The sequence below is a fragment of the Delphinus delphis genome, chromosome X, assembly GCF_949987515.2.
Source record: "Delphinus delphis chromosome X, mDelDel1.2, whole genome shotgun sequence".
In the NCBI taxonomy this organism is placed as follows: Eukaryota; Metazoa; Chordata; class Mammalia; order Artiodactyla; family Delphinidae; genus Delphinus; species Delphinus delphis.
Window position 1 is genome coordinate 1,236,297 of NC_082704.1, and position 132,227 is coordinate 1,368,523.

At 57.9% G+C, this 132,227-nt stretch overlaps 10 protein-coding genes across 21 annotated transcripts; 5 read left to right on the forward strand and 5 right to left on the reverse strand.

Annotated features, from left to right (window-relative positions):
- Window positions 1–14,668: 14,668 nt before the first annotated feature.
- IKBKG (inhibitor of nuclear factor kappa B kinase regulatory subunit gamma) lies at window positions 14,669–37,947 on the reverse strand. Of its 5 annotated transcripts, none has more exons than XM_060002445.2 (10): window positions 37,870–37,947; window positions 29,301–29,502; window positions 25,580–25,791; window positions 20,927–21,045; window positions 18,481–18,633; window positions 17,897–17,972; window positions 16,756–16,899; window positions 16,330–16,472; window positions 16,123–16,184; window positions 14,669–15,854 (listed from the first exon to the last, which is right to left on the reverse strand). In XM_060002445.2, the coding sequence occupies exons 2-10, from the start codon at window positions 29,485–29,487 to the stop codon at window positions 15,712–15,714; spliced, it is 1,239 nt and encodes a 412-aa protein (XP_059858428.1). In that variant the 5' UTR covers window positions 29,488–29,502; window positions 37,870–37,947; the 3' UTR covers window positions 14,669–15,711. The 5 variants fall into 5 exon arrangements, with proteins under 5 accessions (XP_059858428.1, XP_059858432.1, XP_069396465.1 ...); XM_060002449.1 differs by lacking the exon at window positions 37,870–37,947 and adding an exon at window positions 32,943–33,112 and having other exon boundaries at window positions 20,927–21,042; XM_069540364.1 differs by lacking the exon at window positions 37,870–37,947 and adding an exon at window positions 32,978–33,083 and having other exon boundaries at window positions 20,927–21,042.
- Window positions 33,127–46,274, forward strand: G6PD (glucose-6-phosphate dehydrogenase). Of its 3 annotated transcripts, none has more exons than XM_060002441.1 (13): window positions 33,127–33,667; window positions 34,520–34,647; window positions 41,851–41,888; window positions 41,969–42,077; window positions 42,600–42,817; window positions 43,624–43,782; window positions 43,870–43,995; window positions 44,248–44,341; window positions 44,620–44,806; window positions 44,894–45,129; window positions 45,218–45,294; window positions 45,379–45,471; window positions 45,572–46,274. In XM_060002441.1, exons 1-13 carry the CDS (start codon window positions 33,556–33,558, stop codon window positions 45,660–45,662), a joined length of 1,668 nt encoding a protein of 555 aa, XP_059858424.1. In that variant the 5' UTR covers window positions 33,127–33,555; the 3' UTR covers window positions 45,663–46,274. The 3 variants fall into 3 exon arrangements, with proteins under 3 accessions (XP_059858424.1, XP_059858426.1, XP_059858425.1); XM_060002443.1 differs by having other exon boundaries at window positions 33,613–33,630; XM_060002442.1 differs by lacking the exon at window positions 33,127–33,667 and adding an exon at window positions 33,816–33,953.
- A 4,875-nt stretch (window positions 46,275–51,149) lies between these two features.
- FAM3A (FAM3 metabolism regulating signaling molecule A) lies at window positions 51,150–59,550 on the forward strand. 2 transcript variants are annotated; one of them, XM_060001653.2, is made up of 10 exons: window positions 51,150–51,215; window positions 51,551–51,623; window positions 53,617–53,730; window positions 54,327–54,350; window positions 56,436–56,559; window positions 56,663–56,721; window positions 57,066–57,116; window positions 57,438–57,522; window positions 57,599–57,725; window positions 58,438–59,548. In XM_060001653.2, the coding sequence occupies exons 2-10, from the start codon at window positions 51,611–51,613 to the stop codon at window positions 58,531–58,533; spliced, it is 693 nt and encodes a 230-aa protein (XP_059857636.1). In that variant the 5' UTR covers window positions 51,150–51,215; window positions 51,551–51,610; the 3' UTR covers window positions 58,534–59,548. The 2 variants fall into 2 exon arrangements, with proteins under 2 accessions (XP_059857636.1, XP_059857637.1); XM_060001654.2 differs by lacking the exon at window positions 57,066–57,116 and having other exon boundaries at window positions 58,438–59,550.
- A 3,075-nt stretch (window positions 59,551–62,625) lies between these two features.
- Window positions 62,626–67,248, forward strand: SLC10A3 (solute carrier family 10 member 3). Of its 4 annotated transcripts, XM_060003137.1 has the most exons (3): window positions 62,626–63,046; window positions 65,000–65,473; window positions 65,561–67,248. In XM_060003137.1, the coding sequence occupies exons 1-3, from the start codon at window positions 62,849–62,851 to the stop codon at window positions 66,545–66,547; spliced, it is 1,659 nt and encodes a 552-aa protein (XP_059859120.1). In that variant the 5' UTR covers window positions 62,626–62,848; the 3' UTR covers window positions 66,548–67,248. The 4 variants fall into 4 exon arrangements, with proteins under 4 accessions (XP_059859120.1, XP_059859119.1, XP_059859121.1 ...); XM_060003136.1 differs by having other exon boundaries at window positions 65,000–67,248; XM_060003138.1 differs by lacking the exon at window positions 62,626–63,046 and adding an exon at window positions 63,140–63,422 and having other exon boundaries at window positions 65,000–67,248.
- A 122-nt stretch (window positions 67,249–67,370) lies between these two features.
- UBL4A (ubiquitin like 4A) lies at window positions 67,371–70,061 on the forward strand. 2 transcript variants are annotated; one of them, XM_060003141.1, is made up of 5 exons: window positions 67,371–67,557; window positions 67,732–67,837; window positions 68,053–68,267; window positions 68,382–68,488; window positions 69,906–70,061. In XM_060003141.1, exons 1-5 carry the CDS (start codon window positions 67,510–67,512, stop codon window positions 70,015–70,017), a joined length of 588 nt encoding a protein of 195 aa, XP_059859124.1. In that variant the 5' UTR covers window positions 67,371–67,509; the 3' UTR covers window positions 70,018–70,061. The 2 variants fall into 2 exon arrangements, with proteins under 2 accessions (XP_059859124.1, XP_059859125.1); XM_060003142.1 differs by lacking the exon at window positions 69,906–70,061 and having other exon boundaries at window positions 68,382–68,567.
- Window positions 70,062–75,549: 5,488 nt separating this feature from the next.
- On the forward strand, window positions 75,550–77,037 carry LAGE3 (L antigen family member 3). The gene is made up of 3 exons (XM_060002894.2): window positions 75,550–75,846; window positions 76,200–76,328; window positions 76,584–77,037. Exons 1-3 carry the CDS (start codon window positions 75,614–75,616, stop codon window positions 76,696–76,698), a joined length of 477 nt encoding a protein of 158 aa, XP_059858877.1. The 5' UTR covers window positions 75,550–75,613; the 3' UTR covers window positions 76,699–77,037.
- Window positions 77,038–82,093: 5,056 nt separating this feature from the next.
- On the reverse strand, window positions 82,094–95,650 carry PLXNA3 (plexin A3). Its single transcript, XM_060002423.1, has 32 exons — window positions 95,054–95,650; window positions 94,190–94,729; window positions 93,593–93,775; window positions 92,494–92,622; window positions 92,325–92,425; window positions 91,935–92,058; window positions 91,693–91,849; window positions 91,517–91,616; window positions 90,891–91,005; window positions 90,571–90,771; window positions 90,272–90,368; window positions 89,953–90,143; window positions 89,728–89,873; window positions 89,521–89,641; window positions 89,269–89,405; window positions 89,016–89,186; window positions 88,740–88,833; window positions 88,415–88,654; window positions 88,193–88,336; window positions 87,881–88,115; window positions 87,653–87,795; window positions 87,310–87,566; window positions 87,155–87,221; window positions 86,913–87,059; window positions 86,668–86,827; window positions 86,403–86,506; window positions 86,077–86,173; window positions 85,592–85,782; window positions 85,119–85,288; window positions 84,398–84,610; window positions 84,141–84,291; window positions 82,094–83,178 (listed from the first exon to the last, which is right to left on the reverse strand). The coding sequence occupies exons 1-32, from the start codon at window positions 95,648–95,650 to the stop codon at window positions 83,083–83,085; spliced, it is 5,619 nt and encodes a 1,872-aa protein (XP_059858406.1). The 3' UTR covers window positions 82,094–83,082.
- An 8,980-nt stretch (window positions 95,651–104,630) lies between these two features.
- On the reverse strand, window positions 104,631–110,984 carry FAM50A (family with sequence similarity 50 member A). The gene is made up of 13 exons (XM_060001708.1): window positions 110,774–110,984; window positions 109,512–109,596; window positions 109,314–109,413; window positions 108,897–109,042; window positions 106,756–106,832; window positions 106,579–106,645; window positions 106,362–106,423; window positions 106,062–106,138; window positions 105,780–105,834; window positions 105,557–105,605; window positions 105,394–105,464; window positions 105,189–105,299; window positions 104,631–105,078 (listed from the first exon to the last, which is right to left on the reverse strand). The coding sequence occupies exons 1-13, from the start codon at window positions 110,882–110,884 to the stop codon at window positions 105,070–105,072; spliced, it is 1,020 nt and encodes a 339-aa protein (XP_059857691.1). The 5' UTR covers window positions 110,885–110,984; the 3' UTR covers window positions 104,631–105,069.
- Window positions 110,985–111,613: 629 nt separating this feature from the next.
- Window positions 111,614–117,524, reverse strand: GDI1 (GDP dissociation inhibitor 1). The gene is made up of 11 exons (XM_060003155.1): window positions 117,370–117,524; window positions 116,076–116,183; window positions 115,832–115,931; window positions 115,556–115,690; window positions 114,888–115,086; window positions 114,496–114,627; window positions 113,845–113,944; window positions 113,339–113,510; window positions 112,917–113,061; window positions 112,738–112,792; window positions 111,614–112,647 (listed from the first exon to the last, which is right to left on the reverse strand). Exons 1-11 carry the CDS (start codon window positions 117,412–117,414, stop codon window positions 112,495–112,497), a joined length of 1,344 nt encoding a protein of 447 aa, XP_059859138.1. The 5' UTR covers window positions 117,415–117,524; the 3' UTR covers window positions 111,614–112,494.
- Window positions 117,525–118,166: 642 nt separating this feature from the next.
- On the reverse strand, window positions 118,167–125,600 carry ATP6AP1 (ATPase H+ transporting accessory protein 1). Its single transcript, XM_060001781.1, has 10 exons — window positions 125,400–125,600; window positions 125,026–125,152; window positions 122,568–122,642; window positions 122,106–122,299; window positions 121,637–121,677; window positions 120,731–120,816; window positions 120,086–120,327; window positions 119,553–119,600; window positions 119,240–119,471; window positions 118,167–119,021 (listed from the first exon to the last, which is right to left on the reverse strand). The coding sequence occupies exons 1-10, from the start codon at window positions 125,552–125,554 to the stop codon at window positions 118,812–118,814; spliced, it is 1,410 nt and encodes a 469-aa protein (XP_059857764.1). The 5' UTR covers window positions 125,555–125,600; the 3' UTR covers window positions 118,167–118,811.
- Between the last annotated feature and the right edge of the window lie 6,627 nt (window positions 125,601–132,227).

Below are 132,227 nucleotides of genomic sequence, written 5' to 3' on the forward strand. Positions count from 1 at the left end.
TGCCATACCCAGAATTCTGCAATTTGCTTTCATCTCTTTCCATATTAGTTCCCAGCTATCTACTGTGCTCTGACTGCCGTATGGTACTCCACCAGGACGGACTTGCTGTGATTTACTGAACGTTTCCCCTGTTGATGTACATTCTACCGATTTTTCACAATGACAAACAATGCTGTAAATAACACTGTGGTCAATGCTGCCTTGTTCACATACACAAGAGTTTTTCTGTGATAGTTTCCCAAAGGTGGGTCAAAGGATATGCATATCTTAATATTTAAGAGGAAATGCCAATCAAGTGTCCAGATAGATTTTACCACCACTCTGAGAGTGTATGAGTCTTTGTTTCTAACTATAGCCTTCTCAAACACAGAAGATTTCAGTTAATTAAATTAATCCAAAGAAGACGTGGCACATATATACAATGGAATATTACGCAGCCATGAAAAGAAACGAAACTCAGTTATTTGTAGTGAGGTGGATGGATCTAGAGTCTGTCATACAGAGTGAAGTAAGTCAGAAAGAGAAAAACAAATACGGTATGCTAACACGTATATATGGAATCTAAGAAACAAAAAATGGTCATGAAGAACCTAGGGGTAACACGGGAATAAAGACACAGACCTACTAGAGAATGGACTTGAGGATATGGGGAGGGGGAAGGATAGCTGTGACAAAGTGAGAGAGTGGCATGGACATATATACACTACCAAACGTAAAACAGATACCAAGTGGGAAGCAGCCGCATAGCACAGGGAGATCAGCTCAGTGCTCTGTGACCACCTAGAGGGGTGGGATAGGGAGCGTGGGAGGGAGGGAGACGCAAGAGGGAAGAGATATGGGAACATATGTATGACTGATTCACTTTGTTATAGAGCAGAAACTAACACACCATTGTAAAGCAATTATACTTCAAAAAAGATGTTAAAAAGTATTAATCCTACAGTGAGACCTGCTCTGGTCCGAAAAAGCAAATCTTATAAAACTAAGCCTCAGGGGCTTCCCTGATGGCGCAGTGGTTGAGAGTCCGCCTGCCGATGCAGGGGACACGGGTTCGGGCCCCGGTCCGGGAGGATCCCACATGCTGCAGAGCAGCTGGCGCTGTGAGCCATGGCCGCTGAGCCTGCGCGTCCGGAGCCTGTGCTCCGCAACGGGAGAGGCCACAACAGTGAGAGGCCCGCGTAACGCAAAAAAACAAACAAAAAAACTAAGACTCGAGGTTCAAACTGTTTACAAGTCACTTAATAGGATCCCAGAAGAAAGCTTAAGAATAAGTTCAGGAATAGAAACACATCCAGCACCCAAGGGAAATCTTATAATGCCTAGCATCCAATCTAAACTTACCGGGCATGCAAAGAGGCAGGAACATCCAAACCGTTATGACAGAAATCAGTTAAAATGCATCGATTGGAAAGGAAGAAGTAAATGTGCCTTTATTTACAGACAAAATGACTGTATATGTAGAAAGGCCCATGGGATTTATAAAAAGACCTATTACTATCAACTAGTGAGTTTAGCAAGGTTGCAGAATACAAGCTGTTTTAGAGGGAGCTTATCACCTCACCCCAAACACTTAACCAACTGCCCCAGCACTTTTCTTTGCAGACCTGAAACAAGGTCGGTAAGGCACAAACTCTTACTTAGTATTCTGGCGTTATACGTTAATATAAAAATGTAACTATAGAACTAAGAAAATATTCCAAAATTAACACTGAATGGCAGGACACAATTTTCTTTTTGTTCCACTTCTGACACTGTCTTCAACTAGGTGTGCTACCGGAATAGCTGAATCCCAGACCTCCCCTCCAACCTGAGCACAAATGCAAGAATATTAGGAGGTGCAGAAGCTAAAACTAAACTCAAGACACAGAACAGCAGCTCAGCTGTATTTCCTGCAGTTAACATTTAATCACCAAACAGAATACGTGGACCCTGAGCGCCCAAGGGCCAGTACAGGCAAAAGACGAGGCCGCAACAAGTGGTGACCACTGAAGAAAGCAAGGGAAGGACGCCAAGGACACGACACATAAGTTAGGGTTAGCGCCCTGGGGCCTGCTGACGCTAAACGTAAAAGCGGGTAAAATTGTATCGCAAGATGTGAACCACCCAGGAAAGCTGGTCGACACAGAAGATGATGGAACTTCGGAGTTGGCCAAAGTCTTCAGCAGTGAATCGGCTAAAAGGGAGGGAAAAATAAAATTCAAGTTTGGGGAGGCACACGTCCCTCCCTGTCCCCCCACACCGACAATCCCAGAGCAGCACACTTCTTCTTTAGGCTTAACCCTCCCTTACAGCTCCACCTGGCCTGAGCCTGGCTCTGGCCACCTGCCACCAGCCCCTCCCTAGACCCCTGTAGAACCCACATGACCAGGACGGGGCCCTCCACATTGAGCTCCCTCTGAATGGGCTCTGGGATTAGAAAGTATACACTCAGCAACTGGTGGGCGACCTCCGCGTCCATGGGCGATGGAAATGCACAGTAAGGGTGCTGGAGGAGATATGGTTAAGGCACCACCCACACTACTGATTTCGCCTGTGTCTCACGTCCACTGGGGACGACGTGGGGCCGGGCCGCCAGGGGCTCCAAGGCTCCGGGGACACAGATTTCAGCGACTTCAGGCTGCAGGCTTGGCCCGAGCTGGCCTGGTGCATGGGGGAGACCAACTGGACACAAGGGCTGCGGTGGCGGGGGATGGGGTGGGGAAGGGGCGGGGGATGGGGTGGGGAAGGGGCGGGGGCCCCACCCCAGGACCACCCCCAGTCTCCTGGCCGTTTGGTGTCACAGACCTCATGGGCTTTCCTTCCTCCAGGAACAAAGCCTTGCGGCTCTCCGGGGGACTGGAGGTTCCGGGGGCCCTCAGCTGGGAGGTGACCCTGTGTCTGCTGGCCTGCTGGGTGCTGGTCTAATTCTGTGTCTTGAAGGGGGTCAAGTCAACAGGAAAGGTACAGTCGGGGTGACGGCATGGCTGGGGGCAGCACTGCCTGGGGGGTTGTGGGTGTCTGCCAGCGACCACTGCTGCCACGGGAGGAGACGGCACGAGGGCCAGAGCCCGAGGAGGGGCAGGGACTTCAGTCCGGGCCACTTGATCCCCACCCCCTGGCTGGAGAGTCCTCCCCACCCTGCGCCCCCAGGCCTGGCAGCCTTCTCTCCCGAGTGGATGTGGAGAGGCCCAGGCAGCGGCTGCCCCTTCCCTGGGGTGGGGGGCATCCCTGGCTCGCCTTCCCTCCCTTCCAGTTCCTCTCGGTTCTGGTTCTGAGTCAGTTTTTGACCGTCTCGGTAGACCTGGTCTACGCCTGTCTCTCTCACCTGCCTGTCTGCCCTCGGGGACCCGGCGGGGAGCCTGGACACATGGCTCCCTCAGGGGCTTCCTGTCAGGTGGGGAGACATATGTAAGAACAGTTGTGCCGCAGAACAGGGCTCACCGGATGAAGGTTGAAGTAGATGGCGAGGGGCCAAGCCACAGCACTCAGCAGGGTCCACCCTCTGGCTACTGGACTCCGTAGTAATAGCTGGCACTTCCTATGTTCCATACACTGTTTCTATTGCTTTGCGTGTATTAGTCCATCATGTAGGTTTTCAGACAATATTGCCAACATCAGTCTCCTGTCTCCCATTTTGCAACTCTCCTCCAAACAGATAAAACACACCCACTCTCTCCCCAACACTAGCGATTCAAAGACTTACCCTTCTCCGGGGGGGTGTCCTTTCCATGTCTAATTTGAGCAGATACATGCACCCCAATGTTCATAGCAGCACTATTTACAATAGCCAAGACATGGAAGCAACCCAAACGTCCATCAACAGTTAATGGATAAAGAAGATGTGGTATATATATATATACAATGGAATATTACTCAGCCCTAAAAAGGATGAAACAATGCCATTTGCAGCAACATGGATGGACCCAGATATTGTCATACTAAGTGAAGTAAGTGAGACACAGAAAGTCAAATATCATATGATATCACTTATATGTGGAATGTTAAAAAAAATGGTACAAATGAACTCATATACAAAACAGAAATAGAGTCACAGATGTAGAAAACAAACTACGGTTACCAGGGGGGTAAGCGGTGGGGGGAGGGAGAAACTGGGAGATTGGGATTGACAGATACACACTACTATATATATAATAGATAAGTATTAAGGACCTGCTGTAGAGCACAGGCAACTCTACTCCATACTCTGTAATGACCTATATGGGAAAAGGATCTAAAATGAGTGGATATATGTATACGTATAACTGATTCACTTTGCTGTACACCTGAAACTAACACAACATTGTAAATCAACTAGACTCCAATAAAAATTTTTTGAAAAAACCATCGTCGGACCTATCATTTGCAAATATTTTCTTCCATTCAGTAGGTGGCCTTTTGGTTTCGCTGATAGTTTTCTTTGCTGTGGAAAATCTTTTAAGTTTGAGTAGGTCCCATTTGTTTATTTTTGCTTTTATTTCAATTTCCTGAGGTGTCTCAGGGTGTTCAGGATGCCTTGTGTTATGGAGTGCCTGGTTGTTTTTGAACTGTGTACTGCTCATTGCCCTTAAGAAGTTTTTCTGTGGGGATTCTTTGGAGCCTAGGATGGCATTCTCCAGAAAAGACTTGATTGCTTTTGCTTGGCATCTAATGGTACTATTATGGGTTGAATTATGCCATGGAATGAATGTTTGTGTCCCCTCAAAATTCATGTGTTGAAATCCTAACCTGCAAAGTGGGGCCTTTGGGAGATGATTTAGGTCATGAGGGTGGAGCCCTCATGAATGGGATTAGTGCCCTTACAAAAGAGACCCCAGAGAGCTCAGTCGCCCCTTCTGCCATGTGAGGACACAGTGAGAAGACGGCTGTCTACAAAGCACAAGTGGGCCCTCACCAGACACCAAATCTGCCGGTACCTTCATCTTGGACTTCCAACCTGTCTGTTGGCAGCAGACGTTCATCCACATGGTTCTGAGAAATCAGTCCCCACCTCGCCCCCAGACCCACAATGCTCAGAACCAATGGAACCAGTGGAATTCTCAGAACGGTTCCATCCCTGGGTCTCCCTGCTTCCAGAGCCTCCAGGACCTACCACACTTGCCCTGAGCTCTGCTCCACCAAGGATGTGGTAGCGTCAGCTGCTGCCTGCCCACCCCCGACATGCACACCCCCCTCTGTGGGGGGTTCACCTCTGAATGACTCTAGAGAAAGCAGCCTCTAGGGAAAGGACAGAGTGGGGTCACCTGCAACATGAGACCAAGGCAGACAGTCCCCTGTTCTCTTCTGCCCTGTGGTTAGTGCACACGGCACCACCTGTCCAATGGTCATCTGTCAAACAGAGCTTTGGGAAAGGTGTAAATGTTTTGCTGTATCTTCATTTGCATTTTCAAAGGAGCTCAGAGGAAGCTGCACAGGGCTCTTGGACAACGTTTTTTTATAACGGCTTTATTGAGATAAACTCACACACCATACAATCCAGCCGTCTAAAGTGCACAGTCAAGCGGGTTTTAGTATATTCATAGATTTTTGCAACCATCACCACAACCAATTTCAGAATCTTCTTATCATCCCTGTACCCACTAGCAGTCACTTCCCAATTCCCCCAGCTCCTGCAGCCTAGCAGCCGCCAGGTGACCCTGCTTAAAATTTAAACTTACATTCACAACAATTATAATCTAAAGGAAAATCCAGTTTTTAGGCGTGGCCTGAACTGGAATTGCTTTCACAGTTTTCCCTTCCACCTTTGGTTTTTTTGTTCTTGTTTTGTCTTGTTTGGTTTTTTTGACTGCGTTGGGTCTTCGTTGCTGCGTGCGGGCTTTCTCTAGTTGCGGCGAGCAGGGGGTATTCTTCGTTGCGGTGCCCGGGCTTCTCATTGTGGTGGCTTCTCTTGTTGTGGAGCACGGGCTCTAGGCGCGAGGGCTTCAGCAGTTGTGGCACGTGGGCTCAGTAGTTGTGGCTCGTGGTCTCTAGAGCTCAGGCTCAGTAGTTGTGGCACACGGGCTCAGCTGCTCCGTGGCATGTGGAATCTTCCCAGACCAGGGATCGAACCCGTGTCCCCTGTGTTGGCAGGCGGATTCTTAACCACTGTGCCACCAGGGAAGTCCCTTGCCTTCTACCTTTGGTTGTGCACTACTCTAAGTGTGTTGCGTGCCTCATCTCATTAGTAACTCTGAAGTAACCAGATGGCATTCTGCCCTTTTTACAAATGGGGAAACTACAGCTCAGAGAGATTAAATAAGGGGCAGAGCTGTGACTTGTCCAGGTGACCCCAGGGTCTGTGTTCCTGCCTGTACATAGCCAACATGATCTACCCATTCGTGTACCAGAGAAATATCAATAAAAAATACAGATGGTTATAAGAGGCCCCCCAAGTTAAGTCACATGCTCCCTAAAAGAGGTTTTCTGTGTGATCATCTCTAGCACATTAATACACATTTCTGTCAAGTACCATTTATCGGGATGGGGTGATGTCTGCAAAAATATGGACAGAGGGATCTTGATGGGGCTTCAAGGCAAGCTCACGCCTTCTATATGCACACTGTTCCAGGGGATTCTGCCCTCTAGTGGAGGGAGATGGAAAACAAACCAGAAAAGATGGGGAATTCAAACAGGGCAATGGATTTAGGATGGAGACTATAGATGAAGGAGGTGATGTTTCAACTTCAAGCTGAACAACAAAAGAGAAACCAGCCATGCAAAGATTTGGAAAAGGGCATTCCCCGCAAGGGGGTGGGGAGGCCAGCTGGAACAAAGACCTAAAGACACAGTTGAGGAAGGGGAAGAGGGTGACGTTGAGAACTACAAGAACTCTTGGCAGGAACATTCCATTCAACCCCTGGCACTCAGGGATGGCAAACACTGTCTGGCTTCTTGCAGCCTAAGGTCACGACCCTGGGCCGGCCCAGCCCCCTTTTGAGTTCCTGTCTGAGAAAAGAGGGCTGGCAAAAGAATGTACTGTTTGCTCCAGCCAACACCTGACCTAGACCCCCACCATCCTCAGAGCCTTTCCCAAGAGGGCTCCCAACATGTGAATCCTTCCTCTGTCCCTTTGAGACAACCCAGGAGTCTTTCTTGGGGACCTGAGAGCCATTCCTCTGAAACGAAATCCTCAGGAAGGATAGGGCCTCGGTCTGCGTGTGTCTGCGTGGGATGGAATCCTAACTTCCAGAACTGACTCCCGGGGTGGACGCTGCTGACCTCACCGCACTGACACTGACCCACCCCGCGTGGGTTTTCACTTGAGCCCCTGCTCGCTGCCCCCACCTCACTCTCCCTTCAAATCGCCAGCAATTCTGTGCCCATCAGAAGGGTGCGCAGCACCTTCCCCTGCTGTTGGTAGTTACCAAACAAAAGCTGTTTTTACCCCTTTACCTAATGGCCGGCTGAGCTGCTCTTTGCATGTCCTACGCTGCTGACACAGGACAGAGATGAGGACTGAGAGGGTGGGAAATGGGGTTAGTGTCTAACAGGGAGAGAGCTGCAGTTTGGGAGAATGAAAAAAGTTCCGGGGATGGATGGTGGGGATGGTTGCACAACGCTGTGCAGGCGCTTCATGCCACTGAACTGTGCACTTAAAAATGGTTAAGATGGTAAATCTCACGTGTATTTTCCTACAACTTATAAAAACACCCACATCACGAAGTGTTTGGAGAACACCTTTGAAAATAAAATTTTAAAATCAGCTTTTTAAGCTTTCGACAAAATTCAACACCCATTTATGATAAAAACCCTCCAGAAAGTCGGCATAGAGGGAACTTACCTCAACATAATAAAGGCCGTATATGACAAATCCACAGCCAACATTGTTCTCAAAGGTGAAAAACTGAAACCATTTCCTCTAAGATCAGGAACAAGACAAGGCTGCCCACTCTCACCACTATTACTCAACATAGTTTTGGAAGTTTTAGCCACAGCAATCAGAGAAGAAAAGGAATCCAAATAGAAAAAGAAGAAATAAAGCTGTCACTGTTTGCAGATGACATGATACTATACATAGAGAATCCTAAAGATGCTACCAGAAAACTACTAGAGCTAATCAATGAATTTGGGAAAGTAGCAGGATACAAAATTAATGCACAGACATCTCCGGCATTCCTATACACTAATGATGAAAAATCTGAAAGTGAAATTAAGGAAACCCTCCCATTTACCACTGCAACAAAAAGAATAAAATACCTAGGAATAAACCTACCTAGGTAGACAGAAGACCTGTATGCAGAAAAGTATAAGACACTGATGAAAGAAATTAAAGGTGATACAAATAGATGGAGAGATATACTATGTTCTTGGATTGGAAGAATCAACATTGCGAAAATGACTCTGCTACCCAAAGCAATCTACAGATTCCAAGCAATCCCTATCAAACTACCACTGGCATTTTTCACAGAACTAGAACAAAAAATTTCACAATTTGTATGGAAACACAAAAGACCCCAAATAGCCAAAACAGTCTTGAGAACAAAGAACAGAGTTGGAGGAATCAGGCTCCCTGACTTTAGAATATACTACAAAGTTACAGTAATCCAGACATTATGGTACTGGCACAAAAACAGAAATACAGATCAATGGAACAGGATAGAAACCCACACATGTATGGTCAACTTATCTTTGATAAAGGAGGCAAGAATATACATTGGAGAAAAGACAGCCTCTTCCATAAGTGGTGCTGGGAAAACTGGACAGCTACATGTAAAAGAATGAAATTAGAACACTCCCTAACACCATACACAAAAATAAACTCAAAATGGATTAAAGACCTAAATGTAAGGCCAGACACTATCAAACTCTTAGAGGAAAACATAGGCAGAACACTCTATGACATAAATCACAGCAAGGTCCTTTTTGACCCACCTCCTAGAGAAATGGAAATAAAAACAAAAGTAAACAAATGGGACCTAATGAAACTTAAAGGCTTTTGCACAGCAAAGGAAACCATAAACAAGATGAGAAGACAACCCTCAGAATGGGAGAAAATATTTGCAAATGAAGCAACTGACAAAGGATTAATCTCCAAAATATACAAGCAGCTCATGCAGCTCTATATCAAAAAAGCAAACAACCGAATCCAAAAATGGGCAGAAGACCTAAATAGACATTTCTCCAAAGAAGATATACAGATTGCCAACAAACACATGAAAGGATGTTCAGCATCACTAATCATTAGAGAAATGCAAATCAAAACTACAATGAGGTGTCAGCTCACACCAGTCAGAATGGCCATCATCAAAAACTCTACAAACAATAAATGCTGGAGAGGGTGTGGAGAAAAGGGAACACTCTTGCACTGTTGGTGGGAATGTAAATTGATACAGCCACTCTGGAGAACAGTATGGACGTTCCTTAAAAAACTACAAATAGAACTACCATACGACCCAGCAATCCCACTACTGGGTATAATACCCTGAGAAAACCATAATTCAAACAGAGTCATGTACCACAATGTTCATTGCAGCTCTATTTACAATAGCCAGGACATGGAAGCACCCTAAGTGTCCATTGACAGATGAATGGATAAAGAAGATGTGGCACATATATACAATGGAATATTACTCAGCCATAAAAAGAAACGAAACTGAGCTATTTGTAATGAGGTGGATACACCTAGAGTCTGTCATACAGAGTGAAGTAAGTCAGAAAGAGAAAAACAAATACCGTATGCTAACACATATATATGGAATGTAAAAAAAAAAAGGTTCTGAAGAACCTAGGGGCAGGACAGGAATAAAGACGCAGACGTAGAGAATGGACTTGAGGACAGGGGGAGGGGGAAGGGTAAGCTGGGACGAAGTGAGAGAGTGGCATGGACATATACTCACTAACAAATGTAAAATAGATAGCTAGTGGGAAGCAGCCGCATAGCCCAGGGAGCCCAGCTCAGTGCTTTGTGACCACCTAGGGGGCGGGATGCGGGGGTGGGATAGGGAGGGAGGGAGGGAGATGCAAGAGGGAGGAGATATGGGAATATATGTGTACGTATACCTGATTCACTTTGTTATACAGCAGAAACTAACACAACAAATGTAAAGCAATTATACTCCAATAAAGATGTTTAAAAAAATTAGCTTTTTAAAAATGAATTACCAGTTTGGAATTATGTGCTCTTAGGTTTCCAGAATGAGTCGCATCACGTTTGAAGTTGCTTTGGGAGCACAAGTGGACAGCCGTGCAGACACCTCGATGTCTCACTTGGGCAGGCCAGGGATCAACAAAGAGTTAGCAGTCAGAGAGAGAGAGAGAGAGAGAGAGAGAGAGAGAGAGAGAGTGTGTGTGTGTGTGTGTGTGTGTGTGTCTGGTTTGTTGTGAGCAACACCATGCAGTTGCTGGGGACATGCTCAGAGAAGCCCAGCTGTTAGGAAGCCAGTGGTTGCCAACAACTGGGTAACAGAAGCACTTATGTAACAAACCCCCGGGTCTGTCAGAAGTTCCTCAGCTGTGTTACCACACTCGAGAATAAGGCTTAGATGCATTGTTCACTTCTTCCTGATTTCCTAAAGCAGCAGCTCCTCATGCCTGAGTGAAACATGGGGTTGGCCACCCCTGTGGTTAGCAGAGCAGCTAATCCAACCAAGAACACTGGAACCTCTGCCGTGGAGCACCGCGTTTACAACATTTGTGTCAGCCCAACAGTCCCGCTATGTTCTTATGAAATCAGTTTTGCTTCCCACCCTACGTTCAGTTGGTTGCACTTAACTGCTCTCAGATGTCAGGGTCAGCGGGAAAGGTACAAGCACGGGTCAGTGTGCAGCTGTCTGTCCGAGCACGTTTTCGCATTCCATTTCTGAATATCTACACACTGGTTTACCTTGATGGGGCTAGAGAGGTCCTCTGCAAATAAATGAGGAAACACAGTGAAGGCTCATGACCATGCCCACCTGGCTGACCTCACAGACGCGGCAGTAACGTGCTCCCCATTTTACACACCTGGACTTGGGGACATTCCCCCACCCACCCACCCATGGTGCAGTGCGCAGCTTGACTGTAGGTTGAGACGTCTGCTTCGGAGGCTTGTGGTTTGCACCTCAGCCACAGTTCAGCCCTGCCTTGGCCAAGGTTGTTCAAGACCCGCCCTTGCCGTGGCTTCACCGCCACTAAGGCATGAGACACTCCAGAGAGTAAGGGAGGAGGCCGCAGAAACCATGAGGCAGCCACACCCCACACTGCCCACCCGGAAAGTGCTGTACTGCAGTGCTATCTCGTTTCCTCTTCTGCATCCGCCATGTACGCACAGTGTGCGAAGGACAACCTGCTCAAATGGAAGCCAATGCTCGGATGGTCCCATCTCATGGCTGAGGAGCCTGAGGCTCAGAAAGGTAGAATCACCAGGCCGCCATCAAGCAGCAGACGGGCCAGGGAGACGCCGTCTGGGCCCATCTCCTCCCCAAGGAGCCGCTGCTGCTCTTGCTCCTAGCGAAGCGCGCACAGGGACGTGTCTGCTCTGTCTGTTCAGACGGGCAATGTCCTGCCGCGGCCAAGGGAACCTGCTCAGCCCTGTCCCCTTTCTAACATGTCAGTGGTTGGCTGGCAACCAAAGGCATCCAACTCGCAATGCAGGCAGAGCTGTGTTTTCTAACAGAAAATAGCAGACTCGTTGCTGTCTCGGGCCTCCTATAAAACAGGGCTGGGTGACCCACGTGCTATGGGTTGAAATGTGTGCCCCCGAAGAAGACACATGGGAGTCCTCGCTCGCAGGACGTGAGAATGCCACTGCATTTGGAGACAGGGTCTTTACAGAGGTGAGCGAGTTAAAGTGAGCTCACGGGGGTGGGTCCTCATCCGATGGGACTGGTGTCCCTATAAAAAGGGGACATTTGGAGACGCAGACACGCACAGAGGAGTGACGGCGTGAAGACACAGGAGCAGACGGCAACTACAAGCCCAGGAGAGAGGCCTGGAACAGACCCTCCCTCGCGGTCCCCAGAAGGAACTGCCCCTGCCCACAGCCCTGGATCTTGGCCTCCCGGCCTGCACAACTGGGAGACGACACGTCTCTGTCGTTTGCCCCATGCACTGTGCGCACGCAGCATGGAAGCGTCGAGTTGGCCCTCGCACCATCTGCTGTCAGCCACCTGGTGTCAAAGCCCCCTGCTGCACCCACCCCAGGGCAGTAACATACATCCTCTATGTATCAAACTCATACCTGCAAATGATAGGCACCTAGGAAATACATACATGAGGAAAGCTTAATCACTGGTAATCCTACCACCACATCCATCCAAGTGGTAGCAGGGTGTGCACGGCATCTTTTGCTCTTTTATTGGGGGTCGCACTTTATACATAACTGTGTCTATTGGCTTTTTCACACCAAGGTGCTACAGAGTGTATTCCAGGTGATGAGGTGTCCGCAGTGCTGGCTGCACAGGCCCAAGTCGTCACCCCGCCTGACCGGCCCCCACGGAAGGGGGTCCCTGCGCCTTGTCGGCAGAGCACTGGAAGTCTTCATTTGTCGCTATTTTGACGTCACTTTGTGTGTAGTCTGAGTCTGTGTTGTTTTAGTCTTTCGTGAGGGAGAAAACCTTTCATATGCTGCTTATTTTATGGTCATCTGGATTCCTCTTAAGCAGGTAACGGAGTGGTGCGTGTGGGAATGACAACAGGGATGTGCTTCTGTCTGTCTGTCTCTACCTCCCAAACCCAGGGTCACGAGTATCAAGGGGCCACAGCTAATCCTACAGGCAGGCTGCTTCCCTCACGGGGGGAATCCAGCCACTTGTTCGCGAAGCCAGAGAGTGGAAGCCCTGGTTTAAAACCCTCGGTCTCTCAGGTCCAGTCGGCCCTACAGGAGGAATCAGGCTCCCTAACTCCAGACTATACTCCAAAGTTACAGTAATCAAGACAGCCTCCAGGAAGAGAGGGTTCCAAAGAGCGGTGGTTCTCGGCCAGCGCCTGGTCCCATCCCAGCCCCGACTCAGCCGGTCCGGGGCGTGGGCAGCACGAGTGTCAAGCTCTCGCCGCTGCCGCCGTGCGGCCTGCGTGGGGGTCACCGCCGAGGTGCTAGCGCACTCCTGGGGGGGGAGAACGTCCGCCTCGCACCACTCCAGGGTCTCCCCTTCTTTCAACCCCCTTTCAGAAAAGGGAGCTGATCAGAGAAGGGCTCCTGTGCGCCTGCCACCCTGTTAGAAGCACGAAGCCAACCCCTACACAGCCAGGAGCCAGCACAGGTTGCAGGTGGTCCAACGGCACTGACCCCTTTTCCCGGCCACGTCCACTGGCCGCAGCAGCGGTGTCCAGCTGGAGACAAGACGTCCTAAGGATCGACAGTCCCCAAGCCTGCAAGGGCCCACCCACCGCCAACTCCAGCTTTCCTCACCACCATCACCCTGGGGAACAAGCCCTCCGACAGAGCTGCAGCTCCTGGAGACGCCTGCCTTTGACTGCGTTTGTCCTAATCTGTGGGCTCCAGAAGACGCCCCTGTGCTGGGCTGAATGGTGGCCAAGAGAGATATACGTGTCCTGACCCCCAGAACTTGCGGCTGTGATCTTATTTGGAAAAAGCGTTTTGGGGGATGTGATGAAAGTTAAGGGTCTACAGATGAGGCCATCCTGGATGACACAGGTGGGCCCCAAATCCAACGACAAGTATCCTTAGAAGAGAAGAAAGAGGACACAGACAGAAGTGGAGAAGCCCACGTCAAGACGGAGGCAGATGCCGGAGAGACGCGTCTGCCAGCCAAGGAGCACCGAGGACAGCCACCAGGAGCTAGGAGACAGGCCCAGAACTGAGGCTCCCTCAGAGGCGCCAGGAGCCAAGCCCGCCCGCACCTGAACCTCAGACTCTGGCCTCCAGACCTGGCAAAGAATGAATTCCTGTTGTTTTAAGCCACCAAGCTTGCAGCCATTTGTTACAGCAGCAACAGGAAGCTAACACATTCCCCCCAAAACACAAAGTGCTCGTCGAAAAATTGCAGGATGTGGACTGAAACGCAGCACCCAGGAGCGGAGAACCTCTCTGCGCCTTTAACATGCTCCCGAAGGACCATCTGCAACTACATACTCGGGCTTCAGGAAGTGGGCCAGCCCCTCCCACCCCTGCAGATGCCAAGAAAGCCCCCAGCCAAGGCCTGTTTTTGGAACAGGATGCTGGCTGGGCCGTCTTCCAGCAGGAGACTTATACCCCGATCCTAGCCCACCCTGTCACTGCCGCATAGCAGGGCGGCCTGGACAAAACCCATTCCCAACCAGGGCAGCCCACGGGGTGCAGGAAGAGGCTGGGCACCGAGGAGCAAACCACAGTTGCAGGGGTAATGCCCACAGCTTTGACATCCTCGGAAATAGCCAGAATTTTGCAAAACAACCAGGAAGAGTCCTCTGGTGCTGGTAATCTGCCAAAGATTGCTGAGTGGCTTCTGCTGGCCAGGCCGGGGCATTTGCGGCTGGTGTGGGGAACGGCATCACAAACTTCTGGAATGTGATGACATACGGGCGCCACTGCTCACGCTGGGTGGCAACGCACTTGGGGAGGACAAGAGCGCACTGCAGTGTCAGGGCAAGGACAGGGCAAGCGTACGTGTGGGACGTGCCCCTCGCCAGACCAAGAGGTGGTCGCAACAACTCCAAACCCAAAGCCGTGAAGGAACAGTGGATAAACGTGACTACAAAGATGACAAGCTCCAGGGCTTCCCTGGCGGCGCAGCGGTTGAGAGTCCGCCTGCTGATGCAGGGGACACGGGTTCGTGCCCCGGTCCGGGAAGATCCCACATGCCGCGGAGCGGCTGGGCCCGTGAGCCATGGCCGCGGAGCCTGCGCATCCGGAGCCTGTGCTCCGCAACGGGAGAGGCCACAACAGTGAGAGGCCTACGTACTGCAAAAAAAAAAAAAAAAAAAAAGTGACAAGCTCCAGTCCAAACACACCGGTACCAAGTCAGGAGGAAAAGATAACCGAAATTTCTATCACACACAAGAGCTGATCCCACTAATGACCAAAGAGCTGCTGTAAGTCAAGGAACAAAAGACTAACAGCCCAATAGAGAAATGGGCAAAAAATACAAACAAGCTGTCTACACCAGAAGAACTGAACAGGACCCTTCAAGCCCTCAAGAGATGCTCAAGCTCCCTCTTAACAGAGAACGGCTCGCCTGGTGGACGGCACAAGCCCACGGGCTGGACACCCATCATCTGCGGCAGGGCGATGGGGAGTGAGGGAGGAGTGGGAAAGCACACCCAGGGTAGGGGAGCGCCGGCACTGTCTACCCCCCTGCTCAATGGTGCCGCTTCTGCGGGATCCAACCAAAAGGTACATATGACGGACGCACAAGGATTTTCAGCGTGGTGTTGTTTATGACAGTAAAAAGACCAGTAACAACGCAAACGTCCGCTAGCAGCAGACAAGTTCGATCCACAGTGGTGCAGCCGCCAATGGAACAGCACACGGCCCATGAGAGCAGCACCGCACTGTGCCAGGCGGCCGGGACGAAGGGTCCTGCCCGTCTCAGCCTGGGAATCAGTTGTCTGGGAGCCCTAGCCTGGGCTCTTGGCTTCCCCAGCACAGGTGAAAGAAGAGCGAACCCCGGACTCAAGCAGACAGAACGAACAGAAAAAGCAGAGCATCGCGCCTATCTGGGGCTCTGTGTGCCCTAAAAGAGGTGAACCAGCGGACGGGGACGTAAGGCCCTGCGGCTAGGTCTCGGGGCTCAGAGAAGGGGCCCACCCTCTGTCACCCAGCCCCTAATTCAGGACCAGGCAGACAGGAGAGGAAAGCAACAGATTGCACTGTCCTGGGCTGGGTGTCGGTAGGCAGCCCTACTCGATGCACTCCATGACGTGTATCTGCAGGGTGTCCATGTCAGGAGCCTGATACTGGCACTTGGGGCAGCAGAAGTTGGGCGGCTCTTCAGGGGCGCTTCTCCTCTGGCTGGGCAGGGCCACGTGAAAGGAGTGATGAGCTGGGGAAAGAGAATAGGCACTGGTGGGGGCGGGCTTCTTGTGTGTCCCCTTGCACAAACTGCAGGGAAGGGCCAAGGCAGAAAGTGCCAAGATACCTTGGTTCCAGTGACCTGGGTCCCCACCGCTAGCGCCTCCCCTTTAGCCCCGCCCCCAGGGGCGGTACCGCTGGGAAGGAGGGGCCAGGGGCTCTCTCGCTGGGCTCCAGGATCCTCAGCACCTCCTCCCAGCACCCTGCCCTCCCCAGCCCTCCCCCTGCAGCTCCCTCACCTGGGGCAGGGGCTAAGGGGGCCTGGGAGACCTCTACATGCCGCTTCCTCATGTCTTCGATCCTTTGAGAAAAGAAACCGTCCGATCAGTACGTATGAGTCAATCTCCAGCACGTACAAAGCTGATGGAAGGACGAGGCGCGAGGCGGGGAGAGGGAGGCCCGGTACCCGCTGCCACTCCCCGTGGGTCCCGCGCTCCGAGGCCCACCTGGCCGACTCCTGACAGCTGGTCTTCAGCCTGTTGTGCTCCCTCTGCAGCTGCTCCAGCTGCGCCTGCAGGAACTCCTTCTTCTCAGCCAGCTTCTCCCGGGCCTGCCTCTCAGCCTGGAAATCCGCCTTGTAGATATCCGCCTGGCAAAGCCAAGACAGGGGCAGTGCCCACTCTCCATCAGCCACGCACTGGACACTCCACGGCAGCCACAGGGGCCGGGGGAAGGCAGAGCCCGCTCCTGTTCTCCCAGAGCCCACAGCACGAGGACAGTCACCCCAGAGGCATCGAGGCTTCCAGGAACACTGCGAGGGACTCAAAGAGCTTCCGAGAGGCCAGTGCAAAGCGCTGCCAGAGGCATGCCGGTCCCAGCGCCAGTGGCCCGGTCTGCTCACCCGCGCACAGGCCGCAGAGGAGAGCCCTCACCTGGGCTTTCAGCACCGGAACCGTCTCCATCACAGTCTTGTGTTGCTCAGCCTCTTCCTTCAGTTTGTCGATCAGCTCCTGTTTAGCCACCAGGGCCTCCTCGGCCTGCTTGAGCTGCTGCTTGAGATCTTCCAGCTGCAATCCCTAGATGTGGGCGACGGGGAGCTGACAGGGCCTGGTCTGGCTCAGCCTTGGGGCAGGGCTGCCCCCAGGCCAGCTGCCGCTCCAGGAAGGCAGAGCCGAGAGGAACGAGAGATCGGGCCCAGCCAGCCCGTGCTATGCAGGGCCCAGGAAAGGCGGAGGCTGGAGGGGACCTCGAGGTCATCTGGCACAACCGCCCCCAGGCCGACATTCCCTTCCCAGCTGGACAGTCCTCTGACCCCTCAAAGGACGGGGGCCACACTCCCTCCTGAGGCCACGTGCTGCACACTGAGCCAGTCTCATGCACTAATGCTGCACCATGTGCCCGCTAAGCCGAGGCCCGTCGGTCCTTCCGCTCTGCCACCTGGTCGAGGGTCTGCTGGTCCCTCACGGATGCCCCCCCCCACAGCCCCACACACAGACGCACACACACACCACCAAGCCTTCCCTCTGGAGATCAAAGGGACACGCTTTCCTAACTAACTCTTCCTCATGGGACCCACTTTTCAGGCTTTACCCTTATAAGTCTCTTCCGGGTATGTTCGGGTTTGACTACATCCTTCTTAGAATGTGATCACTAGAAGCCGCACTCAGTATAAGTCTGACGAGGACAAACTAGAAAAGGGGTATCAGCCACCTTCAACACTGGTATGGAAACATTCCCAGGGAAATCTGGGGACGCCTGGCGGGAGGGACCAGCTGCAGAGACAAGCGTGGTCCTGCCCACAGGCGGAGCATCTGGAGGCGCCGCCTAGTCCAACATGGGCTGCAAACAACACAGCCCCAGCGTCCCCGCCTCCCCACTGCCTGTCCTGAGCCATCACCCCAGAGCCCTGACGAAGCTCTAGGTCGAATGGAGGATCCCTCTCCAGAGCCAGCTGTGTGAGTCTGTTAAGGTAGGGCCTTGAGTTCCAGTGCCCCTGAGCTGAGGGGGTCAGCCCCAGGCCAGCAGCCCAGGAGATGCCGCCACCACGTCCACTCGGCTCCACTCACTGCTCACCATGCTGCTCTTGATGTGGCTGTCATACTCTTGGAAGAGCTGGTGATAGGCCACCTGCAGCTGGGCCAGCTTCCTCCTATGGAAAAGGAGCTGAGGCTGGAGAACCACCTTGTGCTGACCCAGCCACAGCTCTTACTGCTTCCAGCTCCACCCTCTTCCTTGTCGTCACGGCCACAGACCAGAATGTGGCTTTCAGGGTGCCTGTGTGCCTGGAAGGCCGTCAGCTCTGAGGCAAGCTTTGCTACCTATTTCATATCATTTTCCGTCAATCTGGCATTTCAAAATGTACACAAAGAAATGTTTATAATAAAACAGAGCTGTCCTGTACTGGTCAAAAAAGTCAAGTTCAAGAAAAACAGAGAAAAGCAGGAGGACTGTTCTAGATTAAAGAAGACTCAAAAGACACGCCAACAAGGAGAAGGTAGGATCCCAGACGGGACGCTGTTGACATGTGGACCGGAGAGCGAACAATGTCACCCTCTGAAAGCCGGATCGTTGGGGTGTGACAACGGTAAGGGACAGCATTGGGCCCTCCCCACCGGCCGGCCCCTGGAAGGGCTCCCAGGAGGCAGCGGCCCACTCACTTCTCCTCCGAGGCAGCCTGGCGCTCCATGCGCAGGGCGGCGTCCATGCTCTGGTTCTGCAGGCGCAGCTGGTCCACCTGCACGCTGTGCTGCTGCTGCAGCGCCTCGCGCTCGTTCTCCAGCTGCCGGGCCTGCTCGCTGGCGGCCCGGACCCTGGTGAGGGCATGGGCGGTCACAGAGGGCCTGTAGCAGGACCCTCCTGTGCTCCCAGCATCCCCGCCACGCTGTGCAGAGGCAGGGACAAGTCACGGCACAGTGGGACCAAGGAGGGGGGGACAAGTCACAGAGAGGTGGGACCAAGGGGGTCCTCCAGGCATCACAGTGGACGCACTATCACTGGAAACAGGGACAACTGCAGGGCAGCCGAATGGGGGCAGGGTCGGGCTGATGGCGGCCCCCAGAGAAGCCCTTTGGAAGGCGAAGGAGGTGGTCCCAGGGGAGAGGAGCCCCAGGGAACTGCCCATCGGGTTGCGACACGTGGGCGCTGGGGGCCCTGGCCAGAGCCATCTCAGTGGATGGGCTGGGAGGGACTGGGAGGAAAGCAGGTGGAGACAGCCAGCAAAGAGAGCCTTTCTGGAAGCCGGAGAGGGAGAAGGTGAGAAATGGGGCAGGGTGGTGGGAGGTGAAGGGGAGGCAGGGTCAGTGCTCAGAGGCTCTCTGCCGACCAGTCACAGCTCCAGAAGTGGCGAGGGGGCGCAGGCCCGTCTGGGCCCTGGGGTCCGCACCTGCACGAAGAGCCTCGCGCCTGCCCACCCAGGAGACAGCAGCAGCCTCAGCAGAGAATTCCCGGTGCCCTGTCCCATGGCGCAGTGACAGATCAGCTCTCCTCAGCCACCTCCGGCCCAGCCCGCCATCTCCCCGCTCCACATCCCTACGTCCACACAGCTCCCTGCGCGACGACAGTGGCTGCTTCTTGGTGGGGGAGGCTACTGGGGATGGTCTCTGGTCTCACCGTGTGCACGCGCCCATCCAAATCTACTGAACACAGGTCCCCATCTGGGAGCCGACAAAAGTTAGCGGCTGCCACTGTCATCAGCAGATGGAAGTGCTGCCTGCCAGGGGCCCGATGTGACAGGCCAGGGCTCAAAGGGCAGCCATGTGCATTAAGTCTGAGGCCACTTAAATGGCCACGCCGAATGATGTGAGATGCGCCAGGCTTCCTGCCCCGAGCCGTCCAGCTCAGCACGCACATGCTCAGCCACGGAGACGGGGGCGGGGGACAGGGAAGGAGGGTGCCCAAGAGCCTACAATTGCTGGAGGAACGCCCTTGCAGGGTCATTAAGTGACCAAGGTTGGCTTCTTTCATGTGCATAGAAAAAAGATAGGCGGGGAAGACCCAAAAGCGCCCTAAAAATTACACGTGCCTTTTTGAAACCCGGAGGGACAGAAGCGTGTACGGGAAACAGCAGAATGCGAAGAGCCAGGGGCCAGCAGGCTCAGCCTTCCGCGGCCTCCCTTTCGCCGTCTTCTTTCTAGAGGGCAGCGCGCTCACACGCTGTCACCCCTGCCTGCTCCTCCAGCCTCCTTCACAAAGGCGCCCCCGACACCGCCCAGGGCACCCCGATCACCTCCCGCGCTGGGAGAGCTGGGGCCACCTCTGTCGCCTGGACCCATCTTTCTGGACAGCAGCAGCCGGGCGGCGTGAGAACCACTGAAACATCCGTGCCCTTTGACCCAATGACCCCGCTTACAGGAACCTCCCTCTGCAGGAGAGAGCGACTGGTGGACCCGAGGCTGCCAGCTTTGTAAGGGCCGGCTTGCAAGGCTGGCCCCGGGGTGGTGCCCGGGCAGTGGGCTGGTGCGAATGCCCTGCATCAACAAGACACTTTCCCTACTGATAAGGGTGGTCCCTGTGCCTGGACTCTGGCACCACAGGGTGGTTTAGGGGGCGCACCTGCTTTCCTCTGGGAATCGGGAAGTTTGGCACGTGCCGGGCAGCGACCAGCCCTCAATGAAACCCGGGGCGCTGAGTCTCGAGTGGGCTCCCTGGGTCTCCAGGGAGGCATCTGTCACTGCCGGAGAAGGGAGAGTGCTCGGCTGGCCCCTCATGGGAGGGAGAGGGGAAGCCGAAGGTGTGGGGTTCTCCACCCCTGACCCGCGTCTTCTGTCCTTGGGGGTGCTGGCGCATGCCCTGTCCCTGTCATCAACCTCAGCCGGGAGGGCACTGGAGTGCTTTCCTGCAGGTCACGGGGGTGCTCTTCCCCACTGCCTGGCAAATGCCCCCTCAGGAAATAATCCAAACTCCAGCAAAAGGTCAGAGAGGCCAGAAGTGCCGCTGGGACTCAGGTCCTGGACACCCAGTCCACAGCCCCGCCACACACCTGCCCCACGCCCGTGTGCTCCCATCCATCCTGTCACAGAGGAGCTCTCTGGAAGCCCCTGAATGGCCTCATTCTTCTCGGGCGCCCTGACACGGCCTCCAGGCTGGCTTTCCCTCCCTACTCACCTGCCCTCCAAAGCCTGCCGCTCCTTGGTGGCGGCCTCCAAGCGGCTCTGGCTCTCCTGCAGCTCCCCCAGCAAGGACGTCACCTGGGCTTTCACTGAGGCTTTGTCCTCGGCCATCTGCTGCATGTAAAAAAGCCACCTCCTGTCGGCGATGCTTCCCTACCAGCTGCTCACCCCTGGCAGCCCCAAGCCCCAGGGCAGCTGAAAGCACTGAGATGGGTCCCCCGAGGGCTCCCCTCGCACCCTCAGCACCCCTACTCATCTCACCTCTCACCTCTGGAAGCTTCTCCCCCCCAGCGAGGCAACTGAAGCGGTGGAAAGGGATCGAGTCCCATGAGCCCCCACTCCAAGCCCCTCCTCATCCCTGCAGATGGGGCAACAGGAGACCCAGGGACACGGGAGCACGGAGGTGCCTCGAGTCTCACGAGGCTGACAAGCAGGCCGCAAGGGCTGAGCCCAGCAGGAGTCTGTGTGCCTCCGTCATCAAACTGTCCAGATCCCGGTCCCCTGAGACCTCGGGCTGCTCAAGCCAAGGATGCAGCCCCGGTCTTCTGCATACCCGGCCCCTCCGCAGTAACCCCTCGGTAGGAACCAGCAGCCCTGTGCTCCCGGCCGCACACACGGCCCCACCCACCATCCTTCTCAAGGGCAGTCTCAGGGCCGCGTCTCTCCAGCTATACGCGCACGATGATGACCTGCTCCGTCTCAAGGCTTTCAGTACCCTCCACGGACTGAGGGCTTCCAGATTCCTCCCTCCAGGACAGACTTCCCTCCGGCACCCCAGCTTAGCTACCCAACTGCCTGCCCAGCTTCTCCACATTGAGGCCCGGAGGCTGCAGTAAGCTTTCCCCAAAAGGACCACAAAGCAGGGGGCTTAAGACAACAGAAACGGATTGCCTCTAGAGGCCGGGAGTCCAAGAGTAAGGTGTCGGCGGGCCTGGTTCCTCCTGAGGGCCCTTGGCTGTAGCAGCCTCCATTGTCACGTGACCATCTTCCCTGGGTGTCTGTTTCTCTTCTTTGAAACATACCAGTCATTGGATTTAGGCCCATCCTAAGCCAGTGTGACCTCATCTGAACTTGATTACATCTGCAAACACCCCATTTCTAAATAAGGTCACATTCTGAGGTCCCAGGGGTTAGGATATGGGCATTTCTTTTGGGGGAACATAATTCAACCCATAACACCCCTACACTAGACAGGAATCCAGATAATGTCTCACACTAGCACAGCACCTTCCCACGGGTCCTGTCACACTCAGGATCAAAGCCCAGATCCTTCACTGGCTTACTAATCCCACATGATTAGCCCCACCATGACTCTGCCCTCCTCAGCCCCTATCCACTCTGCCCCAGCCATGTTTGCCTCTTCGGTCTTCCCTGAACATCACAGACATGCTCCTGCCTAAGGACCTTTGCACATGCTTTCTCCACCTCTAAAACAGTCTTTCCCCAGATACCCACATGTATTCCAGTCCTGACTAGATGGCACCCCGGTGAGGCCTTCCCCATCTAGTCCATCCTCCAGTTAGCGGCACAAAACCTTGGAGTCTTCTCTACCTCTCACAGCTCACATCGGATCCACCAGGAAATCCTGTCAAAATGTTTCTTAGAATCTATTTGATGACACTAAGCAGGTAACGGTAACTACTTTAGGTGTGATGGTGGTATTGTTCTTATGTTTCTTAGAGATGCACACTGAAATATTGACAGACAAAACTATGAGGTGTCTGGAATTTGGTTCAAAATAATGGGGGAACTCCTAGGTATCTACCTGAAAGAAGTGAAAACCCACGTCCACACAGCAGCATTACTCCTAACAGCCAGAGTGGAAACGACCCAAATGTCCATCAAATGACGACTGGATAAACAAAACGCAGTCTCTCCATGCACTGGAATATCATCCAGACAGACTACAGCGTGGATGGACCTCAAAACACATGATGCTGGGGCTTCCCTGGTGACGCAGTGCTTAGGACTCTGAGGTCCAATGCAGGCGGCCCAGGTTCCATCCCTGGTCAGGGAACTAGATCCCACAGGCATGTTGCAAGTAAGAATTCGCATGTCAATAGGGAGGGTGGGAGGGAGGGAGACGCAAGAGGGAGGAGGTATGGGGTTATATGTATATGTATAGCTGATTCACTTTGTTATAAAGCAGAAACTAACACACCATTGTAAAGCAATTATACTCCAATAAAGATGTTAAAAAAATTTAAAAAAGAATTCGCATGCCATGACTAAGCAGCCCACCTGCCACAACTAAGACCTGGTGCAACCAAATAAATAAATAAGTAAATATTATTTTTTAAAAAAAAAACGTGATGCTGAGTGAAAGCAGCCAGACATGAGAGCCACACGGTGGATCCTACTCACAGGAGACGCCCAGAGCAGGCAAACACAGACAGGAAGGTGAGCATGTGCCCGGGGCTGGGCAGTGACTGCTCGTGGGGACGGGCTTTCTCCTTGGGATGATGACAATGTTTTGGAAGCAGATGGAGGTGGCGGTTGGACAACTCTGTGACTATACTAAAAACTACTGAATTCTACACTTTCAAGGGGTGAATTTCATGGTATGTTGAGTTTTATCCTGGAAGAGCTGTTGGAAAAAACTCCAGCCTGTGGCTCTACCACTTTCTCCAGGGATGGGCACTCAGCTATGCCCAGGTTTTTGCTGGGGTCACCGTCTTATCCCCATCACCTGTTGTCCATGTGCAGGAGTTTCTCTTACGTATACCGGGGGTGCAACTGATGAGTTGGGGGTGACCTAAATTTTCAACTTGAAGAGAAAAATGCCAAATAGTTTTTCAAAGCAGTGGCACTGGGGCTTCCCTGGTGGCGCAGTGGTTGAGAGTCCGCCTGCCGGTGCAGAGGACACGGGTTCGTGCCCCGGTCCGGGAGGGTCCCACATGCCGCAGAGCGGCTGGGCCCGTGAGCCGTGGCCGCTGAGCCTGCGCATCCAGAGCCTGTGCTCCGCAACGGGAGAGGCCGCAACAGTGAGAGGCCTGCGTACCGAAAAAAAAAAAAAAAAGCAGTGGCACCAACTGATGCTGCCACCAGCAACATGAAGCCATGGCCCCTCCAATACCCGCTACTGTCAGGCTTGACAGCTAGAAATAGGGCTTTGGCAGTGGCTCTGATCGCTACCGTGAAGCCAGCATCCCATCACGTGAGCACGGGGCAGGCGGATGCTCTGAAGGCATCCTGAGAACAGCAGCCTTCTCCTTCTCACTTCTGCGCCGAGTACACCAGTTCAGGATTGTAGTGGCTTTACCGATGGCCCCAAAGTGACATGGCCACGGCCTAACCCCCAGTACCTGTAAATGGGACCTGATTTAGAGACAGGGTCTCTCCAGATGTGACCAACTTAAGATGAGATCGTATTGGAGGAGGGTGGGCCCCTGATCCAGTGACTGCTGAGAACTACAAAAGACTCGGACACTCGAGCAAACTCTAGAGTGGCTTCTTGCAGCCTAAGGTCACGACCCTGGGCCGGCCCAGCCCCCTTTTGAGTTCCTGTCTGAGAAAAGAGGGCTGGCAAAAGAATGTACTGTTTGCTCCAGCCAACACCTGACCTAGACCCCCACCATCCTCAGAGCCTTTCCTAAGAGGGCTCCCAACATGTGAATCCTTCCTCTGTCCCTTTGAGACAACCCAGGAGTCTTTCTTGGGGACCTGAGAGCCATTCCTCTGAAACGAAATCCTCAGGAAGGATAGGGCCTCGGTCTGCGTGTGTCTGCGTGGGATGGAATCCTAACTTCCAGAACTGACTCCCGGGGTGGACGCTGCTGACCTCACCGCACTGACACTGACCCACCCCGCGTGGGTTTTCACTTGAGCCCCTGCTCGCTGCCCCCACCTCACTCTCCCTTCAAATCGCCAGCAATTCTGTGCCCATCAGAAGGGTGCGCAGCACCTTCCCCTGCTGTTGGTAGTTACCAAACAAAACCTGTTTTTACCCCTTTACCTAATGGCCGGCTGAGCTGCTCTTTGACACCAGTGTCTTCATAAGAGGAGGAGAGATGCCCAGACATGCGGGGAGAAGGCCCCATGACAGTGTGTTTGCAAACCAAGGGACGCCAAGTCCTGCCAGCCAGCACCCGAGGCTGGGAGAGAGGCCTTGGCCAGATCCTGCCCTCATCTTGATCTTGGACTTCCAGCCTCCAGAACTAGGAGACAATACGTTTCTATGGCTTAAAACTATCCAGTTTGTGGTACTTTGTTACAGCAGCTCCAGGAACCTAACACACCTCCCCAAGGGCCCCCACCAGGCAGTCTACACCACCAGGGTGATTTGGGGCGGGGCCCCAGGCCACATGTATCACCTTGACCTGCGGGGCGCAGAGACCCGGGAACTCAGGTCAGTCACGTGGGTGCCCCAGGCCTCCAGGACCAACCCCCACTCAAGTCCCCAGACCGCACCATTCACGGGAGCTTCCCTGGCGGTGGTACCCGTGCGTGCCATCACACGTGGCCCAGCCTCTCCTGGACCCGCCCTCTGTTCCTTTTATCTTTGCTGATTTCAACCTGCATCCCTCCTGGGTGACTAAGCCTAACGCCATGACCACGAGGACAATGGCTTTTCCCAACTCCAGGAGCCCCCCCCACGACCCCGAGCACAGTCCCTGCGGGTCCGGGGCGGGCAGCAGTGGCCCGCTACCTGCTGGCATGTCTTGAGGCGCTCCACCTCCTGCAGGGCCTGCTCCCTCTGCCGGTGCAGCTCCCGCTTCTCCAGGCTCAGCCTCTCCACCAGGTCCCGGGCCTCCTGGAACTTCTGCATGAGGAAGGCCTTCTCCTCCCTCTGGCTGCCCTGGAAACGCTGCAGCTCCTCACAGCGTTCCCGCAGCATCTGGTTGCTCTGGCGGATGGCATCTGCAGAGGTGGCAGGGGGCAGGTGAGCCTGGTGGCCGCGGCCTCCACCACCCCGCGGCCTCTCCCACCCTGACAGCTTCCAAACACTCCCTTCACTTCGCCAAGCGCTTTCGAAGTCAACTACGTAAATGACGTGCCCCCAGTGTCTCCAAGATATTAACCACGTCAGCTTCACTTGAAAGCATGTGTCTGGGAGTTCCCTGGTGGCCTAGTGGTTAGGATTCCAGGTTTTCGCTGTCAGGGAGTGGGTTCAATCCCTGGTTGGGGAACTGAGATCCCACCGGCCACACATGGCAGCCAAAAAAAAAGAAAAAAGCACGTGTCAAATGCCACTTTCTTTGCAAGTGACTCTGGAACTCATCTGCCCTCTGTGTGGGTCAGAGGTGGGCCGCCCTGGGGCCCTGGGTCACTGCCTTCGGGATCAGACTCGGGGGCACAGCCACCAGAACAAACTTGCCCGTGGCACTGCTGGCCACAGACCGGGGGGGTGGTGAGAAGCCTTGGAGCAGGCCACTTAGCCACCTCTCTGAGCCTCACCATCCTCATGTCCATGTTCAACGGGGACAAGCACACCCATCTCACAGGATGAGGAAAGGTGAACAAAAACGCAGCCCAAGTGCCTGGTTTTCAAGACAACCTCAAGAAGCAGTCCACCCTCCTTTCCCCGGGCAGTCAGCAGGGCCTAAGGAAAGGACAGCCACACACCTGGGGACACCCCAGGCAGCAGAAATCCGTTGGGAGTGACAGAACTGATCCGTGGCATGCAAAGGTTCTAGCCACCACAGAGCTGGACAAGAGGGGGCAGGCAGTAGCTTCAGGCCCCCCTCTGGTCAAAACCCCCAACGAGCTAACTGGTGCCTACTGATGGAACATTCTTTCGCCGGAACCACAGTGGCTCCTGAGCCTGGCTCCAAAGCCACCTTGTGCGCCCCACTGTCCCCTGCCTCAGGTTCCTCACCAGCCTCCACCAAGGCTCAGCTCAGCTCACACGCAACTTCTGTTTTTAACTGAGGTACAATTCACAGAACACCAAATTCACCACTTGAACTATTTTAAAGTATACGGTCATTCATTGGCTATAGTATATTCACCAAGCTGTGCACCCATCACCTCTACCTAGCTCCAGAACATTTCCATCTTCCAAAAGAAACCTCATACCCACTGGCAGCCACTTCCCCTCTGGCCCCAGACACTGGCGCCCACTCATGCTTCTCACTGGACTCGCCACATCAATGGACTCCTACACCAGGTAGAAACGACTTCTACCATGAAGCTTACCCACAAATACTCCAAACAAATCCTACGTCCTCCCTCCTGCCCCCTCCTCCATGGACACAATCACAAGCATCACAGGGGCAGACACCTCGGGCCCCAGGGGTTTGGACCAGGGCCTGATACACTGCAGCCGTATAAGCAGAAACGTGCAGAGCCCGAGCTCCCTGGGGGGCAGCTGGGGGTCCATGGTGCCTGTCTGGCCAGCCCGAGTCCCCTTTGCCAGAGCGCTGTCCTGGGGATGAGCAGAGACTACGCACATAGCTATGGAGGGTGAGCTGTCTCCCCGCCCCTCAGCCCGGCTGCCAGCTCTATGTGGCCCCAACACAGTAGGACATCTGATGACATCTGGGGATACTGATGGTTGTCTTAACTGAAGGGGTGCTATTGGCACCTCGTGGGTAGAGGCCAGGGACGCTGCTCAACACGCCACAGTGCCCAGAACAACCTCTAGATGTCTGAGCGCTGAGGGGGAGGACCCTGTCCTCAAGCAGGTAGGTCCCAGCCCTCTGTGCGCGATGAGACGGCCCCTGGGGCCTGGAGAAGCTGTCCCCGATGCAGGCGAGCACAGGGACAGTGAGTGAGTGGGGGCTGTGATGGCGATGGGGAGGGGGCGGCCAGGAAGGTACTCGAACCCGGCCACCTGGGGGGTGGGTGCTGCTGGAGGACAGCCCTCAGCTCCGGTAACTTCGAGGAGTTACCGGAGGGCTGTCTCCAAAGCAGGCCAGCGCTCCAAAAGACCAAGCAGCCCCTAAGTGGCCGGCTGACCTTTCCATCCTGCAAGAGAAGGCGACTCATCTTCACAGAAAAAGAGACACATATTCTGGGCACAAGTTTGGTCCCTGCCTGCAGGGCCTCAGCCAGCACCAGTCTCCGAGGCCTACAGGGCATGTGACTCATCAGCACAGGGCCCCGCGTGACATCCCATCACACCAGAGGATGCACTGTCCAGCAGAGGGGTCGGGGAGTGGTCCCATGACTGTGGCCTCCACTGCTTATGTCACATGCCAACCTGCCCACCAGCTTGGACAGTGGACGGCTGAGTGAAAATAACCAAGGCCCTGTCCTCTGGGATATGGTGTACACAAAGGCTGCGACCTTTCTAAGCCCTGAGTTGCCAACAGGAACCAGGATGAAGCAAAAGTGGCCATGTGCCCCATCACTCCCCGTGACCCACCCGGGGAGTCTGTGCCGCCCATCTCCACCTGCAGCTCTGGGCTCGGCAGTGTAGAAGGTCCTCACAGCACAAAACACAAGAGTCTCACTGAGTGAGAAGCAGGGGCGCCGCCTGGGCACCTGGGGCTACCGTACCCAAGGAGCGGCGCGCCAGACGAGGAGCCCCCGGGGCACGACCACCAGGGGGGAGGGCTGTCTCACGCGAAGCAGGCAGGAGTGGGTCACACCCCAGGGCAGCCACACCAGGTGAGGGGCGCGATGAGACGGCCCCTGGGGCCTGGAGAAGCTGTCCCCGATGCAGGCGAGCACAGGGACAGTGAGTGAGCGGGGGCTGTGATGGCGATGGGGAGGGGGCGGCCAGGAAGGTACTCGAACCCGGCCACCTGGGGGGTGGGTGCTGCTGGAGGACAGCCCTCAGCTCCGGTAACTTCGAGGAGCGGCCCGCCGGGCTCATGCCCCGCCCACAGAGCCTGAACGCCCCTTTTCCAAAGCAGCCCACTGGTCCTTCTCAGGGACGTCACGCCCATTCCCAGAGCGGACCACAGCCCCTTTCCGGAGCAGGTCACGCCCCCTCCCCAGGATAGCCACGCCCCTCCCGGAATAACCTCGCTCCTTCCCAGGATAGCCTCGCCCCTTCCCACGAGAGCCAGTGCTTAATGACTGATCAGTACGGAGACACAGGGGGCCTGGCCGCGTTGGCCCAAGTGGGACAACGCAGAAGGGTCTTTCCCGCTCCAGAGCTCCTTGTAGGGCTGGCCTGCACTGCGGCCCAGCTTCTCCCTCCGCCCTCCCCTGCTTCTTCACTGCCCTGCCCTTCCCCCCCCCCCCAGTGTTACTCCTAAGAGAACTCTAAATAAACGTCCTGCATGCCACTCTGTATCTCAAAGTCCACTTCCAGGGAATCCCACCTGAAACAAAGAGGAAGCGTGGCTGAGCTTCAGTCTCTAACTGGCCCACCCCAGTCCCAGTCAAGGCAGAGGGGCAGGTGAGTGCGATAATCCTTCCCCCAGCAGTGCCGGGTCCCCGGACATTTTACTCCACACACCCGCTGTCTCCCTCACCTCGGAGCTCTTGATTCTCCTCCAGACAGCGCTGGAAGGTCTCAGGAGCAGCCTGCTCTGAAGGCAGGTGGAGCATGGCTGGCTTCCCCAGAGAAGACTCTTCACCCAGCACGTCCTGGTCCCCTGCCGGGCCGCCGCTAGGCTGCACCATCTCACACAGTGGACTCTTCCAAGGGGGCCTGCTCATCCAACACGTCAGGGTCTGAAACAGAGAGCCAGCAGAGGCATCACGTGAGGAGGCCTATGCAGAATTCTCCCACCCTGCAGGCCGGGGAGGAGTTCGGGCGCCACACTTTAAGCAGAATGACGAGCACTGTGCCAAGCAGAAAAGGCTGCTAAGGGGTGGCACATACTCCCATTCCAAAGGGAGGCACAGGCATTTATGTGGCGCTTGGAAAGGTCACGGTTCAGCACTGATTGTAAACTGTGCCTAGCACTATCTCCAGGCTGTAACCTGAGGAACTTCACCAGAGAGGAGAAATCACGGAGATTATTTTTGGAGGGAGGTGCCAGTGTGCCGGGAATCCTACCCCGACACCTACACCTCCAAGCACGAGTAGAGGGTGCTGGCCCCTCACCTAGTGTACTGAGTGGAATGATGGCCCCCAATAAGGTATGTCCACGCCCTGACCCCCAGAACCTGTGACTGTGACCTGACTTGGCAAAAGGGTCTTTGCAGATGTAATAAAGTTAAGGATCTGGAGATGAGATCATCCTGGATGAGAGTGGCCCTAAATCCAATGGCAGGGTCCTTATAAGACACAGAAGAGCAGAGATACAGACGCAGAGCAGAAGCCACGTGAAGATGGAGGCAGAGATGGGAGGGATGCGGCCACAAGCCAAGCGGCACCTGGAGCCCCCAGAAGCTGGAAGAGGCAGGAAGAACCCTCCCCTGGAACCTCCAAAGGAAGCACGGCCCTGCCAACACCTTGATCTCAGGCTTCTGGTCTCCAGAGCTGGGAGAGGATAAATTTCTGTTGTTTTCAGCCCCCTGGCTTGTGGAAATCTCCCACAGCAGCCCTAGGAAGTCCATACACCAAGTAAGAGGGGCTTCACTCAGAGCCTGATGAGTGTTCCCTGGACCTGAGGGGCCGAGGTGGACATCTAGCATCTGATGTGTACTGAAGCATCTGAAAGTGGGAGCTGGGCTCACAGCCGAAGAGAGAGTGGCAGACACAGGCTGAGCTGTTTGCGTTCTCTTGTGAACTAGAGTATAGAGAGGGAGGCTATGCTGGACAGCAGCAGCCTGGAGCCCTTTTAAGTCCTGACCAAGAAGACTGACTACATGGAGGAGGAGGCCAATCCCAACAGAAGTTTCCAGGAGTAGGGCCTGAGCTTCAGCCAGAGACTCGAACACCAAGTGAGCCTGGACGTTTCACTATTACTGATACTTACCTGAACACCCTCCTGACCCACCAGCAGTATCTGACGGATCGCTGGTCCCTGATTCCAGAACAGCCCACTCTCCTGGTTCTCCTTCTGCCTCACGGGCTGCCCCTGCTCTGGCTCTTTCACTGGACCATCCTCGTCAGCCCAGCCCTTCACATGGCGGTGCCCAGGGCTCTGTTCTGGGATCTTTTCTCTAACTCCAGTCACTCCAATACTAATTCCATCCAGACTCAAAGCTGTAACCCTCATCTTAATGCTGATGATACCCCAAATCAGAACTCCTTCCTGAACTCCAAACTAACACATCAAACTCCACATCTCCACTTGGGTATCTAGTCATCCTCTCAAAACTAATGTCTCGGGCTTCCCTGGTGGCGCAGTGGTTGGGAGTCCGCCTGCCGATGCAGGGGACGCAGGTTCGTGCCCTGGTCCGGGAAGATCCCACGTGCCGCGGCGCGGCTGAGCCCGTGAGCCATGGCCGCTGAGCCTGCGCGTCCGGAGCCTGTGCTCCGCAACGGGAGAGGCCACAACAGTAAGAGGCCCGCGTACCGCAAAAAAAAAAAACAAAAAACTAACGTCTCTCAAACTGCACTCCTGACAGTTCCCAGAAGCCAGCTCACCCACGGCCTTCCTTATTAGCAGTTGGTGGCAAATCCATCCTCCAGTTAGCGGGACAAAACCTAGGAGTCCTTCTTGAGTCCTCTCTGCCGCTCATAGCTCACGTCAGATCCATCAGGAAATCCTGTCAAAATGTATCTTAGAATTTATTTGATGATGCTAAGCAAATAATGGTAACTATTTTAGGTGTGATAGTGGTATTGTGGTTATGTTTCTTTCAAAGTCATTTCTTAGAGATGCACACTGAAATATTTGTGGACGAAATTACACTGTCTGGAATTTGGTTCAAAATAATGGGGGAACTCCTAGGTATCTACCTGAAAGAAATGAAAACCTGTGTCCACACAGGGATGTTCACAGCAGCATTACTCCTAACAGCCAAAGAGTGGAAATGACCGAAATGTCCATCAGCTGATGAATAAACAAAATCTAGTACGTTCCCACGCTACAACATTATGCTAAGAGAAAGAAACAAGTCACAAAAGACCACATATTATATGATTCCATTCATGTGAAATGTCCAGAACAGGCAAATACATAGAGACTAGTGGATGCTTAGAGCTGGGGTAGATGGGGTGATGGGGGTGATGGCTAAAGTTTATGGGATTTCTTTTTGGAGTGATGAAAATGTTCTGGAATTAATGGTGATGGTTGTGCAAGTCTGTGAATATACCAGCAAACTGTACACTTTAAATGGGTGAATTGTAAGGTATGTGAATTATATGTCAATAAAGCTATTTTTGAAAATAATAGAATACTGTGAGGGGTATAAATTAAACAAAAGTAGCCACGAGTTGGTAACTGTTGAAGCTGGGAAGTGGATACATTGGATTTACCAGACTATTCTTTCTACTTTTGAACATCTTTGAAATTTTACATAATAAAATGATCAGAGCAGCATCGTCTCTCACCTGGATTACTACAATAACCTCCTAACAGGTCACCCTGCTCCTACCCTTGCCCCCTGCAGTCTGTTCTCCCCACCGCGCCAATCAGCGAACAATCAGCTGAACAATCAGCCTAAAAGGTGACTCTGATCACATTCCTCTTCTACTCGGATCCCTACCATGGTGTCTCATTGCCCATCGCGTAAAACTCAAAGACCCTACAACCCGCCTACAAGGCCGTGCACTATCTGGTCCCCCATGGCTTCCACTCTAAGTACTCTCCCCTCGCTCACTCTACTCCAGATATAGTGGCCGCCTTAATGAGTTCCTCGAACATGCCAGGATGGCCCATTCATCCTCAAGTCACAGAAAGGATATGAGGTCCGGGAGACAGTCACCTTTTGCAAAAGGAGCAAAATGAGGCACATGAGTTAAGATACTTAGCTGCCAAGTTATATTTGAGGCCTTTTTAAAGAACTTAACCTCAAATGCAGTCAAGTTTGATGAACAGAAAATGTCTCCGAACTAGAAGAGTCATTCACAAACTAGGGGTGTGGTCAGACTCCGCCGTGGTGGAGGAAGAAGAGGCAGGAACAGTCCCGCTCGCCGCTAAAGTAACCTGAGTCCTAAATCGGCTGGGCTCGGCCCCTGGTCTAGAAGCTGGCGGCAGAACCTGGCTGGGGCCCAACAGGAGGGGGAAGCCTGGTCGTCCGGGGGGGGGGGGTCTCGGAGGCAGCGGAACACCCACCGATGGTACCCTGTCTTCGGAAAAGAGGACCACACCTGTCAGCAGAGTCGGTCCGACGTGAGAAAGGCGGGAGTGGCGGGCCCCGAGCGCTCCTCGAGCCCCGATGCTCCGAGAAAGCTTGGGTTCCGCGGTAGCCCTTCCCTTCTCCCGCTGCCAAATTCCCACTTCCGGCTTCCGGTGTCGTAACTGTGGGATCCGGAAGTAAAACACTCAGGCCCCGACCCCGGCCGGCCGGGGAGAGGTGTGAGGGAGGCTGCCTCAGACCGAAACCCGAGCCCGGCAGCTTCGGCTGGCCCTCAGGACGTTCCCCAGTAATATGCGTCGCGACCCGCATTCCCCCTTGTCTCTCCGTCGGCTGCATCCAGCCTCGGGGCGCTTGGCCGCCCCGCCCCCGTTAGGGGAGGAGCCACGACGAGGCTATCATCTAATAGGGCCGGTTTGACCTGATCCGGCGACCGGTCCAGCGAGGGGACGGGGCTGCTGAAGGCCCCGCCCACAAACAAGGTCGAGGGGCGTGACCACGCGGCCGGCGGAAGTGGAGCCCTTCGCGAGGGCGCGGGACCTCCCAGGGCACGCGAGAAAGCCGGACTATAGGGGCGGGGTCGGGCCGGGGATGGGCACGCGGGCGAGCAGCAGAGAGCAGCACGCGGACTCTCGAAGCATCGGGGACACGGTACAACGGCGGCGGGTAAAGGAAGCAGCTCGTAGCCCGGCGGCCAGCGCAGGTGCTCAAAGGGCAGGGTGGGCCAGGGCTGGGCCCTCGCACAGGGTCTGCTGGGGGGGGGGGGGGGGGGCGGCCTGGAATGCGCGCGCACCTGCCCGCCCCTTGGCCCTCCCCGCCCCTCGAGGGAGGGGCCTGCAGAGGCCCCACCCGCGCGTCTCGCCTGAGGCTGGTCAGCTCAGACCAGGTGCCCGCCCCCGCCGGTTAAATGGGCCGGCGGGGAGTAGCCCCCGGAAACTGCCGGGAACTCCGGGGCTGCGAGCGCGACGGGTGGCAGCGTCGAAGCACAGGTAACTGAGTGGGCGGTCGCGGCGCTGCGAGGCACTTTGATTTCCCATACTTGGGAACGGGGCAAAATCGAGAGGGTCTTAGCCGATCTTACAGTCCCCTACATCCCCGCCCCCCCGCCACACTGGACACGGGGCTTGCCGGTGTCTCGCAGCGTGGCAGGAGGAGGGCTGGAGCTACACTCCATCAGCTGCACAATCTAGCATGCTCCAGCTCATTGTGGAGTTTACGCCTGAACCCCGGGTGAGATAGTCTTAAGCAGGTCGTACAATGCTACAGCAGGGTTTTATTCAGTCCCCCAGAGCGGAGGCCCTAGAAGGAATTCATTAATGCTTTGGGTAATTTGGTAACATACACCATGAAAGAAGGTTGCCCAGAGAGTATGGCCAGAGCCCAGGGCCAGCAGTTTCTAACCTCCCAAACGTCCTGCTCCCCAGCCATTCACAGTGAGTGGTTTCAATAATCAGGCACCAGCTGGGTGAGAGCCCAAAGGACCCCTCCAGAAAGGGGCCAGCTTCTCAATGCTCTTCTGTTCTCCTGCCTTGTTAACCAGTTTTTCTTCCACCAGAGAGCATCATGGCAGGGCAGGTGGCTCTGAGCCGGACCCAGGTGTGCGGGATCCTGCGGGAAGAGCTGTACCAGGGCGATGCCTTCCATCAGGCTGATACGCATATCTTTATCATCATGGGTGCATCGGTGAGTCTCCCCCAGGCCCCACATCGTAGAATCAGCAGACTTAGAGCGTGACGTTGCTTCAGTTCCCTTCCCTTTAGGTACCTGGGCTTTCCCAACTGATTGTCGTCGGGTCCCTCGGGCTCTGCTCGGTTGGGCTCTCGCTGTTGCCCTTGCTCATGTGCCATTCCTCCTGCCACCACCCAGTATACACACACCGCGAGGCATTTCTGAAGTCCGTGTGCAGCCATTGACTGTAGACCTATGTCCTGGAGCTGGGAGGTCCTTAGAGACTGTCTGGTTGGACTTCCTCCTCCACAGGGAAAACTGATATACAAACAGGGGAAGCGATTCATTCTGGGAGTATGTTTTCCAAACCTGTTTCTGACTTGACAGATGTCACACAGTTAGATCCAGAGGTAGGATTCGAGGCTGGGTCTCTGCCTTATCTCTCTACTGTCAAGTTCCCTGAGGAAAAACACTCAACCTTTCTTGAAATACCATCTCTTTGCCCCAGCTTCCAAGGCCTGCTGAGGAACTGAGACCAGCCCCATTGTCTAGCCAGTGGAACTGCCACTTTTCTCTGATCAGAAAGGCCAAAGAGTAGAAGCAAAGTCAGAAGTAAAGCACGCTGACCATACGTGATGAGGGTGGGGGAACAGGAGAGGGAGGGTGGGTCCTCAGAGAGCCATGACCCCTGACGGAAGCACTCTCCCCACGTGCCGTGTGGAAACAAGATCTACCCAGTGGTAAGACATGAGCAGGGGCTGGGGAGCTGTCAAGGTTTCATCTCAAAGTGAAAGTGGTCTTTTTTCTCTTTTCACTTTTCACCGTGGACTTGACCAAGAATCTGCTACCCATGATATGAGCATCTTTGCTGGTAACTTATTATATAAACTTCAAGCGAGAGTTCTACCCAAACTAGTCAGCTCTTGACGGAGCAGACATTGTCTCTCTGTGACTTCCACACCACTGTCCCCTCAGCTCTGGAGGAACTCAGTTCTTCGTTCATGTGTCGTAACACGCCACCGTGCTTTGCAGAGCCTGCCTCCTGCCAGTTTTGTGATTCTTTTCAGAACTTGGAAAAACGAGCCAGAATGCAGGGCTCTGCCAGTGGGAGGGAAGGAAGGTCACCCCAAACACTGTCCCCTGACCCCCTGTCACCCAGGACTGGGGGGTGCCCAGGAGGAGCACACGGAGCAGACCTGGCCCCCACCCTGGCCCCAGCCTCATCCCCTTAGAGGAGCCAGAAACCTTAACACCTGGGACCTTGTCTAAGAAATAGGTTGGGGGAGAAAGTAACTCAGGATTATTTTTCCTCCTTCCCCCCGTCCCCCCCCCCCCCCCGCCCCGTCCCCATACCGGCCTGTCACAGGATGCTCCAACAGAGGGTCCCAGGCCTCAGTAAATGGCATATGACCCCAGGCCCTCAACACTTAGATACCTCATTGAGAGCATCCAAGTTTGCTCTGTGGCCTGGGGCAGGTGTCTTTCCTTCTCTGAACCTCATTGTCTCCACTTAATAACTGAGGTCTTTTGAAACAAGTGTGGAGGGCCCTGGGGCTCTGCTGAGCTGATTCTGTGACTCCACTGCCTTCATGTGGGATGGGCTTGGGCTTAGGCAACTTTGTTTCTTTGCCAACAGTAGGGTTCCCCTTTGCTCTCCTCTGCTGTGGGAGCAATAACCAGAGGCTTCTAGAGCAGAAGTGGGAAGTGCCGCTCCAGCAGGGTGGAGTGGGGGAGGAGGAGGGTCCTTGAGGAAGAGCCCTTGTGTATTTCTCCCTCCTCCTGTTCCGGGTGCGGGGGGGTGTCCCTGCAAGGGCAGCACCTAGAAGAGCTCCCACCTAGCCCAGCTGGGAGGCTTCCTCCCTCCTCCCTCCCCCCTCCCCCCCCTCCTCGTGGGAACTGTGCTGGGGGCCGGAACCCAAGGTGAGTGCATGTGACAGCAGACACTGCCAGGCCTTCATGTTCCCAGGGCCATGGAACAGAGCCTTCCTCTCAGAAGGACGAGTGGACGCAGAGCCCCTGGAGCAGGCTGGGCTGCGGGGCCGTCCTCTGCCCCCTCTCCTCCCTGGGCCACTTACCCAACCGTCGCCCGCATGCCCAGCTTCCTTCCTGGGCGTGTCCTGAGGCTGGCTTGTGGTCTTACCGATGGGCTTTCAGCCACTCTCTTCTCCCTGCTCTGAGACCACTATCTCCCTTCTCAGGACTCCCACTCTCGGCTGGGAAGGGAGTGGAGGTACTTACTGTCCCAGTCCAGAGAGCTCTGGAATGAAAGAGCTCAGTTTCTCCTCATAGACCAGCATTGGGAGAGGAACCTGGGGCCTGGCAGATCGCATGTGTCCTCTCCCAGGCCGGAGCCGCTTTCCCCCCACAGTGGACGGAGAGAGCAATCGGGGCGAGAGAAAGAGAACAGGACTGGGAGCCCCTTCGGGCAAGATTGGCTCACTGCCTGGTCCTCAGCACGTCCCTCGCCTCTCTGGGCCTCGGTTTCCCCACCTGGACCACGAGGGCCGTGGGCTCGATCGGTGCTCAGGTCCCATCCCAGTGATGGGCCTGTGCACGGCATGATCTGGCAGCCTCAGCCCTCCCTCTCCTCAGGGTGTTTCTGGGCTGCCTCCCCTCTTAGGGCGATAAGATTCTTGCTGTGTCATGATGACTCTGGCACTCCCCCAAAGGCCTGATGATTCATGAGCCCCAGGGAGTAGGAGTGAGGCCCTTTTGTTGGTTTTGCAGCCCAGCCTGCCTCAGCAGCCCCAGGGTCTCACCCCAGTGGCTGGGATCCAGCTGGGCCCCAGCAGAGCTGCGCTCCACCCCAGGACCTGGGCGATCCTTGACCCGGGTGGCCCTAGTGGGACAGGGTTAGCCCACCCCTTCCTGGCCTCCAGCTGGCAGCCGGCCTCTGCATTCTCTGCCGCGCCCCTCCACCCTAAAAGCCTCCGAGACCGAGACCGAGGGTTTATAAAACTGGAGACTGAGGTCAGACCTGGGCGGTGACAGGCAGGTGGCGGCCCACGGCCCTTTGCTGACAGCTGGAAATTTGAATCAGGTACTGCTTCTCCTGCTACATCACCATGTGTCCCCAGGCACGTCCCTCCCTGCTGTGGTCCTCGGGAGCCCCATCGTCGCCCCCACCATGTGCAGCATGCTCTCTTCCCACAGCGGTCCTGGCAGAGGAGCCCAGCCCAGGCTGGTGGGGAGGGTGGGCCTCCCCGGGCCCCTGCCCCCCACTGTCCTGGGTCCTACCTCGTCTTTCCGTCGGGTGAATCGGAGCCCAACAGGCCACTGATTGCAGGGCTGAGCTGAACAAGGCGAGCAGGTTCTATCGCTAGTTAATCCCAAAGGGACCAGCGAGAGCAGTGGGGTGTGGGGCGCCGTGAGTCAGGCAGGACGGGCCCGGCGGGCAGCCTGCTGGAATTTGATCGGAAGCAAACATTCCACTTGGCCAGGAAGGCGGGAGGTGGCTGTGGGCCGTGGTGCTGGTCGTTTCTCCCAGCCAGTCCCCGACAAGCCCGGGAGGAGACGGGGCCCACCGAGCCCCGGGGACCAGAGTGGAGTCTCCCACCGGCCCGGTCCCAGTGATGGAGAAGCAGGAAGCAGGCGCCGATGGGCCCTGGGAGGAGGGGGCCGCAGCTGGGGGCTACTGGGCTCGGGGGCAGCTCGAGGCCCCGGCTGGGGGTCGGAGCCGGACCTTGATGCACTGCTGTCTCCGTGGCTCCCATGGAAGATGGCAGGCACGTGGGGGATCAGTTCTGAGCAGTTGGCAAGACAAGACATGGGCAGGGGCAGCAGCATGGGGAACGCTGGCTTGGGAACCACCCACTTTGGGCAGTCGGGGTCCCAGTGGAGCCTGGAGGTGGTGACCTGGGGTGGAACAGATACCTGGGCTTGTCTGCATGCAGAGGTCGGCTCAGCCCAGAAGTTGGAGGCTGAAGCCAAGGACAGGAGGAACGCGAACGTTTGAGTCTCATAAGTGGTCCGCCCCGACCTCCACCACCACCCAGGAGCCCCCCAAGTGCCTTCCTAACTGCCTGTCTAGGGGGCAGGGATTTTAATCAGGTTGGAATTGCTTCGCTTCTGGTCACGCGGCTTCCGTTCTGCAGTGGTTCATAGAACCCGTCCAGTGGTTACGTGGCTCCTAAGGTCATTTTGCCACGAAGATTTGGGTCCTTATCTCTGGAGGTGGTTTTCCTGCCCAGGGTGAGTCCAGCGCCTCCGCCCAGCGGCCCTCCCTGATTACAGGGCGGGCGCATGAAAGGGTGGCCTGCTGTGCCCCGCAGGCTTCCTCTGCCCCCCACCCCACCCCCCCAGCCATGCCCTCGCTGGAAGCCTCTTCCACCTGAGTGGAGAATTCCTTTGTCAGGTCACCAAATTAACGCATGTTGCCTTGGCCACGGCGACTGAACTGGAGTGGAGAGAAGGGACTTTTCAGTGACATTTTAGTGAGTCTTCTGTCACCTTCGTGGGATGACCATATTGTTGCCCACAGTTACTGTGTGTTCATACCCTTGCTCTTACTTTGGAAAGTTTCACGCGCACACAAGTCAACAGCTAAGCGCTCAGGCTACCCGGGCCCCACCCTCTGCTCGGTTATTATTCTTTTCAGTCTTTTTATTTTTAGGTAAAACTTGTACACGTTGAAAGGCAACCATTTTCACTGTAAAGGTGCACACACCTTTATTAGCAAAGAGGATGTTCCCACCTCCCCAGGAAGGCCTTGGGCGGTGGTCCACCTCCTGCTCTGGAACACCGCGGCTGCCACTTCCATCACCGTGCAATCATTTTGCCTTTTCTAAAACTTCACTTAAATGAGCTCAGGGTATTTAGTCTTGTGTCTGGGGCTGGGGCTTAGCATTATGATTTTGAGATTCACATGTGCTGGGTGGGTCACTGGCTCATCCCTTTTTTGTTTGTTTTTGTTTTGGCCTCCTGCACAGCTTGCAGGATCTTAGTTCCCCGACCAGGGATCGAACCCAGGCCCCCTGAAGTGGAAGCAGGAGCCCTAACCCTAACCACTGGCCCGCCAGGGAACCCCTCGGCTCACCCCTTGATGCTGCCTGTCCATCCCCTGTTGATGGATTTGAGCCTTTGGGTGGATTCATCTTCTTTTTTTTTTTTTTCTATTCACCTTCTTAGTAGTGTATTATGGTGAACAGGAGTTTCTAATTTTGCTGAAACCTTCATTTATCCGTCTTTCTGATTACTGCTTTCTGTGTCCTAAGAAATCTGTTTCTACTCCCATCTGTTGAGTTTTTAAAATCTATCAGCCTTGCTAAAATCTCATTAATTGTAATAATTTGCCTGTAGCTTGCTTTGAGGTGGTTTTCTTTTAACGGACAGACTGTCAGCTACAAAGAGGGCCAGCGTGGCTCTTCGTTTCCCGTCCTCACGTCTTGTCTGCTCTCCACCTGCCGCTGTCAGGGCTTCTGGTGGGGCATTGAATAAACAGCCAATGGCAGGCGCTCTTTTCTTGCTCCTGGCTGTTTAAAGGGGATTATTTCAACATTTCCCCACAATATATGATGTTTGTGAGAGTTTTTATAGGTGCTGTTTATCAAGATAAGGAAGTTCCCTTTTATTCCTAGTTTGGTAAGAGGTCCTATTGTGATAGATGTTGATGTCTGGAACACTTTATCTACATCTGGTGAGTTTAGCAAGGTTGCTAGATTGAAAAATCAAAAGGAGTAGACAGATTTCTTACAGCTTTTTTTCCTTTAATCCGTTAATGTGGTGAATTTCAGTGATTTTTTTTTTTTTTTTTTTTTTTTTTTTGCTTTTCAGCATCAAACCAACCTTTCGTTTGCAGGATGACCCCAACTTGATTCTGACATATTCCATTTTTGACGTTGCATGATTGGGTTTGCTGGTATCTTCTGCAGAAATTTTGCATCTGTATCTGCGTACATGGGCGAGATGGGCTTGGGGCCTCCTGTGTGCATTTCTCAGAGGTTCCAGCCGCAGGGTTCTGGGGCCCCATCACATGGCTCAGCAGGTGCTTCCCAGGCAGGCTTTGCCTCAGACTGGTGTTCTCTCTTCCTGGGAGACCCGCTGGCAGAGCTTTCTGTGCCAGGATCAGGGCCAGGCTTGTCTCGTTGGGAAGGCTGTGGCTGCAATCCTGTCTCCTTTATAACCATTGCCTGCTCAGGTCCCTTGCTCCGTTTTGGTATATTGGATTTTTCTAGAAATGTGTCCATTTCATGTAAGTTGTCAGACATGCAATAAGGTTGTTCATAAACCTCTCTTCTGTCTTTCCCATCGGTAGTTTTGTCCCACTGCACTCCTAATTCTTGGTGCCTGTTTAAAAAGCAGTCTTGGGACTTCCCTGGTGGCGCAGTGTTTAAGAATCCACCTGCCAGTGCAGGGGACACGGTTTGAGCCCTGGTCCGGGAAGATCCCACGAGCCACAGAGCAACTAAGCCCTTGCGCCACAGCTACTGAGCCCGTGAGCCACAACTACTGAAGCCTGTGCTCCACAACAAGAGAAGCCACCACAATGAGAAGCCCACGCACAGCAACCAAGAGTAGCCCCCACTCGCTGCAACTAGAGAAAGCCCACGCACAGCAACGAAGACCCAACGCAGCCAATAATTAATTAGTTAATTATTTTAAAAAACCAGCCTTGCCAGAAGGCTGTCTGTTTCGATTAGTCTTTTTCAAGCACCAACTTTCGGCTTTTTGATCTTTTCTTTAGGTTTGTTTTCCATTTTATTCATTTTTATTTTTCATTGTTCTCTGCCTTGTAATTTGTTTGGGTTTAAAATTCTGCTGTCCTTTTTCTAACTTCTTCAATTGAATTCTGAGCTCAGCAGCTTCCAGCCGTTCTTTTTTGCTAACCTAAGCATTTAAGGTCATGTCTCATTTGATGTGTGCTACTTCCATTGCCATTCGGTTCCAGGGAATTTAGGGTTTTCTTTAGCCCATGAGCTGTTTAGAAGCGGGCATCTTGTGTTGGCTTTGGTTCTGCCTGCTCGACCAGAGACTGGGGTCTGTGGATCGTGGAACCAGCGGGTTGGTGGTTGCCTCCTGGCCAGCACGAGGTCTCTTTGCCTCGAAGTGCCCCCGGCAGTGTGCGAGCACTGTCGGGTCAGGGTCAAGGGCTAGGCTGGGCTCTAGTTCAAGCTGCTCAGGCTGTACACAGGGGCAGGACAAGGATACCCGGGTGTCCTGGGGGGAGATGATCTAGGGCATGTCCTCAGCTCCTAACCATGCCTGTTTTCTCTGCCACAGGGTGACCTGGCCAAGAAGAAGATCTACCCCACCATCTGGTAAGCTTGTTCCCCCACTGCTCACTGCCCCCCACGGTCCTCTTGCCCTCGCCCTCGCCACAGCTGTGCTCTGCCCTCAGGTGGCTGTTCCGGGATGGCCTTTTGCCCGAAGACACCTACATCGTGGGCTATGCCCGCTCCCGCCTCACAGTGGCTGACATCCGCAAGCAGAGTGAGCCCTTCTTCAAAGTGAGTGGCTTCTGGAGTCTCCATACGTGCCACACCCGCCTCCCATCGCAGATGCCCTTCCTCCCTCCCCCCAGGCCCAGCCTTTCGCCCCTGTGCCGGGGCCACTTCCTCCCTAGCGATCCTCAGCCTGGCACTCCTCCCCACCTGCTCCCACTGCTTCCTTGATGCCAGCCTGAGACCCCTGTTTCCCAGCCCCCTCTGACTTGGGCTCACCAGTTCCTCCCCACTGTACCCTGTGGCCCCTCCACCATGGAAATGCTGCAAGCCTGACTTTTCTCAACATACCATACTTTGGTGGAATGACTTTGGAGAGAGATCTGTCTCCCAGGTCAAAGTTTCCTGAACTCTGGCTTCCGTCTTAGGTCACGCGGCCCCCGCCCCCATGGGTGTGCAAAGCCGACGAGATGGGAGTGAGCCCAGTGCAGGGCTAGGATGGCTGACTTCTCAGGAAGCCCACCCTGCCTATGGGATCAGGGAGGGAGGGAGGGGCCGGTCCGACATCCTTGTGTCCGTATTTTCTAGGCTGCCCCGGAGGAGAAGCCCAAACTGGAGGAGTTCTTTGCCCGCAACTCCTACGTGGCTGGCCAGTACAACGATGCAGCGTCCTATGAGCGCCTCAACAGCCACATGAACGCTCTCCACCAGGGGCCACAGGCCAACCGCCTCTTCTACCTGGCCCTGCCCCCCACTGTCTATGAGGCTGTCACCAAGAACATCCACGAAACCTGCATGAGCCAGACGTAAGACTGCTGTTTCACCCTCCCTTCCTGCCTCCTGGGCCGACCGATCTAGGGAGTCTGAAAAAGATAGATGTCCCGTGTTTGTTCTTGCCATGAATTACCTCTCCAAAGAAGGCAATAGGAGTAAGAGTAGTTCTCTAACAGCCTTTACTGAAAATGCTACCACCCGTGTTTACCTTCCAAATCCCCCGTATGAAATCCCGTTGTCCCTGGCAGCAGTCCCGCCTAGCACCACAAGGTGGCAGTGTTGCTCCACGAAACTCTTGCTGCCGGTCGCTTACTCTAGCTTTCGGCGTTTCTCAGGGTCCCTTCGACCACCACCAGAGGGCGGCGTTGGTCCACGGGAACCCTGCTGCCTGTGCCGCAGCAGCTCAGCGCTCTGTCGTTTTTCCAAAGCCACGGCCATGTCGGTTTCACTTTGTCTCACATTAACTCTCCGTGAGGAATAAGGGATCTTTCTCCACATTAAAACCCATGGAGGTGGCTCTGCTTTTGGCATCCCCTCCCCGTTTTCTCACTAGGTCGGGGCCCAGGAGGGAGCAGAGCCAGCCAGTGGCGCTCCTTCCAGCCACCAGCCAGTCAGCTTTGAGCGTGGCGCTGAGGGCTGGGAAGGAGAGGAGGTGTTCTCCGTGCCGAGGCCGGGGGAGGGCCGGCCCGGCAGAGCTTTGCTGGCTCATCTCACTGCGGAGCGGCGGCAGGGAGGCTCTGCCCTCACTCCCTGGGGAAGGGGCTTTGGAGGGGGATGAGGGGCTCAGCCCTGGTCCCCAGGGAGGGTGTGGGAGTGACGCAGCTCTGGCCTCCCGCAGAGGCTGGAATCGCATCATCGTGGAGAAGCCCTTCGGGAGGGACCTAGAGAGCTCCAACCGGCTGTCCAACCACATCGCCTCCCTGTTCCGCGAGGACCAGATCTACCGCATCGACCACTACCTGGGCAAGGAGATGGTCCAGAACCTTATGGTGCTGAGGTGCGACCAGGGCCAGGACTGGGCGCTGGGGGGCCCTGCTGCTGCCCCCTCGGACGCCCACCAGCCTTCACCCTGCCCCTCCTGCAGGTTTGCCAACAGGATCTTCGGCCCCATCTGGAACCGGGACAACATCGCCTGCGTCATTCTCACCTTCAAAGAGCCCTTTGGCACTGAGGGTCGTGGGGGCTACTTCGATGAATTTGGGATCATCCGGTGAGAGCCTGGTTCCCCTTCCTGGGAGATCGGGGGGGCGGGCATCCCGCCACCCTGCAGGGTCGCCTCTTCCTGTTTTGGCAGCAGGAGTGTCTGAGCAGTCAGGAATGGTCACGGTCTTCTTCCTTTGCCTTAAGGGGACCTGGCAGACACGGGGGATCAGGAAACAAGCCCAGTTTAAGGCCCTGAGCCCCCAGAACCTGGCCAACAAGGAGAGGCCTTAGCTCACTGTCCGTTCCTTCCTCCCACCAGGGATGTGATGCAGAACCACCTCCTGCAGATGCTGTGTCTGGTGGCCATGGAGAAGCCCGCCTCCACCCACTCGGATGACGTCCGCGATGAGAAGGTGGGTGGAGCTGTGCCCTCCCAGGCCCCTCCCCCTTCTGCAGCAACCAGCCCTGAGCCCGAGGTGTCTTGTCCCAGAACTGACCTTCTAGGCCTCAGCTTCTCCTTCAGAAACAGTGAGGGTGGGCTGAGGTGGCCCCAGAGGGCCCTTGCATGACGGAGCCTCCTGACTATCTGGGCCACTCACCCGTCCAGGAAGGCCACCCCTCGGAGTCACATGGTTCCTGGCACCTGCTGTCCTTGTTACCCAAGGGGCCCCTCTCCCTGGCTCTTCTCCAGGTCAAGGTGTTGAAATGTATCTCAGAGGTGCAGGCGAGCAACGTGGTCCTGGGCCAGTATGTGGGGAACCCCAACGGAGAGGGAGAGGCCACAAAAGGGTACCTGGATGACCCCACAGTGCCCCGGGGGTCCACCACAGCCACCTTTGCGGCCGTCGTCCTCTACGTGGAGAACGAGCGGTGGGATGGTAGGTGATGCCGCTGGGCCCGCGGTGGTGGGACCTGGCCCCCTCATCCACCCGAACGGCCCCCCAAGGCTGGCCTTGTCCCCCCAGGGGTGCCCTTCATCCTGCGCTGTGGCAAAGCCCTGAACGAGCGCAAGGCCGAGGTGCGCCTGCAGTTCTGCGACGTGGCCGGGGACATCTTCCGACAGCAGTGCAAGCGCAATGAGCTGGTGATCCGCGTGCAGCCCAATGAGGCCGTGTACACCAAGATGATGACCAAGAAGCCTGGCATGTTCTTCAACCCCGAGGAGTCGGAGCTGGACCTGACCTACGGCAACAGATACAAGGTGGGTGCTCACCTGTGGGGAGGGGGTGGCGTCCAGGGCTCCAAGGGGCGCGCGCTTCGGTGACTCCCTCCCGCCTGTCCGCTGGCAGAACGTGAAGCTCCCCGACGCCTACGAGCGCCTCATCCTGGACGTCTTCTGTGGGAGCCAGATGCACTTCGTGCGCAGGTGAGGGGTGGCCCCTCCCCCCCCTTCCCCACCTCCTTCCCTCTGGGCCGCCACCCACCCCATCGCCGCCCCCTGTCCCCTCAGTGACGAGCTGCGGGAGGCCTGGCGGATCTTCACTCCTCTGCTGCACCAGATCGAACTCGAGAAGGCCCAGCCCATCCCCTACGTCTACGGCAGGTGCGGGGGCCGGGCAGGGGGAGGTGATGGGGGTGATGGGGGAGGGGGACTCTGGGGCTCAGGGTTTCCTCACCTCTCCCCCCACCTGTCCCCCTCCCAGCCGTGGCCCTGTGGAAGCGGACGAGCTGATGAAGAGAGTGGGCTTCCAGTACGAGGGCACCTACAAGTGGGTGAACCCGCACAAGCTCTGACCCTGTGCCGGGCCCACCCCCGCCCCGCCTCTCCGTGCTCCCCCGCCGCCACCACCCCCTCCCCGCCCCCGCCTGACCCACCTCGGGAGGACCCGCCTCTGGAGGACTCGGGACCACAGCCCTTAGCCTCACATTCCCGCCCGGGCTCGGGCCACGCCACCCGCCCCTGGGCCCAGTCTCATTCCTCTGCCACCCAGCACTGTGACCATCCCCACCCGAGCCAGCCTCTGTCCCCCAGACTGAGCCCTCCTGGAGGAAGGAGAAGGAGGGCTGCAGTTGTGGGCAGCAGGGGGGCAAGGTCCTCGAAGCGCAGGGGAAGGGGGCAGGCGCGGCCCAGTCTCAGCGCCACTTGACATTCCTGGTTCCCCACTGGAAGGGACCTCTGTGCTGGAAGGGCCCAGCAGCGCACCTGTGTCGGGCCTCCCGAGTGGCCTTCTGCCCCCCACAGCTCCCGCGGCCACCCTAACTCAGCACTCCACGGCCGCCCCATCTCACCCCGCCCTCAGGTGGTGCCCTCGCCACCAGAAAAGCAGAAGCGGCAGGTGGGATGCCCCGGCCCAGTCCCCTGCCATTAAATCCGCAGACAGGCCTGCCTGTCCCCTGGTTGTTTCTTTCCTGCCACCTGCGACCATGGGCCCCAGCCCTCGCCTCTCCCTGCCACCCACTTCCCTCCACCGCTGGCTTGGGCGGGAACGTGGGTATCCTTCAGTCCTGACCAAGCCCGGCCTTCCCCTCCTCTCTGCCCCGCACCCTAGAACTTCGTCACGAGACCACCTTGGGCACAAGAACAAGTCACGTTCATTTCCCCTTCCCTCCCCAGGCAGTGCCCCTGCCCCAGCCAGGGCACTCAGGAGCACTGCCGGCCCACTGAGGCGACAAGTATTTAGGAAGGAGTGGCTAAGGGATTCGGGAACAGATGCCAAGGGGGAGGGGCAAGTCCAGGGCGCACCCTGGGCACCGTGGAGAGGTGCACAGCTGGCCTCACCAGCCTCCCTTGCCTGTGTTTCCTGGGGCCCCTGTAACAAAGCACCACACGCAGGGAAGCTTAAGGCAACAGAAAGGTATCCTCTCCCAGTGCCGGAGGCCGGCAGGCTGAGCTCCAGGACCAGCGCCCTGCAGGGGCTCAGCTGGCCACGTAGACCCGTCGCTCCGGTCTCTCTGTGTCTTCATGTGACATTCTCCTTCATGTGTCTGTCTCGCTCTGTTTTCCCTTTACAAGAACACCAGTCATATTAGATTTGGGGCCCAGTCTCCTCCAGGATGACCTCACCTTGATCTGATTACGTCTGCACACACCCCACTTCTGAATAAGAGGACACTCCCTGGGCGTCTGTCCTGCCCCTGCCACCGGCTCAGCTCTTCACTGAGCTCCGGGGAGAGCAGCAGGCTGACCCAAACCAAACGAACAGACAAAAGACTCAGATGCTGGTACAGAACGAGCCAGCAGCCCGATGCGTGCCCCAGGCAGGCAGACTCCATGCCTCAGGGCCTCACAGCTGGCAGGGCTCAGGGCTCCCGTGTGGGGACGCTCTGTGGCAGCGGGGCCAGGCCCTCAGGCCGTTGGCAAGAACCTGGCCCGTGGCTCCTCCCTTCAGCTGGGCCTGTGGCCCGTCTGTCCCCACCCCCACTGTTGAAGGCAACTGTCCAGGGCTTTTCGCTCCCATCACGGAGGCCTCTCCTCAGCCTGACGCTGACAACCAGCTCTCCTTAACCCCCGCACGGCCCCCGGGGCTGGGGGCAGAGCTGAGGCTCCCGCCCAGGACTCTACAGGAACGGTAAGTAGACGAGAAGGAACCCAAGTGGGGGCTAGCCGCCTCCTGTCCCACAAGCTAGGGTGGTGAGTCACAGCCTGCACACAGCTGCATCCTCAGGTGCCATCCCCGCTCTCCCCGACCCCTCCTGTAACCAGAGAACGTGCCGCTTCCATCCAGCTTCTGCAGGAGGGAGACCACAGAGTTCACGTAGACCTAGGTGAACGGGGACGGGGTGGCGGGGGGGGGGGTGCTTTCTGGGACAGGGGCGGCTGGAATCCGGATCCTGCAGTGCCTCCTGGCCCAGGTCCATGCAGAGCAGCTGAGAAAGCCCCACGTGGACAGGACTACAGGCCAGGCATCAGCCTGGGGGCGGGGGGGACGGGCAGTGGCCTTGGTCCTCCCGATGCCTGTGGCCTGGAGAAGGGGCCGTAAGTCGCTCAGGTTCGCCGGGAGCTGATGGTGTGGGCCTAGGGACTCACGCGCCCTCCTGTAACACTTTGGCTCCAGCGTGGCTACAGAGGGTCCTGCCCTTGACTCTCTGTGGTGCAGCCACGTGCCCGTGAGGGGCAAATGAGGCTTTGCAAAAGGCCCAGGATGGCACCAGACCCCGAGATGGTGGCCCAGAATGCGGTGGCGCGGGTCCTCGGAGCTGCAGCCTGGCCTTCTGCTAGCCGCCAGGGGCGCTGTGCTGCTCCCGGGGAAGGGACAGCCGCGTCCCCGGCCCAGTCCTGGGACCTCAAACCCTCAAAATCCGGGCCTGAGGATGACCACAAACCTTCGGGATAAAAACCAAATAAACGGAGGTGCAGGGAGCCCTTCCTGACCCCGCTGGGGTCTTGGTGCTCAGAGCCCCCTCACAGAGCCCCACAGACGCCTACAGCCTTTTGGGGGACCCAGTAGAACTGTGTGCTGGGGGTAGTCCTCCCAGGACCCACGCCCCTTGGGGAACCTTCTGGCATGGCGTCACCGAGGGGGACTCTTAGCAACACAGAAGATCCATGTAGGGGCAGGAGCCTGAAGTGGAGGAGGGACCCAGCTCCCCCTGGGCCCCCAAAATGTGATAACCGCCTGTGAGAAGGGAGGGAGGGAGGGAGGGAGGGAGGGGTGGGGACCCTCCCCTCCCCATCTGTCTGAGTGTCCCCACCATGACAGAGGGCCCAGGTCAGGGCAATCAATGGACACCTCCGATCTGGGTGCTACCCTGTGGCAGTGATGAGAGGGCTCTGGTGAGGATGGTCCACTGTCACCTGACACCGGGTGCCTGTGAGTGACAGAGATGAGAGGCCTGAGAGGGACAGTAGCTGTGATCTCAGCTCTAGGGGCCTGAAATGAGGAAGAAGCATGAGGTCCCGGGTAAGGACGTTCAGCTGTCACCTCCATTGGGGAGCCGCAAGCATGAGGGACCCCGTGAGGACAGTCACTGGTCACCTCATCTCTGACGTAGTCCTTAGGGCCTCGCTGAATTGAGACAAATGTCACAGCTGTGGGGCCCTAGGATGGGGAACAGACACAACGGACTAGTGAGGAAAGACACCTGTCACCTAAGCTCTGGGTGGCAACATTGGCGCTGAGGGCTTTCAACTGGCACTGAATCTCTGCAGTGGGACACAGCAGGAGGGCCCAGGCGAGGACAGCCAACAGTCCCCTTAGCTCTGGGCGCCTACACTGAGTGAGAGGCGTTGGGCCCAGGTTTCAGCGCTCAACTCACATTTAACTGTGGGATGCCTGGACCAGGGCGAGGCTTAGAGGCCCAACCTCAGGTAAAGGCATGACGGGCAGGCAAGGGCACACAGGTAGCCCTTCAGCGATGGCAGCCACCCTGGGGCAGAGACGTGAGGCCCAGCAGGGGGCACTCGAATGCCACTTCACCTCTGTGCGGCTCCACACCAGAGACGTGCGGGCCCAGGTGAGGTGAGCTGGCTACTGGCACAAATCTTGGTAGCTACACTGGAACGGAGTGAGGGACCATGGAGGCATTTAACTGTCACCTCAGCTCTGGACTCCTACACTGTGGCAGAGGTGGCCTCAGGTGAGGGCATTCAACTGTCACCGGAGATCTGATTGCCTAATCTAGGGTAGAGGCAAGAGGTCCTGCAATAAGACAGTCGCCCGTCACCTCAGCTCTGGGTGCCTACTCGGGGGTAGAGGCGGGAGGTGCCGGCACGGGGGCATGAGCATGCAGGCCCACGTGACCACTGTCAAGTGACAACTCCGTGCTCGGTGTCTACACTGAGAGGGGAACGAGGGATCAGCTGAGCACGCGGGCTCTGGGTGCCTACACTCAGGCAGGGACACGAGGAGCCAAGGAAACAGTGAACTGGTGCCGCAGCTGTGGGAACTACATTCTCTGCCATCTCCCGCTGGGTGCCCGCACTGGGGCAGGGCCATGAGGGTCTATGACAAGAGGGTCTCATGCTCTCCAAGTCCCCATCGAAAAACATTCCTGGAGAAACAAAGCTGCCCCTTGAGGCACAGAAGGCTTGGGATGAGTCCCAGGCCTCTGGCCCTCTCGAGCGTGGTGCCCCTGGGGTTGGTGAATGTGCCTCTGGGCCCTCAGGGGGGCTCATTAAACCAGCCTTTCCAAAATGCCTGCTCTGAGCAAGGTGTAAACACTGTCCTCTGAGAACCAGCCGTCTGGCCGCTGCCCTGTGCCTGGCAGGAGCTTCGTCTACTGGGCACCACGACTGCCAGCATTACAGGGAAGAGCGCTAAGGAGGGCACGGTGCCCAGGGCTTGGTACTCACAGATATGTGAGAGTTTGGCAAATGGTGAGTGCTATTTCTGGTCCTAAATTCCATGACAAAACTCAAATACCAACCCGTGACAGCAGCACAGGGGCCTGAAACTTATCACCTTGATCCTGTTAGGGAGAACGAGGGAGTGTTGTGAATGCCAGTGGGGAAGCTCCTGGATGCTAACCAGAGCTCTGTCACTGCCTGGCTCTATCACCTTTCTCTGTATTCTGGGTTCTTTCCTTAGGAAGGTTTCCAGAAAGCGGTGACATTGGGTCAAAGGGCACGGATGTTTCGGTGGTTCTCACGCCGCCCGGCTGCTGCCGTCCAGAAAGATGGGTCCAGGCGACAGAGGTGGCCCCAGCTCTCCCAGCGCGGGAGGTGATCGGGGTGCCCTGGGCGGTGTCGGGGGCGCCTTTGTGAAGGAGGCTGGAGGAGCAGGCAGGGGTGACAGCGTGTGAGCGCGCTGCCCTCTAGAAAGAAGACGGCGAAAGGGAGGCCGCGGAAGGCTGAGCCTGCTGGCCCCTGGCTCTTCGCATTCTGCTGTTTCCCGTACACGCTTCTGTCCCTCCGGGTTTCGAAAAGGCACACATTTGAACTTTTAAACAATGTCTAATTACGCCCCCAGATCCATCCGCCCCTTCCTAAACTTCAGAAATCCGAGCGCGGGGCACGACCACAGCCCCGCCCTCAAAGCCTGGGAACGCTGGGCTCTCCCTCCTGAACAAAGCCTCAGAGGAGACCTCGGGGGCGGGGCTGAGTAGGGCCCCTCCCCTTGGCAGCCTGGCCTCCCGGCCCCGCGGCTCCGCCGGAGCGTGCGTCAGGGGCGGGGCGGGGCGGGGCGGGGCGGGGCGGGGCCGGCCCGGGCCCCTCCCACCCGGTGGCCGGTCGCCCAGCCCCGACCGGTGGCGGGGTGGCGCCTGCGGGCCGTGCTACCGCTCTGGGCCGCCATTGCCGGGCCTCTCGCTCCGCGCAGCGGAGCTCCCTCGCCTCGCGTCGCCGAGCAGAGCGGGGCGGCCGGCCTGACGGGGCTGCCCCTGACCGAGCTCGCATCCCCCCACCGCCAGGCAAGTCTCTGGCCGGCCCGGCCCGCGTCGCCGACCTCCAGGCCCGGGGGGCCGTGTGTGGGGCCCGAGCTGGGGCCTCCCACTCCCGCGTCCGGGAGAACCACTTCCACTTCCCAGGCCCAGAGGCTCCCGTGGGCACGATCGTGAGCCTCCAGGTTCCCGAGGCCCCTCCGGTCCCAGCCGGGCTTCTCTCCGCCTTCCCGAGGAGCCTGGCCATGTAGTTGGCCGAGCAAGTCGGTGCACCGACCGCGCCCGCCCCACAGCTGGGACCCAGCACGGGCTCATCATCCCTGACCCCCCACCCAAACCTGCTCTTCTGCTTTGTTGCCCCCCAGAGCGCACGGTCCACAAACGCTGCACCTGACGGCTGCCCCACCCCAGCGGGAGAAGTGGACATGAGGTTGGCAGGTGGGTGGCTTCCACAGTGAACCGGAGAGAGTTGGAAAGGAGACTTGGCTGGAGGCCCAGGTGTCCAGAGGTCTGTCTGGAAGGGCCAGGGGTGGTGGCACCACTGGGTTTGGGGGGGGGAGGGTTTATACATTTATTTATTTTTTATTTATTTATTTTTGGCTATGTTGGGTCTTCCTTGCGGTGCACGGGCTTGTCATTGCAGTGGCTTCTCTTGTTGCAGAGCACGGGCTCTAGGCACGCGGGCTTCAGGAGTTGTGGCACGTGGGCTCAGTAGTTGTGGCTCGCGGGCTCTAGAGCACAGGCTCAGTAGCTGTGGTGCACGGGCTTAGTCGCTCCGCGGCATGTGGGATCTTCCCGGACCAGGGCTCAAGCCCGTGTCCCCTGCATTGGCAGGCGGATTCTTAACCACTGCGCCACCAGGGAAGTCCCTGGGTTTTGTTTTTGAAACAGAGGACTCTGCACAAACACTCATTCTATGACCTTGAGCAAATCCTTTCACCTCTGAGGACTTCAGTTCCCAGCTCTCTCTTTTCAGCTGTGAGATGAGGATTATAATAGATTTCTCTCAAATGGGATAACTGGCCGCTGTTTGGAAAAAGTTGTGGCAGAGAGCTCCAGGGAGCACAGCGGCTGGGTGGACAGGGAGAGGCAGTGGTCTTAGATGAGAAGCTGACCATAGTGGCCCTGAGGTTGGATGTGAACCCAGTGCCAGCCCTACTGTCGCCTGGACAGCTAAGATGAAGGGGGCTTGCATGTACCCCGGGGAAGCTGACCCATGAGGAGCTGGCTGGGAGAGTGGGGCCTCAGGAGTGGTAGAATACAGCCAGTGCCCGTGAGGGTTAGTTCAAGGCACCTCTAGGTAGAGTCGAGGCAGGAGGGGAGCCGGAGAGTAGGGTAGAGGCAGAGAGGACACTGGGACAGGAGCTGGGGAAAGTCCAGCTTTTCAGGGGAGGGTCAAGGAGGACGATCTAAGCCAGAAGGACGAGGAGCATCCAGGTGGGGCTCAAGGGCGCCGTCCCAGAAGCCAGCCGAGCAGGGTTTCCGTGGGAGGGCCGCAGCCTGCGCGGCCACCTGAGGGGTCAAGGGACATTAGGGCCAACAGGTAACCCGGGGCGCTGGCATCAAGAAGGTCCCAGGCGGCCTTGGCCGCAAGCCGTCCTGCGGGGGTAATGGAGGCAAGGGCAGAGTGGAGCAGGTTGCGAGACGGGGAGGGAAGTCTGTGGAAGAAGCCAGCACACAGGACTTTGGAGAAGCCGGCAGGGAGAGGAAGGGAGGGTGCAGAGCCCCACCGCTGGCTGCGGATGTGATTCCGAAGGAGGCCTTTCCTCCCGCGGTTTCTGAGGATGGGAGGTGTTGAAAGTAGAGGGGAAAGGGCCTCCCTGGTGGCGCAGTGGTTGAGAGTCCGCCTGCCGATGCAGGGGACGTGGGTTCGTGCCCCGGTCCGGGAGGATCCCACATGCCGCGGAGCGGCTGGGCCCGTGAGCCATGGCCGCTGAGCCTGCGCGTCCGGAGCCTGTGCTCCGCAGCGGGAGAGGCCACGACAGTGAGAGGCCGGCGTACCGCAAAAAAAAAAAAAACAAAATAGAGGGGAAAGAGGGAGACAAAGTGACCGCTATGCTAAGAAAGCCGAGCAGGGTGGAGAGCTCGGTGCCCAGCTCACAGCAGGAGGACTGCCTGGCCTTCCAAAGGAGTAGGAACCTCCACCGTCACCGTCACAGGAGAAAGGAGGGCAGGATGGCAGGGACTCAAAGACATTGGTAGCCTCAGAAGCAGGAGGTTAGGAGGCCCCTCCACACCGCCAGGGAGAGCCAAGCTGAGCCTTGGGGTTGGAGCTCAGCTTCCTCCTTCACCCGCCAGGAGCTCCCACCTTCCTGGTCTCCACTCGCTTCTTCCCAAGTGCCTGGGGAGATCCGATCATGAGAGGCCCTGGGGTCGTTCGGGAGCTCGCTGGCATCTGAGGAGGCCTTGCCCGTGTCTGTCATGCCTCTAGGTCCCCTCCGCATCATGGCCCTGGTCATCTCCGTGGGCCTCACCTGGCTCGTAGCCAGCATCCTCCTCGGTGGGCCTGGCGGCGGCTTTCCTCGCATCCAGCAACTCTTCGCCAGTGAGTGTGGGACTCTCCCTCGTCCCGCTACGAGGTCCCCGGCGCGGCCACCTGGGCCTGCGGCCTGAGGCTCGGGGTGGAGGTGGCGGTGGCCTGGGTTTGCTGTCTCTTCCTGGCAGGGCACCTGTAGCTGCCCTCGGTCCGCCTCCTGGCATCCGGCACAGCCTTCCCCCTACCACCTAGTTGCTTCGGCTGGAAACGCCAATCCCCGCTAATTAGAATCCTTTGTTCACTGGGGCCCATGTGAGGGGCAGGGGGGCTTTTGCTGAACACTGGGGATGACTCCCAAGTTGTTCCCTGCAGGCTTTCTGCTGGGTTCTGAGATGGGGAGGGGACTCGACACCTCGTTACTGGTGACACATCACCTAAGTACTTTTTGCAATTCTGATCTACCCTTTTCCTGGAGCAGAGAGCTTTGCATCTGAACATCATTTAGACTTGAGCGGGAACGTACGTGGCAAGGTCAGCCTGGCTTAGCCCTTGGCCCCTGAACCTGACTGCCCCTGCACCTTGACTTCACAGTATAGGAGCAGGCTTCCTTGCTGCAGGCCCTAGGAAAGGTCCACACTAACAGAAACAACTCTCTGTACCCACAGGCCCAGAGAACTCAGTGACTGCAGGTAAGGCTCCTGTCACCTCCCTGCTCCTCCCCTGTGCCCACCCCTCTTACCACTTTTGTGACACTCGTGCCTGTCCCCAGCCCTCCAGGCTTTCTCTTCTCCATTCATCCCTCCCCAAACTAGCTGTCACAGCCCACGAGCTGCTTGCATGCTGTGAGCCTAGAAAACAAGTTACCTGCTTCCAGAATACACTAGGGGGACAGGCATAGGATAGACATTCCCATTCCAAAAGGGAGAAATTGGAAGGTATAAAGGGGTCATCAGTCTCAAGCAAGTCCCAAACCCAGCAGGGCAAATCCATTTGATTTCAAAGCGTAAGAAGAATCCCTGGGCCTTTGGTGGGGGTAGGGGGGATCTGGAACGTAGGGGACGATCCTACCCTCCCTCTGGGCCTGAGCCATCTCTGGCCTCTGCAGCCATTGCTCTGCCCTTGGAATCATCCTTCCTCCCTTCTGTCCTTTCTGTGTCCCTTTCGGTCCAGGCTGGCAGTGTTGCTACTGGTGTGAAATTCTCAAAAACTTTGTTGATCTCCTGTGCAATTCATGAGGGTCTAAGCTGTAAGACACGAGAATCCTCCAGATCTTTCCTGGATAACCTCACCTCTCCATTCCTAGCTTCCGCTGGCATGCTTGAGCGGGTCCACAGGCCATGCGGCCCAGCTCTTCATGAACAGTTGTCCAGCCACACCCTTGGTGTCCTCTCCCAAGCCTGCTTTCTCATTTTTTGCAATATGATTAGCCTGAGAATCTTCTAGATCTTCACATTCTGGTTCCTTCATACTTAACAGTTACATCCTCAATTTATGTCTCTTCCCTTACATGTTACTTTGAGCAACAAGGAGAAACCCTCAACACTGTGCTTGGAAATCTCCTCAGCTCAGTCTCCAAGTCCAGCATTTACAAGTTCTACCTTCCACAAAACAGTAGAAAACAACTTGGCCAAGTTCTTTGCCACTTTATGACAAGGATGGCCTTTCCTCCAGTGTCCCATAACATGTTCCTCATTTCTGTCTGAGAGCTCACCAGAAGCACTGTTAGCATTCACATTTCTATCGACAGTCTGGTCCCGATGACATGTGCCTTATCTCAGACCATAGAAGCTCTCTACTGCTCTTCTCTCTTCTTTCTGAGCCCTCACCAGAATCACCTATAATGTCCATATTTCTACCAACAGTCTCTTCAAGGCAATCTAGGCCTTTCCTAATATGCACCTCAAAATTCTGCAGCCTCTACCCATTACCCAATTGCAAAGCCATTTCCACATTTTTAGGGATTTATCATGGCAGCACCCCACTTCTTGGTATCAGAATCTGTATCAGTTTCCTGGGGCTGCCGTAACAAAATAGCACAAACCAGGTGGCTTAAACAACAGTTCCGGAAGGTAGAAGTCTGAAATCTAGGTGTTGGAAGGCTACACTCCCTCCAGAGGCTCCAGCTTCTGGTGGCCTCAGGTGTCCCTGGACTTGTGGCCGCCTCCCTCCCATCTCCGCCTCCATCTTCACAAGGACTTCTCCTCCATGTGTGTGTGTCTTCTCTTCTGTCTTTTATAAGAACACGTGTCATTAGATTTAGGTCCCACCCTATTCCAGGATGACCTCATCCTAATGAATTATAACTTCAATGACCTTATTTCCACAGAGGATCACGTTCTGAGGTCCTGGGAGTTGGGACTTGAGAACATCTTTTGTGGGGACACAGGTCACCTCGTAATAGAGACCAACCTCCTTGTGCGCTCTCCATGGGGTCCTTGCACCTGCCCTCCCAGCAGCTTTTCCTTCCCTCCTGTCCTCTGTTCCCGGTGGGGCCACAGCCCAGGCCAGCCCTCCTGCCTCCTTTCTCTTCTCCCACCAGTGGCCGAAGAGCCTCCCTGGGGTCCCTGTCACTTTGCCCTGAGGCCAGCCCCAGTGGGATACAGAGTGTCCATGGAAGTGTCCCTTCCTTGGCCTGAGCCACATCCCCACCCCACGCCAGTCCCTTGGTCTGTGGTCACTCATTCCTCCCTATGGGCTGGTCCTGACCTTCCCCTCTCAGATCTCGGGTGCCCCCAGGGCCAGGCCCATGGGTCACCCCTGTTGTCCCTACCCAGAGCCGAGGGCCAGGAAGTACAAATGCGGCCTGCCTCAGCCGTGTCCCGAGGAGCACCTGGCCTTCCGCGTGGTCAGCGGGGCTGCCAACGTCATTGGACCCAAGATCTGCCTGGAGGACAGGATGTGAGCCCCTCAGGCGGGTGGGGGCGGGGAGGGGAGCTGGGTCTGCGAGGACCGGGGTCGAGCAGGGTAGACGTGCCACTGGAAGGCTCTGTCCCCCTGCTAGGCTCATGAGCAGTGTCAAGGACAACGTGGGCCGGGGACTGAACATCGCCCTGGTGAACGGTGAGTTGCCCACGGAGCAGAGAGGCAAAGCTGAGCCGTGACCTGCCGCCCTCCTTCCACCCCGCCACCAGGGATTCGCAGGGGGGCCTGGGAAAGGGTCTGTGCGAGCTGAAGGCTCCACAGAAGAGGTGACCCGATGGACGAGAGCGTGGCAGCAGTGAAGAACTGGAAGTTTCCAGGAAGTGGGAGGCTGCTTCATGGGGAGCCCCTGGAGGGCCCCCAATACTGAGCAGAAGCTCCACAGCCTCGGGTGGGTCCCAGCAGTCTGAACGAGGGGCACGGTGGGCGTGAAGATGGGGGGAGGTGAAAAGCTTCCAGCAGCACCCATCCTTCCCTCCGACCAGGGGTAAGCGGAGAGCTCATCGAGGCCCGCGCCTTCGACATGTGGGCGGGAGGTGAGTCAGGCCGCGGCCTCTGCCTTCTGACTGTGGGCGGAATGACGGCATCTTCCCCCTGAAAGCTGCTCCTTCTGTCTGCTCGCTGGGGAGTCTTGAGCACTTCCTTGGGTTCAGAAAAGCCAGGGAGAAGGACAGGTGTATGGTCAGGGCTTCAGCCCTGGCTTCTTATACCATTTGGTCCCTGCACTCACTCAGCAGCCCTGGCCGGGGTGCGTCCCTGGCCTGATCACTACTTTAGTTTCCTCATCTGGAGAACAGGGGTTGGTGAGGGAGGGGTGCTCAGTGGTGCCTGATGCTCCATGGGAACTGTCCCCCTAGATGTCAATGATCTACTGAAGTTTATCCGGCCGCTGCATGAAGGCACCCTGGTGTTTGTGGCTTCCTACGATGACCCAGCCACCAAGTAAGTAATGGCCGAGGCTGGCCGAGGCCTCACCCTTCTGTGGTCATGGCTCATATCTCTTCCTTCTGTGGGGCAGGATGAATGAAGAGACCAGGAAGCTTTTCAGCGATCTGGGCAGCAAGAATGTGAAGGACCTGGCCTTCCGGGACAGCTGGGTGTTTGTAGGGGCCAAGGGTGTGCAGAACAAGAGCCCCTTTGAGCAGGTATGGGCACAGGCCCTGGGACCCCCACTGCCCGGCACAGGCCAGTCTGCCCTCCCCTCCTGCCTGCATCCTCTGAGGTCCCCTCTGTTCACGCCCAGCACCCACACACACAGCAGCCCACACGTCTTTAAGATGCTCCTGGGACTTCTCCGATGTTTGGGACTCTGCGCTTCTGCTGCAAGGGGCACGGGTTCAATCCCTGGTCGGGGAACTAAGATCCTGCATGCCAGGCTGCTCAGTCCTGTCCCATCCCCCCAAAACCCAGCACCCCAGTTCACACTGCACACCCTGCTCCCCACAGCAGAACAAGGCAAACAGGCTGTTCCACCAGTTTCTGGAAGGCTCCGGCTGCCGAAAGAGCAGCTCAGCCCCCAGAGAAGAAACGCCCCCTCTGGCCTCGCTCTTCCCGGAGCTTCCAGCGGCTCCCTGAGGGCTGGGTGAGGGCAGGGACACACTCCCCCTCCTTCCCTTCCTAGCGTGTGCCAGGCCCACCTAAGTTCAAAGAAGGTGATCCCCCCCTCCACCTGCGATGGGGCAGGCCAGGGCAGCTGCTGCCATCTTTAGATGAGAACGCTGAGGCGCTGGGACAGACAGGTGGCGGGTGCCCGAGGCTGCACGCTTGGTTGACCCTGGCACAGGGGGACAGGGAGTTCTGTCTGGCCCTGGTGCCCGAGGGCTGAGCCCGTGCCTTCCTGCCCCCACCGACCCGCAGCACGTGAAGAACAGTAAGCACACCAATAAGTACGAAGGCTGGCCCGAGGCGCTGGAGATGGAAGGCTGCATCCCCAGGAGGACCACAGCCAGCTAGCGGCCAAGCTCGAGGACCAGACTAAGCGAGGCTGTGTGTACCCAGTCAGGAGGGGGCGCCGGCACAGCGCCGAGGCCCGACCCCACGCCCAGCCAGGGGCACTCCTGCCCCAGCACGGCAGGGCTCCGAGGCAGTGACTGGTGACCAGACCATGCCCAGTGGTGGGGCTGCGCTGCGGCCCCATGGCGCTTTGTCCTGGGACCCCAGGTACCCGTCTCCTTTTCCTAAAGCGCTCTGCTGGCCGACACCCACCCAAGTCCCAAGCGCCTGAGGCCCCCAGTCTGGTAGCAGCTGCCTGGCAGGTCGGGGCATCTTCCGGAGCCTCTCCATTCCAGAGTGGCTCGCTGCTCTGCAGGCCAGTCCTGTTTCCAGTGTGATTCGTTCTGCTGAGCCGAACGCGGTGGCCACTCCCGGCGCCTGGCTGCCTCCTGCCTTGCTCTCGCGGGAAGGGGTGCCCGCCTGGGAGCCAGGCCGGCCGGGCAGTGAGGTCGCCGGCCCGATGGCGGTTCCCAGCGTGGCGGGTGGCAGCTCCTGCGGTTTGTCTGTCAGAGGGCCCGCTTTCTAAATGACGTCTTAATAAACTGGTGGCCCCCGAAGGAATGAGATGCATTCAGAGGGGAGTCGGGTGGTGTTGTCCTTGAGATGTGATTCAGGTGGTGAGCAGAGGGGCTCCCCTGTGGGCATCCCTGTAGCCTTGCCCTTAGACACGGCACAGGCCTATAGGGACAGGGATGGGGATTAAAACCAACCCAGGAGCTTCCCCCCTCCCCACAGCCTCCCGCGAGAGCTAGTGTGTCTCCCCCGCAGTGCTCAGCGTTAGATGCCTTTGAAATCAGGCCAGCAAGAGGCCGAGTCACGTGGGCCATTTGGCATTTCTCACAGATTGCAGTTATATTTCCCTGCAAGGGGTGAGAAGCAGCAAGAAACTATAAGGAGTTTTCTGGAAAAGTACATGAGGGTGCAGAAATGGTCTGGGGTCACAAAAAGGAGAGAAGGCGGTTGGGACTTCCCAGATGGAGGAATCGGGGCGCCAGCCAGGTAGGCTCAAGGGGGCCGTGGCCGGGGCAGTGGACCTGCGAGTCCCCCCTCTAGGGGTTAGGTGCTGCGAGAGTGTGAACACGGCATCAGGAAATGAAAGTATTTAAGGAGGTGGCAGAAGAGGAGAGAGAGGCGAGGGACGGCCCAGGACGAGAAGCTGTGCTTGTGAGGCCATAGCCACGACTGCAAAGGACCAGGAAGTGGAGACGTGAGGACGGCCCAGGTCGCTTACCTGGAAGATGGTGTTCACGGAAGCTGAAACGCTGCCTGACCCTGTGCCGAGAGCTTTATGTGTCTTCATTTTTAAATAGACTTCCTGTTTTAGAGCAGTTTTAGGTTTCCAGCAAAGTTGAGCAGAAAGTCCAGAGTTCCCACATACCCAGCCTCCACTGACACGTCATCACCACCCAAAGCCCAGGGTGGACATCAGGGTTCCCTCTTGGTGTCATACAGTCTGTGCGTTTGACAGTGTTTATAATGACGGGTACTTACCACTAGAGTATCATACATGTATTCATTTTTAAACCTTCTATTATGGACATTTTGAACATCCTCCAAAGTAGAGACACTAGTCTGATGAATCTACATGTACCCAGTGGGGCTGCCACAGTGATCATCGTGTGGCCAGTGTTTCATCTGCACACCCTAGCGAGCAATGCTGCTGGTTGCTGGTGAGCCCCATTTACGGAAGATAAATGGTCCCTGGTGTGCTCAGGAAAGTTTCCCTGGAGCTGGGAGGTTAGAAGCCAGATGAATAGGGCCCCACAAGGTTAGTCGCTTGCCCCAAATGAAACGCATCTCAGCGAAGGGCCGCACCGCAAGGCTGGGAGGTGCCTCTGTATTATACAACTGCTGAGCCAGCTGACCTGCCCCAGACCTTCACTGCGTGCGCCAGAGCCACACAGATGGAAACGGCAGGCCAGCTTTATCCCCCACGTGGCCCAACACAGGTAGGATGCTGACAGTGGTGTGCAATGCAGCCCGCCCGACCTTCCAAAGCGGAGGTACATCTTTACATCCTGCGGTCCTCTTCCGCCAGGGTTTTGTCCCCCAGGCCTACCCTCAGGAGTTAAGACATCGTCAGTTACAAATGACAGGGTCCCAACCCAACTGGCATATACAAAAATAAATACATAATGACGGGGGGGGGGCTTAATGTTCCTGTAGCAGACCCCAACGCCCATGGGTGATTCCAGCTCCAGTAACGTCCTTAGGATACAGGCTCTCCATCTCTCGGCTCCGCTTTTCTTTGTGTTTGCATCCTTTTCAAACATGCTGTCTTCCCCAGGCAGGGGGAGTGACAGTAGATGTCCCAGGTTAGCAACCCCAGCAAGAAAAGAGCTCCCACCTTCCCAGTCGTTCCAGCCCAAGTCCCCAGGCACTACCTTTCATAGGTCCAGATTGGATTATGGGTTTATCCTTGTCTCAATCTGTGTGGCTCTGATTGGCTACCTCTGGGCCTGTGCCCACCCTAGAGGCCAGTGTTGGGGTCATCCTCATGCAAACCTTGTGTACCGAGAATGGAGGAGGGATGGCCCCCCAAAGAAAACTCGGGGGCCGTGACCTGTTGCTGGGCATGCAAAAACACCAGTTGTCACTACATTTCCCGGTAAATACCAAATGCATCCCATACTTGTGCTTGTACGGAGTACGCCTTCCATGCGTGCTGATTTATCACACGGTCTACTTGGAGACCCCTGCCTGGAGAGCAGGAGGTAGGCACACTTTTCAGGGTCATCACTGTGGCCCTGTTAGCAGGACTGTGGCAGGTCTCCCATCTGAAGTGCACGGATGTTGTTTCAGCTGTCACTATCGTTTGTGCCATCTATTCTGTCGGTCCAACTGACTTCTCTTTTGGAACTAGATATCCTTGACTGATTCGTAGAGACCTTCCTTCTCCTCTGGGGTAAATTATTAATCCCCTAAACTAACTACAAACATTCTCTTGTCTTTAATTTAGCCACGCCTGTTTTCCTGCAGGGAAGGCCTCTAAACTCCCTCCTGTCGGACAGCCCACCAGCCCGCTCTGGCTTTTCAGGGAAGACTGAAAGGACTGACGGTAGAGCGGGGAGCAGCCTTCTAACTACATTTGCTCTCCTTGACCCCTGGCACCAATTCCCGTGCAGCTGGAATATAAAAACACAGGTTTCCTCAAGGGCTAACACATCTTTTAGGTTTTCCATCCCCAGTCCTTCCAGCTGACCCATCCCCCTTCTCCCTCTGGCCAGTTTTACCCCATCCTCAGGCAGCGACAGCACCACTGCTCTTTTGCAAACTGCAGTCTTCCACACAGCATGTGCCAAGTTCAGCCCTCTCACCTGTGCCAGGCTGCTTCCATCAGGACAGCTCAACCCATTTGAGAGGGACAGTACAGACTTTCTGGGACACCAAGTCCACACACACAAATGGCTTATGAACTGAGGCTAAAGAACAGCCTAGAGCTATGGCCTCTGAATGTTTCTGGATCATTGACATAAATCAAACCCAGAGTGTGTACCCTCACCATGTTTGTGTCTGCTTACATGTCACACGCATGTACTAATCTGAACTTTATAGCACACATACACAACTAGAATTTTTAAACAAGTAAAATGTATTTAAATAAGGCTAAATGAAAATAGGTTTTTATTTAAATGATTACAATTATTTATTGGAAAAATTAAATAGAAGAGATGCTACGGGTCTTTTTGGACATTCTCTACGATGTGTCTTATGAACCTCCTGGGGGCAAGAACCTGCAAGTTTGGGCACCACTGGCCTCCATCACAGCCCTGACAAGAGGTCTTCCAGAGCAGTGGGCAGCCCTCGTCCCGCTGCCTGACCGCAGGTGCCCAGCAGCCTCTGGGAACATGTAAACCCCCGTCATTCTACACTTGCTTGCTTACAGTCTTCCCATGTCCACATTCTACGTCCTCACCACCTTTTTGCCCTTCCTTATGCCATGTGTGTGCGTTCCTTTTCCGTGAAGCCTCCGGACCTTGCTGGTGGCCCCAAATAGTTTTGAGAGGTTTAAAAGTTCACTGATATTACACAGTGTGGAAATAGGCGCTCGGTCGACGTTTGAACGAAGGAAGGTGGAACAAGGCCGAGCCCGGGCCCCGGAGTCTGGGTCGGTCGGACCCGGCTCTCGGGCTACAGGACTGGGCGCCCTGAGCAGGACCGTGGGCGAAACCCTGACCCCAGTCTCCCGCCACCAGCAGCAGTCCTCGGGCGTCCTAGCTCAGCTAACGTCTAAGCCTGTGTCCCAGTGCCCCCAGAGGTCACGGCGTGTTTGGGAATGACTGGGGTGCCTACGCGGAGCGAGTCGCCCCGGCGGCGACCGCACAAGGCTGGGACCCGCGGCTCGGCGGCCACACGAGCCCGCACCCGGCGCCGACCAACCGCCACCCGGAAGGCTGACAAGCCGGCGCGCGCGCGCCACCTCGTCGCTCCCAGACACGACACATCCGGTCGGGACCCGCCCCGGCCGCCAGAGGTGAGGAGGCCGCCGCGGGGTGGGCGGGGCGGGGCCTCGTCGGCTCGGGGCGGGGCCCCGGCGGGCCGAGCTCGCAGGCGTCCACCCGCCCTGCCGGCCGCGGAGGCAGGTGAGAGCCTCGGTCTGGGAAGGGCGGTTGGAAGGCGGCTTCTGGCCCCGGCCGGGGAAGGGCCACCACCGCGCGTTCGTGAGGCCTGGCGCGGCCGTGGGGACCGGGAGTGGCGTGAGAGACCCCGGGACTGCCCGGGCGGGTCGCCGGCCTGCAGGCTGCGGGGCTGCAGCGCGAACCCGGCGGCGGCGCGCTCCTTCTCCCCTCCCTCCCCGATTCCTGCCCGAGCTCTGATTGTGCCCCATCCGCCAACTTCTGGACTCCCAGGTAGGGAGGAGACCCGGGTCAGCACTGCCAACTGCCCTGACACCGAACGCTTGGCCCGTGTGGAAAAAGCCACCGGCCCGGGGTTCCCTCGCCTGCCTAGGGGCGCATCTGCCCAAACTCTAATGGTACCTCAAGCAGAAATAGTGGGGATCCGGGCCAGACCCCTCACGCAGTGACTCAAAGCCGCCAGCAGTACTGGAAGGACGGGGTGGATAGCCCTTCGCCTCCTCTGCCTCTGAGCTGGCTCACAGCACCCGGCGCCTTCAGTGCCGGGCGCCTTCATCCTTTCCCTGTGACTCCCTCTGGTTTTCCTGCCTCCCTCTTCAGTGGTGGGACTCAAGGCTGGATCAGGGCCTCCAGGGTAAGTGACGCAAACCCCAAGCCAGGAGAGGCCATGGCATCCCAGGGTGGCACAGCGGAACTTCACCACCTACTTCCCCTGCTCCCCCGGCGTCGGTGAGGGGGGGGAGGGGGCAGGACCCAACCCTGATAGGATCTAGAGAAGCAGGGGCCTCTTCCGAGACTGGGACAGCGTAGGATGTGACTCAGTCAACAGTAATGATGAAAAATCACTGTGCCCTCATCCTGGTTGCTCCAGTTCCTGCAGGTGATGTGGCAATCGGCTGCTGGCTGCCCAAACTGAGAAGTGGAAGGAGACAAACGTACTCCTTTCCCCCTGAGGCGCCCTGCCCTCCTAGAAACACTCCTCCTGTCACTGGTAGTTCCAGGCTCTGCTAGGGCCATGTGTGGGCAGGGGAGGAGTCCCTGGACTTCGGCACAGTGGCTCTAGGAGCTCAAATTCTGGGACCGCCAGGGGAGTGGGAGCTCTGACAGAAGGAGGAGAACCCCCGGTGGACACGTGGCCCAATCTGATCCCTTCCTGCTGCCCCTTCCGGCAGCTCCCCTGGGGAGAGGGGACCTGTGCCCTCCCAGAACCCCCATCGCACCCCTGTCAGCAGGAAGGGTAGGCCAGGTGGCCATGCACAGCAATGCCGTTCATGCGCCAATGGTGAACATCAGCCCCTGGGGCCTTTGGCCTGGTGGCCACCCACTGCCCCACCCTTTGCCGGCTGCTCTCTGCCTGGCAGATGACACTCAAATGCCCTAACCTGCTCTCAGCGGGCCGGCTTCCTTGGCATCCCTGGGCAGTCCTTCAGAGATTTCGTCCCAGTGGTGGTACTGCTGCAGCTGCGTCTCAGAGCAGGTGGGGCACAGGCTAGTGGTGACAGGACTGAGGATGGCTCTCCCAGATCCTCTGGTATCGGGACATCTCCAGATGGTCACCGTGGTGGGCAAACCCAGGGAAATCAGCGCGTATCAGCGGGCTGAAGGCGAACTCCGACCTGTAGGTGGCCCCTCTGGGTGAGGGATGAGAAGCTTGAGGCAGTTGCGACTGGGATGGGGGCAGCCGAATGGCACTCAAGGGCCAGCACTAGGCCTTCCGTTTCCATCCCCAGGCTCGCGGCAAGGGGCGCTGCCACGTCTCCGAACAGTGGGCTTCCAGATCCTGCGCTCCTGGGCTCACAGCTGCTCGCCTTCACCAGCCACCTACCTCTCTGTGTCCCTTCTCTCCTCAGGAAGAGCTCTGCTATCAAGGAAGGCAGCACAGGGCCAGGCCTTGCCCATGGACCCTTCTCAGGACAACCCGACGGCACCCGCAGAGCTGCTCTCCTAAGCCGCAGGGGGCCCGGGCTCCCCACCTTTTGGGAGGAGCCATGGTGTTTAGAAGGTGGCTGGGCCTGGGGGGTGGCAGTGTCTGCATGGGCCCCCGAGGCATGCTCAGGGCCAGCCTGCTGCTTCTCAGCCTGCTCTGGGGGGCGCGGGGCACAGCCAGCGCCAGTCTCAGCGCGGCTGTGGGCCGTACCGTGCCCCTGACAGGGCGCCGCTACCTGAGCATTGGGGATGGCTCCGTGACGGAGTTTGAGTTCCCAGAGGAGAGCGAGGGCATCATCGTGGTCTCAAGCCAGTACCCGGGCCAGGGCAACGGGACGGGGCCCAGCCCCGTGCTGAGGGTCACCTCCCTGGACACAGAGCTGCTGACCATCAGGAACGTGAGTGCCATAGCCTGGGCTGGTGGGGGCGGCTTCGTGGTGAGCATCCACTCGGGCCTGCCTGGGCTAGCGCCACTCCACCTCCAGCTCCTGGACCCCTGTGAGGCCCCGCCCACGCTGGTTGAGGAGCGGAGAGATTTCTGCATCAAGGTCTCACGTGCTGAAGACCCTGCCGCCCTTGGCACTGACTTGGCCCACTTCTCAGAGAACCCAGTACTCTACCTGCTCCTGCCTCTTATCTTTGTCAACAAGTGTTCATTTGGGTGCAGAGTAGAGCTCGAAGTTCTGAAGGGGCTCCTGCAGAGCCCCCAGCCCATGCTGCTGGGCCTCCTGGGCCAGTTTCTGGTTATGCCCTTCTATGCTTTTCTGATGGCTAAGGTCTTCATGCTGCCCAAGGCCCTGGCTCTGGGCCTCATCATCACTTGCTCGTCGCCCGGCGGCGGGGGGAGCTACCTCTTCAGCCTCCTCCTTGGGGGGGATGTCACCCTGGCCATCTCCATGACCTTCATCTCAACAGTGGCTGCCACCGGCTTCCTGCCGCTGTCCTCGGCCATCTACAGCCGCCTGCTCAGCAGCCACGAAACACTCCACGTGCCCATTTCCAAGATCCTGGGGACCCTGCTGTTCATCGCCATCCCCATAGCAGCGGGCGTGCTGATCAGGTCGAAGCTCCCCAGGTTCTCGCAGCTGCTGCTGCAGGTCATCAAGCCCTTCAGCTTCGTGCTGCTCCTGGGCGGCCTCTTCCTGGCCTGCCACATGGGGGTCTTCATCCTGGCGGGCGTCAGGCTGCCCATTGTGCTGGTGGGCCTCACAGTGCCCCCGGTCGGCCTCCTGGTGGGTTACTGCCTGGCCACGTGCCTGAAGCTGCCAGTGGCCCAGCGTCGGACTGTCAGCATCGAGGTCGGGGTGCAGAACAGCCTGCTGGCCTTGGCCATGCTGCAGCTGTCCCTCCGCCGCCTTCAGGCTGACTATGCCTCCCAGGCCCCCTTCCTTGTGGCACTGAGTGGCACCTCAGAGATGCTGGCCTTAGTTACTGGCCACTTCATCTATAGCAGTGTGTGTGCAGTTCCCTGAGGCCCCCCGGGTCAAGCTTTCGCCACCCCTAGCCCCAGCCTCCACCCACGGCCCCCACAGTTCTGTGTACCAAAGGCCTTTAGTTCTCATGCACTCTATGCACTCAGAAAAATCCAGGCTTATTTTTTTTACTCGTTTTTTATTCTCCAGCTTTCAGTGCCAAAGAGGCCATGCTGAGTTCAGTAGGTGAGCACTGCCTAGAAAATATATTTCAATAAAAGAGAGAAGCAAGCTTGGGTCCCTTCCAGTCTTTGCCCTCTGAGGCCGGCGGGCGGCGGAGGGGGCGGGGGGGAGGGTGTGGCTGGGTAAGTGTGGGCCAGGGTGGAGGGCTGGCTTGGGTGACACGGTGACCTCTGCCCAGACTTTCTCTCTCAGCCCTTCTTACCCATGCATCCCCTCTGAGAGTTGGGTCTCTGTTCCAGAAGAAGCGGTGGGAAGATGAGAGCGGAGGACTGGCTCCCCCGCCCGCTCCCAAGCTCAGCTGATTTTCCATAGGCCGACTAGAAAGGAGGCAGCAGGAGGGCCGCGGGGCGAGCTCTGCAGGGCCGGGTCATCAGCGGACTCCTGAGAGGCAGGGAATCGGCCTCAGCGCCGACCTGTTCCGCCCTCGGGCAGTGAGCGGGGGCGAGCGAACCCCTGGCCCGCCTTCTCCCCAGAGTCCCAGCTCCCCGACTCCGCCGACCGGGCCCGACTAGTTCCTCCGCCCCTTCTCATCCCCGCGGGCTTCCCGGCTCAGTCGCCGCGGGGCCCGGGTCCGGGCCGGTCCCCGTGCTCCGGGGTGCGGGGGGGGGTTGCGGGGGCGCTGGGGAACGCGACACGGGGGGCGGGGCCGCGACGCCAGGCGCGCCCCTCGCGCGACTTCCGGCAGCGGCAGCTGGTTCTGGCGCGCGCCCGGGGCGGCGGCGCGCGGCGGGGGTCTGTAGGGCTTCGCGCCGGCCGGAGTGGACGCCGCCGCGGCCGCCATGCATCTAACAGTGAAGGCGCTCCAGGGCCGCGAGTGCAACCTGCAGGTAGCGCCGCCGGTCCCCGCCGCCGTGCCGGCTCACGCGGTTGGCCCCTGGGCGCAGGGCCGGGCCGAGGGCGGGGACGAACCGGGCGGGCTGGCCGCTCAGGGGAAGCCAGGAGAGCCGCCCTCCGCGGGGGCTGCGGCCTCACCGCCTGCCTCTCACCCTCGGCCCGGCCAGGTGTCGGAGGACGAGCTGGTGTCCACGCTGAAACATCTGGTCTCCGAGAGGCTGAACGTCCCCGTCCGCCAGCAGCGGCTGCTGTTCAAGGGCAAGGCCCTGGCAGGTAACCGGGGAGAGGAGACGCCCGGGGAGCCCCGCGGGAAGTCAGGGGATGGGGCGTCCGGGCCGATCCCGGGCAGCAGTGGAGTGGAGGGGGCTCTGGCCACTTGACCCCCGGGGAGGCTGCATCCTCAGCCGGATGCCGCGGCGCTCCGCCTGGCCTCCCCGAGGCCTTTCCCACCACCGCGGGCCACAGCTCCATCAATCTCTCTCGGGCAGATGGGAAAAGACTCTCCGATTACAGCATTGGGCCCAATTCCAAGCTCAACCTAGTGGTCAAACCTCTGGAGAAGGTGTTACTGGAAGAAAGCAGCGCGCGGACAGTGGCCGAGGCCCCGCCCCCACCCCCGGCCACCTGGCCTCTAATCTCCAAAGTCCTGGCCCGTCACTTCAGCGCCGCAGATGCCAGCAGAGTCCTGGACCAACTCCAGAGGGTGAGCAGGGTCGCCCGGGACTCCCACGTCCCACCCAGCCGCTCGCAGCCCCTGCCCCTATCCCAGTGTCCCCCCGACCCGCGCCGCTGAATCCTCCTGGCCTTCTCTCCTCAGGATTACGAGAGGTCCCTGAGCCGCCTGACGCTGGACGACATCGAACGCTTGGCTGGCCGCTTCCTGCACCCTGAAGTGACTGAAGCTATGGAGAAGGGGTTCTCCAAGTAGGATTCTCGGAGTGTGGGGAGGAGCCGGGCCAGGCCACAAACTGCATGTAGCATTAAATGTGTTCTCATGTTGCAATTCGGCTCATAATACTAGCTGGCGGGTACGCGGGTACCTGTATCCGGCTCTTGACCTGGGTTTGCTCCCACGTTTGGCGCTAGTGCTGAAGTGGGAGAGCCACAATCTGAGTCCAGCCAGCTTCTAGAAGTGCCTCAGGGTGAGAGGGTTGTTTGGGAGGGTTCTGAGGGGTGGGCTTTGGCATTCCGTGTTCAGCCCACTGAGGATGAACCCTCGAGCAATACCTTTCCAGGCCTGAAAGGGGAAGCAGCTGGCCCCTGCTGCCCAGTCCTGTCACCTCGCCTCTGGCAGGTCTGACATTGGCAGGTCAAGTGACAGCCAGCCTTGGGCCCCCTCAAGCTGCTGCCACCAGTGTGCACTCGATGAAGGGAAAGCGTGTTGGGGGGTCTGGGACGTCACCCAGCTCTGGAGTGTTACCTTGGGCAAGTCCCTGTGCCATGTTGGTCCCCAGCCATTGACTCTGCACAGTGAGGGCCACTCCTTAGACCTCAGTCAGTTTCCTTTACCCCCAACTCCCCCGGCGTCGGGAGTCTGCAGCCATCCTCCCCCTTGTGTCCCAGATACAAAGTGAGGCCAAAAGCTGAGTGATGGCCAAGCGTGGCCCAGAGATGGGATGCCCTGGCCCTTAGTGTCACAGCTTTTCTCTGGGCACCCCCTCTGCTTGTCTCCTCCTGGACACGGGCGGTCCTCGACCCTTAGAGATGACAGGTGATGGGCTCGAGGTTACTCAGCCAGGCCCCTACACCCTGCGCTCACCCACAGCCTGAAAGTAGACCCTTCCCCTGCCGCGTGTGTACAGGGACTTTCACTGTGCACACCACTCACTGCCTGACAAGGAACCTTGGGGGGCCAGGGAGGGGCAGAAGCCGCTGGCGGGTGGGCCCTAGAGATCATCGAGGCACCTGCTCCTTGGAGGAGGGCGCCTGGGCCGCCCTCCTGCCTGGGCCTCGTGGGGTAAGCGCCGGGTCCCGGGCTGGGAGGACGGACAGAGGCCTGACGGGCAAAGGCTTTGAAGAACAGATGGAAGGCCCTGGCCCCGCCCCGCAGCAGGGCCCGTGTGACAGACTTGCCTGCACTCTCATTTCGCTTCCGTCAGGAAGGTTTATACTGACACTTCCAGTCGCACTAGAGGTGAATGTGAGACTTTGATCTGAAAGGAACTGTATTAGCTGGGCGGCTTTTGGTTTCCAGTAATTGATTTAACCGTAGAGGAAGTTGGTTTAAGCAATAAAAGAAATGTATTGGTTTACGAAACTGAGAAGTCCAGGGGTATTGGCAGCAGATAAACAGTTTCACCAAATACCCAGTTTCTTCCTACCTCCCCTCTGCACTCTGCAGCGTCTGCTTCATCCCAGGCCTCTGCCTCAGGATCAGAAGATGGTTGCCTGCAGCTTCCACCAAATCCCTCGATCACAGCCAGCAAGGAGCACCTTCCCGACCTGTAGCGTAGCTTCTTTCCCAGATGCCCCCGGCAAATAAACGCTGTCCTTTCGTTGGTCAGAACCGGGTGGTGCCTCCATCATTTTGGCGGGGGGGGGGGGGGGGGGCTTGGGCGGGAGAGGGGGATTCTCAGCGAAAGCCAGGTCCTCGGGGAGGGCTGACCGGTGCAGTGCAGGGGAGTGACAGACGCAGACGCGTGTTGCAGACAGCCCCTAGAGGCGGTTGTTGAGTCCCTTGTGCCAGTGCCTCCCGGCTTGGGGGTGACAAAGCCATCTGCTGGGTGTCAGGAAGTCGGTGGCGGGTCGATCAGGCTGGACAGGGAGACAGGAGTGGCGTCTTCAGGGTGTATGGTAGGCGCCTCGCTGACACAACCGACTGGGATCTGGACCCGGTCTGATTCCACAGCCCCGTGCAGCCTTCCATGACGTTCGGGAGCGGCCTGTGGACACGATGTCCTAGATGCCGTAAGGACGGATGAGACGGCTTCCCTGGGAGCGTGGCATAAAACGAGGGGAGAGGACTGGGCCATGAGGGACTTCACCAGCTGGAGATGCCGTGGAGGCTGCAGGGAGAGCTCGGTGTCAGAGGCCAAGAACGCCCCCCCAGGAAGGCGTGGGGGGGGTTGTCTAGTGGCGCCGAGAAGCACAGGGAGGGCATAGCAGAGCCTCCTCTCGCCTCGGTAGCGAGAAGGCCGTCGGCAGCGCCGTGGGGAAGGGGCCGTGACGGTGGCCGCGGACCCCTGCTTCCGGAAGCTTGTCTGCGCAGCAGGGCGTAGCTGTGCAGGGGCAGGGCCGGGGCGGGAACATGGAGAGGGAGGAGATGCTGCCGGCATGAGAGATGGGAGGCCCGGGTGGGAAGGCCCATGCCATCGTGAGAGGAGACGGGCGACCGCACGTGAAGACAGAATGGCCGCAGGCGGCATCCCGCCTTTGCCCTTAGATTCTCGGGCTGGCCCCATGTACACCGCAGGCTCCAAATGCTGAGATCCTTCCACAGGGGCCGGAATGTCTATCGTGGGCACTGTACCCCTTGGGCCAAGTGTCCGCCCCGGAGGTGGGTGCTGACCCACCTGTTACCCCCTGGCCCCTGGCCACTGTGTGGCCCCGAGACCCGCTGTCCACTCCTCACAGAGGGGCCTCGAGCCAGTCGCTGATCCCCAGGGCCGTGGGGTGCAGCTCACAGCCCTGTGGTGACCACAGTGCCGCTAGGAGACGGCAGGATGAGTGAAGGGCCCAGCTGAAGTGGCCTCGCAGACAAATGGGCTGTGGCACCTGGGATGAGATGCCTGTGATGCCATTTCCCACGGGCACACAGGAGGAGGGGCAGACTCAGAGGAAAGCAGCGTTTCTTTGGGGGTGGGGCTCATGGAGTTGGAAGCACCCAGGCGACAGATCAGCCGTGCCCACAATTTGCTGGCGCCTTGCAGGCTTTCCCTACGGGCCTGGACGAGACCGGGCCTCACCAGCTCCAGTAGGCGGGACAGGCGCTGTTCAGCCGCGCCAGGCCCTGCAGCAGCAGACGCGACAGCCGTGGCGGCCTCAGCCCTCCGGGCCTTGAAAAGCCTGCAGGAGACAGTCGCCCCTGTCCCCCTCCAAGGCCCAGCCAGAGCAGCCTCCCCTAGTTCCTGGGGACCTGCCCCTGGCCACCTCTGCTGCCGCCCTCTCTGCTTTTCCTTCCACTTGGTGGCTCACTCCTCTGGCTCCTTTGTGGGGGGGTTCTCCCCCCACACCCCCATCTCTTACTGTCGGGGGGCCCCGAGACTCTGTCCCCGGACCCCTTCTCCATGTCACTCCCTGGGGAGCCTGCCCACCTTCATCACCATTTCTGAGTTTTGCACCCGTGTCTGTGGCTCATCCCAGCCCTGTCTCTGAGCTTCAGGCCACAGCTCTGGGCTGTGACTCCCTTGTAAAGTTGCATTTTCCCTCCCCAATGCACAAGTGATCTGGGTGACACCTTGAGACCCAGTGACTATCTTTTCCCCAGCAAGCTTTATCTCATGGTTTTACCATCCAAGGATGATCCCCAACTGGATGAATTGCATTGGTGGCTGCAAAATGGTGGTTTTCTCATGCTTTCCTTCTTTCTACAATTTTTAGTTGGCATTTCTCTATAAAGAGCTTTCCCTTTTCACAATTGTCATGGTGGACGCATCGTTTCTTTGTTTTTTAAATAAATAAATTTATTGATTTATTTATTTTTGGCTGCGTTGGGTCTTCGTTGCTGCGTGCGGGCTTTCTCCAGTTGCGGCGAGTGGTGGCTGCTCTTCACTGCGGTGCGCGGCCTTCTCACCGCGGTGGCTTCTCTTGTTGCAGAGCACAGGCTCTAGGCGCGCGGGCTTCAGTAGTTGCAATGTGCGGCCCCAGTAGCTGTGGCACACAAGCTTAGTTGCTCCGCAGCATGTGGGATCTTCCCGGACCAGGGCTCAAACCCGTGTCCCCTGCGTTGGCAGGCGGATTCTTAACCACTGCGCCACCAGGGAAGTCCCTGCATTGCTTTTTTTTTGGACTATAGCGTGCATAGAGTAATGTGCATAAATCGTCAGTGTCCAGCTCAATGGAATTTAAAGTGAATACATGTATGCCGCCTTCCCTGGTGCCTCCTCCAAAAGGTTGAATAGCCTTTTGGATGCTCAGATATTCTAGCTTTGGTTCTTTCTGGTTGGCTCCCATGTCCTTTTGACATACCTCATCCTTTTGCTTTTCAAGCATGTCCTTACTTTCTGGCACCACAAGGTGCTCCAGGCTCATCTTGTATTTTTTCCTGCCCCATACCTAGAATCTTCCACCTCTCCAAGGACCTCTGGTTCCTTTTAGTGGAGAATGGTATTGAGAAACCAAGGTCTGGGTACAGGGTGTGTTCATTGCTACTGGAGTTTCACTGCTTCTAGACTCTTTCACTGGACAAAACTAGGAAATCTATTTTTTAAGAGTTCATACTGCAGTCCCCAATTCCAGTCTGGCAGTACAGTTCTTTTCCCTCATTCCACAGTGAGGTTCCTGTCAACATCCATGTACGGATATATTTACTCATGTCCTCTACCAGATACAGTCTACCTTAGACTCTAGCTCCACAATCACCTCAACACTATCATTGCCAACAACATACGTACTGGGAATAGAGTGGAGTCTTTCTGTCCTTAGAATATAGCCCATGAAGGGAGCACAGTCAGAGGGCTGAATTTGGAAGGTACCTGACTTATTTTCTCTGTGTGGTTCTGTTGTCAACTGGATATGCAGTTAGGCTTATTTGCTTTTGTTTATATTCAATTTTGGCTTTTTTTCACTCTTTCAAATATATGTATTTTTTTAATTATTTATTGATTTATTTGGCTGTGCTGGGTCTCAGCTGCAGTGTGCAGGATCTTCGTTCCCTGACCAGGGATCGAACCCCGGCTCCCTGCATTGGGAGCGCAGAGTCTTAACCACTGGACCACCAGAGAAGTCCCTCAAATGTATTTTTGAACATATAAAATATTTGCATGGTTCAAAGTCAAAACTATACAAAAGGATATATTACAAGAAATCTCATACCCATCTCAACCCCCTATAGGTGATAATTTTCACTAGTTTCAGGGTTTTCCATCCTCCTTACATTTTTTTCCCCAATAAGCATGTGTGTCTGTGAGCGTGTGTGCAGTTGTCATTTGCACCCTGCTTTTTACATATTTTCATATAACAATATATCCTGGAAATCATTTCATTTTTCATTAGAGATTTTCATTCTTTTTACTGCTGCTTAGGACTATTGTATGAAGAACCTAGGGGTAAGACGGGAATAAAGACACAGACCTACTAGAGAATGGACTTGAGGATATGGGGAGGGGGAAGGGTAAGCTGTGACAAAGCGAGAGAGTGGCGTGGACATATATACACTACCAAACGTAAAATAGATAGCTAGTGTGAAGCAGCCGCATGGCACAGGGAGGTCAGCCCGGTGCTTTGTGACCACCTAGAGGGGTGGATAGGGAGGGTGGGAGGGAGGGAGACGCAAGAGGGAAGAGATATGGGAACATATGTATATGTATAACTGATTCACTCTGTTATAAAGCAGAAACTAACACACCATTGTAAAGCAATTATACTCCAATAAAGATGTTAAAAATAAATAAATAAAATTAAGTTAGAAAAAAAGAAACAAACAAAAAAAAAGGACTATTGTATGAATGAAACACAATTGATTTCACCAGTTCCCTGCTGATGGATATGTGCGTTGTGTCCAATAGTTTTCTATTACCAGTTATATTACAGTGAGTAATTTTATAAATATGTTGTTTCATATTTGTGAAGTAACTTCCTACATGTGGCATTGCTAGGCCCAAGACACTGAGTTTTGTACTTGCTTAATACACTGTTTCATCCGACAAGCAGCAAAGCACCTACTGCATAAACTGCAGTGAAAGTGTACCAGAGACAGTACATCAACAGAAGTGAACAAAACAAAGTTACAATTTCAGATTATTAGAAAGGCAACAGACTGAAATGGGCAAATGTGATGAAGGGTGCCTGGGGGTAGTATGTTAGATTGGTGATCCCGAAGGCCTCTCAGAGGTGACACTGGAGCGAAGATCTTAACATCTTATCGACAAGAAGGAACCAGCCACGGGAGTCTGGGGACAGAGTCTTCCAAAGAGGAAGAGTAAGTGCAAAGGGGGACGGGGGCAGGCCACCCTTGGTCAGGAGCAGAGAAAAGAAAGACCCTAGAGGCTGCAGAGTGAGGAAGTAGGCAGGTGGGGGCAGAGAGTGGAGGAGCCGGGAGCCAGGTCACACAGGAAGGAGTTTGGTTTTGATTCTAAAGGCAATGGGAAACTGTTTTAGGATTTTAAGCAAGGACATGATATGATGTGATTTATATCAAAAATTAAGAACTGATTCTACTGTGTGGAGAGAAGTGGGGTGATTTAGGATTTATTTTCGGGGAGATCCAACAGGCTTCGGTGATCCAGTTCAGCTTTTTGCCCTTCCTTATGATTACAAAGTAGGAAAATAGAAAACTAACAGGACTATCACCATCGGAAATTTCACGGCAGTTTAAAAACTTATTTTTGATTAAAAATGTCGTATAAGGGCTTCCCTGGTGGCGCAGCGGTTGAGAGTCCACCTGCCGATGCAGGGGACACGGGTTCGTGCCCCGGTCCGGGAAGATCCCACATGCTGCGGAGCGGCTGGGCCCGTGAGCCATGGCCACTGAGCCTGCGCGTCCGGAGCCTGTGCTCCGCAACGGGAGAGGCCACAACAGTGAGAGGCCCGCGAACCGCAAAAAAAAAAAAAAAGTCGTATAAGGTCACTGTCAAAAACTTGCAGGAAAACAGAAAAAGGAAGTTAAAATCGCGTCACACAGTTTGCGAAGGGCCAGGGCTTTGGGAGGGAGCCTCAGTTCCTCTGCGGCCAAGGGAGTCTTGGAGGACGCCCAGCCAGGCCGGTTCCGCGGGAAGCCACCACGCACCCCCTCGACCTCAGCGGGGCCTGTTTGCGCAGGCGCACGGGGCGGAGTCAGCGCGAGGGGCGGAGCTTCAGGAAGGAGCCGTTGTCTCTTAGCCGACATCGGAGAGAGCGGATGGGGAGACCAGCGGCCCGAAGACAGAGTCGGAGGCAGAGCGCGCTGCAGCCATGCAGGCGGCAGAGGCGGACGCAGGCGCAGGCAGGATGGCGGGCGGCGCTGAAGGCCTGGACAGCCAGGGGGGCAGCGGGGGCAGGGGGGACCGGGGCGGCCCTCGCAGCGGGGGTGCTGCTGCCGCTGCAAACGACGGAGCTCTGTGTGCCGCGCCGGCACAGCACTCTCCGGGGCCGGGCGGACACCCCGCGTCCACAGCCAGAAGGCCGGGAAGCCGGCCACACGTATTGTATCCTACCCGAGGGCGGAGTGGGAAATGGGCTGCAGGCTGCGTGCGGTGGGAGGTGGGACAGAGGGACGCACGAGTCAGGGGCAGCCTGGGAGCGAAGGGGAGAAGGGGGAGTCAGGGGCTGCTGCGGGGTGGTCTTGAGCGGGAGAAATAAGAGCAGAAGGAAAGCCGGGGCGCCTGGGGGCGAAGAAATGAGAGCACGGGGCAGCGGGGCGGCTGGGGTGGACTGGGGCCAGGCGTGGTCTGGGGGGCTGGAAGCAGTTCTGAAAGGGGTGAGGCTGGTCAGGGTGCCCTGAGACAGGGCCCAAAGCACCAGATCCGTGTGGATGTTGCCTTAACCGAATCTCCATCAGCGCCCTAAGTGTGCCTTTCCCGTCCACCTTGGAGGCGGAGATCGCCCGTGGGTCCCTGGCCCCAGATGCCGAACTGCACCATGGGGCTGTTGGGAAGGAGCTCACAGTAAGCGGCAGCGTCCTGGCGGTGTAAGTTCTAGAAAGGGCTGCTTGGGAGTGGCAGCAGGTGGCCGGGCCAGTCTCCCCCAAGGGCGCTCTATTGGAGACTCGGAGATACTCCAGGGTTGGATCTAGGGAGGTGACACGGTGCACTGGACCCATCTCCGCCCCAGCGGGCACTCCAGTGGAGATGGCAGCGGCTTCGGTGTCATAGAGGGGCAGAGCCAGAGAGGGACTGGAGGGGTTGCTACCATCGCCTTGATTTTCTTTTTCCATCACTTTTAGCCACTGGAGAGCTGAAGATTCCCACCTCCTCCAAATTTCCATCGTCAACTTTCTTGACCAGCTTTCTCTGGTGATACGGACCATGCAGCGCTTTGGGCCCCCTGTTGCACGCTAAGCCAGGGCTAGAGAAGGGGATTAAGGTCTAAACTTGTGTCCCTTCCTAGACAGTGCATCCCTCCTAGGGCAGTGATTTCTGTAGTAGTTGCCACTTTATTATGGGGGCGTCATCTTTTGCCTCTACTGGCCCTTGCGTGCTGAGGGTTCACTTACTTTGTTTGGTGCTTAAATGTTTCTTAACTACTGAAAATAAAACAGCTATGGGGCTTCCCTGGTGGCGCAGTGGTTGAGAATCTGCCTGCTAATGCAGGGGACACGGGTTCCAGCCCTGGTCTGGGAAGATCCCACATGCCGCGGAGCAACTGGGCCCGTGAGCCACAACTACTGAGCCTGCACGTCTGGAGCCTGTGCTCCACAACAAGAGAGGCCGCGAGAGAGGCCTGCGCACCACGATGAAGAATGGCCCCCGCCTGCCACAACTAGAGAAAGCCCTGGCACAGAAACGAACACCCAACAAAGCAAAAATAAATTAATTAATTAATAAAACTCCTACCCCCAACATCTTTAAAAAAAAAAAAACAAAAACTGAGCTACGATGCTATGTCTGACTTTATTTTCAACTACAGCACCTTTAAATATTCTTGCCTCTGTCCTTAAATTGGAGGGGAGGTTCTGTGATTCAGATATTCAAGTAGTACAATGCAACTGAAGTCAGTTTAAGAAATGGAAGAGGATAGGTCCTGTCTGTCATTCAGTATTAACTACTGTCAACATTTTGGAATATTTTCTTAGTTTTATAGTGGTATTTATGTAGTAAATGTGTAACAGTAATAATATTTTGCAAGTTTAGCATTTTTCTTCATATTTTTCATCTAACATGAACCTTTTTCTAAAAATTCTTCAAAAGCATTATTGAATGGATACATAAAAGATACATTATTGAATGTTTGAATTATTTTCAATTTTTGCCATATTATATAGGTAATGATTCAGTGGAATGCTGGTATGTGGAGCTTTGCCTGAGTGATTGTTTTCTTAAGATAGACTACAAGAGGTAAATTGGTTAAATATGTGAAGCTCTCACGCTGCAGTGTGTGAAATTGCTCTCCAAATTGTACAGAAAGTGTACCCTCCCACCAGAACGCTGGTTTCTCACATCCTTGTCACTACTGGGTCTCCTCGGTAAAATTTTTTTAAAAACTGGGTTTGTATGACAAGAGCAAACAGCCGAGAAACACTCGAATAGGAGCTTTGTGGCTTACTGGCCTTGTCCCAGATCAGTGAAGAAAAAGTGCTTGGACAGTCATTCACGCCTTTAGTTAGAAGGAGTTAGCTTCCTGTAAAAGGTGGTGCATCCCGCAGCCTTTCTAAGCTCACTTATATTCTAGTAGCTCTTTGGTAGATGCCGTTGGATTTTCATCGTTGATCACGTTTTCTCAGAATAAAGGCAGTTTTGCTTCTTCCTTTCCAATCTGCGTGCCTTTCAGTGATGAACTTTTCTCCTGGTTAAGGATTGGATTTGGCTGACTCTGTACCCCTGGTAGTTTCTTCTTCAGTGTCAGACGTTTGGCCTTTTTCCCTGGGTGCTGGGTATCTTTGTACTCCTAGACATATTTTTTGAGCTCTGTTCTGGGATGCTGTTACGTTACTGGGGACAGATCCTTTTGAGTCTTGCTTTGAAGATGTGCTGTGTGGGACCAGAGCAGCTTTCAGTGTAGGGTTCACTTTTTTTTTTTTTTTTTAGTTTTTGGCCGCACCCCGTGGCATGTGGAATCTCAGTTCCCCGACCAGGGATCGAACCCGCACCTCCTGCATTGGAAGTGTGGAGTTCTAACCACTGGACCGCCAGGCAAGTCCCATAGGATTCATTTTTTTTCCCACACTACTGAGGCGCGAGCCTTCTGAGCCCCCTTCAGGATGCCTCCCCAGTTATGAGGTTTGCATTCTGGCCGGTGTGGACCGCCAGAATGGGACCGCCAGTCCCTGTCCTGCTCGAGCGCTGGGCGGACTCACCTTCCATCCTTTGGGTGGCCCTGTCCCCCGCCTCGCAGAGTTCCCTTCCACACTGATGCTGCTCAGTGGTCCTCGGCGCGCTCCAATGGACCCTCCGCCCTTGGGCACGGTTCTCTCCCTGTGCCGCTGTGTCCTCTCCTGTCCTCCACCCGCCAACTCCGGCTGCGTGCGCTCTGCGATCCACCCCCGAGACCCGGGGAGGCGGCTGGACTCGGTCCGGACAGTCCGTGTAGACAGCAAGCTGGGGAAGCTGCGCGGCTCACCTCTTCGGGGTCTCAGCTCCCAGAGATCCCTGACGGTCCTCCCTCACCTGAGGCCCAGTTTCTTCACAGCCTGTGTTTCATATATTTTGGCTGCATTTAGGGGATTCTTTCAAGCCAGTGCGGGGGAGATCCGGTCCCTGTTCCTGCATGTGCGTGAACGGAGTCTGCCGGCACAGAACCCAGAGAGCTCTGGCAGCGTGGGCTGGAGGGAGGGAGATGCTGGTGCTGGGGATGGTGGCGGTGGGCGTGGCGATGACGGTGATGATGGAGCGTCTCCCCCGCCAGCACGCAGCAGCTCTGGTGGCTACAGCAAGGGTCTTTTTCTTTCTTCCCTTTTTAAAAACCATTTTTAAGACTTTAATTATCGATGGGGAGATGAGAATTGAGCACTTTCACGCCACTGTCCCTCTGCCTCCTCCCCAAATGGTTCTATTCTACTCACTCCAGAAACTGTGCCCTCCCACCACAATTCTGGTTTCCCCACATCTATGTCACCATTAGGTTAGTGTCCCGCAAAAATTAAAAACTGAGCGTGTGTGAGAAGAGCAAACAACCCAGAAGCACTAGGCTAGGAATTTTGTAGTTCACTGGCTTTGTTTCAGATCAGTGAAGAAAACTGCTGGCGCACCTGGCTCAGGGTCTGGGCAGGGGGAGTTAGCTCCCTCTAAAATACCCTGCGATCATGGGAGTTTTACTTCTTCCTTTCCAATCTGGTTGCCTTTTATTGATTGCTCTATCTATCCCCTTCTAATGGGCTGGTCTTTACTTACGCTTTTCATGCCACGTGGTTTTGCTTGGATAGCAGACCTTGTGTGCTTTCCCTTGGGTGCTGGCTACTTTTGTGTCCGTAAACATACTCGAACTTTGTTCTCAGGTGCTGCGGTTATTCGGAGACAATTTGATTCTTTAGAATCTTGCTTCTAAGATTTGCTACACGGCGCTAGAGCAGCTTCTACTGTAGAATTAATTGTTTTCCCGCTACTGAGGCAAGACCCTTCTGAGTGCCCTCCCTCAGGCCTCTTGAATTCCGAGGTTTCCATCCTGGCCAGTGGGGACAGGTGCTCATCTAGGGCCTGCTCGAGCCCTGAGCATAGTTCCCTGTAGTCCTTCCTGGCAGCCCTTTCCCAGGCCCGGGGCGGCTTCCTCACACACTTGTGCCGATCAGCACCCCGTGATACTCCAGGGGGACCCTCTGCAGATCCCCACGATCCTCTCTGCCGGCAGCTCCCGAGCTACAGTACCCCAGGCTCTAGGGCCCGACGTCAGTCTGATTCTCCCTCCCTCACCCAGCAAAGCCCAGAATCAGCCTACTGCCTTGGCCTGACAGGTGAACTGGTGAAGCTGCCAGGTTGCTTTAAAACATAAGTCAGATTGCGTCACTCTTCTGTTAAAAAGAATCTCCAAAAGGGACTCTTAGGGACAAAGCCAAAGAACTTACAGTGGCCTGAAAAGCCAGATGTGAGGGGCTTCCCTGGTGGCGCAGTGGTTGAGAATCCACCTGCCAATGCAGGGGACACGGGTTCAATCCGTGGTCCGGGAACATCCCACATGCCACGGAGCAGCTAAGCCCATGTGCCACAACTACTGAGCCCGCGCGCCACAACTACTGAAGTCTGCGCGCCTAGAGCCCAAGCTCTGCAAGAGAAGCCACCGCAATGAAAAGCCTGTGCACTGCAACGAAGAGTAGCTTCCGCTCGCCACAACTAGAGAAAGACTGCGCGCAGCAACGAAGACCCAACAACGAGGATCCAGTGCAGCCAAAAAAAAAAAACGCCAGATGTAATCCAGCCCGTTTCCTCTCCAATATTCTCCACTCCCACCCTTTCGTTTGCTCATCGTGGTTCAGCCTCACTGGCTTCCTTAACTGTTCAAAAATGCCAGGCCAGGGGCTTCCCTGGTGGCTCAGTGGTTAAGAATCCGCCTGCCAATGCCGGGGACATGGGTTCGAGCCCTGGTCCGGGAAGATCGCACGTGCCGCGGAGCAACTAAGCCCGTGTGCCACAGCTACTGAGCCTGTGCTCTAGAGCCTGTGAGCCACAACTACTGAAGCCCGCGTGCCTAGAGCCTATGCTCCGCGACAAGAGAAGCCACCGCAATGAGAAGCCTGCACACCGCAAGGAAGAGTAGCCCCCACTCGCCGCAACTAGAGAAAGCCCGTGAGCAGCAACAAAGACCCAACACAGCCAAAAATATAAATAAATGTTTATTTAAAAAAAACAAAAACATGCCAGGCTGGCTCCTGCCTCAAGTAAGTTTATTGGTTTTTTTTTTTTTTTTTTTTGCGGTACGCGGGCCTCTCACTGTTGTGGCCTCTCCCGTTGCGGAGCACAGGCTCCGGATGCGCAGGCTCAGCGGCCATGGCTCACGGGCCCAGCCATTCCGCGGCATGTGGGATCTTCCCAGACCGGGGCGCAAACCCGTGTCCCCTGCATCGGCAGGCGGACTCTCAACCACTGCGCCACCAGGGAAGCCCTCAAGTAAGTTTATTAAAAAAAAAAAAAAAACATGCCAGGCTGGCTACTGCCTCAAGGCCTTTGCACTGGTTCTCTTCAGTCTGGAACCCTCTTCCTCTGGGGATCCCTCTGGCTCACCCGGAAATCATTCCTGACCGCTCTATTTAACATCGCATCCTGCTTTCTCCCCACCCGGCTTACTTGAACAGGTGTGTGGCACAAGAGGGTGAGAGGCAGGAGGGAGGTAGGAGCACAGTGATTGCAGTGCACTTGGGACAGTAGAGTTGTCAGATATGAAGGCGTTTGGGGGCCATGAAGCCCTGGATGGTTTTGAACAGAGTGGGGACAAGGTCCACCGTGTATGTTAAGAGGGAGGGTCCCAGTGCCTCCCAAGCTGAGAAGAGGCTGAGGGCGGCCAGGGCAGAAATGGGGACCCTGGCATCCAGGCAAGCAACAAGGGCGGCTTGGACCAGTTGGGGGCAGTGGAGGTGGGGAGAAGGGCGCGGATTCTGCATGTGTCTTGAAGGTGGAGCCACCAGGACTCACTGATGGATTGGACGTCGCCCTAGAGCGCCTCAAGTCCTCAGAAACCCTGCAACGAGTCACCCTTCCCCCCATCAAGGGCGAGCAGCTCATGCAGAGTCTGACAGCCTCCCCACCTGCTTCCACGTTCTGGGAGCAGCCACCTGCCCGAGGACAAAGCCACACACTGCATCCATTTCTCAACATTTAATTAGGAAAAAAAATTACAGGGACAAAGAAAACCTCATGCAAAAAAGAGAAAAAGGGGCCAATTGGGTTTCCAGGAGCGCGGGCCGGGGCCAGATTCCTCTGAGGAGGCAGAAGGACAAAGGAGTAAGGCACTGCTGCCTCTGCCCCTCGGGGCGGGCGCAGGACAGGGCAGCGGAGGATGAGGGGTCCGGACGCGCAGACCACACCGAGGGGGGTTAGCAGCAGGGCCCGGAGAAGGGAGGTTCGGTGCTCCCAGGCCCAGCTCACGCCCTGGCAGGAGCCTGGTTCGAGCTCTCCAGGCGCTCAGAGAGAACGGGGCCCCGGGAGGGGGTACAGTCCCGGCCCGAGAAGTCTGGAGGGGCTGCTGCAGTGGCCGCAGGGGGACCCCTTGGCCGAGCCACCGTCCGAGGGCAACTTCGGTGCCTCACCGGCCCCAAGGACTGCTGGTGCCGAGGCCCCGTCCTCGGCATGGGCGGGGCCAGCCAGGGCAAGGGGGCGGGGCCAGAGGCTAGGCCAAGGCTGACCATGTCACAGGGGAGCCGGGAGGGCTCAAGGAGAGAAGGTGAGTGAGGCTGGCAACCTCGGGGGTGGGGGGGGGGGGGGGGTAGGGGGTCCGGGGGAGGAGGGGGCGCGTATTTACAGATGGAGACGACGGTGAGGTGGAGATAAATTAAATAAATAGGTGGTTGGGGTATAAATAGCAAGGAGGGCAGGGGCAACCACAACCCCCGGCACGAGGGCAGGAGGGTGGGGGTATTGCTGCTGCCGGGGTGGGGGGCTTGGTCCGGTCACCCCCTCCCCATGCAGGGCCCAAAGCAAGGCACTAATGACGGGGGCCCGGCTGTGCCAGGGGCATCTTGGCCCGGTGACCTCATGCCACCCGATCCAGGGCTCAGCCCCGGGACCCAGGCGGGAGACGCCCCTCTGCACGGGAGTACGGCTCAGGACTGAGAAGCCCCCTCCTCACGGGGTGCACCTCCCTTAGCTGTTGCTGGATGCGAGGCCGATGATATGTTCCAACTTCTGGCGCAGCTTCTGCTTCCGGCAAGAGGCATCTCGGTCCAGAGCGGTGAGAACCTGCGGGAAGAGGCCCAGAGCCGGGCTCTTGAGGGGCGGGCTCCTCCTGGCCAAGCCCCACCCCCGATGCCCCCCACCCCTCCCACGTGGGAGGGGCCCAGCGGCTGGCCTCCGAAAGGGCCCGCAGCTCCTCCTTGACCCCAACCCCTCCTCCGACTGCACAACCTCTTCCCGCCTTCCAACAGCCAGCACACAGCCCCTCCCACAGGGTGGTCTGGACTGGAGGCCCCCCTTTCCCGTCCCTCCTAACCCCCACCCCACCCCAGACCTCTCTCACCCAGGTCTCCGCGACCTCGGGCCTCACCTTCCGTGACTGTGGGCAGCACCCGACAGAGCCCATCGCTCCCTCCTCCCTGACGCCCAGGGCGGGGGTGGGGGGGGTCCTCACGCGTGTTCCAGGACCCGTCTGGCACTCGGGGGCCCCTCCCGAGCCTCCTCAGACTCTGCAGCCGGTCCCCCCTCTTCTCTGCCACCTCTTGAATGTCCCAGGGCCACTCAAGTTCTTGGGCCACGTCTCCCTCTCCAGCTGCCCATGGCCCCCGCCTTGGGGAGCTCATCCAGGCTCGGGGCCCTGTCCGGGCCCACCCATTCTCATCTCCAGCCAGGAATCCACCCCTGGAGCCGGCGCATCTGTCTTCCCTGACTCTCCAGCCACAAACCGGGCAGGTGGGCTGACCGCGCCTACCTTTGGCCCCAGCCCGTCAACCCAGCCCTCCGTGTGCTCCCGGCCCCTAACTTCTGCCGGACCAGAACTTTGCTCTCCAGCCAGTGGCTTCTCTACTGGGTCCCTCAAATCCCAGCATCTACAGAGCGTGTCACCTGTGCCACCTTAAGGGCCTGGTTGGGGGAGGAACTGTGAGGAGTCCAAGAGCTGGGCTCGCTGACCCCCACCACGCCCCTGCCTTTGCCACCAGCTGTACCCTCAGAGCCAAAGAGCAGGGGCCCGAGGGGGTGGCACGCACCTCCTGGCGGTACTTGGTAACGTAGAAATAGAGCTCACTGAGCGCGCTCAGGACGTTGAAGTCACTGGCATGGAGACGGGACTGCTCCACCAGGTACGCGTCCATGTCCTGGTCACTGATGGACGCCATCTTGGCGATGTCCCGGTAGTACCTGTTGGGGCCCCGAGGAGGTCGTGCCAGCCTCCGGGCCTTCTTCCCTCGCCAGCAGCCGCGTCCCCTGGGGTCCCGGCCCCGCCTCCCCACACACTGGGGCCCACCTCTCCACCCAGCTCTTGTAGCTGGGGATGTCCTTGGCGTAGAGCAGCTTGTTGGAGGGCGAGTCCTTGCCCAGGCGGTGCTCGGACGTCGAGCAGGAGTCCATGAAGGTCTGGGCCACCACCGACAGGCAGGCGTCCGTGATGCTGCTCTTGTGGATGTCGAACACGAACTGCGGGTTCTTGATCACGTTCACCCAGAAGCGCAGGGGCAGGCTGGACAGAGGGACAAAGGCCCGCAGCTCCGCGATCTCCCTGCACACACCCTCCCATCCGCGCTCACCTCCGCAGGCCCACAGGCAGCGAGAGTGACACACTGAGAGCTGGCAGCCTCTTCTTTAATTTTCTGCCTGACTTCAAGCAGTGAGAAGTCAGAGTGGACGGTCTTCCGTCCTCGGTGAGTTTCAACGCGCCCCCCTCGCACGGCTAACCCCGGGACCGGGCTTCTGGTTACCTCTGCCCTGTGTCAGCGGTATCACCAGGTGAGCAGCAGGGCCAAGGGCACCTCTGGGCGCTGGCCACACTACCCACATCCCAGACGCCCAAAGCCCTGGCAGAGCCCACCTGCGGAATCAGACGCACTTGCTCTCTGTGCTCGGCGGCACCATCAGTGCCAGGCCGCTGTCCTCTCCTGCCAGGGTGACCAGCCAAGCCCCCGCCGGCATCCCCGAGCCCCAGCCAAGCCTCCTCACGCCCCCGCCCGCGGGCCGGTGCACGGCAGTACCAGTTGCTCTTCCAGGTGTGGCGCACGTCGGGATCGCCGATCTGCCGCTGGTCGGCCTGCTCGTCCAGGAAGTCGAACATGTACTTGATGGCCAGGGGCAGGGCTGAGCCCCGGTGCGCCGTGCTGAACACGGTCTCGAAGAGGTCGTCCACGAACTTCTGCAGTGTGCCCTGCAGGGGCGCAGCAAGGACACCAGCTGACGGGGAGCCAGGGCGGGACGTCCCCACGGCAGGACAGATGGGGACGGGGAGGCTTGACAACGAGTAGGGCTTCCCTGCTCAGCCACCACCCCTCAGACAAGCTTGGCCTCGACCTCAGGGTGGCAGTTCCCGTGGCAAAAGCGTTGAGCAAGTCCCTTGGGATTGGAACAATCCAGTGGCCCCTTCCCCAGGCAGCCCAGGCCAACCCCAGGGCCAAGGCCAGGCTACAAGGCACGTGCACTAAGGCCAGGGTGGCGCGGGGCAGGCCCACACCTTGGTGGCCAGCAGCCGCGTCAGGTAAATCTCCGAGACCATCTTGCTGCCTCGGTCTCCCTCTCGGTGGTCGGCGTGGTCGTGGTTCTTCACCAGGTGCCACAGCTTGGTGCCCGTCTCCTGGTCGGGCGTGATCATGGGTGCCCGAGAGCGGAGGCTGTCAGGGCTGCTGGCCGTGCGGAGCAAGCTCTCTGGGGCAGAGGGTGGTGTGCCCCTTAGGCCAGTGGGGCCACACCAGCCATCGCCGTGGCTCTCGCTCCCCTCCATCCCGGGAGCCCTGCAGGCCGAGGGGGCCCGTCTGCTCTCACGGGCCCACTGCACTTCTAGGCTCTAAGGAACTAGAGACCTCCTGAGAGCAGGGTCCAGGGGGGCCGCCAGAGCCAGGCTGGCTGCTCAGACGGGGTGGGGCTGGGGGTTCCCCACGATGGCCGACACAGCCTTGCAGGGCACGGGGCCAGCAGAGACCCCACACCGAGGACGCCTACCATAACGGCTGAGAGAGCGGGTGAAGGTGAAGGAGTTGGCCATGTTGTAGGCTGACACTTGTTTGGGCACCAGTGCCACCAAGGAACCGTCTGTTACCTGCAAATCCCAGAGACAGAGAGGGGGGCAATGCAGGAGGCCGAGAAGCCAAGGGGCCTGAGCCACCGCCTACCCTGGCCCGGCAGGGCACGTGTGGGGCGGCTACCCAAGGGGGGCCTGTGGCGCGGGGGCCAGAGAGGGGAGGGGCCGGGACCCCTACTCCTGTGGCCTCAGGGCAGGGCCATGGCTCACAAGGGCCCTGGGCGTGAGGCGACCTCCGGCTCCTCACCTGGTAGTGGGCCAGTGAGTTGACCCTCTTCCAGTCACACTCGATTTTGGTGGTGACATCCTCGTCCTGGAGAATGATGCGGGCCATGCGGCCCTGGCGCCACTCTGCGGGCCACAGGCAGCTCTGAGGTCCTGCTCCACGAGCCCTGGGACCCTGGGCCCACTGCCCTCAGAGGACAGAGCTCAGGTGGGGAGAGTGAACGCCAGCCAAGGTAACGTGGCCACAGGAGGTGGGGGGGCCCAGGAGGAGAGGGCAGGGGCCTCACCTAGGTCCATGTCCTCAGCTCTGGGACGCTGAGAGTAGGGGATGCCCTTGTACACGGCATCTAGCAGCTTGTCTTTGGCCTGGGTGATACTGTCACAATTGAGAACCTTCACCGGGACCTGAGCGCTGCCCTCGCTCTCCGGGCACACACAGTGCAGGGTCTGAGGGCGAGGGGGACCACAGGGTGGGTCCTGGGTGAGGCTTCCCCTCAGGCCCGATACCCTGCGCACCTGGACCCCCGCTCACCAGCGTCTTGTAGTCGATCTGCTGGCGGATGAGCTTGTCCTCGCTCAGGGAGTAGCGCGCCTCGCCCGTGATGGCGTCGATGGGGCCCTTCTCCATCTGCTGCTTGATGGCGCAGAACAGCAGGAAGAGCGGCTCCCCGGCGCACTCCTGCAGCCAGGGCCGGGACACAGCTTGCCGCCCGCCTGCGGCCGACTGCTTCCTCACATCCCCTCGCCCCCCGCTTGCCCTTTGAGCGCACGCACCTTCAGAAACTTATGCAGCAGGAAGGTGAACCAGTTGGTGAGCATCTTCTCAGCCACGGACTCGGTCCTAGGGTGAAAGGGGTGCTGGGGCCCCGGCCGGGCAGGGCTGGGCTTCCCAGGGGAGGGGCAGGGCTGGCGGAGGGGGACCCAAGTACCTGCGCAGGAGCAGCTTTGGGTGGTTCTTGCTCTCGAGGTTCTTCTCGATGAGGTCCGCCAGCAGTTGCTTGAGCAGCCCCGTGGCATAATCGAGGCGGCTCTGCAGGGCCACCATAGTGAGCGAGGCCACAGTGCCACGGTCGCGCATGGAGAAGCTGCTCTGAGCCTCCAGAGTGTGGATAAAGGTGAGCACGAAGGCGCGGCTGTGCAGCAGCTGCCCAAAGAGACGCAGGGCCTTCTCGACATTGGGGGGTGCCTGGGGGCGGGGGGGACAGGGCATCTCAGACGGTGGAGGTGGCCCTGGGGGTGACAGGGCATGGGCAGGCAACAGGGGGCACTCACATCCAGCTCCTTGAGCACTGGGTGGGCCTCGATGCCCGGGAAGAGCACGCGCACGGCGTAGGTCCGGTAGTCCAGGAAGGGGATCTGCACGCCATCCATGTGGTTCGTCAGCTCGTTGATGTCTGTCTGCAGCTCAGCGAAGGCTGGGGAGGGCCGGTGAGAGACAGTGAGCAGAGAGGGAGGAGGGAGCCCCTGCCACCTGCCCCACCCCCACCCTCATGCAGGCACCTTCCTTGCATTCCAGGGCCACCCGGGACTCCAAGTTGTCCATCTGGAGCTGGAGGCGCTTGAGCGTGCGGTCGGCATCCTGAGTCTTGCGTTTGTAGGCGACCAGCACGGCAGTGATGGCCAGCAGCAGAAGCGCGCCCCCCGCCGCCAGCCCCACCACGGCCGGCAGGCTCAGCGCCCGGTCGGCCGTGATGTGTAGGGTGCCCAGCCAGAACTCCAGGCCGCCCACCAGCACCTGCAGGGACAGGCGCCGTAAGCTGACCCGCACCCCCGCCCCAGGCTGCTCGGGCAGCCTCCCTGCCCCCTACCCACCATGACCGGCTGCCGGCCCGTCTGGCTGGGGGAGTCGCACAGGAGTTGCGTGTCCGAGACGGTGAGCGTGCACGGCTGGCCCCCGATCAGCACCGTGTAGTTGAGGCGGGAGCTGCCGGCCGCCACAGGGATCAGATTCTTGCCCTGCAGATGGAGAGCGCTGCTGGCCAGGGCTCCCCACCGCCCCGCCCCTCCCGCCCTAGGCGCCCACCACACTGGCACCTTCAGCACTACGTGGGAGCCAGGTTTGACATCCAGGACCCCAGAGGGCCCAAGTGGCTCGAAGCTGGGGTCGGGGTAGTAGGTGAAGGAGGACCGGTTGAGGGAACGGGCCGTCTGCACGTGGTCCAGCAGGAAGCCGAACTCGTCAGGGTGCTCACCCTGGGCCTGCGGCTGGGGCCGCCCCAGGAAGATGCCAGGGGCCTTACACAGCATGGCGGTGTCGTTGATCACCTGGCACGTCTGTGGGGACAAAGGTGGGCAGCCCAGCACGTGAGGCCACAGCGGGCAGAGGGTCAGGGGTGGGATGGCGGCAGCTGGCACTCACGTTGGTGGTCTCGATGCCTCGGTACTTGGCCCGGACCCGGGGCTCCTGGACCGTCAGCAGGTGGGTCCCACTCACAGTGATGGAGGTGCTTCCACTAGGTATGGGGGTGAGGGGCCTCAGGCTTCCTCCCCACCACCCTGAGCCCAGCCCTGGAGTGTTATCGAGGCTGCCATGGGAGCCCAGGGCCTCCCCAACCCTAGGTCACCTGGTCACCAGGCGAGGCCTGGCCCCCAGCCTCCCCTCTGCCAGCCAGGCCCATTCTCCCGAGGGCCTTACTTGATGATGCTCCAGGTGGGCTCGAGGCGAGTGACGGTGGGGTCCTGGGTGTAGGTGTAGAGGACGCCGGGACTGGAGATGTTGGCGCGGTCGATGGCCAGGGTGATGGAGGCCTGGCTCGGGCCCAGGGTGGAGACAGGCGAGATGCACACGATCGCTTCCGCATCCCTCCTACGCCAGCAAGCGGGGACTTGGAGCAGGCTGCCCAGGGCTGCCACCTGCCGGCCCCACGGCCCCCGCCTGCAACACTCACCTCACGAACTGGCACTCGCCGTCTCTCACGGTCACTGTGACTCTGCTGCCGGCGTCCAGAGAATGACCGGAAATGGTGATCCGCGTGCCCCCCGAGGCTGGGCCCCGACTGGGACTCACGCGGTCGAACGTGGGCGTCTACGGGAGAAGCAGCCCTGAGGGGAGCGGGGAGACGGCGGGCGCCCAACAGGGCCAGGCCACAGCCCCTGCCAGGAAGGAGTGGGAGAGGGAAGGGGGCGGGCAGCCCACGTACCACGAAACTGTAGAGCTGCTCAGACTGCGTGCGGAAGTCAGCCGAGCAGTCGCTGATGCAGAGCTCCGCAGGCCCTGGTGGCGGGCTGGGCACCAGCGACTCCTCCATCTCACACACGATCCTAGGGGTTGGGTCAGGTCGGAGGTCAGGCCCGGGCGCCCGGCCACAGGCTGCGGGGAGGCCCAGCGCCCGCACAGCCGCACTCACCTCTCGGCACTGACGTACTCGGCGGGGATGGAGTTGCAGCGCACGCCGGCCACCCGCAGGCCCACGTCTCGGGAGGTGAGGCCCAGGTTCTCGCCCACGATGGTGATCCGGGTGCCTCCCTCCTTGGGCCCCATGAGCGGGTGGATCTGCGGAGCAGGAGGGGAGGCGGGAGGGTGAGCCGAGGCAGTGGGCACCCAGAGGGCGGCGGGTGGTGGGGAGGCCCACCTGGGCAATGCGGGGGTGGCTGCAGCGAGCGCCCTTCTGCTTTGGGTGCACCCAGTTGGTCTTGGGGGCCGGGCAGTGGGCCCGCAGCTGGCACCTATGCTCCGAGATGCACCAGCCACAGTTGAAGCGAGGGTCAGCCTTGAGGCAGAGGCCACAGCTGGGCCGCTGCGCCCAGCACTTGTACAGGAGGGCTGTGGGCACAGAAGGCGCCGCTGGGGGGCAGCTACGGGCCCCGACGAAGGGTCCCCTGTGGGCCCGGCCCCAGCACGTGCCTTCTCCGCCCAGGAGGCGAGCTCCTCGGCCCCATCCCGCCGGTCACCTCGGAAGGTAGCGGGCTTGTCGATGGGAAAATCTCCATCCCAGACCACGGAGAAGCCCAGCTCGGTGTCACCATACTCGTCACCTTCATAGGAGTACTGGGGGAGAGGGACCCGCGTGACCCCAGCGAAGGTGACAGACCGCCCCGCCCCCAGCTCAGAAATCCCCAGCAGGAGACTCAGAAGGTCCCTGGCCACTGTCAGCTGAGGCTTCTAGAAGAGCCTGCTGGGCACAGATCTGCACCACGCCCAGCCCCGCACAGCCTGGACCCCCGAGGCAGGCGGGGCGGGTGGGCCTCACCGAGGCGTTCTGGCACTGCACGCTGCTGCTGTTGAAGCGGACGGCAGGCACCCGCTGCTGCCGCCCCTGCACCCGGACCACACACTCGTAGTTCTTCTGGCCCGACTGGGGCTGCGGCAGGTTCTTGGCCCGCAGGGTGAGAGGCTGCGTGACACCTGCTGGGATCAGGAGGTCCCCGCTGGGCAGGATCTCAGGGCAGCCCTGAGAGGAGAACGCCCATCAGCCAGCTGGGCTGGCCCCCGGTTAAGGGGGCTCCAAGAAAACCCCAAGACCAAAGGCAGAAAAGAGCCCAGCCCCCTCGCGTGCGGCGCGCGCCTCACCTCGGGGCTGTGGACCCTGCCCTCCTGGAAGGAGCACTCGTGGGGGTGGCTGGTACACACGTGGCGGTACTTACACCAGCGGCAGGGGTAAGGGCTGCCGACGCAGGACATGCACCTAGAGGGGAGAGGCTTCAGAAATCACGGGGAACCTAGAGAACGGACTTGAGGTTATGGGGAGGGGGAAGGGTGAGCTGTGACGGGGCGAGAGAGAGTCATGGACATATACACACTAACAAACGTAGTAAGGTAGATAGCTAGAGGGAAGCAGCCGCATGGCACAGGGATATTGGCTCGGTGCTTTGTGACCGCCTGGAGGGGTGGGATAGGGAGGGTGGGAGGGAGGGAGACGCAACAGGGAAGACATATGGGAACATATGTTTATGTATGACTGATTCACTTTGTTATAAAGCAGAAACTAACACACCATTGTAAAGCAATTATACCCCAATAAAGATGTTAAAAAAAAAAAAAAAGAAATCACGGGGAAGACCGGGCCTGGCCCCTCACCGTCCCACCTGCGGGACACACGGGGAGCCAAAGGCAAAAGGCACCGGGGCCCGCCTGAGGCCTACACGACACCGCGAGCAACAGAGACACGGGGACGGGGTCGGGGGGCCGGTACTCACGACTGGAGGGCGCTGCAGTTGTAGAAGACGACGTCAGCCCCAGCAAAGCTCACGCCGCTCTCCTTGGAGAGCAGCTGCAGCTGCACGGTGCGCGCGGCCCCTGCAGCGAGCCCAGGGGAGCCACACGTGAGCCGTGGACGGAGAGCAGCCCTGCCCCCCGCGGCCCAGCCACTGACCGTGCCCCCGGGTGAGAGCCCGGAGCTCCTGCAGGGAAGGCGAGGGACAGTGTAACTCTCCAGAGGGCAGCAGGACGGCCTCGCTCTCGGTCACCTCCTCGAAGGCACAGCTCACGCCCGCACTGAGGTCCGGCACGTTGCTTATGGCCACGGTCAGCTGGGGGAAGCAGAGGGCCCAGAGCTGGGAGCGCCCCCAACACGTGTGCACGGGCCTCTACACCCGCACGCTCCGCACCACTCACCTGCACCCCAGGCGACGTCACCGACACATTGTTGGGCCGGACCCGCACCTGGACACACTTGCTCAGCTCCTTGGCGAAGCCACGCGGGGCCGAGGCGCCTGGACAGGCCCCATGGCGGCAGCATCTGCGCGGGGTCAGGCCAGGCCCATCCCACAGCTGCCCCAGCAAGGCCCGGAGCGGGAGTGCAGCGGGGGCCTGGGGGGGACGGAGGGGACAGCCGGCCCAGCCCACGGCACCAGGCAGCCGCATGCCTCGGCCTCACCCCCTGGGGTCCGAGGGATGTCACTCGGGGTAGAGGTTCCACTCGCTAGCTGGAGAAAGTAGAAGGGCAGGGAGGGGGAGGCCACAGGGGCACAGCTCGGGGGAGCGGGCACTCGGGCGGCTCCTCACCTGTGCTGCAGCACACACCACCCACAGTGCGGGTCCCCCGAGCCCAGGCAGGCGGCGCAGCTTGGGTACTGCTCGCAGGTCTCCACCGGGAGCTGGCTCACCTGGGGGCAGCCGTGTCAGCACCCGCCCCACCCCCGTCCCACCCCGCCGCACCACCTGCCGGGCCCACCTGCTTCTCGCTCAGGAGGTAGACGTGCCGGTGGTCGGGGCTGAAGAGCAGGTCGCGGAGTATGGGGCTGCCGTCCACCACAGGCACCGTCTCATACAGGTGGGCCTCCTGAGAGCCGTCGACCCGTACCTGGGCCACGAGACCAGCCACCTGACGCCACAGCAGCACCCCACGCTCCCAGGCGTCCTATTCTCGAGCCAGGGACCCAGCCTGCCCGCCGCCCCCTTTCTCACAGACCAGGGAAGGAGGACGCCAAGGCTGCCCCCTGGAGGCCCTTGGGTGTGACACAGCCAATCCAAAAAAGCTCCCAGGACATAGAGACAGAGATGAGCGTTGCCCAGAGTTGGGGGACAGGGAAAGTGTGAAAGCTAAAAGGGAAGGGATTTTTAGGATCATGGCAACATCCTGGAATGAGATAGCGGTTATGCTCGAGTAACTCCGCGGACTTACTGAAATCACTGAGATGTATGCTTTAAACGGGGAGGGGGGGTTGTGACACGGCACTTACACCCCAATAAAGCTGTGACAAATGCAAGACGGGGACCAGGAGGGAAGCAGACCAGGCCCCAAGAGCTCGGTGGCTCCCTTCACAAACCTGCCCCCAGGGACAGCCCCACATCCCCCAGGTGAGCAGGAAGGGAATGCGGCAGTTGTCCTGACTCCTGTCCCTTCAGAACACCCTGGAACAGGAGCAGCTGCGGCCCTGCCGGCACTGCAGCCCCCGTGCCCATGAGGGGACAAGAGGGCAAGGAGGGTTAGGTCCACATTTGTCTCCTCGTTCATTCGACTGAGGACCCAGCAACGACGGCTCCTGCTCTCCCAGTAGGGAGCACCGGAGGTGGGCCCGGTCTGCCCCCAGAGCCACAGGAAGCCAGCGGTTCAGGCCACGGCGGGCGGTGGCACTGCAAGCATGGGTGGCTGAGAGGCCACCCGTGGAGCACAGCTGGGCTCCTGGGCCCCAGCCTGGGAAGTCCCCCTTCCCCCAGGGGCCAGGCCCCATCCAAGGTGCTGCAGGGCTCAGCCGCACGTTCTTGACCCCAGCCCTCGTCTGCATCTCAGTGCGCCCTGACGCCCACACGCCGAGTGCTCCGGGGCTCACCTTCTTCAGACTGCCGCTGCGGGTGCCGATGAAGACCACAGAGTGCTGCTGGTAGGGGTAGGCGGCCACACTGGCCATGCCATCAGTACTGTCGGCTAGCAGGGGCAGGCCCTCGATCACGTGCAGGCCGCCCAGCGGCTGGTTCAACACCAGCCCGCAGAAGTTTCCGTTTATCTGCATGGGCTGGGGAGACAGGAGGAGGACGCGTGAGTAAGAGCCTGGGGCACCAGCTGGACAGAGGCAATGACAGCCCACGTTCTAGGAGGGAGCAGAATCTGGAGCTCGCTCCTTACCAGCCAAGACCAACTGTTTGCCCCAGGACCCCACAGGAAATCGGGGGCTGAGGAGGGAGGCGAGCAGGCAGCAGCGGGGAGAGCAAGCTGGTCCACACAGAGAGGTGGTGGGTAGCAGCAGAGGCAGGGAGGGGAGGACGGGGGCGGGGGACCCCGGGCTAAGCTGTTGTTCCCAAGACTGAGCCCAGGCTGGCACACGCGGCGGCCCATCAGCTGCCGTACGACCGCCTGGGCTGGCCCCGCACACCCAGGAAGGGGCAGAGGGCCCAGCCCGGGGGCAGGGGTGGGGCGGGTGAGGGCTCACGGTGTTGATACAGGGCAGCTCCTTGTTCAGCAGCCAAGGCAGGGCCAGCGTGCCCTCCCCACGGTAGCAGGACTGGATGCGGCGCCGGATGTGGGCGTTGATGCTGCTGAGGGTAAAGAGGCAGAGGATGGTCTGCCGCGGCGGGCTGGCCCGGTTCTTCTGGCCCTGAGAGAAGATGGTGAAGAGGACGTCCTCGTCGGCCGGCACACCCAGGGCCTGGGCCAGCAGCAGGCCGGGCTTGGCCAGGTGGGCGCTCTGCACCAGGCGGTACTCCACGCCGCGCCAGGAGCAGCCGATGGGGAACTCCACGTACGAGTAGAACTCCGAGTCCCCCGAGCACATGCGCACGATCTTGGACGTGAAGAATTTCTCGCCTGCCGTGTCCAGCAGTGTCTGCTGGGTATCCAGCTGCAGTGTCAGGAAGTACACGAAGGAGGCGCTCACGAAGCCGTAGACGTAGTAGATGTCGAAGGCTGGGTACAAGGACAGCGTGTCTGAGGGGATCTTGATCTGAGAGGAGACGAACTCGTCCTGGTACACCTGGGGAGCAGGTGGAGGACACAGCCTGGGACGAGGCCTAGGTCCACCCTCGACCTCCCCAACCGTGGCCCCTGGGCCCCCGCCACCCAGCCTGGCCCTGCGCCCACAACATGGCCCCCGGGGGTCTTCCCTCACAATCTCCCTGCCCCCGACCCACGTGGTCACAGGACCCCAGGCCAGAAAGGCTCCAGAGGCAGAGCCAGGACAGAGTGAAGGCAGGAGGGCACGGGAGCTGGCTCTTCAGAGGGGCGAGAAGGGAGGTGGGGGAGGGGTTGGGGGCCGGACAGCCTGCGAGAGCCCGAGCAGGTGGGCGGGCTCACCCACCAGACTGAACATGTCGGCACCGTCCTCGTCGCCGATGAGCTTTCGGGAGCTCAGCGTGGGGAAGTACTCAGACTTGCCATCCACGGCGGTGCCCACGAACAGCTTGCTGGGCCCCTGGTCCTGCTCCACGATGACGCCCGCCATGGAGTCCGGCTCCTGGGCCCCCGACAAGTAGTGCTCCTTGCGGTGGTGCGGCTCGCCCAGCTTGAAGAGGTCGTCCAGGCGCAGGAACTGGCAGATGCCCTGCCAGATGCTGCCGCAGGCCACCAGGCGGCGGGCTGCGTAGTCTATGAGCAGCAGCTTGTTCACGTTGTCCACAGGCGCCAGGCGGTGGGCACAGACACGCATGCTGGGGGGTGGGTAGCAGCGAGCGTTGTCCTCGACGGGCCCCGTGACGTGGACCCGCAGCTCGGTCAGGTTGGGGGCCAGCTTGAAGACGCGATTCACCGCACCCACAAACACCTCCCCGGTCACCCGGTGCACGGCCAGATGGGTGAGCGAGGTGTCCGTCACTGAGAAGGCAGGGAAGGGCGTGCTGCCACCCAGGGCCCGCCCCACGGCAAGGAGGAACAGCAGGAGGAGGCCGACGGCGGGCATGGCCGGCAGCTGCCCCGGGGGTGGGCCTGAGGAGAGACGGGGAGTGCCGGTCAGAGGCCCCCGGCCCAGGGCGCCCAGCCGCCTCCGGCCCTGCCTGGCCTAGGGCCCCCAGCAGGCCGAGAGCCACGCCACAGAGGGTGGAGGCCAGTCGCCCACCACCATACCAGAGCCCCAGATGGCGACCACGGCTGGGAGAGAGGAGGGGCCTCCGCCAGGGCGCACGAGTGAGCAGAGAGCACAGGCAGACTTGGGGGCCATCAATCATCCCCCACCCACTGCTGGAAAGGAGCCAGGAGGCCTCGCCTCAGCTGGGCCACACCCAAGGGGGCAGCAGAGCCAGATGCTAGGAAAGGCAGGGTGGGGGGCCCTCCAGGAAGGAGAAGCCAAACACCAGATCCCAGAGCTGAGGGTGGCCAGCCGCACACAAGAGCAACCCAACCGTGGGCAAGCCAAGGCCACAGACGTGCCTCACACCCTAGCTCGGGAAAGGAGAAAAGGTAGGGAGAGAACAATCGCAAATTGGTGTCAGGACACCACCCCAGGACAGAGGTCTGAGGCATCAAAGCCTGAGACCAGATGGGAACCAGGGCTGCCACTTCCACCTTCCTGGCCCCGGCTGCCTCCTCGCCCCAGGGGCCTCCGTCTGCTGGCTGTCCAGGAGGAGCCTGCCTAGCCTACGGGCTGGAACACAAAGCCGAGTCGCCTGCCTCCAGAGCAAAGCACAGAGACAGACATAAGTCAGGCTCTGCTCAGGCACAGCCAGACGGATGCCCAGGCAGCCCTGCGCGGCTCTCCCTCCGAATCCACACGTTAGCTGGGGAAGGGGAGATGCAGGGGGGCCCAAGGAGCCCTATGGAAGGGGAGCAGCATTCTGAAACACAGCTGAGACTTTGGGGAGACGGGGTGGGGGACCACAGGAGCAGTACTAGGCTTGGCTGGGTCTTCACCCCTAGGCCACACCCAGCCCTCGGCCAGCGCCAGGCAGCAAAGACAGCAGAGAAGTGTCGTGGCAGCCAAGGGGGCAGGGCTCAGCGATACCCTCTCAGTGCCCAAGCCCCAAGGGAGACCAAGTTACTCAGCTTGGGGAGGGTGCGGGGAACCAAACCAAGGCAGCAACCAAGGAAAGGGGAAAAAATGCATTTGCTAGAACAAGGAGAAGACCCAGCTTGGAACTGCAAAGTTTCAGCTCAGGCTGATCATCTCTCTGGGGCTCTTTTGTCAGGTCCGCATCCTGGATCCTTAATGCAAGAGCCAGAGAAGAAAGGAAGACGGAGAAGGGAGGCCTCATGCCACCCTCACCTCCTCCACACCGCACAGGAATACAGGCCTAAGAATGGGGATGGGACAGGTCGGGAGGGAGACCTGGAAAGGCAGAATTTGCAGCCCAAGTGCCCATCCCAAACCTCAGCCTGTAACCGGGAGCCTCGGGCATCACAGGCACACCCAGCCTCTCTGCTACGGCCCTGCCAGCAGAGCCCGAGGGTGGGGACAGACCCTCGCAGAGACCTGGCTCTAGCGCCCGCTCCCCAACGCCCCGCGCGGTGCTGCCTGCCCGGCTCGCCCTGCCCCCACCAGGGATTGCCCCCCCGCCGGCAGATCCACGAGGACCCTAGTGGATGGAGGCGCCGCAGCAGTCCTTGCAGGGGCCGCTCCTCCGCCACAAAGGGTCCCCATCGGGCCGGGGGCTAGCCGCGGACGGACCGTCCCTACCGGCGCCGGGCACGAAGGACCAGTCGGGCCGGCGCCCGAGAGGCAGGGGCAGGACCCGACCCCTTAAAGGCCGAGCCGAATCCCCGAGCTGCCGGAGCCCAGGGCCGCCGAGCAGGCCGGCCCCGCACAGGCGGCGGGGGGAAGGAGGCCACCTACCTGTCCCTCCGCCGCCGCTGGCTCCGGGTGGCCGCCCGCCGGCCACGTGGACGCGCCCTCGAGCCCCACACCGCCCCACTCGCGCGCCCCCGCCGCCGCACCCCTCGCCTTACACCCCGCGCGCCCGCGCCGCCGCCACCGCCCACACACTGGGCCGGCCCGCGGCCGCCAGGGCCTTTTAAACCCGGACCGTACCACCGCGCCGGGCGGGGGCGCCCAGGGAGGGCCGAGCGGCAGGGCTCGCGGGCGGGGGCCGCCCCTCCCTGGGGCCGGGAGAGGCCCAGTGCTTAGCCCGGGCCCCCGTGAGCGGCCCGGGTCCCCGCCCAGCGAGCCGACCCCCCTCGCGCAATGGCCGCGTCCGCGGCGCGCGCCTCTCCCCCGCCACCCCCTGCCCCGGACCGCCGCCTCCCGCAACCCTGGGACCCGCGCGCCCCCGCGCCACACACCCCCTAGGACCCGGGGCACGCGCAGACCCCGCCCCGGTGCTCGGAGGCGCGCCCGGGGCCACCTGCCGCCGGTGCGCGGCCTCCGGTGTCCCAATCCTTAGGGCGCACACCAGCCGGGGACTCGCGGTCCTGGCTCAGGATACTCTCCCCCCGACGGTCCTTAATCCGGAGGGCCCGCGGCTAATAACATGCAGATGCTCAGCACGAGGACTTGAGGCTGTCGGCCATTTACACCTGGCCCCTTCCCCAGCCAGCCACCGCGGCCCTGAATCGGAGGATTTCATTCCCTTGGTTTCCTTTCCTTTTCTTTTTTTTTTTTGGTACGCGGGCCTCTCACTGTTGTGGCCTCTCCCGTTGTGGAGCACAGGCTCCGGACGCGCAGGCTCAGCGGCCATGGCTCACGGGCCCAGCCACTCCGCGGCACGTGGGATCTTCCCGGACCGGGGCACGAACCCGTGTCCCCTGCATCGGCAGGCGGACTCTCTACCACTGCGCCACCAGGGAAGCCCTCCTTTTCTTTTTAAACAGATTTATTGACCTATAATTCATCTGTCATGTAAGTCACTCATGTAAAGTGTAACATTCAATGACTTTTAGTATATTCACAAAGTTGTGCAACCATCCCCACTACCAGATTCCAAAACATTCTCATCACCCTTGAAGCAAGCCCCCATATACCCCTTAGCAGTCCTCCCGGTCTGCCCCATATGAATTTGAGGATGAGCTTGTCAGTTTCTTCAAAAAAGCCAGCAAGAGTTTGATAGGGATTGAATTGAATCTGTAAATCAATTGGAGAGTGTTGCCATCTTAACAAGATTCTTTCCATCCATGAGCATGGGCTGTAATGATTAACTTTATGTGTGTTAATTTCAACTTGGCGAGGCTGTAGTCCGCAGCTATTTAATCAAACTCTCATCTAAGTGTTGCTGTGAAGGAATTTTGTAGGTGTGGTCAACATCGACAATCGGTTGACTTTAAGTAAAGATTACCCTCCATAATGTGGGTGAGTCTTGTCCACTCAGTTGAAGGCCTTAAAAGCAAAAACTGAGGTTTCCAGGAGAAATAGATGTTCTGCCTCAAGACTGTAACGTAGAAGTCCTGCTTGAGGCTGCAGCTTGCCGACCTGCTCTACAAATTTTAGACTTGCCACCTTGCCAGCCCTCACAATCTCATGAGCTAATTGCTCAAAATAAATCGTGTGTGTGTGTGTGTGTGTGTGTGTGTGTGTGTGTGTGTCCTGTTCTGTTACTCTGGAGAACCCTAACTAAATATTTTTCCATTTATTCAGGGTTTCTTTATTGTCTTTCAATGACATTGTCTAGTTCACAGTGTACAAGTCTTGCATTTCTATTGTTAAATTCATTCCTAAGTATTTTATTCTTTATAATGCTATTGTAAACAAAATTGTTTACTGCTATGGTACAGAAGTACGATTGATTTTTGTGTAATGATCTTTCATCCCGCAACTTTGCTGAACTCATTTATTAGTTCTAATATATTTTTTAGAAGATTATTAGGATTTTGCACCTACAAGATTATGTCATCTGAGAATAGAGATAGTTTTACTTCTTCCTTTCCAATCTGGACGCCTTTTATTTCATTGTGTTGCCTAATTGCCCTGGCTACACCCTCCAGTCAATGTTGGATAGAAGCGGTAGCTTTCTTTTTAACAGTTTGAAATTATTTCAGACTTACAAAAAAGCTAAGAATAGTACAGAAAGCTCCCATGTACCCTTAACCCACATTCACCAAGAGTTCATATTTTGTTCCATTTGCTTTCTCATTCTCTCTCTCCCTCTCACTTGTGGGTGCATATGTGTTTATTACATATAAAAATAATATTTTTATCAACTATGTCTAAGTAAGCTATCAACTATGTCTAAGTGACTATGTCTGCATACAGCTTACCCCTTTGCCCCTAAATACTTCATTCTGTATTTCATAACCACAGCATAATTACTGTATAATTATTATAGACTCTTACATAACCAAAGTATAACTATCAACATCAGAAATGTTAATGTTAATACGATAATATTATTTTATCTAAGGTCTCATTCGAATTTCACCAATTGTCCTCATGATGTTTTTTCTGATCCAGGATCCAGTCTAGGATCCCACATGGCATTCGTTCTCATGTCTCTTTGGTTCCCTTTAATCTGGAACATTCCTCTGCTTTTCTTGGCCTTTCATGACATGGACATTTTTGAAGAGTGCAGGCCAGGTGTTTGGCAGAACGTCCTCAGGTTGGATTTGTCCGATGTTTTCTCAGGGTGCGATTTGGGCTGTGTGGTGTTGGGAGGCTACCAGGCCCTCTCTGTGCTTCTTATCAGGAGGCAAGTGTTATTGTTTTGTCCCTTCACTGTGATGTTAACTTTAAGCATTTGGTTAAGGTGGTGACTGCCAGTTTCTCAAGTGGACAGTTATTATTTTTCCCTTTGTAACTAAAAAGCAGCTTGTAGGAAGATACTTTGAAACTAGGTAAATATTCTGTTTTTATCAAAATGTTACCAGTCATTGATAATTCTTGCCTAAATCAATGATTACTCTGATGGTTACAAAACAGTGATTCTTCTCCCTCCATGATCCCTCCTACATTCATTCATTGGCATTCTCCTGTCAGGAACAGCTCCTCTGTTCATCTATCTATATATTCATTATCAGTGTGGACTCGGGGATGTGGATTTTATTCGATGGACTGTAATCCATTATTGGTTTTTTGTTTTGTTTTTGTTTTTTTGGCCGTGCCACTCATGGTATCTTAGTTCCCAGAAACAGGGATCGAACCCCCATCCCCTGCATTGGAAGATGGATTCTTAACCACTGAACCACCAGGGAAGTCCCTTGGGTAGCTTTTAAAAAAAATTTCCCTTTATGGGAGTTCCCTGGTGGCCTAGTGGTTAGGCTTTCACTGCCGTGGCCCGGGTTCAATCCCTGGTCGGGGAACCGAGATCCCACAAGCCAAGAAGAGCACGGCCAAAAACGAAAAATCTTTCCTTTTAATATAGCTATGTTATTCATTTGAAATACACTTGGGAGAATTTGTTTGTATTCCGTTTTAGCTTTTCCCCCCATCCTGTTGATTTATTTTTAGTATGTAAAATAGCAACATGTGTCCAGAAGTCAAAACTGCATCAGAAGAGACACATCCAGAGGAACATCACTCCCTCGCATCCCTATCGCCCGGTTCCCTCCGACCCCTTTAGGTAACCAGTTTCATTAGTTGCCTTCTTTTCCTGTTTTCTTTTAAAATGAGCTTTATTGGGGTATAATTTACAGACAATAAATGACCCCACTTTAAGGGTACAGTTCAATGAGTTTTGACAAATACATACCCCTTTTAACCACCCTCCAGCCAAGATACAGGCCATTTCCATCAGCCCAGAGGCCCCTCTGGGTTCCCTCCGCCCAGCCCCAGGTGGCTGCCCATCTGCTTGCTGTCACCATGAAGCTGGTGAGCATCTTTTCACTCGTTTTTTACCGTTTTTTAAAAACATTATTGGCGTATAATTGATGTACAGTGTTGTGTTGCTATTGCCATTCCTACTCATCTTTTGTGACATCGTGTATTCAAAGCTGTTGCCTGTTTTTTGTGACATTGTGTATTCAAAGCTTTTGCCTGTTTTTTTGTTCCTCATTCGGCCACATGCACAGGGCATGAAGGATCTTAGTTCCCTGACCGGGGATCGAACCTGTGCCCCCTAGCGGTGGAAGCACAGAGTCCTAACCACTGGACCACCAGGGAAGTCCCTTTTGCCCGTTTTTTAAAATTAGGATGTTTGTCTCATTTTTATTGACTTGCAGGAGTTTACGTGTGTGTGTGCGCGCGCGCACACGTGCGCACGTGCATGCAAAACATATCCTGGATACAAGCCCTGTGTCATAAAAATATTTTCTTTTCTCCAAGCCAGTGGCTTGTCTTTTCATTTTCATAAGAGTATCTTTTAAAGAGCAAAAGTTTGGATTTTTGATGAAGTCTAATTTATCAGTTTTTCCTTTTATGATTGTTTTTTGTCTCCTGTCTAAGAAAACTTTGCATAGACCAAGGTCACAAAGGTTTTCCCCCATGTTTTATTTATATATAGTTTTAGTTTTAGCTTTTACTTTTAGGTCTACAACCCATGTCAAGTTCATTTTTCTGTGTGGTCTAAGTAAGGCGTATAAGTTTCCTGTGGCTGCTGTAACGAAGTTCCACAAACTGAGTAGCTAAAACAATAGACATTTCTTCTCACCTTTTTTTTTTTTTTTTTTTTGCGGTACGCGGGCCTCTCACTGCTGCGGCCTCTCCCATTGCGGAGCACAGGCTCCGGACGCGCAGGCGCGGCGGCCATGGCTCACGGGCCCAGCCGCTCCGCGGCATGTGGGATCCTCCCGGACCGGGGCACGAACCCGCGTCCCCTGCATCGGCAGGCGGACTCTCAACCACTGCACCACCAGGGGAGCCCTCTTCTCACCTTTTAAGACGATAAAAATATTCTGGGAGTAGATAGAGGTGATGGTTGCACAACATTGCGAATATACTCATTGCCACTGAAATGCGCATTTTTAAATGGCTAATGGTTATTTTTATGTTATGTGAATTTTTCCTCAGCTGAAAGAAATTGAAAATAAAAAACAAAATCCCACAGTTAAGAGACCACATGGTCTCTAAGCCATCTCAGGTTGCATATGTCCCCCACCCCTTCAGGAGTGACAGTGCACTGTGCTCGAAGCCTGGGAACCAGGACTCTCACCTGGTGGTGGTGCTGCAAAATGGGAGGGGCCGGGGGGGGGGGGAGTCTGCCACTGTCTGGAAAATTAATTATGCCTTCCCTGGCCATCCAGTGGTTAGGACTTGGCACTTCCACTTCCGGGGCACGGGTTCCATCCCTGGCTGGGGAACTAAGATCCCGCAGGCTGCATGGCACGGCCAAAAAATTTTAAAAAGATTTAAAACGGAGGAGGCTGTGTATGCACAGATCTGGAGAGACACGTAGGCTACTGGGGGATGCATTGTTAAGCAATAACCGCGGGTGCTTTGTTGGGGCAACTGGACCCGGAGGGTGAAGAGCTGGCCCCCGCCCCTCCCGCTCATTCTGGGCACTGCCTCTCTGACCTTTCCTCCCTTCCTCGCCTTCCCCTCTCTCCTTCCCTCCCTTCCACCCCACTCACCTCCAGCCTGCCTTCCTGTGTCGACACACCTGCTCTCCTCACCGCCTAGCCCACCCCCGGCAAACACTAGTCCCCAGAAACCTTGGTGAGCACTCACTGGCCTCGGTGACCTCGTGTAGTTCTAGAGCATCAGATAATGGTCCCAGCAGCCCCCAACTTTCCTCTGCGGCCCCCGGACCTCTCCCCTACACTCCACACTCACGTGAGTTCAAGGTCCCGAGGAGAGGGCCCCCAGCACGACAGTGCCCCTCCTGGCAGGAGTGCTGGCCTGCACTGGCCTCCAGGCAGGAAGTAGGGAGCCCAAGACTGCCAAGCAGAAAGCTGGCCCTTTCTCAGCCCTTTCTTAGGATAAGGGGCTCCTCCCTTGGGCCCCACCAACCATGGTGTCTTTTCCATCCCTCCAATGGCCACAGGGAAGGGGGTCTCCTCCCCTGACAGCCTCCCTGCCCCCTTGACCCTGACCCCAGACGTCTCCCTTCTTCCCAGCAACTTAGGGCTGTTTCCCTGACAGGACCCAAGATTGGGCCTCAAGGGGCTTGTTTTCCAGAAGCTGCCGGGCCAAAGGCGGCTCCCTCAAATCATGCAGTCTTCTGGTGGCTTCTCAAAGGGGGCAGGAGGGCGTTGGCGCAGGCCAGAGGATCCCCCCGCAGGGTTCCCGGAACCCAACAGAAAGCCCCATCGACTTCCTCAGAGCTGTTCCCCACATCCAGGACTTAGGGTGCCCAGGCCTATTCTACCCTCCTCCCTCCTCCAAGTGACCCTGGATGGCCCCGCCCCAGACACAGGGTAAGGAAGCCCAAGTGACAGCTCCTAGCTGCCAGATGGGCCTCCCCAGGCCACAGCTGAACAGGACAGAGGGCCCTGCCACAGAGAAGGGCACAAGAGCCTGTGCACCCAGCAAAGCCCACCACCAGCGTCAGATCTGCACACTGGCCAGGGAGGTGGGGCCGGACCCAGAGCGGAGACGTTCCCTGCCGGCTGAGGTCTGTCCCCTGTCCCCTCTGCCAAGTCTCAGGCAAGGGGAATAAGGGGGGAGCAGGGGTGGTGGGCTTACCTTCCTCAGCCTCCTGGAGCTGGGCCCAGGGGAACCAGGGGAGCTGGCCGCCAAGGCGGGGCAGGAAGCAGGAGCACACATCCCCAAGACAAGTTCCCCCCTTGGGGCCGTGACAGCGACCAGCCCCAGGGCAGCCTGAGCAGAGCTGGCCGTGGGTCGGGTGGGCAAGCAGTGAGTACAGGGCATCCACAGCGGCCTTCCCGTGTCCAGTCTGGGGAGAGATGCTGTGACAGGGATACAGGGTGGCTGGGAGCCACAGGCCAGCCGTGTCCCTCATGGAACGGGCAGCTAGGAGACACAAAGGAGCCCAAAGTCCTGGGCGGGAAGCACGGGGAGGAACGCCCTTCCTCCCCATGTAGGTGCCGCAGTGGGGACGAGCTGGGCCTGCTGAGGCCCCAGTGGATCCCTCCCACCCTCCCACCCCTGCCAAACACACGCTTTCTTGCAAGACACAGAGCAGAGATACTGTATAATCCCATTTATGTGGAACTTCCAGAACAGACAGATCCACACAGACAGAAAGTAAACTAGGGGATGCGAGGGGCTGGGGGTCAGCTGCTAATGGACGTGGGGCCTCCTTTCGGAGTGATTCACAACACTATGAATGTACTAAGTACCCCTGGATGGTACACTTTCAAATGGTCACAACGGTGAATTTTATGCTACGTGAATTTTAGCTCAATAAACAAAGAAATCTTTAAAATAAAATGCACAACAGGTGCTCTAGCTCTGACGTGTGTATCTCTGTCGTAAAAGAAAAAGGCGGCAAACACAGCACCAGGGGCAGGGGCTGAGCAGGCCCCGTCACGTCTCGGGAGCAGGGAGCCGGGCGCCTGGAATCCTGGGGCCGCAGGGAGGGCGCCGCAGGGAGCCGGAGGGGCTGGGGCTGCGCTGCTGCCACATCACCGGATCTGGTGCAGGACGAGGGGACAGAGAAGGAAAGGTGAGCTGAGCAGGGCCGGGCGGGCCTCCCGCCGGGCAGCCAGGCCAGCTCCCACCCAGTGCTCGAGGGCTTCTGTACCGTGTACTTGTCCCACTTCTTCTCAGGGTCGTAGGGCTCCCAGCGGCTGGCGGGGAAGATGTGCTTGTTCTTCTCGTACCAGCTCCGCAGCACCACCTTGCCCGCGTGCGACTGAGGACGGGAGAAGGGCCGGGCGCTGCGGCTCAGGGCTCAGGGCCACGCGGCCGGGCCCCTCCTACCCGCGCAGTGCCCCTGCCCACCATACCTCATCCTTCTCCACGGTGGCATCACTGAGCAGCCGCACGTCATCGTGAACGTCGAAATTGAAGAGGGGCCCTGCAGGGACAAGGAGACAAGAGGCCAGGCCCCGTCAGCTGCCGCCCCGTGACACGGGCAAGTGGCCGGGGGGCGGGGCCAGGCACACTCACCGCTCTTCCCTCGTGCCTTGGTGACGATGAAGTCATAGAAGCTGTGGTGCTACGAGCAGAGGGCAGGAAGGCGACGGCAGGTGAGCCACCTCGGCCGCCTGCAAGCCGGGTTCCAGCCCTGCCCACCCGAGCCGAAGACCCAGGGCAGGCGGGGCCCCCCTCGAAGCCCCCAGGTGTGCCACGGCCCGAGACCCTCCCCGCAGCCCCCAGAGAAGGGACTCACGTGGGGTATGATTAGGTCCTCCTTGATGTACATGAGCTGCTCCACCCCTGCTGACCTGAGGGAGAAAGGACCAGATAGCAGGTGGCCAAGGACACCGGGGCACCAGAGCTAGGAGGCAGAGGCCCGCGATGCTGGAAGGGGGATGGGAAAGGGGGCACGGCCCCCTTCTCAGGAGCACGGCGCCCGGCGTGCCGCGAGCAGCAGCCGCCACCTGGGGTCCCGAGCGCCAGGGCTGAGGCTGCAGACTCCGGTGCACCCCGCTGCACGCCCGCGCAGCCCCACCTGAGCTCGCTGAAGTCTTTGCGCAGGATCTCGAGGGCCTTCTGCAGGAACTGCTGCATCGTGTTGCCCTTTTTCATCTGTGAGTGACCCAAGAAGAGGCAAGAGGGAAACCGTGCGGGGAAACCAACCGAGGAGTTGGGAAGGGAGGACGGAAGCCCGGAACCCTCCTCCCTGCTCCCCCCGAACCCCCAGGGGCCACCCATACCAAGGGATTGACAGCTCCTTCCCACCGAGGCCAAAGGAGGCTGGGCCCGAGGGGCGAGGGGCATGGGGCACGGGGCGCAGGCCCCGCAGCGTCACCTTGACTGTACGCCGGTGCCCAGAGCCATCCCAGTAACTGAAGGTGATCTCGATCTCCTCGCCTACAAAACAGAATTGCCGCTTGGCCTCCAGACCCCGGTGTCCCCACTCCCTGCCAGCTCCCTGGGGCTCGGGGCGCTGCCCAGAGCAGCGCTGGCAGGAGCGCGGGTGCGGCTCCCAGCCCCGGGCCACACACATCCCCCTCCGGGAGCCTCACTCTTGATCTTCTCCTGCTTGGCTTCCCACTCCTGCCGCAGCTCCTCCCGGAGCCGATTCTCCTCCTCCTGGAAGAGAAAGAGGCAAAGGAGGGAGGCCCAGGGCTGCCCAGGGGGCACGCAGGGCCCCACTTCCTGAGCAAAAGCCTCTGCCAGGGTCGGGGTCAGGCCGCCTTTACCTCCCGGTCTCGGTCAGGCAAGAAGCTCGTGTCCACATCTGGGTTCTTCCCCAGTTTCCTCTTCTTTGTGGTGATCTCTGGAGCAAAAGGAAACACAAGGGTCAGTGGCACGATGGCCCTTGCCTCCGGGGCACCCCAGACCTTTGTCACCCAGGCCTCAGCTCAAATGCAACCTCCTTGGAGGCTTCTTGGACTGTCCTGGCCAGGACGCACAGCCCTCTTCACAGCACCTATGGAAACCTTTATGAGAGGTGCCCTTGCCAAGGGGCCTTCACCTTGGTCTCCACTGCCAGCAGCTGAACAGGAGGCTGGTACCAAATTGTTGCCCCATCAGCTGTGACCTGGAGTGCCTCGGGGGACTTAAGGCCTCAGTGCCGGTGCCAGAGGGAGAGAAGGTCCTTTGCACCAGAGGAGCAGGACATCCACATCTGACGTCTCATCCACTCTTCACGACAGCCTCAAAAGGTTACGACGTTCCTTTTTACCAGGAGACGAAACTGAAGCCCAAAGTCCTATGGTTGCTACTATCAGAACCCGCGGGGAGGAGGGAAGGAGAGGCCCCACTTGGGCTCAGGCCAGGCCTGACACCTTGGACTCTGCAACTCACTTTCCCCAATTAGGACACAAATGAACGAGAACAGTGATTCTTTAACTTGCTGGTCTCGGCACCCTGGACAGTCTTACAAGTCACCAAGGACCCCAGAGAGCTCTTGTCCCTGGGAGTTGTAACCGTTGACAGTCACCAAACTGCAAATTAAATCTGGGAAGTGCCAAAGACTCGAGAACACGAAAGCATGCATTCTATCAGCTGTCGGAGGGAGGGCGGCATGCCATGTCACGTGACCTCTGGAAAACTCCACTGCACGCTCATGAAAGAACAAGAGTGCAAAAGGCCAAGAACGTCTTAGCACAATTATGAAAATGGTTTTGACCTCGCAGACCTCTCGAAAGGGTCTCGGAGACCCCCAGGGGTCCCTGGAGCACTCTTTGAGAACCGCCGACCTAGAAGACAAGCCCATACTCCAGGGCAGGGGTTCCAGCGCCTGGACAAGTTACAAAAATTCCACGCCAGCTACCCATGGCCGGGCCCCGGAAACCAAACCTCCAGGGGGAGGGAAGCACCCTCAAAGCCCCAGTGACACAGAGAGGTTGAAAGCCTCCCCCCAGACCCGTGCTGTCCCAAAGGTGGCCTCTGCCACACAGATGGGCAGCTCACACCAAATGGAACTGACCTGCCCGTGGGAATATTTTAGATACCAAATATTACTAGTTACTGTTACTAAACAGTAGTGAGACTACCCCAGGGGTTTCCCCCCGGGGGGCTGGCAGCCTCTTCCTCCTGACAGCACTGGCCGCTCCCCTCAAAGCTGTCCCAGTGCCATCCCCTGCCGTGGTTCCCCAACACTGATCCCAGGCCACCACATCCTGGCCGTCACGCTTTCTGGCCGTCACGCTACCCAGGCCAGGCCTGTGCTGCATCCTCCCCGGTCCTCAAATGCATCCGCTTCTGCCCGCTCTGCTTCTGGGCACACTCATCTCTTGACTCTGCATGCTTCTCACCCGCCTCTCTCTGGGTGCTAATGAGATTCCCCTCACCCTGAAGGCCCAACTCAATTTCCCCCCCCTCCCTTGGCCCCAGCGAGACACATGCTTCCCTGTGTGTCTCCCACCAGGACAGGGACGGCACCCGGCTTCTGTCCGTCTGCCTCGGCCCTGGCCCGGCCGTGAGCGGGTGCCCAGCACACAGGGGCCCCATGGTGACCTCAGCCTTCCCGAGTCGTTCCTGTGGCCCCTTGTTCCCTTGGGCAAGTCCTGCACTGTCCAGTGAGCAGCCGCTTAGTTTCTGCGGTTGGGTCAATTTACACTGAAATTATTCAAACAGAATTAAGTTTGGTGCCCAGCCACACGAGCCCCACACAGCTGCCCAGGGACCACACAGCTGGTTCCCACTCAATCGGCCACCAAAAGCGAGCCCCCCACTCAACTTTGCCACGGTGAAGGCTTGGCCCTTTCCCTCCTGCCCCAACTTGTGAGGTCCGGGACCCCGAATGCGGCGGGCAGTCAAGGCTGTTGGCAGAGGTGCTTCTTCACTTGCGAGCTGGATGCCAGGACAGAGCTCTGCCAGCGGGACCTGCCCCCACCTTCCCTCTCCAGCTCGTCGTCGTCCATGGTCGCCTCCTCCTCCTCGTCGCCTGCCTCGTCCTCTTCCTCCAGGGTGAAGGACAGGCTGGAGATCTTCCGCTTGGCCTCCTTCTTGCGCTCCTTCTCTCGCAGCTTCTCCAGCTTCCTGCCGAGGCATGGGTGGCCGTCACGCATGTTCCCACCCCCGAGGCCCCTTCCCCGACCCAGAGCCACCTGTGTGCTCAGTGCGGGTCCCACTCAGCGCAGGCCCAGAGGAGTCCTACTGGCCCGGGGCACTTCAAGTTCACGGGCAGGCAGGGCTCTGATGATGAAAAAGGGTCCCCCCTCCCCTTCCACGTGCAGGACCAGCCTGACCCGCCCCCAAGCACGAGCTCCATCCAGAGGGGAAGGCCGCTGGCTGGGAGGAGACGACCCACAGCTGCAGCTCCTTCGACTGCTCCTTCTTGGCCAGCTGCTTCTCCCGCTCCTTCACCAGGGCCTCCTGCTTAGCCTTCATGTCGTTCAGGGTCACAAGACCTGCGAGGTGAGGAGACGCGGGGGCAAGAGGCGGTCACCCAGAGTCAGCCATGCAGCCGGCCTCAGCCCGGGAGTGGGGACACAAGCACTTTGCTCACCCACAGTGCTGGACTTGAGCTCCGCCTCCACGGCGTCATAGTGCGCAGAGAACTTCTTGTCAATGTTGGATTTCATTATGTTCTCCTGTCCGGGAGGGAAAGCAGCAGTGAGGGCACCTGCCACCCCACCATGCAAGCGGGGACCTGGGTTCTAGTCCCAGGTGTGTCCCTAGACTCACTATGATGTGACCTTGGGAAAGACATGTCCCCTTCCCTGGACAGATGGAAGGTTCCACGGGGCTGTGAGAGGCTCTTCCAGTGCCGAGAGAACCAAGTGGGGTCGTTTCCCCGTGCCATCTGTGCTGCTCCGGCCCCTCCACAGGTCCCACTGGGAACCAGAGCTCACTCAGTGGTTGGTGTTCTTCACGCCCAGCTCTTAGGCTGAAGCTCTGGAGACCCAAGGCCAGGAGTGCCAGGAGGGAGCAGAGAGTGGCTGGCAGCCCGGTCCCTCACCGAGCAATGCTGCTCCCTCCTGCCCCAGATGTTGCCAACAGCTTCCCACGAGGCCTCCTCACTCCAGCCCAGTCCCATCCCACTTGGTACCAAGTAGGTCCCTCTCTGGCCAGCAGCCTCCACAGGTGGGGCGGCCAGCAGAGAAATGTACCTCCGTCCCGCCACTGAGTCCGCACTGCGACAGTGGGGCTGGGGCACAAGTGTAAACCGAGGCAGCACCGGGCCTCAGCATGCAGCCACTTCCTTGGGCCCGGCTGCCACAGTACCTAAGGCCTGCCCTCCCCTTGCGCCGAGGCCCTGCTCTTGACTCTCCCCCAAAGGCCTAAGTGGAGGGCTCCTTCCTTCCTGACGGCCCACTGCCATTGGCCACTCACTGAAGCCCTTAGTGAACCGCGAGCACCCCAGACCTTCCTGCCTGCCTCTGTCCCATGAAAAGGGCTCCAGAATGAGTCCGGTGGATTGGCTGGGGCCCACCCTTCCTGATATCCATTGGATCTGGGCCTGACTCTCAGGGCTGAAGGGCCAGAGAAAGAATGCCAAAAATGTAACCATTGAGTGTGGCTCCTTCCTGCTGGAGGCTTGTCACAGCCCACCTCCTCTCAGCCTTCTGCGCCCATTTTACACATGAACAGACTGTCGCCGGCTCATTTCCGCCCCTTGCTAGAGATCGGCGAGCAAGGGTCCCACCCCCACTCGCCGCCCGCGCTCTGCTCCCGCTCCCCGGGGCCCCGCACGACCCCGGGCGGCGGGAGCAGAGCACGGGCGGCGGGCCGCGCGCATGCGCCGAGGCGCCCCGGCCCAGCCCGCACCTCCGCGATTCTCTGCTTCATCTGCTCCATCTGCTCGCGCTGCTTCTCCCGCTTCTTCATCAGGTGCATGGCGCGGCCCGCCTCGCTCGCGGCACCCTTGTACTGAGCCATGGCGGCGGCGACAGCGACAGCGGTCCGGCCGAGTCTCACGGGCTGCAACGGCTGTGGAGTCGGCCGTGCAGTCAACTGACCCCAGCGCCGTGACGTCGCTACCGGGGAACTCCCTGCCACCGCGCCCCGCCCCCGGCACGTGACTGCGTGCCGCCCAGCTCCGCCCCGCTAGCGGCCCCGCCCCGCCGGCCGCCGGAAGCTGGACGCCGCGGTCCCTCTCTTTATAGGTTCCCCATCAGTTCCTCAACAATAACCGCCGGTACGAGGCTGGGTTCCCAGTCCTGCTTCCCTCTGTTGACCCCAAGGCTGGGCCCCCGGGCCCCTCACTTCCTCGATGTTGATCTCAGTCTAAGGGCAGATCCCCATCCCCTCGCTGACTCCCTGCCTGAGAGCGTCCTGGTTCCCCCTGCTTCCTTGGCTTTGACTCCCCTCCCAAGACTGGGCCCCAGCCCCGCGGTTCCCCAGGCCATGGGGCTGGGCCTGCGCTTCTGCTTCCTCCACCTCAGCCCCCACCCCGGGCCAGACCCCTCTCCCTCGATTCCTCTCACATTGACCCCTTGGGCAGCGTGATGTGACCTGTTTCCTTCCTGATGGAGTCACCTCTTACAGCCATCAGGAGCAAAGCTAAACCCCACGCAGTCCCAAGCCTGGGTAGGAAAGGAGGACAGCCCAAGAAGCCAAGGCCCTCTCCAGATGCAGCTTTGGGGAAATAAAACGAACGATCTGGGCTCAGGTTTCAACACAGTTTTATTGGGAGGTTTTGTTTTCTGTGAAATACACTAGAGGTTGGGGAAGGGGACACATTCACTTTGCAAGATAAGGGTTTCCCACCACTAAGGGGAAGGAATAGGGCAGGGCACACGGGGTTTGGATCCATTTTCCCACCTCCTTCTGCTTTGCTCACATGTCTTTTCTCTCTCAGCAAGTACCAGCAGACACAAAGACAAGAAACAAAAACCAAATCAACCTCCAATGGGGCCACACCCAAGCCCTCTTCCTTCCCAGGCTGCACCAGGGTCGCCAGGGTTAGGAAGGCCAGGCCAGGGTAGCTGCTCCGCAGCCCCAGGCCGCACCGTGAGGCTGCAGGGCACAGTGCTCCCTTCTCACACAGGGTGGGCCGAAGTTAATAAATTAGAATAAATTACGGGGGTGGGGTAGGGAAAGGACTGCAACTTTGTGCTGGGAGGGCCCCTTCTCTCCAACACACAAGAGCTGGTGGGGGAGGCAGGGGGCATCTCCAAAGGCCACTAGAGCAGGGGTAAGAGCGGTGGGGGCAGAAGTCAGCTTTTCCTCCACGTTCCTCCCGAACAGAGCAGAAGAATTAGGGGTGGGGGGAGAGACACACACAAGGAGAGGAACCCCCTTCTCCCAGGATAAGGAAGGGCCAAGAAAGAGGATACTAACCAACCCCCCCCCGCCCCGTCTCCCAAACCATCACTAAGGTTAAGGATTTGGTCAGTGAATCAATGAGGTGGATGACAGGAATGTGGTGGGGGAAGCAGAAGATGCTGGAAACGGGGGTGCCCAGCCACGCCCATCTCCCCAGCCCTTGAGGAGAACAGGCTCAGGTTGGGGCAGAGGGTACCAGGGGCTGGGGCCGGGGTCGGCAATCACTGGTCAGCTTCTCCAAAGACATCGTTCTGTTTGCGCTTCATGTTCTCAAAGTCAAAAGCGGAGCCTGCCATGCGCTTGTAGATGTCTTTGATGTCGTTGCAGGTTGTCTCAAAGTGTGTAGTGGCATCATAGGAGCAGGAACAGAACACCTGGAAACAGCCAGCGCCCGGGGCCCGAGGTGAGCTGGGCAGGGGCCCTGGGCGGGCAGCCAGGAGCCGGGGCCGGGACAGGCTGCTTACCTGGCTCTCAGAACCATCATCGATGGGCTCGTACAAGTCACTGATGGCCACAAACCTGATGGGCAGATGGAAGGGACGAGACAGGTCTCACAACCAGCCTTGCCCTCCCTGATGCCCACCCTCCAGCTCCTTGGCTCCCTTCCCCCCCCAGCTTCCGCCCCAGCCCCCCAGCCCCTCACTTCTGGTCAATGGGCTCCAGCAGCTCCAGGGCCGGCTCAACCTCCTTTTCGGGCTCTGCGGTCTCCACCGTGGTGCTGGCGATGGCAATGTACTTGCCCTGCGCGGCCACATTGTGTGCATAGGAGATCATGCACACGTAGATGTCTGTCCGCAGGAAGGGCTCGGTTAACACGGGCATGTGGGGGGCCAAGCTCAATTTTGGCCCGCCCACCCTCCCCAGCCCTGCAGAGCGGGCAGCATCCAAGCTGCCACCCTCACGGAGAAGAGACCAAGCCAGCCAATGCCTTGGACCTCAGGTCATGGGGACTGCAGTGTGGGTCCCTGTTCTCCCATGGAGGGGTCTGGCAGGGAGCCAGCCCCCAGGCTGAGGGGAAAGGCATGAGCCACACCGGAGAGAACACGTGACTTCCTCCAGTCCTACCTGACTTCCTGTTGACCTGGTTCTGGGGGATGATGATTTGGCAGGAGTTGGCATCATTGGTGTTCTTGATGGGGTGGCTGAGGATACAGATGATACGGATAACCTGGCCAGCCTTCCGCACGCGGTCTGGGACGTAGCTGGGGTCACAGATCAGCTGCTTGCAGCGGGCCACCTGTGAAAACACCAAAAGGCCTTGTCCCTATCTAATCACACCCCTCGGGGTTTCAGGGCCTGGACTCACGACGAGGGCTGGCAGCTCCGGCAGGCAGGACACTCCCACAACATGCAGCTTCCTCCTGTACCTCGGGGAGGGGGGCCCTGATACGCAGACGTCTGCCAACAAGATCGGCTACATAGTCTTCTTCTGGAGCCCTGGTCCCCAGCCCGAGGCCCTCAGAGCCAAGCAGCAGCGGACCCAGCAGAGCCAGGGTCACTGGGAAGAGCACCTCTAAGGAGGGGGCGAACCCCGCCCAGACCAGCGTGCCTGCGCGGCGGGGACGGCTCACCTCTCCCTCGGACTTCACGCCCACCACCTTGCCGTTCTCCATGATGATGTCATCCACGGGTTTGTTCAGCATGTAGGTCCCCCCGTAGATGGCACTCAACCTGTGGTGGGGAGAGTGATGGTGAGGGCGCCCTCCCAGGACAAACAGGGACCAGTGATACTGCGCCACCTGCCCCTACCAGCACGAGGGTGCAGAGAAGGCGGCCCCAGGCAGGCAGAGCTCAGGAGACCTGGCGGCCCTTCCCAACTCTGTCACAGCCACACACTCAGGACTGAACCTGGAGTGCTCCTTCCTCTCCGGAGCTTATCGCCAGAATGCTCGGCGAAGGGCTAGCGTGAGGGTGGCTCCTCACGGAAATGTTCTGGGAAACAGAACGAAGGGCTCTGGAGAATCCGACTCGAGGTTTCCAGGCCCCGTGCCCAGTCCTAGCGCTGCCTGACTCAGGCCAGGAGCCAAGCAAGCCCCCATCTGTGGTTCTTCAACTCTGAACGTCAATACCCCACTGTGGTGTCACCACCCAAGGATGGAGTGAAATGAACTAGGACCACAGTGGGAAAGTACAAAATGCTGTGGAGGTACCCGAGGGGGCCGTTTCCATCGCTGGCCTCAGTCCTTCTTGGGACCGCCAACCGACCGAAGCCACGCCCTTACCTTGCAAAGCCCTGGGGCAGCTCGCCAAGGCCATAGAGTGGGTACAGATACGGGCTCTTGCCATACCGGGCCAGGGACTCGCTGTACAACTTGATGCGGTTGATGGTCTCAAGACAGGGCTGGTCCAGGTAGCTGGGGGGATGGGGTCAGAAGAGGCTCCAACAGCAGGACCCCCAGTTCACCCCACCCAGGCACCAGGCCAGCCTTCCCACCACCCTCAATGGCCTGGGGAAGCCCACGGGTCAACTGTAGGGAAGGGACAGAAAAGGCGACAGGCAAGCGAGCACGAGGCTGAGTACGAGAGGCGTGGGCCAAGAGAACAGCAGGCAGGAGCAGGTAGGGCAGGGTGAGGGCCGGATGAGGGGTGGTCTGCCATGCCAGTTTCCCCTCACTCATCGGTGCGGTAGAGCGCCAGGGCATGGCCAGTGAAGTCGATGACATCCTGGCCCAAGTCAAACTTCCGGTAGACGTCACGCATGCTGGTGTTCTGGGGGTCAACGCCCTCGAAGGTCTTGGCGTCATTCTCATCAAAGTTTGCCACAAACACCAGGAACTTACGGAAGCGCCGTTTCTCAAACATGCCCATCAGATCTGCGCGGGCAACGTGAAAACAATCATTGCACCACAGACAATGAAACTCTCCATCCCACCAAGGAGGCGGAGCGAGCGCGCACCCTGGCTCCCAGCTGAGTTCTCTTGCTGACCCCCACGTGACCTCAGATGAACCCCTCTGTGCTTCTTGGCCTCAGTTTCCCCATATGTACGAAGAGTGAGTCGGGCTGGACGGCTCTGAGGGCCCTCCCGGCTCCGACACTTGGGGACGTTTCACTAATCAGGTGAAGCCCCTGTCAAAACCTGAAGTCTGTCAAGGACTCCACATCCCTTCCGCACGCGGACTCCCCTCCTGGCAACCAGCGGGAGGCATGGCCCAGGGCACAGAGGGGTGACAGAGCAAGGGGCTTCCGGTGCGGTGTGAGGAACGTGACCTTGGGCAAGGGGCGCCCTGCTCTGGACAGCTGCCCCGCCCCACGATTCCCCGGCTCAGGGGACCCACACTCACTAGAAGCCAAGGCTTCAGTCTCGGTGGATGGTACTTTGTAGATCTTGCCCCCCTTGTAGACAAAGCTGCCCTCCACCACCTTGAAGTCCAGGTAGCGCGTCACCTCTGTATACAGCAGCATCTTCACCAGCTGTCCTGCGGGGTGGTGTGGGCAAGGCAAGAGTCAGCGTGGCTCACTCCAGAAGCTCCACCTGGTCTGGCTGCCCTTCTCTGGAGTCTGACCCTCCTCTGGTCATCCCAATCACCCCCCCATAATACCTCCTTCATCTCCCTCACCGTTGGCCATGAGGAATTTGGGGATCAAGTCAACGTTCCAGTCTCGGCCCCGGCCCATCGTCTCAGGGGGCCCCTCCAGCAACTGGAAACGCTTATACAGCTGCAGGCAGAAGAGAGAGACCGAGATGCACCTCAAGGACCCCCCCCGCCCCCACCCCCCGCCCAGAAAACCTGGGGAGCTGCTTCGTTCCGCACCCCACACGAGAGGTTAACAAGGGATGGGCCTGGGCCCCAAGCACCCTACCTCCTCCAGGGGGGTGATGGAGGAGCTCTCGCCCCCATAGTAGGGGTTCCGGTCCATATGCAGCACCTTCTTCCCGTTCACGGACATGATACCCGACAGGATACATTCCTGGGCGAGGGGCGATGTTCACTGCACTCCTACCTGCCCACATTCCCACCAGGAGCCCTGATGTATTCCCCACCCCAACCCTGAGAGGAGAGCAAAGCTGGAAGGACTGTGCCCCAACGGACAGCTCCTTCCATCCGTGGCTGGTCGCCTTGCCTAAAATTGGGGGTGGTGCTTCATTTGACCACGGCTTCCTTTCATAACCTTGCTAGGCAAAAAGGTGAACAAGGAAGACCGTATCCAGCAGACACACGCAGGGTCTTCCAGCAACCCAGATACCAAGAAAGTCATCTACCTACGTAGAACCCCACAGAAAAGCAGATAAAACACAATGAACCTCAGGGACGACCTAGCTGCACAGCCAAAGGGACCCAAGCGGGAAGCAAAAAAAGGCTTAGTTAGCATGGGACTGAAATCCCAGGCCCCACCCTGGACTACTCTTTCCTCAGAGAGAAGCTCCTGACCGTGAGCCTTTCCAGCCACGGAAGGAGCTTCTGCACCCGACTGAAGGGGATGCATCTCTCAAGGCAGCAGTCCGAGGGGGTTTGGGGGAGGGTAAACACCCTCACCAGTCACTGTCATCAGCCCAAGGACAAAGGCTGCAAATACGACTCAGCCTGAGGTCTCCACGGGAAACCGGGGTGGGGTAACGGGAATGTGGTCACTGCCCCCACTGCTGCTCCTTCTGGAACATTCCATGGGTCCCCGGGCCCCATAAGAACCCGGGGAGGCGGGATGAGGGCCCATCCTGGCCAGGTCCCCCGACCTGACCGGCGGTCCTTGTACTACCACATCCCCACCAGAATTAGCGCAAGATGGTAGGTGATGCTGGGCTGGCCTTGGGTGGGGGCCGGGTGGGCGGGGTCAGGAGCAACGGGAGACATCGGGGCGAGCGGAGGTGCGTTTTCCGGCCCTGCCGGCCGGAATAGGGAGGGCGGGAGGGGCCAGGGGTCGGGGCCCAGGGAGTTGGGGGGGGCGGCCAGAAGAGGGGCCGCTTCTTGGAGATGGGCCAAGACAGTGGGTAGAAGCAACGTCGAGGGGGGATGGGCATGGGGCTGTCTTTTCGGGGACACGAACGCCGGGGGCGGCAGCGCCACGATGGCAATGATGGGAGGATGGGGCCGAGGGCTGCAGCATCCCGGGGAGAAGAGGGCGAGGCGGAGCCCCAGACGCCAGAGGCCGCACTTACGGTGAGGCCGGTCCCCAGCACGATCACATCATATTCCTCGTCCATGGTCAGGCCTCGGTGTCAGCGCCCGTCGGCTCCTCCTCCTCCTCCTCCTTCACCACCACCGCCGCCGCCGTCGCCGTCGCCGCCGCCGCCGCCTCCGCCGCACTGGACCAAAGATGGCGGCGCTTCGGCCGTAGCCCGACCCCTCCGCCGCGTCAAAGAGTCCCGGCCCCTCCCCGCCCCCGCCGCGCCGACCGGGGCCACCGCCTCCCCGGGTTGGCTCCCGTGAGGGTTGCTGGGGTCCGGGCCCCAGCACCAGCGCGGCTCTGCGGGCAGCGTCCGCTCGCCAACGGCCCTGAGGGGAGAGCGGGCGGGGCGGGACGGGCGGGGCGGGCGGGGCGGCTCGGCAGCCGGTGCTGAGGTCCGCGAGGGATCCGTGCGCGGGAGCCGCACGCGCCCCGCCCCCCGGGAAGCTCAGCGCGGCCCCGCGGGTTGGGTGCGCGCCGCTGCGGCAGCCCGAGGCGGCCCCCTAGGGACGTAGGGGCGGCCATTGTCGCGGCCGTCTCCACCCCCTTCCCGGGCGCTGACCGCCCCCGCCCTCCTTTAGTCGGTTAGGGACGCAGCTTGCTAACAACCCTCTCGGCCTCCCCTGGCCGCCGGAAAAGCAGCCCGCAGGACGGACCCGTGCGAGACCCTCCCGCCTCCCTCTTGGTCGCGCTAGGCTACGGGTACCTTCGCACGCCTCCTCCGGCAGCCCTCAGCCAAGCGCATCCTCCCTTGTGCCCAGCGCAGAAATGAGTAACAAGAGGCCCAAGCATGGCGACCCGTCTTTATTTTATTAGGAAGGAAACCACGAGCACCCCAGGCTCCTGCCAGGCACCCAGAGATCACACCCAGCCCCCCTGCCATGGAGGTCCCTTCCTTCTCAGGCCAAAAAAAAAAAAAACCCAGTGCACTGCTTATCCTTAGCACAACATCACCAAAAAACAATAACACCAGCCAAGCAGGACAGACAGTTAAATAGTACTTCCACACCCCCCAAACTCAGGGAACTTCCAGCTCCTGGCTGCTACAAGGAGCCCCACAGAGCCTGGGGAGGGAGCAGTGGCTACACTAAAGCACTTATAAACAGCAAGGGGCGAAGGTGGAGAAATGAGAATAAATAAGGAGAAAGGGGGAGGAGGACGGGCCCTAGAACTCACGGCCCCTTCCTTCACAATGACCAAGCCTGGGAAATTTGCCTACTGTCTACGCAGAATACATACACCTTGGTGATAGAGGTGGGGAGTGGGCAGCCCAGGGAAGACCCTCAGCAGGTTGAACAGAGAGCCAGACAGGCTAAGAGGAGCCAGGAGTCATGCTACCGTAGGCAGAGGGGAAGCCCTCCCGTCCAGCATGCCTCTGGTGGGAACGCGACGACCTGGACACCAGCACGCCCTCACCCCCCCGCAGACGCAGGGTCACACGATCTGCGTCAGAGCTATGGCGGGGCCCTTGTGGTCGTCAAAGCGGTCCATGGTCTTGAGGCTGAGGATCATGTGCAGGCCGTAGGTGAAGATGAAGAGCATGAACAGGGAGGTGAGCAGCCCCATCCAGATGCCCGGGGAGAAGAAGCCTGCACAGTCACTGGCGTAGGAGAACTGCTCACCCGTCACGTTGAAGGCCTGGATCTGTGGGACAGAAAGCACCAAGTGGCCCCGCACAGGGAGGCCCAGTAAGGGCGTGGGAGCACCAAGGCGACAGGACTCTCAACTCCATTCCCAAGCCCTAACCCCAACCCAAAGCACACTGAGACTCTTCAGGCCTCTGCTCCCCCAGCCCCTCCCAGTACTGGGCTACCTCCACCCTGGGCTCCCCACCTCCGGGCACGGTCCCTCCCCCTTCCTACCTGGAAGTCCTGAAAAGTCATCTGCCAGAGAGAGGGCTGTGTGCCGGGCACGAGGAGATTGCCATTCTTGTTCAGACTGCTGACATACTCGCAGTGGAAGGAATAGATGCTGGGCCCCGTGACCTGGGAGGCATTGAAGTAGGCGACGGAGCCATTGCTGTGGATTTCAAGGCGCTCCAGGGTAAACCAGTGTCGGGCAGACACCGGGTAGAAGCGGTTAGCCAGAATGAACCTGGGGGAGGCCGTGGAGGTGTCAGGCAGCTGGAGAGGCCGGAGCCGCACGAGCCCACCCGCACCTGCCTCTCGGACTCACCTGAATGTCACTGTGGTACCAAAGAGCTGTTCGTAGGTCAGCACAAGCCTGCAGAGTCAGAGGAAGAGGTGAGTTTTCAGGTTCTGGGATGGCCTTGAGCATCTTAGAGCAAGTTCCTCAGGTATCCTTCTACCTAAGCTGTACGGGGTCCTCACAGCCACCTGAAGAGGCAGTGCCCCCCACTTGACAGACAGGAAAACTGAGGCCCCATCACACCCTAAGTCAGGAACCAGCCAGCACACAGGTTCCCCACCTCCAGCTGAGAGCTCCTGCCTCTGGTTCACCTGAACCCATGGCCACTCCTTCAGCTCCCCCTGGGGATTGCGGAGGCTGCCCAAGGGGGAAGTAGCAGGACCCAAGGTATTAACCACCGAGGTCGGGCCAAGGACGAGAAGGCGTGAGGAGGCAGAGCTCTGAGCAACGCCCACTCAGGAGCCCTCCGCCAGCCTCCCCCCCGCCACAATGCCACCTGCATCCCCACGGCGGACAGCCCCCAACACATACTCCCTCAGTGGCACGTACTTCGCCCTTACCTGGCAACGGACTCGTTCCAGAAGGAGCCGGTCAGGTTGAGGCGGTCTTCATCCCCAAAGGTGAGGGAGGTCAGGTCCTTCCAGTGGTCCCTATATGCCACCGAGAAGTTTTGGGCCCAGAACAGGATCCGGGGGGCAGTGTCGTTGTAACTCACAGGGGAAAAGATCATAGGCGATGCCGACTGTCTTTGCAGCAGCTGGCGACCCAGACCCCCAGCCACCAAGGCTACATCGCGGGCCACCTGTAGAAAGAGCCCACAAGCCTTCTCTCAACAGCCCTGGTTCTCTCAGCAGGCCCTGAAACAAGCGGCCTGCCCTTGCGGTCCCGCTGGGCACTCTCTCCACCATCTCAAGTCCCACCAGTCACGCTCATACTCAAAGCTTCCTTTGGGAAGCCTTCCCCTGGTGGCCCCTAAGCCTTTGTGATGTTTCTCGTCTCTGCACCTTAGGAACACTTGGACTTACTGTCCGAATACGCCAGCCAGTAAGGCTGTTGGGGTGAGATGGGCAGCGGCCGCCTGGAAGGAGGAAGCAGGACTTCACGGCTCACCCACGCCCCCCGCCCCGACATCTGCCCGGAGGAGAAGCCGGCCCCCCTCCAGGCCCCTGGCCACACATCCCGGAGCCCTGGGCAAGGGCACGTACCCTAGGAGGGCGGACTGCCGTGAGGGCCGCCGTGTACGGAACGTCTTCCGACTTGAGCACGCTCAGCACCTGCCCGATGACCTCATCTGAGGAGCAACGGGGGGGGGGCGGGCAGAGAAGCAAGTCACAGGCGGCCGCTCGCGGCCACGCTTGCCACTGCCCGTGAGAACCCGCCCGACTGTCACACGGCAGGGGCGAGGCTGGGGCCTTCCATGCACCCTCTCGGAGGCTTCTCTTGACGGTGCTCAGCGGGATCGCCGTGTTGAGCTGGGGAGCGCCGGATGTCTGCCCTGTGCGGTCCCCGTCGCCGGCAACCGGCACGTCCTCTGGTGGGACGCCGAGACCCTCGCAGAGCCGGGTCCCAGCAACCTTCACTGGTGTTCGCTGTTTCCAGCAGCCGCTTCTCATCATCCCCCCAGCCCCAGCCTCCCCCCGGCCACCGTGGCCCCAGTCACTGAATCCCTAATGCCACATCCTAACTCAGTGGAGGGAGGAAAGACAGACAGACACAGAAAACTCCAACTCTACACCCGGAAAGTGTCCAGTGACCTTGCCAGGAGGAATGACTGTCCTTTACAGCCAAAGGAAGACCAGTCCTTGGAACTGTTTTTTGAAACGTTGCTGGTATATTCAAGCCCAAACCCGAGGATTCAGGCCGCCTGAGTGGAAACTGGCTCCAGGCTGCACACAGAAGGCCCCTGGACACCCAACAGCTCTGCCAGGCTGGGCCCAGCCAGAGACGGCGGAGGCCTGGGGACCGGCGGGGCCCTGCTCAGCTGGCCAGTTGCTGCCAAGATGCAGGCGGGCCACCCTGGGAGGGCGGAGGGGCTGAGCAGCGCGGGCCAGCTCCTTGCGGCCAAGGGTGGGATGAGGACAGAAACCGTGCACCGCCCCGACCCCACTCACCGTTGCCTGTGAGCACTTCCTTCGGTGCCATCAGACCCGAGCTGGGGAAGAGACAGAACGTTAGAGACGCCCAAATCCAAACGGCCTCCGCTGCCCTGGGCCGCCGTCCTTGCCTGGTGGCCCCGCCACCTAGCACACTCGAGCTGCGGGCCCACTCCCGCCCCCGGTACCTTTGCTCACCTCACAGCCCCGCCTGGAATCCCCCGGCCCTCCTCCCCCAGCTCCGGAGTCCAGCTCAAGTCCCTGCCACCTGCTCCGTGTATGGTCCCCGCTAGGCGGGCCAGCTCCCCGCCAGCAAGGCCCACGTCTGCCTTGTCTCAGGAGGCCCGACGGGCTGAGGTCCTTCCCGCCTCTTCTGGCCACACAGGCACCTTCTGGGAGGGCCTCAAGGTGCTAACGGGAGGGCTGTTCTCCTTGGCTGAGTTGCGCCACCGGGGCCTGGGCCCTGAGGCTAGAGGCCGGGCCGTACCTGGCTGTGTAGGGCAGGCGGATGAGCAGCAGGGCCGGGAGGCTGGCGTTGAGCTTCAGCTCCCGGAGGGTGGCCAAGTCCACGTGCAGGGGGCTGGCCCCGAGCTTCTCCTGCAGGTAAGTGGTCAGAGTGCTGACCGCGTACCAGTCGACGGCAGGAAGCACCAGAGAGGAGGGGGCCAGGTCCAGGGCATTCTGGGGACAGAGCGGCAGGCGAGAGGATGAGTTAGCAAGGGGCCAGTGGACCCGGGCCAGCCTCCCAGACCTCTCTGGAAAGCCACGCCCACACCCACACCGGCTCTCATTCCAGGTGACAAAGAAAACACGCCACACCCCTGGCCCTGACACTAAGGCCTTTCTACCTTCAGCCAGCATCTCTGGCTCCTGAGGGGACAGTTCTTACTGTGCTGGGAGAGGGGCGCAGGATGGCCTCCAGGGCCTGCAGCTGGGAGAGGACCCTTACCTCCAGGTTAGAGAAGGCACTGTCCTGCTTGTTTCCAAACACGCCACCATACGCTGTGAAGTCCTCGATGCTCAGCTAGTAGGGAAGCAGGGAGATGGCCTCAGAACGCTGGACTAGGGCCAGGGCAGGGGGCAGACACCTTCCCTGTGCGTTTGCAGGGCCAGCAGAATCTCATTTAGAGTCAAATTTGATCTGGTCCGAAGAGTGAGCAACGGTGTATTTTAGGGGTGGGGTGGGGCGGTGGAAGGTTCTGTCTTCTCCAGCACCCTCTTGGCAGGGTGAGGGAACAAGGAAGGTGGTCATGGGGTTGGAAGGAAGTCTGTGGGCAGCTGATTCATGGTAACCTCGGGAGTAAGAGTCAGCCACCCCCCGCGAGCAGACGGGAGGAGCTGCGGAGGGAAGAGGGAAGCTGTGGGGAGGAGCTGGGGGGCAGCCAGGAGCACTGGTTGCACGCCCCCCAGGGCAGAAGTCAGAGACAAGGAGAGCCTGCGCGCCAGCTGCGACAGGTAGAGCCGCGTCCGTCCGGTCTGGATGGGACCCTTTGCAAAGGAGGGGGAGAAGTGCCCCTCCCTGCCTGGTTTTGGTGGAAGGGGAGAGAGAGGTGAGGATCTCAGAACATGCTGGAGAAAGCACTGAAGGCTTCTGAGCTCTCTGGGCCACAGTAGCCCCAACCCCATCCCTTTTCCTCTGCAACCTAGAGATGTCCTTCAGCTTCTGCCCCTCCATCCCAACTCCCAGCTTCCTCTGGCTTTTCCCGGTTAGGCCCAGAGGAGATCTTAATCAGCTTCCCTAACCTCCTCCTGTTTAGTATACATACTTGCCCGGCCTCCTCTCCCTTCTGGGCAGGAATGTTGACCCTGTCTGGCCACCTAAGCTCTCATTCTGAAAGCCCAGGAACCACCGCTGTGTCCTCATGGCACTCCCTGCTCGAAATCACCCAAGGCTTCCTGCCACATTTAGAACTGCAACCAACGTCTTCCCCCCTTGTCTCCCAGTTCCTTGGCTGACCATCTCCTACCCCTTTCTCTCGCTCACTATACTCCAGCCACACCAGCTCTTCCACGGGCTCACCAGGAGCGCTCCTTGCCCAGGGCCTTTGCACCTGCTGTTACCTCTGTCAGGAATGCCCTTCCCCTACAGCCACACGGCTCCATCCCTCCCTCCACTTAGGTCTCTGCTCAGATACCACCTCCACAGCGAGCGCTTGCCTGGTCACCCTTACCTTAAACGGCATTGCCAGTCACTCTGTCCCCTTAGTCTGCTTCCTTCTTCTCTAAGGACTACAGAACTGACATTATATCATACACCAACTTAGCATTTACCTGTCACCCTCACGACAATGTCAGCATCTCCGGGGGGGCTTGGGTTATTCTGCTCACTGCTGTGTCCCCAACACCTAGTACCTGGTACACAGTAGGCAGAGTCCATATTTGACAAATGAATGAATTGAAGGAATGCCATAAGACAGGGTGGGGATGCCAGCTACATGTTTCACACGGACTGTGAGAAATGTTCCTCACAGCGCTCTGATGTCAGTGGTGTCTTCATTTTACAGATGCGGAAAGGGGCACTCGCAGAGTATTTCACATGTCCAAAGGCCAGTAAGTAGTAGAACTAGAACTGAGTTCCAGTCTGACTACATTATTTACCACCTCCTGGAAAGACTACAGGCCAGCACAGCCACCACCACCTGCCCACAGAGCGACAGAGCAAGACCAAAAGGGGAATGAGCCATACAGGCCATCAATGAGGAACGGACAAGCAGAAGCTCGATAACCTCCCAAACGACAGTCCTACACTGCCCTAGAACCTTCTTGTGGTCTACGTGCCTGCTTTAGGAGCAGAAAGACCCAGATGGGAGGGTAAACAGTGTGCTGGATATGAGCACAAACCTGGGGTGGAGGGGTGTCCAACAGACTCAGGCTGGAACCAGCTGTGGCTTGCACCAGCCACACAACTTCAGCCAATCCTTCTTTGGCAGTAAAACCGAGATAATGACATCAGCTCAGCATAGTGCGAATGAAGCACTCAGTAAGTAATCATTCTTCGATTCTCTCTCTTACGATGATTACAGTTAGAATCACGACTCTGCCACCCATTAGCTGTGTGACCTTGGGCAAGTCATTTGCCATCCTTGGGCATCACTCTTCTGATCTGTAAACAGGGTTCATCATCCCCACCATGTAGAGTAGATCAGATAAGGGTCTGGCACTCACTGGGCATCTGGCCTCTGACCCTTTATTTCCCCCAATCAAGCGGGTGCCATTTCAAGGCCCTCACCATTCCCACTGAACGTTCTCCTACATGCCTTCCCAAGGGAGGAACCACACCTCCCTAGAGTTGGCACAAGGTCACTGAAGCTTCCCTTGAGGAATGGGCCTCAGTGTCCTGGGGCGGGGGGGGAGGGGGCCTGCCTGCCTCCTGATGACCGAGGGAGAGAAGGCTGTGGCAGGCGCACCTTGTCCTGAAGGAAAAGCAGCACGTTGCGGGGGCCCAGCTCCAGGGCGGGGTCTAAGTAGGTAGAGAGCTGCATGTCGCTGGTGATATGGCCCTCGTGGGTGTCGGCCGCAGGAGCCCAGAGGTCTCTGGCAGGGGACAGAAGACGTGCTGTCAAGCGGAGGCTCATGGCTTGAGATCGGAAACCCACGGGCTCCCAGCTTGATGCGTGGGGCCCGGAGCTTAGACCCAGCCCACTCGCTATGGAGCCGCCGAGCAAGGGACAGTACCCCTCTGGGCCCCGCCGCCCCTCGCCAAGGACAGCCCCGGAGTCGGGCGAGGGCACCTCAGCCGACGCGGCGCGCAGCGCAGCCCGCCCCGGCCCGCCCCGCTCACCGGTCACTCGACCACAGCACCAGCGGCACCTGCTGCTCCGACGCCACCGCCACCGCCGCTGCCGCCACCATCACCAGCGGCAGCCATGGCATCTGCCAGAGCGCCAGGGACCGCCGCATCCCCGCCCGCACTCGATCCACCGCCGTCGCCGCCATCAAAACCTCTCGGCCTCCACTGCCTGGACCCACCGCGGCCGCCGCAGATCAGGTGACCGTCGCCCCCGCCCGAGCTCCGCCTCGAGCCGCCATTGGCCCGGGCGCAAGACCGCTTTCCAGACCCTCAGGTTATTGGACGAAGTGGATGCCACTCACAGCCGCTCCTTTTCACTGGTTGGCTGTACGTGTCTCCAGGCGCGCAAGCTCCAAGTAGGAAAGGGGGCGGAACCGAGCTCCGCCGGCTCCCACAGCCTCCTGCCCCTCTGCGGACGCCGCGGGTTCCAACCCTGCAGAAGGAGCGGGGCGGAGCGGGCTCCGCTGGTTCCCGCACGCACAGCTTCCCCCTTCCCTGTTTTAATCTTCTTAGTGCTTAAAGTAGCAAGAGTGGTTTCTTTTTCCTGCAGATGGACCCTCCTTTATACAGGTAGGGAGAGAAGAGGACGCCCAGGATAGCGTCCAGAGGAACGCCAGCACTTACTATGGGCAGGGAGGAGGATCCAGAAGAGAGATCGGAGAAGGAGCATCAAAGAGGAGGGGGAAACCCAGGGAAGTTTCAAGCACACCATGGTTAACAACGTCATTCTCGACTGCTGCCAGGAAGCAGGTAGGATGAGGACAGAAAACTTTCTTGTACTTCGCAACACCAGTTTGGTGAGAGCGATGTCAGTGTGAGGAAGTGGAGACACGGTATAGATTGTCCTTTCTCGAAGTTTGCCTTAAAGAGAGGAAAGAGACAGAGTGACAGCTAGAGTCAGAAGATGAGAGACACCACCTCAAATAAATTGGGAGACTTTCATCTTTTTCTGTGCCATTACAAAAATACATGTTTAGTTGCGCCTTAGCTGCGGCAGGCGCGCTCCTTAGCTGCGGCAGGCGCGCTCCTTAGCTGCGGCAGGCGTGCTCCTTAGCTGCGGCAGGCGCGCTCCTTGCTTGTGGCATGTGGGCTCCTTAGCTGCGGCAGGCGCGCTCCTTAGCTGCGGCATGTGGGCTCCTTAGCTGCGGCAGGCGCGCTCCTTAGCTGCAGCATGTGGGCTCCTTAGCTGCGGCAGGCGCGCTCCTTAGCTGCGGCAGGCGCGCTCCTTAGCTGCGGCAGGCGCGCTCCTTAGCTGCGGCAGGCGCGCTCCTTGCTTGTGGCATGTGGGCTCCTTAGCTGCGGCAGGCGCGCTCCTTAGCTGCGGCATGTGGGCTCCTTAGCTGCGGCAGGCGCGCTCCTTGCTTGTGGCATGTGGGCTCCTTAGCTGCGGCAGGCGCGCTCCTTGCTTGTGGCATGTGGGCTCCTTAGCTGCGGCAGGCGCGCTCCTTAGCTGCGGCTTGTGAACTCTCAGTTGAGGCATAGCATGTGGAATCTAGTTCCCTGACCAGGGATCGAACCCCGGCCCCCTGCATTGGGAGCATGGATTCTTACCCACTGCACCACCAGGGAAGTCCCTTTCTGTGCCATTTTTCATTTCTCATATTAGTGACCATTGAAATCTAGCGGGTGAGTATATGGGTGTTCACTGTAAGCTTTTTTTGACCTTGGTACATGTACTGGGTTGAAGAGTATCCCCCTAAAAGTCATGTGTATCCAGAACTTGTAAATGTCACTTTATTTGGAAACAGGATCTTTGCAGATGTGATCAAAATAAGGTCATGCTGGATTAGGGTGGGCCCTAAATCCAGTGACTAGTGTCCTTGTAAGAAGAGAGAAATTTAGACACAGACACACAGGGAAGAAGGCCAATTGATGATGGAGACAGAGTTTTGCAGCTGCCAACTGAGGAACTCCTGGAGCCACCAGAAGCTGGAAGAGGCAAGGAAAGATTCTTCCCTAGAGCTTTCAGAGGGAGCACAGCCCTGTTGACTTTGGACTTCTAGCTTCCAGAACTGGGAGAGAATAAATTTCCGTTGGTTTAAGCCTACCAGTTTGTGGTAATCTGTTATGGCAGCCCTGGGAAACTAACACGCTATATGTTTGATATTTTTCATAATAAAACATATAGGGAAGGACTTCCCTGGTGGTGCAGTGGTTAAGAATCTGTCTGCCAATGTAGGGGACATGGGTTCGTGCCTGGTCCGGGAAGATCCTACATGCTGCCGAACAACTAAGCCCGTGCGCCACAACTACTGAGCCTGCGCTCTAGAGCCCACAAGCCACAACTACCGAGCCCACGTGCTACAGTTACTGAAGCCCACACACCTAGAGCCCGTGCTCCGCAACAAGAGAAGCCACTGCAATGAGAAGCCCGCGCACCACAACGAAGAGTAGCCCCCGCTCGCCACAACTAGAGAAAGCCCACGCGTAGCAACAAAGACCCAACGCAGCCAAAGATAAATAAATAAATAAATTTATTTAAATATATATATATATAGAGAGAGAGAGAGAGGAAAGTTTGATCAGGCCCATTGCTGGCAAGGATGTCAGGAAATAGAGTCTCACCTACACAGTGGTGAGAGTATCGATTGGTAGAACTTTTTGGGAGGCTAATTTGGCAGCGTCTAACAAACTAAAACGTGTCTGACCTTTAACCAAGCAGTTTCCCTCTTAGGATCCATTCAACAGAAGTACTCAGCCAAGCACAAGATGCACATACAAAGAGATCCACTGCAGCGCCGTTTGTAGTTGCAAAGATGTGGGCACTTGTGACTAGACACTGGGACACTGTGCCCCGCCACTGCTGCTGCCGCCCCTGCCCCTCAAACACCATCTCCCTGGCAGGATTCAATCTGCGTGCACACGAGAAGGGGGACGATGCTGGGAGCCGCTGCACCGTGTACACAGTGACTCCCACCCAGCCCCATGGAGCTGACAGACCATCGGTCACCTGCACTTGTCTGAGAAACTGCTTATGAGATTGTAGTCATGGTTGTCACACATGTGGCTCTGACTAAGACAGTGGCAGTTGAGCTGAAGACAGGAGGTGGGCTTGGCATGGTCAGGGAGGACAGTGGCTGAAGGTGGCTCTTGGATGTCTCTGAGTTGGGGACTGGGAGATGAGATCAGTTGGGGACAGTTAAGTCTGGGTTGTTTGTGGGGCCCCCAACTGGCCATGTCCGGGCCAGCTGAGGGGAGAGGTTTGTGCTGGAGCCTTCTGTGCCCCCAAAACCCTGGGAGAGGTTGGAAGTTCTAGTGGCACGATCTGATTTGTATTTGAAAAGGCGGATCTGGCTGTGGGAGCAGAGCGGATGATAGGGATGGGAGTGCCAGCAGAAGCCAGGAGGAGGCTGTTGCCATCATCTGGGAGAAAGATGATGGGGGCCTGGCCAGGGTAATGGAGGGGCAGAGAGGGAAGGCAAAAGAGACTGCAGAGGTCACTGCCTCAGTGTTGGTGCAGGACCGAGGTTCGACCAGGTGGCCTGATGGTGGGGCAAGGGCCCCAGGAGCATCTGAAGTGAGAGGTCGAAGCCAGGGCAGCCAGCGGGGGGTGGGGAAACCAGAGCCGCTCATGCTCAAGCCCTCCCCTGGCCTTGCTCTTGCTGTCACTCGCTGCCCTGGGGGTCAGTTGCATCCCCTCGGTCTGTCATTCCGTCACTCACCAAAGTCCTAGAAATCTTTCTCGGCCCAGCACCTGGGGGGGAAACAAAATGAGGACCCCCAATTGGGGCATCACAGTAAAGTCAAAGTCCTCCAGGCCCAGGACAGACCCGGCAAGGGACACGTTTTGAGAGGAAAGTTCTATAATGATGCCACAGGAGTGAAAGCTGTCGAGGGAAGGGACAGAGGCCCCAGGGATCAGAACAGTGACACAGGGTGACAAGAGGAGCCGATGGGACTTCTGTGGTGGTCCAGTAGCTAAGGCTCTGCGCTCCCAATGCAGGGGGCCCAGGTTCGACCCCGGTCAGGGAACTCGATCCCACAGGCCACTACTAAAGATCCCGCATGCTGCAACTAAAGATCCCACATGCTGCAACTAAGACCCGATGCAGCCAAATAAATAAATAAATATTAAAAAAAAAAAAACAAACGAGGAGCCAATGGCCATGGGCAGACTTAGGAACACAAAGGGCACCATTTAAATAAAGTTTCAAGGCAAAGACTTTCTCAAAAGTGTGACCTTGCTGGCCAGCAGTCTCTTGCTCACCATCCTTAAGGGAGAAAGCCCCGTGGCTACTTTTCTTCTTCCCTCAGTTCCCGGAGGTCCCTGGAGTGGTGACCTCGAGGCTTCCTGAAGCGGTTGCTATGGGCCAGGCACTGAGTCAGACTCGGACCCTGCCCCTCAAGTTCACAATCTGATCCGGAGGAGATGCAGAATAGTGAGTCACAGCCCAGGGTGATGGATGTTCCAAAGGGGGAGACACGGGGCTGGGAGGGAGCCACAAAGGGGGACACCACCTGAGTCTGCTTTGACCACAAGGTGACAGCTAAGCTGAGTCACTCGCTAACTGTTGACAGCGCCCACGAGCACCTTCTGTCCGGTGCTTCATTAAAACCCTTCTGGGCCCCCATCAACTCCATGTCTGCTTAAATTGTTTTAATATAATGTTGGACACATTCCAAAATATGTGTAATATCTGTGTGCTACGTAGATTACATATGTTACGTAGACACTTGTGGCCTGTGTCTTACACACGTTACACATGATGCGTTATTTTATGTGAAATATACAAGAAAAGGAGCCCTCATCACCCACCCCAGACTCCACAGAGTGCTGCCAGTTCCTGGGCAAGAATCTGTCTCCCCCAATCCCTTTTTCCTGCCCCACGCCCAGAAGTAACGGCTACCCTGAATTTGTTGTTTATCATTCTCTCTTTTTTTCTCTTACAGGTTGACCACTTCAGTATGTCCCCCTAAACAGTCTAGTGCTCAGTCTGCTCGTCCTTGAGCTTGACGAAATGGCATCATCCTGCGCGGGGGACGCGGGTAGCATCGTGCCATCCTTGCTAGTCTGGTGGTAAGCCTTCCGCGACCCTGGTTTCACTCTTTCCTTGGTAGGTGCTGGTGCTCCCTACCGTCCCTGTTTGCCGGGAGGCTTTTCATGACCTACGAACGCAAGATGTCTCAGGGGCCGCGGCAGACGGCACCGTCGTTCACAGTGATTCAGTCTCCCCCTTCCCTTAGGAGCACCCCTCCTTGCCCATTTCCAGGCAGGAGACACACTGGAAGAGACAGGTTCCAGGGCACCCCACCGTAGCTGGGATCCGGGGATCAGGAGACCACCAGGGTCCCTGTGGGAGTGTTACAACACCCGCACAGCAAGTGACTAGGCACTGGAACGTTGCTGCTGAAACACTGAACTCCATGCTGTGCTGGGCGTGAGACAGGTGAAGGGGCGGGAAGGGCGCCATCGCCTCACCCCTGCATCCCACATCATCTCGAGTGTGTCCCCAGGCAAGGTGGAGTCCACACCCTGAGCCTGCTCACCCAGACCACCTCTCAGCCCTCCCAGGCGTGCCTTCCCCACAGACTCCTTGCCCCCCACCCCTACACTGGCCCAAAAAAGAAAAGTTGCAAAATCCAGGTGTACAGCGCAATGACTTAGCAAAGCAAACAAAAACACTCCCTTGGCATCACCAAAGTCAAGAACTCAAATGTCTACCTCCCCAAACCCCCTCATCCCCCTCCCATCACTTCCTTCTCCCTTCCACCAAGGTGACCACAAACCTGATTGTTGTGGTAATCTCTTTGGTTTTTATAATTTTACCAATTGTGTCAGTCCGTCCAGGATGCTATGACAAAGTACCACAGACTGTGGCGTTTATAAACAGCAGAAATTTATTGCTCACAGTTCCCGAGGCTGGAAGTCAGAAATTAGGGTACCATCAGGGTAGGGGAAGGCCCTCTTCCGGGTTGCAGACTTCTCATTGTATCCTCACTGGTGGAAGGGGTGAGGGAACTCTCTGGAGCTTCTTTTATAAGGGCACTAATCCCATCATGAGGACCTCACCCCCATGACCTCATGACCTAAGCACCTCCCACAGGCCCCACCTACTAATACCATTAGGGGATTAGGTTTCAGTGAATTGGGTGGGGGGACACAAACATCCAGGCCATCACACGAGATAAGCAGGCATCCCTCAATATGATGATTTTGTTTTGTCTGTTTTCGGACTTTATATAAATGGAATTAATCAGTATTACATTTTGTGTCTAGATTCTGTGCTCAAAATTGGGAGGTTAGGGACTTCCATGGTGGCCCAGTAGGTAAGACTCCGCGTTCCCAGTGCAGGGGGCCCGGGTTTGATCCCTGGTCGGGAAACTAGATCCCACAAGCCACAACTAAGAAGTCCGCATGCTGCAACAAAGATCCTGCGTGCTGCAACTAAGACCTGGCGCGGCCAAAATAAATATTTAAAAAAATTGGGAGGTTAATGTGAGTCATTGCATAACAGTAACATGACTGCCAGTCATTGAGCCCTTCTAGTGTTGAGAGACATCTGAGTGGTTTCCCACTCTAGCCAGCACGGCTAGTGGTGCTGCCAACACTTGCGTCAGTGCACATACACGTGCATTTCAAAGGGTCATAGAGTGTATGTACTGGGCTGAATTGTGTCCCCCCAAATTCAGGTCCACCTGGAACCTCAGAATGGGACTTTATTTGGAAAAGGATCTTTGTGAGTAAAATTAGTTAAGATGAGGTCATAGTGGAGTAGCGAGCCCTAATCCAGCGACTGGTGTCCTTAGAAGAAGAGGCCATACAAAGCCGGAAGCAGAGAGTGCAGTGAACTTGTGTCTTCAAGCCAAGGAACACCAAGG

What these genes read in the sequence shown, in the direction of transcription:
- LAGE3 (XM_060002894.2), top strand. Translation starts at nt 75,614, where the DNA reads ATGCAGGCGGCAGAGGCGGACGCAGGCGCAGGCAGGATGGCGGGCGGC. An exon ending in GGAAGCCGGCCACACGTATT is followed by an intron (nt 75,847 to 76,199) that starts GTATCCTACCCG and finishes AATCTCCATCAG; the next exon opens with CGCCCTAAGTGTGCCTTTCC. An exon ending in AGCGGCAGCGTCCTGGCGGT is followed by an intron (nt 76,329 to 76,583) that starts GTAAGTTCTAGA and finishes CATCACTTTTAG; the next exon opens with CCACTGGAGAGCTGAAGATT.
- FAM3A (XM_060001653.2), top strand. An exon ending in TACGATGACCCAGCCACCAA is followed by an intron (nt 57,523 to 57,598) that starts GTAAGTAATGGC and finishes TCTGTGGGGCAG; the next exon opens with GATGAATGAAGAGACCAGGA. An exon ending in ACAAGAGCCCCTTTGAGCAG is followed by an intron (nt 57,726 to 58,437) that starts GTATGGGCACAG and finishes ACCGACCCGCAG; the next exon opens with CACGTGAAGAACAGTAAGCA.
- GDI1 (XM_060003155.1), bottom strand. Translation starts at nt 117,414, where the DNA reads ATGGACGAGGAATATGATGTGATCGTGCTGGGGACCGGCCTCACC. An exon ending in GCGCTCTACCGCACCGATGA is followed by an intron (nt 114,628 to 114,887) that starts GTGAGGGGAAAC and finishes CCATCCCCCCAG; the next exon opens with CTACCTGGACCAGCCCTGTC. An exon ending in GCGTGAAGTCCGAGGGAGAG is followed by an intron (nt 113,511 to 113,844) that starts GTGAGCCGTCCC and finishes GTGTTTTCACAG; the next exon opens with GTGGCCCGCTGCAAGCAGCT.
- IKBKG (XM_060002445.2), bottom strand. Translation starts at nt 29,487, where the DNA reads ATGAGCAGGCCCCCTTGGAAGAGTCCACTGTGTGAGATGGTGCAGCCT. An exon ending in CGGCAGGCTTTGGAGGGCAG is followed by an intron (nt 18,634 to 20,926) that starts GTGAGTAGGGAG and finishes TGCCCTCACCAG; the next exon opens with GGTCCGGGCCGCCAGCGAGC. An exon ending in GCCACATCAAGAGCAGCATG is followed by an intron (nt 16,900 to 17,896) that starts GTGAGCAGTGAG and finishes GCCCACATCTAG; the next exon opens with GGATTGCAGCTGGAAGATCT.
- PLXNA3 (XM_060002423.1), bottom strand. Translation starts at nt 95,650, where the DNA reads ATGCCCGCCGTCGGCCTCCTCCTGCTGTTCCTCCTTGCCGTGGGGCGG. An exon ending in TGGTGTGTGCTGCAGCACAG is followed by an intron (nt 92,059 to 92,324) that starts GTGAGGAGCCGC and finishes GACCCCGCGCAG; the next exon opens with ATGCTGCCGCCATGGGGCCT. An exon ending in CAAGCCCGCTACCTTCCGAG is followed by an intron (nt 90,144 to 90,271) that starts GTGACCGGCGGG and finishes CTGTGCCCACAG; the next exon opens with CCCTCCTGTACAAGTGCTGG.
- UBL4A (XM_060003141.1), top strand. Translation starts at nt 67,510, where the DNA reads ATGCATCTAACAGTGAAGGCGCTCCAGGGCCGCGAGTGCAACCTGCAG. An exon ending in GCCGCGAGTGCAACCTGCAG is followed by an intron (nt 67,558 to 67,731) that starts GTAGCGCCGCCG and finishes CGGCCCGGCCAG; the next exon opens with GTGTCGGAGGACGAGCTGGT. An exon ending in TCCTGGACCAACTCCAGAGG is followed by an intron (nt 68,268 to 68,381) that starts GTGAGCAGGGTC and finishes TTCTCTCCTCAG; the next exon opens with GATTACGAGAGGTCCCTGAG.
- G6PD (XM_060002441.1), top strand. Translation starts at nt 33,556, where the DNA reads ATGGGCACGCGGGCGAGCAGCAGAGAGCAGCACGCGGACTCTCGAAGC. An exon ending in TTATCATCATGGGTGCATCG is followed by an intron (nt 34,648 to 41,850) that starts GTGAGTCTCCCC and finishes TCTCTGCCACAG; the next exon opens with GGTGACCTGGCCAAGAAGAA. An exon ending in GGAGAACGAGCGGTGGGATG is followed by an intron (nt 44,807 to 44,893) that starts GTAGGTGATGCC and finishes TTGTCCCCCCAG; the next exon opens with GGGTGCCCTTCATCCTGCGC.
- ATP6AP1 (XM_060001781.1), bottom strand. Translation starts at nt 125,554, where the DNA reads ATGGCGGCGACGGCGGTGGATCGAGTGCGGGCGGGGATGCGGCGGTCC. An exon ending in GGAAGTGCTCACAGGCAACG is followed by an intron (nt 120,817 to 121,636) that starts GTGAGTGGGGTC and finishes GTTGCTCCTCAG; the next exon opens with ATGAGGTCATCGGGCAGGTG. An exon ending in TGACTTTTCAGGACTTCCAG is followed by an intron (nt 119,022 to 119,239) that starts GTAGGAAGGGGG and finishes TCTGTCCCACAG; the next exon opens with ATCCAGGCCTTCAACGTGAC.
- SLC10A3 (XM_060003136.1), top strand. Translation starts at nt 62,849, where the DNA reads ATGACTGGGGTGCCTACGCGGAGCGAGTCGCCCCGGCGGCGACCGCAC. An exon ending in ACCCGCCCCGGCCGCCAGAG is followed by an intron (nt 63,047 to 64,999) that starts GTGAGGAGGCCG and finishes TTCTCTCCTCAG; the next exon opens with GAAGAGCTCTGCTATCAAGG.
- FAM50A (XM_060001708.1), bottom strand. Translation starts at nt 110,884, where the DNA reads ATGGCTCAGTACAAGGGTGCCGCGAGCGAGGCGGGCCGCGCCATGCAC. An exon ending in TGCCTGACCGAGACCGGGAG is followed by an intron (nt 106,646 to 106,755) that starts GTAAAGGCGGCC and finishes TTTCTCTTCCAG; the next exon opens with GAGGAGGAGAATCGGCTCCG. An exon ending in CAAGCAGGAGAAGATCAAGA is followed by an intron (nt 106,424 to 106,578) that starts GTGAGGCTCCCG and finishes TCTGTTTTGTAG; the next exon opens with GCGAGGAGATCGAGATCACC.